The sequence below is a fragment of the Chiloscyllium plagiosum genome, unplaced genomic scaffold (assembly GCF_037043375.1).
Source record: "Chiloscyllium plagiosum isolate Xiang-an unplaced genomic scaffold, Cpla_swu_hap1 HiC_scaffold_10, whole genome shotgun sequence".
Classification (NCBI taxonomy): Eukaryota; Metazoa; Chordata; class Chondrichthyes; order Orectolobiformes; family Hemiscylliidae; genus Chiloscyllium; species Chiloscyllium plagiosum.
Window position 1 is genome coordinate 105,601,373 of NW_028270148.1, and position 144,179 is coordinate 105,745,551.

General features: G+C 43.7%; 2 long non-coding RNA genes across 3 annotated transcripts; one reads left to right on the forward strand and one right to left on the reverse strand.

Annotated features, from left to right (window-relative positions):
- Nucleotides 1-36,131: 36,131 nt before the first annotated feature.
- Nucleotides 36,132-95,381, forward strand: LOC148149051 (uncharacterized). The gene is made up of 4 exons (XR_015758315.1): nucleotides 36,132-36,210; nucleotides 48,749-48,856; nucleotides 70,956-71,030; nucleotides 95,291-95,381. It is a non-coding gene; the product is annotated as an uncharacterized LOC148149051 (long non-coding RNA).
- Nucleotides 48,886-69,771, reverse strand: LOC148149052 (uncharacterized). 2 transcript variants are annotated; one of them, XR_015758314.1, is made up of 3 exons: nucleotides 69,637-69,771; nucleotides 63,828-63,993; nucleotides 48,886-49,440 (listed from the first exon to the last, which is right to left on the reverse strand). It is a non-coding gene; the product is annotated as an uncharacterized LOC148149052 (long non-coding RNA). The 2 variants fall into 2 exon arrangements; XR_015758313.1 differs by lacking the exon at nucleotides 69,637-69,771 and adding an exon at nucleotides 64,259-64,919.
- Nucleotides 95,382-144,179: the final 48,798 nt, after the last annotated feature.

The window sequence follows — 144,179 nt, forward strand, 5'->3', positions numbered from 1 at the left end:
TTTCTGTATACGCAGGTTTGTAGTTCTCCGTTGGTAATTCTTCCAACTGTGATGTCCAGGAATGCGAGTTTGTTGTTGGTTTCTTCCTCCTTGGTGAACTTTATGCCTGTGAGGGTGTTGTTGATGATGTTAAATGTGTCTTCTATCTTGTTTCGTTTTGTGATGACAAAGGTGTCATCTACGTAGCGGACCCAGATTTTTGGTTTGATGGTTGGTAGGGCTGTTTGTTCTAGCCCTTTGCATTACCGCTTCTGCTATGAATCCTGATAGTGGAGATCCCATGGGTGTGCCGTTGGTTTGTTTGTAGACTATGTTGTTGAAAGTGAAGTGGGTGGTGAGGCACAGGTCCACTAGCTTCATGATGTTTTCGTTGGTAATGTGATTGATGGTGGTTGGTATGCGTGTGATGGTCTCTTCTAAAAGTGTGGTGTTTCCTTTGCCAGGTTGATGTTGATGGAGGTGAACAGTGCTATTACATCGAATGAGATCTTTGCTTCGTCTTCCCCTATTTTGGTGTTTTTGATGATTTTTAGGAATTCCTGGGTGGAGTGGATGGAGTGCTGTGACTCTTCTACTAGGTATTTCAGTCTTGCGTGTAGTTCTTTGGCATGTAGTTCTAACCACCTTACCATACATCAAAGAAGTTTCAGAAATGACAGCCAGACTACTAAGACCCCTCGAAATCCTAGTAGCACACAAACCCACCAACACTCTCAAACAAAAACTAACAAACTTAAAAGACCCAGTACAACCCATGGACAAAACCAACATCATCTACAAAATTCCATTCAAGGACTGCCACAAACACCACGTAGGACAAACAGGAAGAAAGTTAGCCACCAGGATACATGAACACCAGCTAGCCACAAAAAGACACGACCCTCTCTCCCTCGTAGCCCTACACACGGATAAAGAAAAACCACCATTTCCACTGGGACAACACATCTATCCTGGACAGGCTAAGCAAAGACATGCCAGAGAATTCCTAGAGGCCTGGCACTCCAACCACAACGCCATAAACAAGCACATAGATCTAGATGCCATCTATCAACCCCTCAGAAAACAAACAGGAAATGAAATCACCACAAACCCCAGGAACCCCATCCAGCAGAAAGATATAAATAGAAAGCAGGAGACAACAGTTTTGCTTCACTTGGAGGTCGCCACTGATGATGTTACCTAGCCAGGTAATGAAACATCTGGATATCAAACATACAGCTCAGCGAGCAAACCTACGCCCTAAACCTCAACCTGAGCTACAAACATTCACAAACCTTGCAGGAAACATCCTCTAAGCATTTACCCTTTCAAGCCCTTTAAGAATCCTTCTGCTGTCACTCCAGAAACCTCAGACCAAGCCAGTGCACCCAAAACAGCCTAATGTCAAACTGGGGCCTCAGTAAAACTCTTTACATACTTGTGGAGAGTCACAGAAAGTGCCTATATTACCACAGAGTGCTCCTTCTAACTGATGGATAAATTGTCTTAAACTCAATTGGCTCCAGGGGTCTGCACTCACTAAATTAAAGCAAAATCCATTGCTAGACCAAGGGAACCCCTGATGTCCTTTCAAATAAGTCAGCGGAGACCCGGGTTATAAAATCTTGCTTATGTTGCAATAGAGGATCAGGACATTCCCTGTGGAATTTCAGCACAGATTTGCTCCATATTTAGCAAAATGCAGCAGACATCCATTTACTTAGCTGCAAAAGGTTCCAATTTCAATGTTACTGCTTCTCATATCACAGATTGAATTGCATAACAAACTAGATGTCAACACAATGTCAAAATCAACTTGTAGATTCAAGCAAGAATCCTGATCCAAGGATAACATTTCTCATCAGGATTCAATTCGGACAAAACTGGGTAATCAGAACAAGCACGGGGAGATTATTAAATGGTCTGACAATTACCTTTGCTGTAAATGTAGATAAGTCTTTACTTAGGATAGCTCAGCCTGTCACATGGTAAGTCAGCACAATCTCTGGCTGGCAAGTTCCCATTTGGTGAGGAATTATAAATGAACTTCACACTGAGTGAACTAGTGAACCATTAAAAATATCACGCAGATGTTTTACAGGGAGATGTTTACCAAAGAAAAAGACAGCATGACTGGCAAAGATCGAGAGAAAAAAAAACAAGAGAAAAGGAGGGAGAAGAAAAGAGTGGAAAAGAAAGAAAATAAGTGAATGAGAGAGAAAAGAGAAGCAGAAAGAATAAAGTACCACTCACATAACTGAAAATGGTCTGAAGTACTACAGAGACAATGTTTTATTTCTTCACTTATGGATGACAGCATCACTGGTTAGCCCATGTTTATTACCCATTTCTAATTGCCCAGAGGACAGTTAAGAATCAACCACATGGATTTGGGTCTGGAGTCACATGTAGGCCAGACCAGGTATGGATGGCAGTTTCCTTCCCTAATGGACATTTGTGAACCAGAGTTGATGCTTAATAAAGTCATAGAGTTATAGAGCTATGTAGCACAAAAACAGACCCTTTGGTCCAATTCATCCATGTTGGCCAGACATCCTAAATTAATCTTGTCCCATTCGCCAGAACTTGGCCCATATCCCTATAAACATTTCCTATTCATATACCCATCCAGATGCCTTTTAAATGTTGTAACTGTACGAGCCAGCCTCCAACACATTATCTGGCAGTTTGTTCAATACTCGCACCACCCTCTGCATGAAAGAGTCGACCCTTTGGTCGCTTTTAAATTTTCCCGCTCTCATCTTAAACCTATGCCCTCTAATTTTGGACTCCCCTACCTTGGGGAAAATACATTGTTTATTCACCCTATCCATGCCCCTCATAAGTTTATAAACCTCTACAAGGTCACCCCTCAGATTCAGATGCTCCAGGGAAAATAGCCCCAGCCTATTCAGCCCCTCCCTTAGCTCAAACCCCCTCAAGCCTGGCAACATCGTTTTACTGTAGAACCTCGATTATCCGAAGATCAATTATCCAAATTTCCGATTACCTGAACAAGATCTCGAGGTCCTGTAAAAATGGTGTTAAGCAACTCAGCGTTCAGTTATCAGTTAAAAGGCATTATGGCGTGCATTGCCAAGAAATGTTCAATAATCTGCACTCAAATTACTGCTTGTTTACAATAGATCAGTTATCAGTTAAATGGTGTTATAGCCTGCATTGCTAAATAACCAATAAATGTTCAGATAACTGGCACTCATAAATTACCACTTGTTTCCGGTTATCCAAATGATCGATTATCTGAACAAAATACTCCCCGCTGTCTCATTTGAATAATCGAGGTTCTACTATGGATCTTTTTTGAAACCTTTTCAAATTTAACAACATCTTTCCTATAGCCATTGTTGAGATGTAGAAAGTGTAACAATCATTTTGCACAGAGAAAGATCTCATGTAAACCAATGACACAATAGACTAGATAATCTGCTATGCGAGTCATTGAGTGATTGGGATAAGGTTGGGCCTGGAAACTGATGAAGTCTCCCTGCATCATCCCTGAATAGTCCATGTGACAGAAAAGAAAAGTGTGTTAACTTCACATCTTCAACTGTTATTTCCAGGAATGAAGTTTAATAAGAACCAAATCAAGGCTTTCTGAGCCTGGCAATGTGTAACTCTACAAGATTTTCCCCCTGCTTTTGCCAAAAACCTCAAGACTTGTTGCAATCACAAGTGCTCAAAAAGGGACATGACACATTGTTGAATCTAAACATGACACATTGTTGTCCTAGTTCAGTTGGTGTAAAGTTTATCATCTGGTATTGAACAAGTACAGTGACATCAGTATGCATGCGTAACTGAGAGGGTCACTTCCAACATCATACCAAGTGAATTATTTGAGGTTCCAAACTGACGGAAGTGTATGCTCACACATGCATTACTCACACTTTTTACATGGACAAATGAGGCAATCATGGCAAAGCAAGATTTATCCTGTTTTGATTTGATAGAAGCATATTAAAACTAAAATTCAGGAGTAATAAGTTTACGCAGCTAAACATGCAAAGTGCCAACATTGCAAATCAATTGATGCCATGGTGGCTCAGTGATTAGCACTGCTGAGTCGCAGCACCAGGGACCCGGGTTCGCTTCCACTCTCAGGCGACTGTCTATGTAGAGTTTGTATGTTCTCCCCATGTCTGTGTGGGTTTCTGCCGAGTGCTCCGGTTTCCTCCTACAGTCCAAACCTGTACAGGTTAGGTGAATTGGCATTGCTAAATTGCCCCAAAGTGTCCAGGGACGTGTAGGTTAGACGGATTAACCATGCAAAATGCAGGGTTACATTTGGGTGGGATGTTGTTTGGAGGGTTGGTGTCGACTCGATGGGCTGAATGGCCCTCTTCAACACTGTAGGGATTCTATGATTCACCATCTATGATTGACAGGATGTCATGTGTAAATCCCAGAAATTGTACTCAGTTTGTGGGAAATACTATACATAGTCTCATGTCTGTATCTACCCTTACCTTCCATTAAAGAAAACATTACTTGTCATTTGACAGACAATTTTGCAGAAAACAGAAAGATACAGCAAGAGTGATACGTCATTGTGGAGGCTAATTGCTAACACAGGCTGGGTGGTTTAAATAACTTGCCTCTGTGTTGTAATTTCGATGCATTTTTCCATTGAGAAACAATGTGGGTCAGAGCTGTGTTTTATGGGCGCACATCTGCTCCCAACACCAGTTCGTAAAGGTACAGTCTACTGGAGAGAGCAATGACCTGGGAAAAGAGAACGTAATAGGCAGAGGGCTTGGGGGGTGCTGGAGATGCCAACAAAGTGTGGGATTTGCTGAGAGCATGTGGCACCATTGCCACAAGGGTGGCCATTGACATGGGGCAGACGGGAAGTGGAGGGAGGTTCATTCTTGGACCCAAAAATGTCCAAAATGGAAACCCCTGCTATCCGTGAGTCCTCAGGAAATGGCCATTGACTGACCACATCATTCACTCAGCTTGCCTCTGATGAAGGAGGGCCGTCTACCACCATCCTCACCAATGGCAAGGTGGCACATTGGCAGGAAGACAAGCTAAAGCCTCTAGTGATAGGCTTGGTGGCCAAAACAAACTAGAGACACTGCCTCAGATTTGCTCCCCTTGTTTAAGGAAATGCAGCAAGCTTTGTTTTAAACTGTACCTTATATTTAAATGGATATACGTATGGATGATAATGGAATAGTATAAGTTAGATGGGCTTTAAATTGATTTCACAGGTCGGTGTAACATTGAGGGCCAGAGGGTCTGTGCTGCACTGTAATGTTCCATGTTCTATGCTATTAACTCTTGGCAAACTGGCAAAAGCAACATACCTGAAATACGGAAAGTTTACTGGATTATTGCAATCTCCATGATGTCCATGTAGTTAGTTCAGGGCACAAGTGAGAAGGCTTTCTGCCATTAAGTTTTTTTTAAGTGATTTATGCTATAAGTAAAGTGTAACTATGATGTGTATGCCCACTGTAATGCGTTCTATTACTTAATGTGTGTTCTTACATTGATTATGAGTACATTGATTATGGAATCAACCAGTGCCTCCAGGTCCCATATGTGCTGGATAATAAAAGGTTTACTGCATATTATTTCATTGGAGGCAATTCAGAGAAGGTTCACGGGGGAATTTTCCTGTGAGGAAAGGATTGCAACTCTACTCATTGAACTTTAGACGAATGAAAGGCGATCTCATTTGGAAATATAGAGTTGTTAAGGGGCTTGACAGGGTAAATGCTGAGAGGATGTTTCCCCTCATGGGACCAGAGGGCATAGTCTCAGGTGGCAATTTAAGACTGAGATGAGGAAGGTTTTTTTTTCTGTCAGAGGGTTGTGAGTCTTTCGAACTCCTTGTGACAAATGGTTGTGGAGGCAAAGTCCTTGTGCATATTTAAGGCTGAGGTATTTCAGCTTGTGATCATTAGGGGAATCAAGGGTAATGGGAAATGAGCAGGAAATGGGGAATGTTGGATCAGCCATGATCCAATTGAATGGGGGAAGCAGACTCAAGGGACTGAATGACCTACTGCAGTCCCCGTGACCAATGGTGTTCCACAGGGATCTGAGGTGAGTCCATTTTTGCTTGTCATTTATATAAATGATTTAGATGAGAATGTGGAAGGCATGGTTAGTAAATTTGCAGATGGCACCAAGATTGGTGGTATAGTGGGCAGTTGAATAAGGTTATCTAAGATTAGAAAGAGACCTTGATCAATTGGGTCAATGGGCTGAGGAGTGGCAGATGGGGTTTGATTTGGATAAATGCAAGGTTTTTCATTTTGGTAAAACAAACACAGGCAAGTAGGGCCATTAGTCGTGTTGTAGAACAGAGAGACCAAGGGGTTCAGGTACATAATTCTTGGAAGTTTGCATCAGATATGGACAGGGTGGCTCAGAAGGCATTTAGCATGCTTGTGTTCATTGTTCAGATCTTTAAGTATAGAAGCTGGGACATTTGATTGAAGTTGTACACGATGTTGGTCAGGCCTCTTCTGGAGTACGATGTGCAGTTCTGGTCTCTCTGTTATAGGAAGGGTATTATTAAGCTCGAGAGAGTTCAGAAGAGATTTGCCAGGAGTGGAGGATTTGAGTTTTAAGGAGAGGCTGGATAGGCTGGGACTTCTTTCATTGGAGTGTAGGAAGTCGTGTAGAGATTTGTAAAATCATGAGGGCTTTAGATAAGGTGAGTGGCAGATGTCTTTCCACTGGGATGGGGGATTTCAAGACTAGGGGACATACTTTTAAGGTGAGAGGAAAAAGATTGAAAAAGGACATGAGGAGCAATTTTCTTACAAAATGGTTCGTGTTTGGTATGAACTTCAAGAAGAAATTATGGATGCGACTTCATTTACAACATTTAAAAGACATTTAGATAAAAACATGAATAAGAAGTATTTGGAGGGATATGGGCCCAGCACAGCTAGTTGGGACTAGTTTAGTCTGGGATTATGCTCATCATAGGCTGGTTGTATGACTCTATAACTGTACTCTTCTTGTTTCTTACGGGCTTGGGTGTCACTGGACATAGGAAATCTCTAAGGGGTACACTATTTATAAACAGATAATGCTATAAATAATCAGCGACACTGGTGAAGGGAGAAGCAGAATTAAAATTCTGGCCTGTGATCTAATTTATATTTTACTTCAGATTTCCAGCATTACCAACACTTTGCTTTTCTCTAAACTTGCTCCTGCTTTGACGCACTCTTAAACCTTGTGGATTTCTGTTCTTTTATCTGTCTCTGTGGCCTTTTGGTAAATTTTGTTTGACAAAGCTGCTATATTCCATTATATTAAAGGCATCAGATGTATGTAACACAACAAGCTGGTGTTGGTATAGGTGTGGTACAAATGTAAATTGTTGTTGAGGTATTAATGGTGTTCCCCTCTGGCTCATTATTATTTCCTACTTACATCATAGCTTGCAGAAATAAGTTCAACAAACAGTGATTTCTCTTTAGAAAGTTGAATATTTCAATATTTTTAATTGTGCAATCAATCTTTGTGGAATCTATCATGAATATTGTAGTGCAGTAAGATGAGTTTAAAGATGATGCATTGCAAGATTAATGCATTTGTGAAAAGGTAATTTTGTCTATCTTAGCTGTTGTGTTCCATTCCCAAACTCGCCTAATGGCCAAACCTCTAGCTACCGGACATGACTGCGAATGTTTGATCTGGCCAAAAGTGGGGAGGTTTATCACAGGAAACTGTGCCAAATTGCATTAATTCTATGGCTCACTGCTATTATTATAACAGGGCCCAAAAATACATTTCTCAGCTTTCTCATTTTTGTGGCAGCTGTGGCTCAGTTGGCAGCATCCCCACCTCCGAGTGTGAAGGTTATAAGTTCAAGTCCCACAACAGGTAGTGCAGCAATTTCTTACCATTACAGCTCTCCACCTTAATGTGGCAGGCAGTTGAATTTGGGGCAGCAAAGTGGCTCAGTGGTTAGCACTGTTGCCTCACAGTGCCAGGGACCCGGGTTCAATTCCACCCTCGGTCTGTCTGGAGTTTGCACATTCTCCCTGCATCAGTGTGGGTTTTCTCCCACAGTTCAAAGATGTGCAGGTTAGATGGATTGGGCATGCTACATTGCCCATAGTGTCCAGGGATGTGCAGGCTAGATGGATTAGCTGTGGGAAATGCAAGGTTACAGGGAGAGAGTATGGGATGCTCTTCAGAGGGTTGGTATGCACTCACTGGGTCGAATGGCCTATTTCCATCTGCAGGAATTCTATGAAACTTTCATCTTTGTCAGAGGGATGGCAATTGATCCAAGAATTAGTTTTTGCCAATATCCATTTGTAAAATAACGATGATGACAATAATCATATTAATAGCTAGAAAATAGGATTAGTATAACCAGATCTTTGTTAACTATCATTTGCACAATGGGCCAAATGGTCTCTTTCTGTGCTGTAGAGGTTTGAGTCCATCAGAGTCAACCATGCTGACTGGCAACAGTTGCGGCCGTACTAGGTACAGAAGGCTTGCTCCTTTCTCTGAAGATTGCTGGGAGAATCCAGTCAGCTCTCTATTCCAATTTGGAAATTTCATGCATTCTTTGCATATTGAGTTCAAGTGCTACAACTTGCCAAGATGGAGATTTGATAACAATGTTGGTGCAGCATGATAAATGTGAGGTCATCTCCAAATGCCTCAACATTCTATAAATTGAGTGTTTTACTATGGAAGTAGTTGTTAAATAATATGAGTCACAATGCTTGCCCAATATTTTGTAATAAATTAATGTTGCAAAATATTTCTACGTCAGTCAATAAGCAGACAGATGTTGATATTTAGTTTTTCAGTCAATGTAATTCTCAGTAATTTTTAGTCAATGATTTACAAAGGTCAACTAAATCAGCTGGCACTGAGGAAATAGGGCAAACTTTGTCAAACCGAATTAAGGAAGTGTGTTGACCAGAATCAGTGTAGTCATCAGATACCGAGAGAGATTAAATATGATGAAGCAAGTTGCTGTGGTGACAGGGCTAATAAAAATTACAGAATACTTAATGGCAAAATTTGGCTTGAAGTATTCCATTTGTCTTATCTTTAGGTAACATAGAACAAAATAAGACTGGGTCCATCACAGAACTATAAATAGAGGAAGAGCTTTAGGGAGGACAGACAAAAGTGTGTTCAGGGAGTTAAAGTAATGGATAAAATGGAGAGGTAGAAAGGTAAAGGGGATATCAGAGCATGAAAGAACTGAAGAGCAGTAGCTCAGTGGTCAGGACTGCTGCCTCACAGCACCAGGGGCCCAGGTTAGATTCTAGCCCTGGATGACTGTCTGTGTGGAGTTAACACATTCTCTCTGTGTATGTGTGGGTTTCTGCTAGGTGCTCCAGTTTCCTCCCACAGTCACAAAGATCTGCAGATTAGCTGGATTGGCCATGCTGAAATTGTCCAAAGTGTTGGGTAGGTGGGTTAACCATGGTAGTTGTGGAGTTACAGGATACAGTGGGGTCTGGGTGGGATGGTCTTCTGAGGGTCGGTGTGGACTTGATGAGCTGAATGGCCTACTTCTGTTCTGTAGGGGTTCCACGATATGATTTTGATGGACACACGCTCAAGAGTCAAGGGAAAACCTGATAGTAATGGGACACTAATCCCAGCTGATGTTATACCAGATAAGTCAGATCTCAGGTGGAAATATGGCTTGATAGATCATATGCTGTCTTTTTATTTATTTAAATAAAGTTCTTCCACTGAAACGCACAAACTCAATGTAGTGGATTTTGTTTTAACAATAAAACAAAAGTTCATGTCCCAAAAGAAAGGAAGACAAAATGAAATAAACCAAGCTATTTGCTTGAAACACAGTTTGAAAGTTTCCCAAAGACACAATTCTATTCATCCTAACAATATCACTTCACAATTCTCAAATACCAAAGTGAGCTCCCTTCTCTATAACAACAATAGGATTGACTTCTCTTTCTCTTTCAATTCCTGATCTTGAGAACTTGATAGCCTAATTCTTAATTATTCACACAATTGAGCTTAGACTTTCTCAACTTCAAACAATTCCTCAAGATTCTAATCAAATACCTCTGGTCTGGAAACATCAAACAAAAGCCTTTACATTGAGGTGACATATTTCCAAACTGCTCTGAATTAACTCCTATCTCCAGGATAACCTTCCTGAGGATGTCTGTGAACATAACCAAGAGCTGTCCAAGCCATGGATTCTTTCCCATATGAATTTTTTTAAAAATCTGAATCTTCCAAACCAAAGGAAGGCTAATACTTTTCAATGCTTACCCTGTCCAGTCGTAAATCTCTCTCATTGCAAAAAAAATGTTCATTATCGCTCCAGAAAACTTTTCTCTCATACTGGTTCAAAAGAACATTGATCAGAAAGACTGGCAAGTTAGCTATTAAACCTTCTCATACACATACACACTCAACCCTAGGGAGAGGCTGAACAGGCTAGGGTTGTTTTCCCTGGAGCGTTGTACCAGTATAAACATTTACCTCGTGGTCCAAAAATACTGCAGCAAACTTAAAAACTCCTTGCATTTGCAGGAAGTCAAAAATAAAATTCATAAATCTGTACATGCAATTCAGCCATGGTCAAATTTAAGCCTAAAATGGTAAACAAGACAGCAAGGCATCTATGAAACCAAGTAATGTGGTTACAACAGCACTCAAGGTAATATGAAAAGAATAAGCAAACATCAAATGAAATGATACAACATACAATTTAAAGCCATGCATGACAAGAACAGAATTGGTGCAGTGACAAACCACAATAAAAAAAGGTAAAACCAAATACAATAAAAGCAAAGCTTCACATATAATCTTGTGCTATTATGGCAAACTGTAACAAGGATTAAAAATAACATTGCAGGACACTGTGGATTAGCTAGAACAATGAGCAGATGGGGGCACATTCAATTATATAAAAGAATGCGAAATGATAAACCTGTATAAGGCAAATAAAAAGGTAAAAGAAAATCACCCTTACAAGGACAAGATTTAAATGGTATAGCCAGCCTCTCCCTAGAGCTCAGATCCTCCAACCCTGGCAACATCCTTGTAAATCTTTTCTAAACCCTTGCGTCAGAGGCTGAGGGTGACCTTATAGAGGTTTACAAAATTATGAGGGGCATGGATAGGATAAATAAGCAAAGTCTTTTCCCTGGGGTTGGAGAGTCCAGAACTAGAGGGCATAGGTTTAGGGTGAGAGGGGAAAGATATAAAAGAGACCTAAGGGGCAACTTTTTCACACAGAGGGTGGTATGTGTATGGAATGAGCTGCCAGAGGAAGTGGTGGAGGCTGATACAATTGCAACATTTAAAAGGCATCTGGATGGGTATATGAATAGGAAGGATTTGGAGGGATATGGGCCAGTTGCTGGCAGGTGGGACTGGATTGGGTTGGGATATCTGGTTGGCATGGACGGGTTGGACCGAAGGGTCTTTTTAACATGCTGTACATCTCTAAGACTCTATGACTTTAAATGTATCACTATCATCTGGTGAGTTTTTGAAGAAGTAGAATCTTTGATCTTGAGTTAGAAGTCTGTGGGGAACATTTGCCTCTGAATCAGAAGCCTTCCTGCCCACATTATCAGCTGTCAGATGGTCAGAGATTAATTGAAGACACTGTCCCAACAGGTAGTGTGGAACCCTTGGAAGTCCCAATGCACAAGCTCTGTGGGAATTTCCTGGGAAGTTTAAACCCCTGTTTCCCAAAAATCACCAACAAAGCCGAGTTTAAGGAAGAGACTTCTGATGGTTCCAATTTACCTTCTAGTAACGTGAGGAAAATCCAAATCCAAGTAGTGAAACAACGTACCTCCTTAATTACTTACATTGATACCCTAGCCCTCCAAACCTGGCTCAACCATCCATGATATGACCTGACTAGCCCAGCCCAATTCCCCTTTCTGACCTGACCAGACCCAACCTCACCATTTGGATATCCCCAATCCCCACTGACTACCTCCTAACCCTGACCTGATTGGCCTCTAACCTGACCAAGCTTGAATTGCCCCCAAACCTCAACCTGACTAGCCACTGAGCTGACAACCTGCTGCTACCCAACCACTCCCAACCCTTCTCCCATCCTACCCTCTTCACCCATTTACCACCTGACTCAACTACCACCCTCTCAACATGGCACCATAATTACCTGAAATCCTCCCTCCTCCCCTGTCCACCTTCTATAATACCCACCAGCCACTATATACTCCATCCATTTATTTTACAAACTCTACCCTCTAACCCACTTGGCTGACCCAAGTATCCTCTTACATACTTTACTTCTCTATGTAGCTTTTCAAAGATGTTTTACCTATGGGAATATGGCTACCAATGCTGTAAAAGACGGTGTAACTTCTGCATGGACTTTCTGAACTGCTCCCTCTGAGGGTTGAAAGCTCCTCCGATGGAATAGCACTCAGAAAAATCAGAGGATGATAAATAGGATTTTTTTTGCCTGACTGGGATCAGAACTAAAAAAAAGAGGTGTGGGCCCCCCATCTGGACTGCTGCTGCTGAGAGAGGCTGGCTCTGTCAGAGGCTCTGCCTTTTGGCTGAGATGTTTAAACAAGTCCTGTTATCTGCACAGTTAGACATAAAATATCCCACGGTGCTATTTGAAGGTAATAGGGGATTTTTGTCAAACCTTGCAGCCCAAGTTTATTTCTCAACCAACAACAAAAGGAAAAACCTATTTTGGGGTGAACTTTGGGTTTTGCTTATCTGTTGGAACATCATCAGAAGAATTACGAAAAGGGTTAATTAGCAGAACGGCTGTAGAGATCCACTAGTCCTAACTTGTTTGTGGGAACTTTCTGCACACAAATTGCCTTTTTCCTTCATTTAGCAGAATCAATATTTCAGAGTTACTTGATGGGCCATGAAATTCCTCAGAATAACTGGACATGTGGAAGGCGTCATGTCGAAGATGATTCATTCCTTTACTCAAAGGAACATTGGCTCATCATCTAATCAAGTTAATACCAAGCCATTCCATTAAAAATCAGCTCTTGCTTAGCCAAGCACAGTGCAATGTTCCTGTAAAACAGCTTACTAATTGAAGAAGCATGTCTACTCAGTGGTTAATGTCACAATGGGGATTAAAATTTTACTTATGGTTATCACATAAGTATTATGCTACTGCATTGTAACAGCTAAATTGACTTGTTCATTAATCTGAAAAATACAACTAAATATTCCATTGTTTATAATATTATGACATGGCGGTGAACCCTTCTGCGAATGAAACCAAATATCCAGAAAAGTTACCCTCGCCTCGTAATCTGTTAAAATATGAGTGACAGAGAACTCCCAAATTCCACTGTTAAAAGAAAATAACATTGATTTATTATTTAACACTAAATAGTGAACATTAAACAATAACTATTCACAACTCTGTGCCCCCTTTCTCTTAACTGCTTATTATCTGCCTCCAAATCTATAACAATATGCTGTTCCAATAAGACAATTATTAAAATTACATCAACTTAATATCAAAACCATACAGTGGCTGTCGTCTTTGGTGTCTTTCTTCTTCCAGCTGAAGTCATCTTTTTTCATTTACTATGAATATATTTAATATGAAAAGGTACCTTTGATAGAGAGTGTTTCAAAGTCTTGGGTCTCTCTCGATGGCAGTTACTTACTCTGATTTTCAAAATGCCTGCCTTTTTTTTATATCCCCAACATTGGATCATCTTATTGGTTCAATATTGGCAAAACAATAAATTCAAATTCAATTGGATTTTAATATCCTGGGGCATAATTTAAACTGATTGGTTAAATTTGAATTGTTGTCAAAACAGCAACCAACTCAGGTATCTATTTCACACCAAATGTTACATATTTTCAATTTTCCAGTAGACTCTGAGACTGCTCTTGTAAGCTGTCAGTGCAGAACAGCATTAATTCTCTCTTAAAGGTACAGTACACGCCTTCAACTTCATAACAATAAGTGGAGACGGTTAATCGCATTTAGAATTTTTTACTTGTTAACATAAACTTGGCATTTAACTTATATTTGATAACTGTTAATAATAGTTACTATATGATACCCTTTATTGCATTTTAGGATCTGTTCATATCCATTACGTCGCCCTTATAGTCAATATATTTTCTCCATTTTAATAGCAAAGAATTTTGAAGTAATGTTCATTACTCTCACAGAAATATCCTTGTATTATTTATCCTATTTCCCTAGTTTCTGCTTCCTTTACTGGAATTAGTTATCCAGCTGCCAAGGCACAGAGGCATCATGGATGCAATGAGTAACACAATTCATTTTTGATAGATTGTCAGTGAAACATTTTCAAGGGAGGGAATTGAGCAGTTACCCTGAATTATGAACTCCTCTATTTAATAGATGCTGCAAACTATGAGTAGAATGTTGCAACCCTACTGAAGCTGGCTTGGAATCGGAATTGGAGTAAGCTTCAAAGTCAATACATCTAGTTGACACCCTTAGAGATGGGAGAATGTCAGCAAATGGCTGTCTTTCTGGTAGTAATGGCTAGTCAGAGTCATACAGCACAGAAACAGACCCCTCGCTCCAAACAGTCCATGCCAAAAATAATCCCAAACTAAACTAGTCCCTCCTGCCTGCTCCTGGCCCATATCCCTCCAAACCTTCCCTATTCATATACTTATCCAAATGTCTTTTAAATGTTGTAATTGTACCGACATCCACCACTTCCTCAGGAAGTTCATTCCACACATGAACTACCTTCTATGTAAAACATTTGCCCCTCATGTCATTTTTAAATCTCTCCTCTCACTGTAAAAGTGTGCCCCCTAGTCTTGAAATCCCCTATCCTAGAGAAAAGACTCTAAATATGCCCCTCATTATATTATAAACTTCCAGAAGGTCGCCTCTCAACCTCCTATGCTTCAGTGAAAAAAGTCCCAGCCTATCAAGGCTCTCTTCATAACTCAAACCTTCCATACCTGGCAAAATCATGGTAAATCTCGTCTGAACCCTTACCAGCTTAATGATATTCTTCCTAGAACTGGGAGGCCATCTGCCTATCTTTCCCCTTGTACTATTTATTATATTGCTAGGGGTTACAAATTCTATCAATCTCAACTTTGAAATTAACAATTAGTCTAAAATCAGTTAGACCTTGCTTGCAGCAATGTGTTGGAAGAAAGTGAGCATTGCAGATGTTGGAGATCAAAGTCAAAAGTGTGGTGCTGGAAAAGCACAGCCGGTCAGGCAGCATCTGAGGAGCAGGAGAATCAATGTTTTGAGCATAAGCTCTTCATCAGGAAGATGAAGATGTGTTACCTAATGTCCCTCTGGAAAGGTTTGGCTCTGATTTTTAAACATTGGCCTCCCTCTCCCCCAACCAGTGCAAACATTTTCCCTCAATCCATCTGGTTACCCAGTTATTGCAAATGTAGTACAGTCTCATTTTCCCTTCAGATATTTAGTTTTTCTTCTTGACTCTCCCTGCTTTTACACTCAATCCCTCTAGCAATGAAGGACCAAAATTCTATTTGCCTTCTTATTTACCTGTTACACCTGCAGACCAGCCTTCTGTGATTCATGGACAAGGACTCCCAGGTCCCTCTGCACAGCAGCATGCTGCAATTTTTTTTACCAAAAAATAATAGTCCTTTTTACTGTTATTCCTACCAAAATGGATGATTTCACATTTATTAACATTGCATTCCATCTGTCAGACCGTTTGCCCACTCATTTAACATATAAGGGCGGCATGGTGGCATAGTGGTTAGCACTGCTGCCTCATAGCGCCAGGGACCCAGTTCAATTCTTGCCTCGGGCAACTGTCTGTGCAGAGTTTGCGCATTCTCCCCGTGTCTGCGTGGGTTTCCTCCGGGTGCTCCGGTTTCCTCCCACAGTCCAAAGATGTGCAGGTCAGGTGAATTGGCCATGCTAAAAATTGTCCGTAGTGTTAGGTAAAGGGGTAAATGTAGGGGAATGGGTCTGGGTAGGTTGCTCTTCGGAGGGTCAGTGTGGACTGGTTGGGCCAAAGGGCCTGTTTCCACACTGTAAGTAATCTAATCTAATATCTGTGTCCCTTTGGAAAGTTTCACAGTTCTCTGCAGGCTTTACTCTACCACTGATCTTAGTAACATCCGCAAATGTTCACACACTACACGTGATCCCCAACTCCCACAATATAGCCCACATTCACCTGTCTGAAAGGATGGTATACTACAACAGCAAAATACTATTGATGCTGGAAATTGATAATGCACTGAAGAGTCATTGAGCAGAAATGGTAAGTTTATTTCTCCCCAAAGATTTTCCTGCCTTGGCAAATATTTATAGCTTTTTCTGATTTTAATTCTTTTACAATACTTGCTACCTTTTGGTCACTTGATGCTTTATTACTTATGGCATGTTTTAATTGCCCCACTATTTACTTTATCACCTTTTGCTATGAATATACATTCAGAAATTCTTGACATTTAGTTCAGTATTGTCTGCTATCATAATTTATATTTCTTTTGCTTTCATGACTATTTTCTCAACTTCCTTTGCTGAGTCCTCATTTGATTGTGCCACTATAATTTTGCTTTCTCTGGCCCTTATTTTCTTCATTCTTTACTTGGTTGATTTTCTTTGCTCCATTGCACCCCTTGTTCTGTTAAGACATGATGACCGGCCACTGTAACCTCATTTGAACATCTATTCTGCATCTCTCATCGCGTGTACCAAAAGCCTTGCCTGCAGTGAAGAATTCCTGTACTGTGCTGTAATGTTCTATAATAGTGTAGGTTAGATGGGCTTCAGACTGGTTTCACAGGTCGGCGCAACATCAAAGGCCAAAGGGCCTGTTCTGCGTTGTAATGTTCTATGTTCTAAATATTCTCAGCCTGAGTACACAAGCATTAACATCAAACAAGGAAAGGAGACATTTAATTTAACTATTTATATGGGTTTAATCATTGTAGGGTGGGTTCTGTTTATTGGGCAGTTAAAGTAAAGTAATTTAGCATTTATGAACAATGCATCACAATCCAAAGATTATTACACATTGACTAACTCTAGTCCAGACTACTCCCTGTTTGTAAACATTACGTTGACTTTCTTATCCATTTGAAAGGGCATATAGGACCTTGGTTTAACATCACACCTCAAACCACTAACAGCCAAACACACCCTCAGTATTTGGAGAAAGTGAGTAATGCAGATGCTGGAGACCAGTGTCGAGAGTGTGGTGCTGGAAATGCACAGCAGGTCAGGCAGCATCCGAGGAGCAGGAGAATCATCAGTTCCTGAAATGCCAATTCTCCTGCTCCTCGGATGCTGCCTGACCTGCTGTGCCTATCCAGCACCACACTCTCGACACCCTCAGTATTTCTCTGGAGTGTTGATGTGGCATACCATTACTGATTTGATTTATTTATTGTTGTCGCATGTACCTAAGCAGTGTGAAAAGCTTTGTTTTGCAAGCAGTCCAGGCAGATTAATGCAAACAGGGACATACAGATCACAGGATGCTTAGACAGAGTCAGGCGTACAAGATTATGGCTGCACAGGAGATCCGCAAAGCAAGATCAACATTTTTTGAAGTTAGCGAGGTCCATTCATCAGTCTAATAATGACCGTGAAGAAACTGTTCTTGAACCTGTTGGTGCATGTGTTTAAGCTGCTGTATCTTTTGCCTGACAGAAGGGGTTGTAGGAGAGCATTACTGGGGTACGATGTGTCTTTGACGATGTTGGCAGCTTTTCCGCAGCAGTGAGAAGTGTAACTGGAGTCCATGGATGAGGGTGGTTGGCTTCTGTGATGGTCTGGGCTGAGCACACAACCCTCTGGAGTTTCTTACAAGCAAATAACATTTGCAGAGGTGTGTTCACATCCCCACTCCCAATTGCAGAACAAAACAAGAAAAATAAAAACAAAGCCTAGACATTACAGCTGCACATGTACAAAACGGGTAATATATGAGCTAAGCAACTTTATTTTATCCAGCATTATAAGTTCTAAACTATGCTGTTACATTAAATAAAAACTGAAAGAACTGCAGCCATTGTAAATCAGAAACAAAAACAGAAGTCGCTGGAAAAGCTCAGCTGAGAAACCAGTTAACATTCTGGGTCCAGTGACGCTTCCTCAAAATGGGTCACCGGACCCGAAACGTTAACTCTGATTTCTCTCCACAGATGCTGCCAGACCCTTTGAGCTTTTCCAGCAAGTTCTGTTTTTATTTTAGAATTAGATTCACTACATTGTTGAAACAGGCCCTTCAGCCCAACAAGTTCACACTGACCCATTCTCCTACATTTACCCCTGACTTATGCACCTAACCTCTACATCCCTGGACACTGTGGGTAATTTGGCATGGCTAATTCACCTAATCTGCATATCTTTAGACATCTTTTGTACGCTGTTACATTGTTAACGAGTTATGCAAGTCGTTTACAGTATAGTTCCAAAAGCATCAATGTCAAGATTTAAATCCCTACCTCTTTCTTTCTTTCTCTCTTTCTCTCTCTCTCTCTCTCTTTGTCTACACCCACCAGAGCCCTGCTTCCCTCCCACAGGCTGGCTATTTCAGATTAATGAGAATAGCCGCTGGGACAAGCAACTTTATTTATATGTCTGGACTGGAGAACCGGGGATGGTTTAGCTTAGAGAAGCAAAAACTGTGAGGTGGTTAGATAGATGTGTTCAAAATCAGGGGATACATCAACAGTGGAGATGGAGAGAAACTGTTCCTGTTGTTAGAAGAGAGTCTGAGGAACTGATATAAGGACAAACCAACTGTGACACAGGGAAAAGCTTACTGACTTAGCAAACAATTTGGAAAGGCCTCCCTGTTTGTAAGCATTGCGTTGACTTTCTTATCCATTTAAGAGAGCAGATGGGACCTTGGTTTAACATCTCACCTCAATAACGACGCCTCTAACAGCTGAACACATCCTCAGTATTGCACTGGGGTGTCAGCCTTGATGTGGTATACCACTGCTGATTTGATTTATTTATTGTTGTCTCATGTACCTAAGCAGAGTGAAAAGCTTTGTTTTGCGAGCAGTCCAGGCAGATCATCGCAAACAAGGACATGCAGATCACGGGGTGCTTGGACAGAGCGAGGTGTACAAGAATATAGCTGCACAGGAGGTCCACAAAGCAAGATCGACATTATTTGAAGTTAGGGGGTCCACAGAAATATATAAATAGGAACAAGAGGAGGCCATTCTTTATGATCACAGCTGACTTCCAACTCAATCCCCTGTTCCTGCTTTCTCCCCACACCTTTGATTCCTTTAGCCCTGAAAACTGTATCAGTTTATTTCTTGAAACTGGTCGATGGATTGGCTTTGATTGCACTCTGCAGCAGAGAATTCCACTGAACAAAAACTGAAAGAACTGCAGATGCTGTAAATCAGAGACTAAAGTAGAAATTGCTGGAAAAGCTCAACAGGTCTGACGGCATCTGTGCAGAGAAATCAGAGCTAACGTTTCGGGTCAAGTGACCATCCTGATTTCTCTCCACAGATGCTGCGAGACCTGCAGAGTTTTTCCAGCAATTTCTGTTCTTCTCAGAGAATTCCACAGACTCACCAGGCTCTGAGTGAAGAAATTTCACCTCATCTCAGTCCTCTGGGGTTTTCAAAGCAAATTGGAAAGGCACCTCAAGAGGAAGGTTATGTGGATAGGGCAGAGGAGTGGGCCTAACTGGGTGACACTTGCAGAAAGCCAGCACGGACACACCAGGCTGAATGGCCTCTTTCTGTGCTGGAACCAATCTGTCATTGTCAGATTGCCCCATTGCATCGCTTTGTCCAGTTGGCTGAAAGCACACAGGTTTTGTTCAAGCATTGATGCTATGGGTGCATCTTTGCCATTTACTGTACTTTGTAATGGAGACTTTCATTTGTTGTTTTGACCGCAGGAGCTGGCTCATGATTTTTGCTCATGACAGATAATAGTGATTTAGAACTTCATGTTTGCATAATAAAGCCCTTATCTCAGTTTAGCAGGAGCTTGTTTCGCAACAAGAGTGGTGAGTAGTGCTTTTGGACTGACACCAACACCGTCCAGGCAAACACAGTACCTTTCCAAGCAAGTGCAAAATCTAGCTTACTGCCTTTTTCTTCAAAATGGAAACCAGTCCATGATAATCCAAGCTATCAATTGTAATTTGTAAACCAAACTGTTAAAACCTCAGAAATATGAATCAACAAACTTGCTGAGTGTCCTCAGGGCTCCAATTTCGTCTTCTTCCTGAATTCTCTGCCCAAAATCATGTCTGACGCACAGCTTCACAACTTTGTTTGAGTTCTGAGGAAATGCTGGATAGGCAGGGACGTCTTTCCTCACTGGAGCGTAAGAGGTTGCGAGGTGATCACACAGAGGTTTGCAAAATCACGAGGGATATAGATAAGGTGAATGGCAGGTGTCTTTTCCCACAGGGTGCAGAGTTTCAAATCTCGGGGGCACTTTTTTAAGACGAGAGAGGAAAGATTTAAAAAAGATGAGGGGCAGTTCTTTTTTACACAGACTGGTTCCCTTGTAGAATGAACTTCCAGAGGGAGTGGCGGATGCGGATGGCAGTTACAATGTTTAAAATACATTTAGATAAGTACATGAATAAGAAATATTTGGAGGGATATTGGCCAAGCGCAGGCAAGTAGTTTATTTTGGTCCTATGGTCAGCATGAACTGATTGCACTGAAGGGTCTGTTTCTGAGCTGTATGACTCTGTGACTCTATGACTTTCAGCGCAGGTATAACAAGGAGATAGATCCCAAGTCCCTCCTCACTAGAACAGGGGTTGAACACTGTGTTGTTGACCATGAACTGATCCATATTGACCATCCAGTTTGTAATTTTATGATTGGGGTGGGGTCATGGAAGATGTTGTGTCCTTGGTAGGATCTAGACAGTCTGCTAGAGTCTAGCATCACATTCCTGATGAAGAGTTTATGCTCAAAACATCGACTCACCTGCTCCTCAGATGCTGCCTGACCGGCTGTGTTTTTCCAGCACCACACTGTTTGACTCAGATCTCCTGCATCTGCAGTCCTCACTTTCTCCTTGCTAGAGTCTAGGCTGAAGGTAAGATTTTTATTTAACATTCCGTTAACTATTTACATCATCAAGCACAGCAGAAGATTATACACTGGACTGTCTTTCCCCAGAGTCTGCAGCTGTGGGAAAGGAGGAGGTGGCATCAACGTGATCATGTCACTGGATTAACAACCCTAATCCCAGACGATGTTGCAGAGACATGGTTGAGGGGAATTCATGTGCGACAAAGTAAAAACCCTCAAGGGTGGTAAAAGAAAAAGCCAAGAATTTTAATTGGGCCTCAGCCAAAATTGAGGCCCTGTCCCATTGGGAAGCAGCTGGAAGATGTCCAGGATGGAGCAAGAACCAAGCTTGGGAAGGGGCGAAGCAACTATAGGTTTCACTGCAAGCCCAGTTCACCACAGTCCTGCCTGATTTCCAGGTGCTAAGGTATCACAGGCCTGACCATTCAGATTGTGCTAAACCTTCTGCCCTATTCTCAAGATCCTGATCCCTGATGAAGGGCTTTTGCCCGAAGCGTCGATTTTCCTGCTCCTCGGATGCTGCCTGACCTGCTGTGCTTTTCCAGCACCACTCTATTCTTGACTCTGATCTCCAGCATCTGCGGTACACCCTTTCACCCTGCTGTGTTCCCAGCCCAGTTTAGAACTGCAGCTCCCAGGCAACATGGCAATACACGGTTAAAACAGAAACAGAAGTGGTCAGGTAAAATACACCAGGCTTCAAGAGTCAGGGGCCAAGGAGGAGATGAAAGCACAGGACCACCATCGCCCACCAGTGCTCCTCATTAACAGCTCAGAGCAACTTTTAGCATCACTAACCTTGCTTGCACTATCTATTCCTGAAGAAGGGCTTATGCCCGAAACGTCGATTCTCCTGATCCCTGGATGCTGCCTGACCTGCTGCGCTGTTCCAGCAACACATTTTCAGATTCTTGCACTATCTATTGCCTTCAATCCAGTTTTCTGGAATTTCCCTCATTTGACAACAAATACTGGCATAGACATCAATGGAGCACTCTCAAGAGGTATATAATATTTATTAGAAATAATCATGAAACTTAGACCGTTCCGATCACACCCATTATTCCTCTTCATTCAAAGTTACTTAAACCCAAGTCATCGAATCCCTACAGTATAGGACAGGCCATTCAGCCCACAACAACCCCCCAACTGGCATCCCACCCAATCTCTGTAACCTTGCATTCCCCATGGCTAATCCACCTAATCTACACATCCTCAGACATTATGGGCAATTCAGCATGGCCAATCCGCCTAACCTGCACATCATTGGATGGTAGGAGGAAACCCATGCAGACATGAGGAGAATGTGCAGACTCCACCCAGACAGTCACCTGAGGGTGGAATCGAACCCAGGTCCTTGGCGGTGTGACACAGCTGTGCTAATCACTGTATTGCCCGAAATGATTTGACCATGCAGCATTTTTGATATTCCCAAGTTGTTATTTATATTGTTTAATTTATTGGACACTTCTGGATTTTGTAATCAACACAGTGATTTTTTTTTCTCAAATTATTGGGCATATGCAGTCAAAGAGATTGACAATATTCACCCAGCACAAACAGGAATGTGCATCAACTGCATATGTGCTCCCTTCAATGCTCACGGCCATTTCTGTTTTGCATTTGCATCAGGGTGTCAACAGCTGTAGTCTTTGAAGAACATGTGTGTTGGAGACCTGATCAGAGATAGGCTGGACAGTAATGGGCTAGCCATGTCTTATGTGCACCACAAACAAATCCAAAAGGAGGCCATAAAATCCATTTCCAGGCTGGCAGTTACAGCACAGAAACTGGCCATTCGGCCCAACTGCTCCATGCTGGTATTGGCAGTCTACACAAGTTTCCTCCTGCCTTACCACATTTCATAGTATCCTTCCCTTTATTGGGTCAGAGCATTGAGTATAGGAGATGGGAGGTCCTGTTGTGGCTGTACAGGACATTGGTTAGGCCACTTTTGGAATATTGCATGCAATTCTGGTCTCCCTCCTATGGAAAGAATATCGTGAAAGTTGAAAGGCTTCTGAAAAGATTTACAAGGATGTTAGATTAGATTCCCTACAGTGTGGGGAACAGGCCCTTCGGCCCAACAAGTCCACACCAACCCTCCGAAGAGTAACCCACCCAGACCCATTTCCCTCTGACTAATGCACCTAACACTACAGGAAATTTAGCAAGCAAACACATGGAGAATGTGCAAACTCCACACAGACAGTCACCTGAGGCTGGAATCGAACTGGGACCCTGGTGCTGTGAGGCAGTAGTGCTAACCACTGAGCCACCGTGCCACCCCTAAAGATGAAACAGTGAACGTTTGATACAGCAAGCAGGCACCACTGGGATGTTGCCAGGGTTGGACAGTTTGAGCTATAAGGGAAGGCTGAATAGGCTGGGGCTGTTTTCCCTGGAGCATCAGAGGCTGAGGGGTGACCTTATAGAGGTTGATAAAATCATGAGGGGCATGGATAGGATAAATAGACAATGTATTTTCCCTGGGGTAGGGGAGTCCAGAACTCGAGGGCATAGGTTTAGGGTGAAAGGGGAAAGATATAAAAGGGACCTAAGGGGTAACATTTTCAGGCAAAGGGTGGTGGGTGTATTGAATGAGCTGCCAGAGGAAGTGGTGGAGGCTGGTACAATTACAACATTTAAAAGGCATCTGGATGGGTATATGAACTGGAAGGGTTTAGAGGGATTTGGGCCAAGCGCTGGCAGGTGGGACTAGATTAATTTTGGGTATCTGGTCAGCATGGATGATATGGCCCAAAGGGTCTATTTCCATGCTGGACATCTCTATGACCCAATCACAACTTCCTTCTACAATGAGCAAAGTGCTGAAGATACTGGAGATCTGAAACAAAAGCCGAAAGTGCTGGAGAAACTCAGCAGGTCTGACAGATCTGTGGAGGCAGAAAAGACTTAAAGTCTCGAGTCCAGTATAACTCTCCTTCAGAGCTGGAGAGAGACTGTATGCTGTTGAGAAATGTGGGGAAGAGCAAGTGGAACAGAAGGAAAGATTAGGGAAAGGTTAAAGGGTGAGAGGGGCTAGAGATCAAAAGCATCATAGAACAAAATGGAAAGGGAGTCGTAATAGTGGTGGAGAATAGACAAAACATGCATCCATGTGTTAATAGCAGAATGTACATTACCTCTAAATGAAATCAAAAGCATAAAACCAGGGCACGGGTACTCAGAAGAAATAAAAGGCAAGAGGATAGAATTTACAGTCTGAAGTCAAAGTTAAGTCCAGAAAACTGTAAACTGACATTGCAGTATATGAGGTGCTGTCCCAGCAGCTTCGGTTCCCTGGGACACTGCAACAGGCTGAGGATGGAAATGTGAGTCTGACGGTAAGATGGCATATTGAAATGGCTCGCGAGTGAAAGGTCGGGGTCGTGCTTGTGGGTGCAGTGGAAGTATTCCACAAAGTGATTATACATCATTCTGTCTCTTCTGCCCTCGCGCACAAACCCGACTTTCTCTCATGAACTGCAAACCACTAGTCATAAATCTCAAAGACGCCACATGTCCAAACCGATGGGCTTTTAAACATCATTTCATTCTGTTTGTTAGCAACTGGAGAAAGTATTGTTTCAGAAGTCACTGGATTGGATGATCGATTTAGTGATAATTCCGTTTTAGATCACGCATGTTGATTTGCATTTCGGATAAAGCCCAGATATCAAATCTTTGTCTTTAACGTGGGTGTATATTTTCCCCTCCACATTGGCATCTTTTTGTTATTGCGATGTATGAACTGTTATAATTCTCAATTACACACACATCAGCAACAAATAGAAAGGCTGAACTCCAAGCTAGTCCCATTGTCCACCTCTTGTTGCCATGGTAATACATGGCAAGTCTGTGTTCGGCCTTGATAACATGATTGGAGGCAATGTGATGGTAGCAGGAATAATGTGGCCACTTAGACAAATAGGGAGCAGTAATTACAAGTGGATAGAGAGATTCATGTGGTTGTAATAAGGAAGGACCCGCAAAGTAGAACACAATTTGAAGGCAACATTTCTGACTGAAGAGCAGGCAAGGAAGAAAGTGGACTCAGATTAGAAAGGAGACAAGAAAGCTCTTTATTTACTCAGAGGAGGGTAGTGAATGAAAAAGTAAAAGGGCATAAACTCAAAAGCACATTTTTTAAAAAGTCTTTCAGTCTATTTGAAGGATTCAACCATAAAACCGTAAGGTGTAGAAGCAGAATTAGACCAAGGGGGCCATCAAATCTGCTCCACCATTCAATCGTGGCTGATATGTTTCTCAACCCCATTCACTTGCTTTCTTCTTGTAATTCTTGATCCCATGAATAATCAGGAAACCAGTTCTGTCTTAAAGACGTGCAGTGATTTGGCCTCCACAGCCCTCTGTGGCAATGAGTTCCATAGATTCCCCACGCTCTGGCTGAATAAATTCCTCCTCATCTCAGTTGTAAAGGGTCATCCCTACACTCTGAGGCTGTGCCCTCAGGTCCTAGTCTCTTCTACTGGTGAAAACATCTTCTCCACATCTACTCTACCCAGACATCTCAGTATTTTGTATGTTTCAATCAGATCCCCCCATCATCCATCTAAACTCCATTCTTCTAAGCTCCAGCAATAACTGAACCCAAATCTGACTTGCAATCTGTTTCACATGAGAACATGGTCATGGCATTTGACATTAGAAGGGTCGGAAAGTACACACCCAGACTCCTTAACTGCTCCCCATATGACAGAGTCATAGAGTCAAACAGCAGGGAAACAGACTCTTTAGTCCAACCAGTCTGTGCTGAACATAATTCCAAACTAAGCTAGTCCCTCCTGCCTGGTCCTGACCCATATCCCACCAAACCTTTCCTATTCACATACTTATCCATTTTCAGAATTATTTTTGTAAATCTCTTCTGTACCTTCTCCAATGCCAGTGCATCTTTCCTTCGATCCAAGGCCCAAAACTGCTCATAATGTTCTAAATCAGTGTGACCAGGGCCTTATACAGCCTCAGCAGTACATCTCTGCTCATGCATTCTAGCCCTCTTGAAATGATTCCTAACATTGTATTTGTCTTCCCAACAGCCAAATGAACCACCAGGTTAGCCTTAAGAGAATCCTAACTAGGATTCCCAAGTCCCTTTAGACTTCAGATTTATGAAGCTTTTCCCCATGAATCGTTGTGAAACCAGCAGGAATACTGACGGAGGTGGGCTAGGCTGTGCAGCTTTTCATTGACTGACTCGATCGCTCTGGGCTGATTGGCCTCCGTCTATGAATCTTCTGTGAATCTTCTGTGAAATCTTTGGTCGCTTCATGAAAGACAAGGTGCAATAACTGGACCCAAATCTGACTTGTGGCCTGTTTCACCTGAGAATCACGGTCATGGCATTTGACATTAGAAGGGTCAGAATGTTTGCAGCCCTGTGGAGGTGTTTTTTTTGTCAGCAAAGAGGTTGCAAGAAGTCACACAAAAGCAAGTCAGGGTGGGAGTCAACTCCCCAAGGTGTCAGCACCTCCAGGAGATGTTTCCAGTGAAGGCAACTCCCGACTATCTTAAAATAACCAAATTAAATAAACAACTCCTCAGGGGCACAGAAACAATCTTCAAAGTTTCATCAAAACGGATGAACATTCAGTTCAAATATGGTACTATGGGTTGCCAATGGATCCCACCTCCTTAGTGCCCACCAATTGCGAAAGATAGGAACAGCTACCTACCTGTCCATGAGACAGTAAGGACTACAGATTCTAGAAGCCAAGGTCAATAGTTGTGGAGCTGGAGAAGCACAGCAGATCAGACAGCATCTGGGGAGCAGGAACGATCGATGTTTCAAGCCAAGACCCTTCATCAGGACCTACTTGCCAGACAATCAAGGCCTTTAAAAGATAACTATTCTTTCATTGTGCATTCTGCCACCAGTGCATTGATCAGAAGGTATTTCACTTGAGTTGGACATTCCAGACTGTTCTATTCCTCAGTGTTTGCAAGCCTTATTAAACATGAGGTGATATCCGTCCTCCTGTCTGACACTCTTGTGACAATGCTGCTCCTTTAACAAGGTCATGCTGTCCTTGACTTTTCTTTCAGAGAGGTTGTAAAAGCAGTTATTCCAAAAAGTCTGGGTTTGATGGGTTTTAGGGCCAGTTCGATGATTGATACTGCCTCAGGCGAAAGGTTTTCAATTTTAAAAAAACACTTGTACAATGAAAGCAGAGTGGCCAGTTCTCCTGGGTCAGCTTTTCTCTGGTTTGGTTTGGTTTGGTTTTAGCAGTCTGGCTGTTCACTGAAAGCAGTCCTTTTGTTTTTGAGGCTGCTGGTCCAAGAAACAGCTACACAGTAGAAGGCTAAATCTCGCTGCCACATCTATCCTGTAAGAACCTGTGTTTGATTTTACCTTTTGTGCCAAGGGATGTTTAAGGGGATTTGGAACAGCATCATTAAGTTGAGATAATATTTTGAATAGGTTAGGTTATTTCATATTCTTTCTCTTTTGTTTGTGTTTCATTCGGTAATCTTTTAAATAAATTCTGTTTTGTTTAAAACTACATTATTTGACAAACTGCATTACTCCTGGAATATCCATGTTACACCAACTAGCCAAGATAGGGTCTGACTTGTTTCTTGAAATGGTTTGAGGGGTTCTGGCCTGGTCTATAACAATCTCTTGCTCTCCATCTACCCAAGCAGGGCTCACATCTTACTTTTGAGTTCCTATCCGTCTCTTGCTGGACACTGAACGTGGAGGTGACTTGTTCATTGACTGTCTCCTGTAAGATCATGCCCCACCTCTGACATGAGTGGGTTTGAGGACCCAAAAGTGTTTCAGCAACCTGAAAATGTTTGACGAGGAGATCAATGCTCCCTGGATCCCAAAAGTGAGCTCTCTCAAGTTCTCAATTCAACACTGACGCATGTGAAAACTCACAAGGCAATTATCCAAAGTTGCAAACAAACATTCTATGGCATTATCATTGTGTTATATGAATCTGCAGAAACGTATTTCACTTGTATATCTTGATTCTGACTTAATTATATGATACAGCTACAGACAACAAGAAACATTATGTGCTGAAGTCGTGACAAAATTCAAAAGTGGTCTGTGATTTCTAAAAACAACTCCTTTTTACCATCCACTCTGTGGCTAACAATGAATGTTCTAGGTCAAACAAAAAATTATGGCAATGAAGATGTCGGAATCAATGTTAGGTAAGAAGATACAAAAAACAGAAATTGCTGGAGAAATTCAGCAGGTCTGTCAGTATCAGTGGAGAGAAAGCAGAGACCAATGCATCTCTATCAGAATTAGACTCGAAACATTAACTCTGCTGTTCCTCACAAATGCTGCCAGACCTGCTGTGTCTCTCCAGCAATTTCTGTTGTTGTTTCAGATCGTCAGCATCCACACTCCTTTGTTTTATTTTAGACAACAAGATTTTCCATTAAAATAAAAATCACAAACAATGCCGAAGAGATATTGAGCCGAAAGCAATTTGGCAATTGGCATTGGAGCCATGCTAACATGCTGTTTCTGGCCACTTATTCAGTGTACGTTACCAAGGGAGCTAAAGAAATACTGACTCAATGTCCATTCCTAGTGTCTACTTGAATCAAAAGGGAACCTTCAGAATGCTGCACAAAGCACCGACAAGGACCGGACGGGAAAGGATAACAATGATTTGTAATAGATATTGGTCAGAAGCTCAACTTTAGTTGATTCATTCACAGGATGTGGGTGTCGCTGGCTAAGCCAGTACTTATTGCTCAGAAGGAAGTTAAAAGTCAACCATGTTGCTATGGGTCTGGAGTCACATGACAGCCAGACCAGGTAAAAACAATAGTTTCTTTCCCCAAAGGATAGCAGTGAACCAGATTGATAATTGTCATCTTTAGACTCTTAATTCCAGGATTTTATTCAAATTCCACCATCAGCCTCAAACCCGAGTTTCTGGGATATTATCTGGGTCTCCGGATTAATACTCCAGCAACAAGATTAGAGTTCACAAGACATGCACAGCAGGGGTCTGTCATTACTGACTCAAGTTGAGCTTGTGCTTGCCTCTGATTGTGGGAAATCGAGAGAGCAACCAATCTCTCACTGCACCCCCCGACTGGCTGCATGGCTCTCCGAGGGGATCCGAGTGCCGTGCGTCTTGGATGCTCCTTCTGAACGTACCTGGCATCTCCTTAAGGCTAGGCACACTCTGATCACTCTCCCCTACATCAAAGACATCTCGGAAATGACTGCCAGACTACTCAGACCCCTTGGCATCATGATAGCCCACAAACCCACCAACACACTAAAACAGCAGCTAATGAACCTTATACAGACAACGAGCAAAACTAACGTCATTTACAAAATACCGTGAAAGAACTGTAACAAACACTACATTGGACAAACAGGCAGAAAACTAGCCACCAGGATACATGAACATCAACTAGCTACAAAACAACACGACCCTCTCTCACTAATATCCTCACATACAGATAAGGAAGGACACCACTTTGACTGGGACAACACATCCATCCTAGGACAAGCCAAACAGCAACATGCACGAGAATTCCTAGAAGCATGGCATTCCAACCGGAACTCTAGCAACAAACACATCGAGTTAGACCCCATCTACCACCCTCTGAAAAAAAACAAGAAATGACATCACCACAGGAAATGACATCACCACAGGAAAACCCAAAGAAACCCAAACATATAAATCGAAAGCAGGAATTATCAGCAGTGCTTCACCCAGAGGCCCCCTGAAGATATTACCTGGTAGGGTGACGAAACGTCTGGAAATGAACCTTACAGCTCAACGAGCAAACCTGCATTTAGAACCTCAACCTGAGCTACAAATCTTCTCAAAACTCTGGTCAGTCATAAGCACTTTATGACTTCTGAAGCACTTCTGAGTGAAGGAAGGGCACCTGTCAGGGCAGGTAGACTGAGCTTGCACATTCTCCTACGCCACACTTGAAAGCCTGATGTAGAGGAAGGAGTGAGATCATGCTTACCTTCACAGGGCAGGTGATCCCACCAACCCATAAACTCTCCCACCGCCTCCCCCAGCCATCCGCTCTGTTCATCATCAGAAACAGAGAGAGCGAGAGAGGGAGAGAGAGAGAGAGAAAAAATGGCCACAGCTTAAATCCCAATGCTCTCTTTTATTCTGGTCACACTGTCAACATCTACAGCCTTTCTGTACATAGCACTCTCCCCTCACTGCATTTCCCTTCTATGTTTTATTCGCAGTTGTGCTCATATTTTTCAGCAGCCATGTTTGTGTGTGCGCAGATGCAAGATACAACGGAAAACACCGAATGAAAATAACCTTTTTAACATTCCACCACCAGGCAAGACACCCATCGGCCAATGGAGCAGTGACAAGCAAAGCCCAGGGGGAGCAATGCTTGCATTTCCCTTCTACTCAGACGACGAGAGGTATTTTTGATGTGCAGGTTCTATGTGCTGCCTTCATTTCTCAGCAAAAGTCTCTAGTGTCTGAGTACAGCAGGGTCTCACTGCAGCGAACTACCGAACTTATACAGAGAGTGAACACTTTGTTCAGCAGTCCCATGGTCTGCTTTCTGTTAGTCCAGAGCTTTAACTGAGTTTAAAGCACAGAGCCATAGAGTCATACAGCATGGAAACAGACCCTTTGGTCCAACCAGTCCATGCTGACCATGTTCCCACCCTAAACTAGTCCCACCTGCCTGTGCTTGGCCCACATCACTCCAAATATTTCTTATTCATGTACTTATCCAAATGTCTTTTCAGCATTGTAACTATGCCCATGTCCACCACTTCCTCTGGAAGTTCCTTCTACACCTGTACCACTCCCTATGTAAAAAAAATTGCTCCGCATGTCTTTTTAAAATCTTTCTCCTCTCACCTTAAAAAAATGCTCTCTAGCCTTTAAATCCCTACTTTCGGGAAAAACACACGCCATAAACCTTACCTGTACCCCTCATTATTTTATAAGCCTCTATAAAGTCACCCCCTCAACCTCCTACACTCCAGTGAGGAAGGGATCATGAACCGTGTATAGCAAAGGTCATCGTAGTTTGAAAACAGAGACAGTAAGCTGGCAAGAAAAAAGATTTCAAGGAGAGATGGTAGATTGGCTCCACATGTTGGCATCATGAAACCCACCAGGAAATGCAGAACATAATTAACTGGCATTGAGCGTTTGCCAATACAAATTGATGAAAATGGATTTCAGTTTCTCTGTTTATACTAATGCACAATGTTGTTGGCTTCAGGAATGCAGTCAACCACAGACTGAACTTGTGCGAAACCTACTGTGGCAACAAAGTCCAGAAACTCCCCCTGTTTATCATTTGCCTTCATGATGAGTGTGGTTGGCCATGGAGTAGAGAACATCAATGATTTTCATATTCCAAGAATATATTTTATTCATAACAGTTGTACAAGAACATTATAGAATATCTCAACTTAAAAATGATAGAAAATGCAAAATAAATTGAAATTGGCATGTTCCATTCTCAAATACTTTAATACAGTAACAATACTCCTAATAACTACAATATGTAGTCCATGTCAAATACATAGCCCCAGGGAAAATATGTTTTAAATTGAAAACTACATGAAGTGCATTAGAATTAAACTTTTCTCCACACACCATATTCCACTCTGAGATGCTTCAGTTCAATTTCAGTACTCTTGATGTTCACAATTATTATAATTGCAGCTGATGATAATACTGAACAAGTTAGATACCCGAGTGAGCTCTAGGTCAATACATCATAAGCTATGATTTTTTTTTCTTTTTGTTTATCCATGGAATTCAGTCACTGAATATATTCATTAAGATGTTGGCTGTGTACTTCGAACAAATTCATAGAACCCTTACAGCGTGAAAGCTGGCCATTCAGCCCATCTCGACCCTCCAAAGAGCATCCCTACTACCCCTTATTCACCAGTATTAACCCTACCAAGCCTATACATCCCTGGACACTGTGGGCAATTTCAGCAAGGCCAATCCATCTAACCTGCATAGCCTTGGTTTGAGGTTGGAAACCGGAGCACCCAGAGGAAACCCACACAGACACAGGGAGAATGTGCAAACTCCACACAGACAATCGCCCGAGCTGGGTCCCTGCCGCTATGAGGCAGCAGCGCTACCTCTGAGCCACTGTGCTGCCAAACGAACTTAAACTACAGATGAACCTTGATTATCCATAGGCCATGGGTGGGGACTATATCAGCTAATTGAATGCCGGATAACACAGTTTAGCCATACATCGGGAACTTGCAATCTTGTTTGGATAATCTGAAATTTGAATAATTGAATGCCGGATAATCGAGGTTCCTCTGTATATTATACTATCCAAGAATAATTTGAAATAAACTTATTACAACTATCTGAAGGACAGATTCAATGCTTTTAGCCAACAACAACCTTCTAAACACTCAAACCTTAGTGAAGAGTCACTTTTTCTCTCCATGCTCAATTTCCTTGTTCAGCTGCCTCAGTTAAAATCGGTTTCTTTTCATTAAATTTCTGCGTTCACTCATGATTTTCTTCTTTAGATAAGGTCTCCTCCAGAGACCATTGAACAAACTGCTAACTAAGCTCACTTGACGCTTAACACAGGTTTCTTAACCTCATACCTTCAACAAACTTGTAAGATGTTTCCCTTCCTGGCATCTCCAAAAGTGAATGCTTTTGGTTTCTTTCCTCAGGACTTCTTTCTGTTCGGAGGCCTGAGTGTTCGGAAGATTAATATTAGCCTTTCTGCTGTTATGGACCTCTTCTCAGTCAACCAGCGGGCTCTTTGAATGAACTTGCTTGTATCTGAGTCAACCTTCTTCTGGGCCTCTCTCTCTCTCTCCCTCTATCTATCTATCTATCTATCTATCATTCTCTCTCTCTCTCTCTCTAACTCTCTTTCCTTGTACTTTGTAAAACTTAAATTAGCAATCATTCTAATAACTATTTCCTCAGAAGAATTGTTGTTCATGTGATTTCTTAGAAAAGCATTTTTTTAAAACATTCACTGTTCAAGATGAATTATTGACCTCTAAGGAACTGGTAAACAAAATTAATTTTTACACGACCTGAGCTCCAAGTTCTCTTAACAACAATAATAATACTATTGTGAAACTTTATCCAATGACGTACATTCCTTATCAGGCATGCAGCCTGTGGGATTTGGTAGCGCTTCTAACCACTTGGAGTCCTTTGACTTAAAGTTAAAAGTCACACAACACCAGGTTATAGACCAACACGTTTATTTGGAAGCACTAGTGTTTGGAGCGCTGCTCCTTCATCAGGAGGTTGTGGGGAATAAGATTGTAAGATACAGAATTTATAGCAAAAGTTTACAGTGTGATGTAACCAAAATTATATATTGTAAAAGACCTGGATTGTTTGTTAAGTCTCTCTTAATGAAGGAGCAGTGCTCTGTAAGCTAGTGCTTCCAAACAAACCTATTGGACTATAATCTGGTGTTGTGTGATTTTTAGCTTTGTACACCCCAGTCTAACACCGGCTCTTCCAATTTATAACTACCATCGATACCACTAAGTGCCAGCTTAAAGTGGAGAGGATCGCCAAGAAGATCCTTTGACTTAAAGGCAGTGACCTTTCCCCATTGTTCCCCATTGACTCCTGTCATGAACTTTAATACATCCCTCAGCGTGGAAAGGTGATGCCCTAGTGGTATTGTTGCTAGAGCAACAGGGATCCAGTTAACACCCTCTGGACTTGGGTTTGATTCCTGCCATGGCAGATAGAAGAATTTGAATTCAATAAAAAATAAGAGTCTAGTGATGCCCATGGTTGTTGGTTAATGGAAAAGCCCATTGGTTCACTAATTTCCTTTAGGGAAATTACGTGGTCTGGCCTACAAATGACTCCAACCCCACAGAAATGTGGTTGACTCCTAACCATCCGCCAAAAAATCTACCCAGCCAGCAGCACTGTGTTCAATTCTGGTCTCCCTACTATAGGAAGGATGGTGTGAAACTTGAAAGGGTTCAGAAAAGATTTACAAGGATATTGCCAGGGTTGCAGGGTTTGAGATATAGGGAGAGGCTGAACAGGTTGGGCCTATTTTCACTGGAGCGTCAGAAGCTGAGAGGTAGCTTCATAGAGATTACGAAAATCATAATGGGAGCATGGATAGGGTGAATAGCCAAGGTCTTTTCCCCAGGGTGGGGGAGTCCAAAACCAAACAGCATAAATTTAAGGTAAGAGGGGAAAGATTTAAAAGGGACAACTTTATCGCACAGATGGTGGTGTAGTGTATGGAATGATCTGCCAAAGGAAGTGGTGGAGGCTGGTACAATTGCAACATTTAAAAAGCATCTGGATGGCTATATGAATAGGAAGGGTTTAGAGGGATATGGGCCAAATGCTGGCAAATGGGACTGCATGAATGTAGGATATCTCGTTGGCATGGAATTGGACCAAAGGGTCTGTTTCTGTGCTGTCCATCTCCCTGACTCTGTGTCACTCACATCCCATGAACAAATAAAGAAAAAGGCCCACCCTTGGGAATGTGCCATGGCTTACTCAATGCAGGCAGAGAATATAAGCCAAGTAACATGACTAGATGTCACCAACTGCAGTCTGGATGGGAAGGCATGAATGGCCATATTTGCTTTGACTGAGCCAAGCAATGCTACACCAGGTGGCATTTGTGTGTAAAAACAGACAGTAATGGAGAACAGGTCAGGTAGTATCTGTGGAGAGAGAAACAGAGTTAACGTTGCAAATCCAGTGACTCTTCTTTGAGGTGGCACTGATGGTTGAGAATGGCATTGCGTGGCAGTGCATGGCACTCAGTGTAGATCTTGGGCTACAGCAGGAATACCTACCCAAGAACCATTGCTTGTTACATCATAACCTGTAATCTTGGATGAATTTGAATACGGCAGGATTTGTAGGTTGTGATCTTTGCTATCAGAGACTAACAAAGATCTGTTACCATTTGTACATGTAAATATTTGTAATTTGATCCCTGTTGATAATTTAGCTTTAACCCAAGGTGACTAATGTCAATGCTGGTTGCTCCTGGTAAAAGCCACCTTACACACTACGTAGGAAAGGTGAATAGTAAGTACATCCTATTATCACCTCACTCTGTGTCCATTGATCCATTATCTCTAATTGCCTTCCCAACCGACCTCACCAGCCTTGATCTTCCAGCAAGCCACTGACTGTATTCTTGTTGTGCCCTCCCTGCCAACAATTCTCGTGAGTCCTGCCCTATACACAACAGGACTCCTGACCTCTCCTATATCCTTAGGCACAACCTCCCATGCCCAAATTCCTATTGTGGATCTTGAGGCCTATCAGCTCCTTCTCCAGAGCCAAATACCCTCCCCATTCTGGGACAATGCGAAAACTTCTCTGGATCTTGAACTCAGAACATTAAACCCCACGTGGGCTCTATCTCCATCACCATTAATAGACAGGGAGGAGGCTGGAAGAACACAGCAAGCAAGGCAGCATCAGGAGGTGGAGAAGTCAACGTTTCGGGTGTAACCCTTCCTCAGGACCATTAAAGCCACATGCTGGGCCTTAGGCCGAGTGCAGCAGCCAAGGGTCAAGAAGTGAACGTTCCGCGTTTCATCTACCTCTGTATGAAATTCCAGCTCAATGCAGTTTCACTTAGAGTCATAGAGTCTTCCAGCATAGAAACAGGCTGTTTGGTCCAATCAATCCACGCTGAACATAATCCCAAACTAAACTAGTCCCACCTGCCTGCTCCTGGCCCATATCCCTCCAAACCTTCCCTTTTCATGTACTTATCCAAATGTCTTTAAAATATTGTAATTGTACCTAAATCGACCACTTCCTCAGGAAGTTCATTCACACGCGAACCACCCTCTGTGTAAAACATTTGTCTCTTATGTCTTTTTTAAATCTCTCAACTCACACTTTAAAAAATGCTGGCTCGTCTTGAAATCCCCATCCCAGGGAAAAGACAGCTACCATTAACCTTATCTATATCTCTCATGATTTTATAAACTTCTATCACGTCACCCCTCAACCTCCTATGCTGCAGTGAAAGAAGTACCAGCCTATCTACACTTGTAGAATGATCACACAGTTTTCAGGCACTGGGTGAGTGGTGCAGTAATCAGGCTATTTGGTCAAACAATAAATGACCTCATTGCTTTTAAAAACTGAGTTCCTCGAGTTCAGGTTACAGCAAGGAACCTTGTGACCCAGCTGTGCCAAAGAAGAAATCGTAAGTACATGAACTCCTGCCCCTGAACTTTAATTCAAAAACAAAACATGACTCTGTTATTGCTTACAGATTTTTCAGTTGTCAATGGAACCCTTATCCAGCTGATTAGACTTTTATTGCTCCATGTTCAGATTTAGCATCAAACTTTCTTGAGGGTTAAATCACACCCAAGCGGGAAGATTATTCAATTTCGGCACAATTGATTGATAAATGTGTTTATTGTATAACAGGAAAGAGTGCGAGAAAGCTGAAGATAGGTTTTTGTAAGCATTAGGTTACAATGCAGAAGTGTTGCTGATTAAGCATATCAGCAGAAAAATCAAATATGGAAAATTATTAATGTGGAGGGTTTTCTTTTGTACTTGGGGTTGAATACATTATTGGGAGACAATAAGGAATCATTTTGTCTTTGTGATATTTCATAAAATGCGTAACAGTGGGACTGCCTTTCATTATACATTTTGCCCAATATTTATTTTCCTTGAAGCCAACACTTAGCAGTTTTAAGGACCAGTGCACAATGTGTGGTGCTCCTCCGGTTTCACAACCCTGATCTTCTGGATCAAAGTATTCAACATTCTTTGAACAGTTAGGGAATACGAGCAATCCGAGGCAAAGTTATTTTTCTCGAACCAAACTCATGTCTTCAACTGGGATTGAGGTAACTGTGAATTTGACCCGTGGTTATTTTCACCATTATGGTCATCATCTTTAATAAGGCCGTTCTTATATTGTACACAGACATGAGAGACGAGGCCATGGTTTTCTAGACACTGGGACAGACAAAGATGACAAAGCAAGAAGCAATGAAATTATTGAGAGTCACTCTGTTTTTGGTTTTGGTGGAGGAATAAATGTAGGCCAAGAATCTGCGATAATCTTCCTGCTCCTTTTCAACAAGTGCCATGAAATCATTTACGTGCAGCTTTAGATTCTAGGCCGTGGTTTAATGCTTCGTATTAAAAGGAAACCTTCAACTCTTCACTACTGTATTAAGTGATCAACAACTCTACTATCACAGTAGAGTGAGAATTGCAGATGCTGGAGAGTCAGAGTCGAAAAGTGTGGCGCTGGAAAAACATCCTTGGAGCTGCAACCAAAAGAGAAAATGCTGGAAAATCTCAGCAGGTCTGGCAGCATCTGTAAGGAGAGAAAAGAGCTGACGTTTCGAGTCTAACTGACCCTTTGTCAAAGCTAAAAAAAGGGAGAAATAGGGAGGTATTTATACTAGGTGAGTCGTGGCTGCAGAAGCAAAGGTAGCAATAAAGAGGTGATAATGACAGTGCATAGGGAGATTATAGGGAGATTAGGAGCTGTGAATGACCAAGGCTGAAGTCAGTGCTATGTGACAAAATACGTGGGGGATGGGGGGAATGGGTGAAGCAGAGACAAAATGGAAAACATGGGAAAAGGGTAGCAAAGGGGGAAGAGGAGAGGAAAAAGGTGATGAGAGTGGGGAGTGAGAGAGAGACAATCAAGAAATAAGAGGTACAGAACAATGAAAAAAATATAAAAGAAGTGAATAAATAAAATAAATGAAATAAAATTATGGAGCCGAATGAAAACAGAGGGGTCGAGATGGGATAATCATCTGAAGTTGTTGAATTCAATGTTGAGACCGGCCGGCTGTAACGTGCCAAGTCGGACGATGAGATGCTGTTCCTCCAGTTTGCGTTGAGCTTCACTGGAACATTGCAGCAGGCCAAGGGCAGACATGTGGGCATGGGGGCAGGATTGTGTTTAAGTGGCAAGGTCCGGGACCGGATTGTGCACAGACCGAAGGTGCTCAGCAAAGCGATCACCCAGTCGGTGTTTTGTCTCTCCAATATAGAGGAGACCACATTGGGAGCAATGAATGCAATAGACCAAATTGAAAGAGGTACAAGTGGAACACTGCTTAATCTGAAATGAGTGTTTGGGGACTTGGATGGTGAACATGGAAGAGGTAAAGGGGCAAGTGTTGCACCTTCTGTGATTGCATGGGAAGGTGCCATGTGTGATGGGAGAGGTGTTAGGTGTGATGGGAGAGGTGTTAGGTGTGATGGGAAGGTGCCATGTGTGATGGGAGAGGTGTTAGGTGTGATGGGAGAGGTGTTAGGTGTGATGGGAAGGTACTGTGCGTGATGAGAGAGGTGTCAGATGTGATGGGAAGGTGCCATGTGTGATGGGAGAGGTGTTAGGTGTGATAGGAGAGGTGTTAGGTGTGATGGGAAGGTACTGTGTGTGATGAGAGAGGTGTCAGATGTGATGGGAAGGTGCCGTGTGTGATGGGAGAGGTGTTAGGTGTGATGGGAAGGTGCCGTGTGTGATGGGAGAGGTGTTAGGTGTGATGGGAGAGGTGTTAGGTGTGATGGGAAGGTACTGTGCGTGATGAGAGAGGTGTCAGATGTGATGGGAAGGTGCCATGTGTGATGGGAGAGGTGTTAGGTGTGATGGGAGAGGTGTTAGGTGTGATGGGAAGGTACTGTGCGTGATGAGAGAGGTGTCAGATGTGATGGGAAGGTGCCGTGTGTGATGGGAGAGGTGTTAGGTGTGATGGGAAGGTACTGTGCGTGATGAGAGAGGTGTCAGATGTGATGGGAAGGTGCCGTGTGTGATGGGAGAGGTGTTAGGTGTGATGGAGGAGTGTTAGGTGTGATGGGAAGGTACTGTGCGTGATGAGAGAGGTGTCAGATGTGATGGGAAGGTGCCATGTGTGATGGGAGAGGTGTTAGGTGTGATGGGAGAAGTGTTAGGTGTGATGGGAAGGTACTGTGTGTGATGGGAGAGGTGTTAGGTGTGATGGGAAGGTGCCGTGTGTGATGGAAGAGGTGTTAGGTGTGATGGGAAGGTACTGTGTGTGATGGGAGAGGTGTTAGGTGTGATGGAGGAGTGGGCTAGGTTGTCCCGGACGGAACGGTCTCTGCAGAATGCAGACAGGGGGAGGGAAAGGAAGATGTGTTTAGGGGTGGCGTCGTGTTGGAGTTGGCAAAAGTGGCGGAGGATTATTCTTTGCATGTGAAGGCTGGTAGGGTGAAAGGTGAGAACAAGAGGGACCCTATCCTTGTTCTGGGAGGAGGAGGGAAGGGGTGAGAGTCGTGGCGCGGGAGATGGACGGCACACTGTCGACAGCCCTGTCTACAACTGTAGGTGGGAAGCCACAGTTGGAGAAGAAGGAGCACATATTAAGAGTACCACTTTGGAAAGTGGCCTCATCGGAACAAATGCGACGGAGGCGAAGGAGCTGAGAGAAAGGGATAGAGTCCTTACAGGACGTGGGATGAGAAGAGCTGTAGTCCAGATAACTGTGGGAGTCAGTGGGCTTGTAATGGATATCAGTGGATCCAGGATGGCCGAGTGGTTAAGGCGTTGGACTTTAGATCCTCTAGACATATGTCTGCGTGGGTTCGAGCCCCACTTCTGGTAGCTCCTTGGTCCTGCTGTGCTTTTCCAGTGCCACACTTTCCAACTCTACTATCACACTCCCACCGTAATGACTGAAGATTCATAGGAGGTGTAGCCAAGAGCCAGATATGCTTTTGATCACAACTTTTCCTAAAGCTCTACAAGGGAAGAGCCTCTGCATAGTCCGAACATTCCCTCAGCCTAGGAGGGAGTGGGATTTCCCAATGCCAAGAATTATCACACCCGCAGACCCTCAAAAGCTGGACAGATCTTCAATGGCTGGAGCAATGGATGATCCCACCGAACAGATCTGTCAAATTTCCAGGGGTAACCCATGCGATTGGAGAAAGTTGGTGACCTTACTCATGGGAGAACTGCCACTTACAAGTTCCCCTTCATGCCAACCCCGTCTTCAAACTATATCATCGTTCCTTCACTGTCACTGGGTCAAAATGCCAGAATTTCCTTCCTAAAAATGCCTTGGGTGTACCCTACACCACTTGGACTACAGACGTTCAGGAAGTAATTCATTGTCACCTTCTCAAGGACATTTAGGAATGAGGAACAAATGTCACTTACATTCCGAGAATGAATCATGAACAAAATTAATCATTTGCTTGTTGGAGTTAATTAAGATATAAGGATTTTATTAATCTAGGTTCACTGGGTACTGTAGTTTCAAATCCTAAAAATAATTGGGATGGAGACCAATATATTAAACCCCAGGCTATCTGGATCTATACTTCAGTTAGCTGTTCAGTTCATGTCCAAAGGGATGTGAAGGGTTAAAAAAATCAACCAATTTCTCTGAGAACTTCCCCACATTTATATATCATATTAAGCACTTAGAGTCTGTTCAAAGACTGACTGTGATAACTTTTGAATGATAGCTTTGCTGTGTTTCCTGGCATTTTTAATTACATTTCAGAAAAAGACATTGATATGCTATGACAGAAGCAAAGACATCTCTTCTCAGTGTAACATTTGCAATAAATCACTAGCAGAAGCTAGAAAAGATAGCTTTAAGATCAATAATTGTCTTTGGGTTTTTTGTTTCAACAGTAACCTTTCATAATAACCAGATCCAGTAAAATGAGGGAACAGGACCAAATCTGGCGAAGATTTCAGTCATTTTAGCTGGACCTTTGTCCCAACTGAACTTATTTGTGTCCTTCAAAATTGCTTCAAGAAATCCTATTTTCTCATAAAATGGAACATTTGATAAATGCAATTTAAAAAGTGGCAAAGCATGCCGAACAGTTGAGGCAATTGGCACTTGACAATGTCTCAGTGTGAGAAAGTTTGCTCTTCAGTTCCCTCAGGAGAACTAGTGTCTGACTACATGAAGGAGTTAACACTTTGGAGAAGGTTTCTCTGGTAAACAAGGAGCCAGCAGTGTCAGCCTTTTGACTCACTGATTCACTCTCTAGCTCAGAATATGGTGACCCACAAAAGGTTGCAGAAAGTGTGAGCTATTAATGGTGCAAGGGATGAAATGGGACATCATTAGTGTGAGTGAACAGAACGCGGCACGGTGGCTCAGTAGTGAGCACTGCTGCCTCACGGCGCCAGGGACCCAGACTCGATTCCAGCCTCGGGTGACTGTCTGTGAGGAGTTTGCAGATTCTCCCTGTGTGTGCGTGGGTTTCCTCCGGGTGCTCCGGTTTCTTCCACAGTCGAAAGATGTGCGCATTAGGTGAATTGGCTATTCTAAATTGTCCATAGTGTTCAGGAATGTGTAGGTTATTTGCATTACTCAAGGGGAAATATAGGGTAGGGGGAATGGGTCTAGGTGAGTTACTCTTCTATGAGTCGGTATGGACTTGTTGGGCTGAAGGGCCTGTTTCCACACAGTGGGGATTCTATATAATAAAAAACAAATAACAGAGAAGCTCTGTAATGAATCCGATGTAAGGTTTGAAAAATAAACACAGACAGAAAAGGAAGGAAGAGTTTCTGCTTGATGGACAGAGCCATTCCTGAGGTTTCCCTCTGCCCTGCACTCCATACCCAAAAGCCTGAGGCCCACTTACATCTCCTGGTCAGGGCCTGTCTGCAGCCCCAGCACCGCTCTCTGGTGCTGTTGGGACAAGAGAGTCATTAGCACTGAGGCTGCTCTGACATTCTCAGAGGTGGGACTGGCACTCTGAGGTGGTCCAGAAATTCCCAAATCAACGCATGACAGCAATGAGCTTCAAAGGGCTGTGGGACGGAGCTGGGCAAACGTAGACAGCGTGCCCAATCTTCGCAGCTCAGATCCCACCCACCCTCAAGTATGAAGCTCTGGCTCTTGAGGGTCTTTGGTCCTAAATGTTGCTCAATCCACCACATTCCTCTCCCCCCCCCTCTCAACCCTCCCACTTCCCCCTACATCCTGTGACTCAGGCTCAGTGGCTGGGGCTGATTTGTTAGGTGCTAAGCGTTGACTTTTTGCCACTCAACAAATCGAGCTCCAGGAGCCAGCATCTGGATTCTTGTTGGAGTCCTACCTTCTACCTTGAAAGAAAGAGGCCTCAGAGAAAGAGCAAAGCTGCAGAGAGCTGAGGAGGCCTAGTCATTGAGTGCATTTAAGACAGAGTTAGATATATCCTTGATTGGTAAGGGGGATCAAGAGGAAAGGCAGTAGGATGGGGTTGAGAGACATATCAGCCATGATCGGATAGCTGAGCAGACTCAATGGACCGAATGGCCTACTCTGCTCTTATATCTTATGACCTTCTGGAAAGCGCTGACATGTCTCTAAACCCATGGCTCACTTCCCCTAATCTCACCCTCCCACAAACCCCAACATTTCACAAATAGAGTTCCTCTTGCCCACCCTCATTAGAATTGTAATTCATTGTGTAATTTATCAAGCTTTCCCTTCTGAACAAAAGAACCCTTCGCCCCCAACTCCTCTAACTCTGGGAACATTTGCAGGTTTACGGCAAAAAGGTGACGGTGTGGGACTAGTTGAATTGTTATTTGGGGAGCCGTCAACAGGCCAAAGGCTTCCTTCTGTTCTGTAACAATTGTGTGATTCAACGATGGGACTCTAAATAAAAGTAGAGTCACCATAGTCTCACCAGACCATAGCATTGCTCTTTCATTAGAAAGAGACAACTGGGGGGAGGCTGGGTTTAACCTGAGGTAAAAACAAAGACTGCAGATGCTGGAAACCAGATTCTGGATTAGTGGTGCTGGAAGAGCACAGCAGTTCAGGCAGCATCCAAGGAGCTTCGAAATCGACGTTTCGGGCAAAAGCCCTTCATCAGGGTTTAACCTGAGGGTCACCACTCCTCAAGTGAGGGGAGAGGTTGAGAAGAAGAGTCCTTCATGGTAACCTCAGCCCGTACGGGATTGATGGGTGCTGTAAAAACACAAGTTCTTCAGTTTTACTTCTGTGCAACCAGGCAATGACTCTGTTATAAAAAACAGCAATCTAACATCCTTCTGTTGTTATTTTCGTCTGCAAGACAGATTTGGCTGTCCTAATTGAACCAGTGCCTAATTTGTTTCATGGCCCAGTGTTTGTTTTTAAAGGAAATTGACTTTTAATTCCAGAGAAATATTATCATTTGTGTCCCTGAAGAATGCTCTCGATATTGCTTCCAAATGACAGCCAGGAAACTCGATGGGCTATAGTTTGAGTCTAAATAATCTCAGAACTGAACTGAATTTAGCCCACGGCGGAGTCTATAGCTAGGTAAAAACAATGACTGCAGATGCTGGAAACCAGAGTCTAGATTAGAGTGGTGCTGGAGAAGCACAGCAGTTCAGGCAGCATCCGAGGAGCTGCTGTGCTTTTCCAGCACCACTCTAATCTTGACCCCGGAGTCTATAGCTTCCAGGAAGGCTGCGTTGAGACATCACTTTTTGGTTAAGATTAACTATTTTTTGTCTGATTCAACATCATGATTGAGACCTTCTTTTTGATTGATTTGATGTGTTGAGATAGTAGGCTGAATTTCGCCAACAATTTCAGAATGCCTGAGTGTCCATATCAGGGGGTTTTCTGCTATTTCACACAAACTCTCCACAATTGACCTTAATTTTTCACGCATCATTCCTCTATGGTTACCGTAGTTAAATCCCAGGTGTGTACCAGGTCAAAAGTTGCCAGCCAGAAATAGCCCTTCACAGTCTACATAGTGCGAGGGGGATGAGAAATAAAAACTTAGATGGCATGGGAGGCACCGCGTTGGGAATTGAATCCCACATTTGTAAGTGTACAGTCAGCTCTAAAGAAAGGTCACTGGACTTGAAATGTTAACTCTGCTTTCTCTGCAAAGATGCTACCAGTCCTGTTGAGTTTGCCCAGCAGTTTTTTTTATTTATAAAACCATTTCCTCTTTCCATTTTCACCTTTTAAACCATCGTAACAACAGCCACAAAGATCATTAATCAGTTTAGCTCAGTTGACTAGATCATTGGTTTACAGAGTGGTATGATGCCAACAGCATGAGTTCAATTTCCATCACTGGTTTGGGGTTACTGTAAAGAGCTCTCCTTCTCCACCTCTTTCCTTGCCTGAGTTCTGGTGCCTCCCAGGTTAAATTGCCATCAGTTGATTTTTTTTCTCTCTCTAAGGAGAGAGCAGCCCCTATGGTCTGGTAAGACTATGGTGACACAACAATAAAGGACATTGGACAAGGTCATTTCTGGACATGTGTTCCAATTTGTCTGACTTTGCAATGTCGTCATGCCTTGGTGCTTTCATGGTACAGTAGTATTACTGAACTTGTGATCCTGAGACCAAGTTAATGCTTTGAGCACCCAAGTTGGAATGTAACAACAGCAGAGGCTCAACTTAGATTTTAAATAAACATAACCTGAAATTCGAAATTTATTATGATCATACAAGAATTAATTATTTTTTGGAGGTCCCCAGCATCACAACTGCCAGTTTTCAGCCAATTTAATTCACTCCTCACGATATCAGGATTAGATGTGAAGTCTGATGTGCTGTGATATCCTAATGATCAGCCACTATCACACTGTGACACTTCTGTTAGCTCCCATAACAAAGGACAAGATATGGATCACATAGCAACAAGCCTCTATTATCGCTCCATGTACTTACAAATGTAGACCTCAATCACAGAGACTTGCATGTTTGGACCCAAGAAAATGAATTCAAATGTACTGTGTCACAATTCCCTCAGCATGCCATGTTCCAAGGGGACAACTCCGTAAGATGGAGGGAGAGTTTTATACCATTGGGCAGTATGGTGGCTCAGTGGTTAGCGCTGCTGCCTCATAGAACCAGGGACCCGGGCTCAATTTCAGCCTCTGGTGACTGTCTGTGTGGAGTTTGCACATTATCCTAGTGTCTGCGTGGGGATGCTCCAGTTTCGTCCACAATCCAAAGATGTGCAGGTTAGGTGGATTGGCCATGCTAAATTGCCTGCAGAATCCAGTGATGTGTAGGTTAACTGCATTAGTCAGGGGAAATGTAAAGTAATAGGGTAAAGGAATAGATCTGGGTGTGATACTTTTCAGAGAGTCATGGGGACTTGTTGGGCCAGATAGCCTGCTTCCATATTGTAGGAGCTATATGGATCACATGCCATGGCATGGCAATGATATCATAAGGATGTCCCTTAAAGGTATATCTATTGCAAGACATAACAGAAAACCTCTCTTTTCCTAAGTTACATGTAATCCCAAATAGCTATATCATTGTTTGTAGACATTCATTGTCAATTCAACAGTTATTAGATGTATAAAAAGAGTTAGCAAGATTAATAATTCAGGCTTTGATATAATGTTTTGGACGTTTGGCAACTGGACCTGATCTGGGTTGATTGTTTACCCATTGCAAAGAAGTATGTCTTATTCTTGGCTGATTTTGGCTGATATCTTGGTTGTCTTAATGTTGCTAGTTGGTCCTTTGCAAGGTCACACAGTTTTCATCAGAGTTTTCTTCCTCACTCTCTTTGTATGATTGGCATGTCATACATAGTGCTGAGCTGGCATTCTGTTCCTTCACAATCTAGCTCCGTGGAACCAATCTGAAGCCCATCTAATCTTCACTATTCTATTTTAGTCCATATGTCTATCCAATGACTATTTAAATGCCCTTAAAGTTGGTGAGTCTACTACTGTTGCAGGCAGTGCGCTCCATGCCCCGACTACTCTCGGAGTAAAGAAACTACCTCTGCCATCTGTCTTTATCTATCACCCCTCAATTTAAAGCTATGTCCCCTCATGCTAGCCATTACCATCCAAGGAAAAAGGCTCTTACTGTTCACTCTATCTAACATTCTGATTACTTTAGATGTCTCAATTAAGTTACCTCACATCCCTCTTCTCTCCAACAAAAACACTGGTCTATAATTTCCAAGGTTGCTTCTACTCCCCCTCTTGAACAAGGGAACAACATTTGCTATCCTCCAGTCTTCAGGCACTACTCCTGTAGACAATGACAACATTAAGCTCAAAGCCAAAGGCTCTGCAATCTCCTCCCTAGCTTCACATAGAATCCTAGAATCAATCCCGTCCGGCCCAGGGGACTTATCTATTTTCACACTTCCCAGAATTGCGAACACATCCTCCTTGTGAACCTTAGTCCCATCTAGTCTAGTAGTCCGTATCTCAGTATTGTCCTTGACAACATTATCTTTTACCAGTGTGAATTTCCAGTATCTATATCCCTTATCATTTTATAAATATCTGTAAGGTCACCCTTCAACCTTGATATCCTGGTAAATTTCTTCTGGACTTCTCCAGCTTAATAATATCCTTCCGATAACTGTATAACGTTTTTCTGTTTTGCTCTTCTGTTAAGGAAGGCCTATGGGGCCTAACTCCAGTTTTAACAAGGATTTGTATGGGAATCAATGCTTCACATAAAGTTATTTCACTTAAATACACCATTTACAGGAATACAGCCGACTTTAATCACCCGCCCACTTCCCCCACCCCAGTAATACTATTTGCAATAAATATACATTTTTAATCACAAATAAAATAAAAATACAGACACTTATGAAAATTAAAGGTCAGGCAATTTTGTTCATTAACTCTCTAGTCAAGGCTATAACACCAGTGCAATGATCCAACACATTCTGCGACATGTAGAAAAAATCTGGAGCGATTGTAATGAGGTCAGTGAGGTGGACGTCATAGAATATGAGTTCCCTTGATTAGGGCTGTTAATCTGGTCCAATCATGGAGCCCTGGCTGACAGATCTAAACAGGAGGGTCAGAGGTTCACATCACTCTGAGTGGTAAGGTCCTAGGGAGTGTTACTGAACAAAGAGACCTTGGAGTGCAGGTTCATAGCTCCTTGAAAGTGAAGTTGCAAGTAGATAGGATAGCGAAGAAAGCGTTTGATATGTTTTCCTTTATTAGTCAGAGTATTGAGTACAGGAGTTGGGAGGTCATGTTGCAGCTGTACAGGACATTGGTTAGGCCACTGTCGGAATATTGTGTGCAATTCTGGTCTCCTTCCTATCAGAAAGATGTTGTGAAACCTGAAAGGGTTCAGAAAAGATTTACAAGGATGTTGCCAGGGTTGGAGGGTTTGAGCTATAGGGAGAGGCTGAACAGGCTGGGGCTGTTTTCCCTGGAGCATCTGAAGCTGAGGGGTGACCTTACAGAGGTTTACAAAACTATGAGAGGCATGGATAGGATAGATAGACAAAGTCTTTTCCCTGGGGTCGGGGAGTCCAGAACTAGATGGCATAGGTTTAGGTTGAGAGGGGAAAGATTTAAAAGAGACCTACGGGGCAACCTGTTCACACAGAGGGTGGTACAGGTAAGGAATGAGCTGCCAGTGGAAGTGGTGGAGGCTGGTACAATTGCAACATTTAAGAGGTATTTGGATGGGTATATGAATAGGAAGGGTTTGGAGGGATATGGGCCGGGTGCTGGCAGGTGGGACTAGATTGGGTTGGGATATCTGGTCAGCATGGAATGGTCTGTTTCCATGCTGTACATCTGTATGACTCTATGACTCTAGCTGGCTCAAGGCCCAGTGTCAAGAACTATGCGTGTAGATACAGGGTGACGGGATACTGACCTCTGTGAAGTTATTTCAGAGCCCTTGTGGTAATTGCATTCCTGGGTTCAAATAGAAGGAAGTCTTGCTTTTACACAGCACAATTTACAACTTCAGGCTGTCCCAGGTCGTCACAGCCCATACAGTAAATTCAAGTTTTAGTGACTTCTGTCATAAAGCAAAAGCAGCAGCCAATTTGAACACAGCAAGATCCCACAGATGGCAGTATGATAATGACCTATTTGTTTCAGTACCACTGATGTAGGAACAAATATTGGCTGGAAAGCTGGGAGATCTCCCCTGTTCTTCATCGAATAGTCACCCTGGGAGTGAGAAGGGGCCTTGTATAAGGGACCTCGTCAGAGAGCACTTCTGACAGCGTAGCACTCTCTCAGTGCTCCCATAAAATAATATTACTTATCAAATGTTACATAAAGCAGCGTTAAATAATTGGCTGCCATTTAGGAATAGCATCCAGTTTGAATGGTTTAAAAACAGTCAAGTGTGTTCAATCGCTGAATAATCATTGTTTGTTTGTTTATAGCAATAGCTGTCATTTAACTCTCAATTGTCTCAACAGACTCCCTGCTTGTTGAATTGAGATGTTGAGTATAGCTATTTAGAGATCTAGGCATGCCAATACTGATTTCTGATTCTGAGTCCAGTCATGACAAAACCAGGAATGGGATGTGACCACAAAGAGTCAGTGAGCTCCTTAATGGGGCACTCGGCTGAACAGTTGGTAGGCTGGGAGGGAGGTGGTGTGAGGTTACCATGAGGGACTCTCCTTCTCAATCTCTCCCCTCACTCGGAGTATGATGACCTTCAGGGTAAACAACCACCAGCCATCTCCAATGAGGGAGTAGCCCTATGATCTGGTAAGACTGTAGTGACTCTTTACCTCTTTTCTCGAGTTGATCAATAAAAAGTAACGAGAAAGTTGAGATGGTAGCTTGCGCGGTGTGGATATAGCTGGACCCTTCTGTGCAAAATAATCAGCAAGTCAACCAGTCTGAGCTCGGAGCTCTGTTTGAACTTGTCCTTCAATAATAAATGATTAATGCTTGCAGTTCATTATGTTCTTCGCTAAGATAATTATAGGTTTGACCTTACTCCTTCACAGCTCCTTAGTCATATTCAGTAGGATGTGATTTTATATTTCTGCAATAGATCTTGTTGGCTCCTAGCTGTCTCCTAGTTGATTTTAACCTACTACGAATCCTCTTGCAAGGATGCCTTCCTTGAAGAAGCTCTCTTCCTCCCTTACACCAGATGAAGGTGAGTAGATTATATAATTGATTTTCAATCACAATTATAACATTCTTAACGTAACTGCTGAGTTTCAGAAAATCCATAACCACTTATTGCTGAAGGATCAATGGGAGCTGTGTTAGAGCTCTGTGAGTATGACATCTCTTTATTTGCTTTATCATTTAAATTCATCAGTTGCTATCATGGCATGAGTGAGACAAACCAAATTGACCACAGAAAGACAAGTCTTTACACTTTCCAACAATGTAATTAGGTAATTACTATCAAACAGCCTCTTCAGAACTGAAAATTAACTAAGACGTGTGGAAACTCAATCACTCAAATTTTAACTGTTGCTGGAGATTTTAAAATTTCTTTCTTTGCTATTTTCCTTTTCTTTTTCTTGTCGATCAAGTCTGCATCTCTGTCTTTTTTATTTTTTAACCTGATTTGACATTACGTCAACCAACCCTAATTTTCACATTCTTCCCAGACATTACACTGTCAATTTTATAAAACTTCAACCTGATTGGTTAAGGACATACTTAGTTCTGCTGTCTTCATTCAATCAGTCTTTCATTCTGCCATTAGCAGCTCAGACTCACAGCGACCTGACACGAAAACAAAAATTGAAAAATGTGAACACTTAAGATGGGTCTGACTAATGTCTAATATCTTTACATCATAGAATTCCTATAGTATGGAAGCAGGCCATTCAGCCTATCAAGTCCACACCGACCCTCAAAACATCATCCAACCCAGACCCACCCCCATACCCTATCCCTGTAACCCTGCATTTCCCATAGCTAATCCACCTAGCTTGCACATCCCTGGACTCTATGGGCAATTTAGTATGGGAATCCAGCTAACCTGCACACCTTTGGACTGTAGGAGGAAACAAGAGCAAACCCACGCAGACACGGGGAGAATGTGCAAACTCCACACAGACAGCTGCCCGAGGCTGGAATCGAACCCAGTGCCAGTGAGCCACCATGCCACTCAGATGCCCAGCTACAATGCAATCCATTGATTAGTTTGCTTTTGGGGAGGTGGACTCTGCAAACAGTAAAGAGGTGCAGAAACCTATGAACCATGTCATTAGCTATGCTGGTTAATTATCAGCCACTGGCATTTCTCCACCAATGCAATGACCCTCCTGCTCTAGTAAGCAAGGAGAAGCTACTTCTATTGACAGGAGGCTTGGTAACCAGGGAAACAGACTTGAGATGACTGGCAAAGGTCATTATATCCTGACGCTCCTATTTCCATCTGCATGGATCTCTGTCCCTTCATTCGCACCTCTCAGACACACACTGAAACTGCTGGAAATCTCAATTAGAAATGAAAGGTGTTGGAATTGCTCATCTGCTTCGATTTACCAACATCACAGACTAACAGTAATATTCCACCAACAACTTTTATTTTAAATACAAATGTGAGTAAAAATGCGATAATGATGGGATAATGAAAAGGCTAGAGGTACAAGTTCACAGCTCCTTGAAAGTGAAGTCACAGATAGACAGGGTGGTGAAAAAGGCTTTCGGCATGGTTGCTTTACCCAGCCAGCCTATTGGGTATTGGAGTTGGGACGTCTTATTGCAGCTGTACAAGATGTTGTTAAGGCCACATTTGAAGTACCACTTGCTGATCGCCCTACTATAGAAAAGATATTATTAAACTGGAACGAGTGCAGATAAGATTAACTAGGATGCTATCCAGACTGGAAGGTTTGAATTATAAGGGAAAGCTGGATAGGCTGGGACCTTCTTCCATGGAGTGTAGGAGGCTGAGGGGTGACCTTATAGAGGCTTATAAAATCATAAAAGCCAACAGCTTTTCCCCATGGTAGGGGAGTCTAAAGCTAGAGGGCATAGGTATATGGTGAGTGGGGAAAGATGCAGAAGGGTGCAGAGAGGCACCTTTTTCACAGAGAGGGTGATCAGTATCTGGTGGGCTGCCAGAGTCAGTGGTGGAGCCAAGTACAATTTTGTCATTCAAGAAACATTTACACAGGTACATGGATGGGATAGATATGGAGAGATATGGACCAAATACAGGCAAATGGGACTATTTAATTTTGGAAGCTGAACAGTATGGGAATGATGAGCTGAAAGGCCTGTTTCCATGCTGTAGACCGCTATGACTCTATCACACTATGAGCAAATCTGTTGTTGTCATATTGGTCAGGACAGGACAGCAATGGAAACCTACTGCTCTTCTCTGAACTGGTAGCACGTGGCCTTTTAGATGCACCTGAGGGCTCCCCTTAATGTCACTTCTGAAAGTTAGCACAATGAAGCTCTCTGTGAAGAGAGGTGAGAGGGACAGGGTTGTTTCAGTGAAGTAGTAGTTTGGCGCACTGACCTTTACACCGCTGAGGCCAAACGCCAGCTCGCAGATACCTCCTCCTACCGTCCCCTTGACCATGACCCCACCCCCCACCACCAAACCATCATCTCCCAGACCGTCCATAACCCCATCACCTCAGGGGACCTCCCATCCACCGCCTCCAACCTCATAGTCCCACAACCCCGCACCGCCCGTTTCTACCTCCTGCCCAAAATCCACAAACCTGACTGCCCCGGACGACCCATCGTCTCAGCCTGCTCCTGCCCAACCGAACTCATCTCAGCATACCTCGACACGGTCCTGTCCCCATTAGTCCAAGAACTCCCCACCTACGTTCGTGACACCACCCACGCCCTCCACCTCCTCCAGGATTTCCGCTTCCCCGGTCCCCAACGCCTCATCTTCACCATGGACATCCAGTCCCTGTACACCTCCATCCCCCATCACGAAGGACTCAAAGCACTCCGCTTCTTCCTTTCCCGCCGTACCACCCAGTACCCTTCCACCGACACCCTCCTTCGACTGACCGAACTGGTCCTCACCCTGAACAACTTTTCTTTCCAATCCTCCCACTTTCTCCAAACAAAAGGAGTAGCCATGGGCACCCGCATGGGCCCCAGCTATGCCTGCCTCTTCGTAGGGTATGTGGAACAATCCATCTTCCGCAACTACACTGGCCCCACCCCCCATCTTTTTCTTCGCTACATTGATGACTGTATCGGCGCTACCTCGTGCTCCCACGAGGAGGTTGAACAGTTCATCCACTACACTAACACCTTCCACCCCGACCTCAAATTCACCTGGACAGTCTCGGACTCCTCCCTCCCCTTCCTAGACCTTTCTGTTTCTATCTCAGACGACCGAATCAACACGGACATCTACTACAAACCAACCGACTCCCACAGCTACCTGGACTACACCTCCTCCCATCCTGCCCCCTGTAAAAACGCCATCCCATTCTCCCAATTCCTTCGTCTCCGCCGCATCTGCTCCCAGGAGGACCAGTTCAAAATACGTACAACACAGATGGCCTCCTTCTTCAAGGACCGCAATTTCCCCCCCGACGTGGTCGACGGTGCCCTCCACCGCATCTCCTCCACTTCCCGCTCCTCCGCCCTTGAGCCCCGCCCCTCCAACCGCCACCAGGACAGAACCCCACTGGTCCTCACCTACCACCCCACCAATCTCCATGTACAGCGCATCATCCGCCGTCACTTCCGCCACCTCCAAACAGACCCCAGCACCAAGGATATATTTCCCTCCCCTCCCCTATCAGCTTTCCGTAGAGACCACTCCCTCCGCGACTCCCTTGTCAGATCCACACCCCCCACCGACCCAACCACCACTCCCGGCACCTTCCCTTGCAACCGCAGGAGGTGCAACACTTGCGCCCACACCTCCCCCCTCACTTCTCTCCAAGGCCCCAAGGGAAACTTCCATATCCGCCACAGATTCACCTGCACCTCCACCCACATCATCTACTGCATCCGCTGCAGCCGGTGTGGCCTCCTCTATATTGGGGAGACAGGCCGCCTACTTGCGGAGCGATTCAGAGAGCACCTCTGGGCCACCCGGACGAACCAACCCAACCAACCTGTGGCACAGCATTTCAACTCCCCCTCCCACTCCACCGAGGATATGCAGGTCATTGGACTCATCCACCGCCAAACCACAACAACCCGACGGTCGGTGGAGGAGCGTCTTATCTTCCGACTGGGAACCCTCCAACCGCAGGGGATGAACTTGGACTTCACCAGTTTCTTCATCCCCCCTCCCCCCACCTTGTCTCAGCCGGATCCTTCCAGCCCGGCACCGCCTTCCTGACCTGCAGTCTTCTTCTTGACCTCTCCGCCTCCATCCTACTCCGACCTATCACCCTCACCTTGACCTCTTTCCACCTATCACATTTCCAACGCCCCTCCTCCAAGTCCCTCCTCCCTACCTTTTATCTTCTCCTGCTGAACACTCTCTGCTCATTCCTGAAGAAGGGCCTGTGCCTGAAATGTCGAATCTCCTGTTCCCTGGATGCTGCCTGACCTGCTGTGCTGTTCCAGCAATAAAGTTTCAACTTTGATCTCCAGCATCTGCAGACCTCACTTTCTCCTCAGTGAAGTAGAGCAGGCTGGGTGGGGCAGTGGTTCCATCCAGTTGTGGTGTACAACATTCTGAGGGGCAAAGGCAGGTTAGAGCAGACAAACCTTACCCCTTAGTAAAGGGGTTAGTAACCAGGGAGGCACAGTTTTAAGGTGAAAACCAGTAGGTTAAGACGGGATTTAAGAAAAAAACAATTCAACCAGAGGCTGGTAGGTATCTGGAACTCACTACCAGTGAGGATAGATACCTGCAAGATATTTAAGAACGATTTAAACGAATACATGAAGCACCATAGCATGTGCTAGAAAATGGGATTAGAATGGATAGATGCTTGATGACCAGCATGGACGTGATAGGCTGAATAGCCTGTTTCCATGCTGTAAAAACTTTGTGACTCCCTACCAGTACTGCTAATTGTGATCACAAGCACTTCAGTGGACTTGAATCCATAACCTTATAATGCAAAGGGGAGATTGCTACCAACTACACACCTAACACATTATCACAAGGGGCACTCAACAAGTCAGACAGTATCTGTGCAGAGAGACAGTGTTCAGGTATTGAATTCAATGAAACTTCTTCAGAACTGAAATGAAGTCATACACAGACTGAGAGAGAGGGGTACAGAGAGTGGGAGAGAGACAGGGGGCACAGACAGACACATAGAGAGAGAGAGACAGAGAGATAGGTAGAGAGAGAGAGAGGCACAGACTGAGAGAGAGAAGCACAGAGAGTGGGAGAGAGAGAGGGGCACAGACAGACAGAGAGAGAGGTAGAGAGAGAAAGGCTCAGACTGAAAGAGAGAGAGATGCACAGAGTGGGAGAGAGAGAGGGGCACAGACAGACAGAGAGAGGGAGAGAGAGAGAGAGATAGGCACAGACAGAAGAGAGAGAGAGAGGCACAGAGAGAGGGAGAGACAGAGGGGGGCACAGACACAGAGAGAGGCGCACAGACAGAGAGAGAGAGAGAGAGAGAGGGGGGGCACAGACAGAGAGAGACTGTTGTGTTCTGTTCGCCGAGCTAGGAATTTGTGTTGCAGACGTTTCGTCCCCTGTCTAGGTGACATCCTCAGTGCTTGGGAGCCTCCTGTGAAGCGCTTCTGTGATGTTTCCTCCAGCATTTATAGTGGTTTGTCTCTGCCACTTCCGGTTGTCAGTTCCAGCTGTCCGTTGCAGTGGTGGGTATATTGGGACTTCACAAATACAGACAAGAAATTGCACACCAAAAACCGTTAATTTCAAAAACCACCAATCAGGAATGGACCTGGACCATAGAACAGGCCATCACCATAGGACAGAACAGGATCACACACCACAAAAAAACAGCACTAAGAGAAAAAATGGCCAAACTAACACACAACAGAGAGGACACCACAACACACACCTGGGTTAGAAACTTCTCCCACAGACAGCTCACAGACACGGAAAGAACAATACTGGCCAAGGGACTCAACTACAACCACAGGGACACCAAGACAGCAGACTTCCTAGCAGCACTAGAATGCACACTCAGGAACAATGGACTGACAGAAGAGACACAACAAACAGTGAGACAAAGTATCGTACCCCTGATAACAAGGAAAAGACAAACACATAACCTCAACACCAAGGAGAGGGAAACACTAAAAGCACTAAGAAACGATAAGACCATAATCATACTACCAGCAGACAAAGGCAGAATGACGGTCATCCTGGACAAAGCAGAGTTCATTCAAAAAGCGCAACAACTACTTGCAGATACCAACACCGACCAAAAGAGGAAGTTTGACCCCACCCCACAGCTCACCAATAGGATAAACAACACACTGAGGAACCTACAAAAAAACGGACAGATAACCAGGTTTGACCTACAGAGAATGAAACCTGGAAGCAACAACACCCCCAGATTCTATGGACTACCTAAAGTGCACAAACCAGACATCCCACTCAGACCCATAGTGTCACTATCAGGGACACCATCACACAAACTGGTTAAAGAACTACAGCAGAAACTGAAACACTTGATCAGCGGATCCAGACACTCTATACAATCAACACAGGAATTCTTGGACATCGTCAGAAATATACACATAGACAAGGAAGAAACCATGGTCTCATTCGATGTAACGGCACTGTTCACCTCTATCAACAAAACTCTAGCCAGAGAAACAATAGCCATCCTGCTGGAGATACAGAACAGACAACAGGACGGTGAACCTATCAACAAAGACGGCATACTCAAACTACTGGACCTGTGCCTCACAACACACTTCACATTCAACAACCAAATATATGAACAAATCAACGGCACACCCATGGGCTCACCCATCTCTGGACTCATAGCAGAAGCGGTGATGCAAAGGTTAGAACAAACAGTCTTACCGCAAATTCAACCCAAACTCTGGGTCAGGTATGTGGATGACACCTTTGTAATCATTAAAAACACAGAAATAGAGAACACACACTGGATCATCAACGCCACACTCACAGGAATCCGATTCACGAGAGAGGAAGAAAAGGACAACCAACTCCCATACCTAGACCTGATGGTACAGAGAACACCTAACGGAGAATTCACCACAAAGGTATACAGGAAAGCCACACACACAGACCAAGTCCTGAACTATGAAAGCAACCACCCCAACACACACAAAAGAAGTTGCATCAAGACACTGTTCAAAAGGGCCACAACACACTGCAGTACACCAGAACTGTAAAAAGAGGAAGAACACCACCTATACAATGTATTCGCCAAAAACGGATACCTACGCAATTTCATCAACAGATGCCTAAGGGAAAGACAACGGAACGAGGACATGCCGCAACCCAAAGGACTAGCCACGTTACCATACATCAAGAGCATTTCCGAACTGACAGCCAGACTACTGCGACCACACAAACCAGCACACAAACCAACAGCCACTCTCAGACAACTCACCAGAACGAAGGACGCGATACCCAGCATGAGCAAAACCAATGTAGTGTACAAAATTCCATGCAAGGACTGCACAAAACACTACATAGAACAAACAGGAAGACAGCTAACGATCCACATCCATGAACACCAACTAGCCATGAAACGACACGACCAGCTATCCTCAGTAGCCACACACGCAGATGACAAGCAACATGAGTTCGACTGGGACAACACTACTATTATAGGACAAGTCAAACAGAGAACAGCCAGGGAATTCCTAGAGGCATGGCACTCATCCACAGATTCAATCAATAAGCACATCGACCTGGACCCAATATACCGACCACTGCAACAGACAGCTGGAACTGACAACCGGAAGCGGCAGATTCAAACCACTACAAATGCCGGAGGAAAGATCACAGAAGTGCTTCACATGAGGCTCCCAAGCACTGAGGATGTCACCTAGACAGGGGACGAAACATCTGCGACACAAATTCCCAGCTCGGCGAACAGAACCACAACAACGAGCACCCGAGCTACAAACCTTCTCACAAACTTTAAAGACAGAGAGTGAGGCACAGACAGACAGAGAGAGAGAGGCAGAGAGAGAGATGGAGAGAGAGAGAGAGAGAGAGAGAGAGAGAGAGAGAGAGAGGGACAGAGAGTGGAAGAGAAAGAGAGAGAGGCAGAGAGAGAGTTAGAGAGAGAGAAAAGCACAGACTGAGAGAGAGAGAGGCACAGAGAGTGGGCGAGAGTGGGGCACAGACAGACAGAGAGAGGGAGACAGAGGGGTGCACAGACATATATATATATAGAGAGAGAGAGAGAGAGATAGACACAGACAGACAGAGAGAGATAGGCACAGAGGGATAGAGAGAGAGAGAGATAGGCACAGACAGACAGAGAGAAGGAGAGACAGAGGGGAGCACAGACAGAGAGAGAGAGAGAGAAAAGCACAGAGAGTGGGAGAGAGGGGCACAGACACTCAGAGAGAGAGGCAGAGAGGGAGACAGAAGATTGCACAGACAGACAGAGAGAGAGGCAGAGAGGGAGACAGAGGGGGGCACAGACAGAGAGAGAGAGAGAGAGCGATAGGTACAGACAGACAGAGAGAGAGAGACACAGAGAGGGAGAGACGGGGGGGCACAGACAGACAGACAGACAGAGGCAGAGAGAGGGGGAGAGAGAGATAGAGGCACAGACAGAGAGAAAGAGAGAGAGACAGAGAGAGAGGGAGACAGAAGGGGGCACAGAGAGACAGAGAGAGAGTGAGGCACAGACAGACAGAGAGAGAGGCAGAGAGAGGGGGAGAGAAGAGAGGGATGCAGAGAGAGAGAGTGAGGCACAGAGAGAGTGAGAGAAAGGTGCGCAGAAATGTGATAGGTTTTATGATGTTGAAAGGAGGCAAAAAGAAGTAGAATAAAAGAGAAGTTCTGGGGTAGGACAAAGGGAGAAATTAAATGACAAAGACATCATGTGACAAAAGGCAAAGGGAATTGTCATAGAAGTCATGAAGACATAAAGGGTTTACCCAGAATACATGTGAATGGCTGAAAAATGAAAAGTTCTCTCTGAATACAAACACATAAATGAGCAAGACTAAGTCTGGCATATGGCAAAAAAATCAAAAATCTGGACAGGAACACAGCATCCATATGTCAATACAAATATAAAGTTGGGACTAAGTCAAAGTGCACCTAAACCATAATGTGCACATAAGGTATATATATCTTTCACTCACATCAGCATGTTCATTATATTAAAGGATTTACAGTTGATCCCATTTGAAAATGCTGATGTTGAAAATATATTTGAGGGAAGATTTATGAAAGTAGGTGTTGCACAGTACAACTATACACAATCCCACTACACATTATTCAACATCATTCAGGAATCAGTGGAGTGTGCACATTCTCCCTCTGTCTGTGTGAGTTTCGTCCAGGTGCACCGGCTTCCTCACACAGTCCAAGGTAGATTGGCCACTCTAAATTTCCACATAGTGTTCAGGGATGTGCAGACTAGGTGGATTAGCCATGGGAAATCCAGGGTTACAGGTATAAGGTAGGGGAATCTCTGTCTGTCTGTGCCCCCCTCTGTCTCCCTCTCTGCCTCTCTCTGTCTGTCTGTGCCCCCCTCTGTCTCTCCCTCTCTGCTTCTCTCTCTCTCTCTGTGCCCCCCTCTGTCTCCCTCTCTGCCTCTCTCTGTCTGTCTGTGCCCCCCTCTGTCTCTCCCTCTCTGCCTCTCTCTCTGTCTGTCTGTCTGTGCCCCCCTCTGTCTCTCCCTCTCCGCCTCTCTCTGTCTGTCTGTGCCCCCCTCTGTCTCTCTCTCTCTGTCTGTCTGTATCCCCCTCTGGCTCTGCCTCTCTCTCTGTCTGTCTGTGCCCCCCTCTGTCTCTCCCTCTCTGCCTCTCTCTCTCTGTCTGTCCCCCCCTCTGTCTCTCCCTCTCTCTGTGCCTCTCTCTCTTAGTCTTGCTCTTTTATGTTTTTGCGTTCAGAGAGAACTTTTCATTTTTCAGAGGGTTGGTGTGGACTCGACGGACTGAATGGCCTGCTTCCACACTGTAGTGACTCTATCCTTCAATGAATAAATCAAATTCCTTTTAGTTAATATTGAAAAATACCAGATCTGAACAAATACTGCATAGAAATCTCTACTTCAATGAATGGATACAGTGGAGAGACTGGAATAATGTAGGTTAGATGGGCTTCAGATTGGTTTCACAGATCAGTGCAACATTGAGGGCCAAAGGGCCTGTACTGCGCTATAATGTTCTATATTCTGTGTTCTAGAAGGTAGGGCCCTTTAGGCTGTGAATTCTAAAGCCCAGGGCTCAGTTATCGGATATTACAGCCACCAATAATTGAGTGAAGGAAACAGTGAAAGTGGCAAAATGTTAGAATTGAATGAGAACAAAGATTTGGGGGTGGGGCAGTGGGGGGGGGGGGGGGGTGATGTTGGTGAGGTATCTGTTGGTCAGCTGGACATTGAAGAGCTGGGGGAGCTGAAGGCCATGGTGAGAATTTGGAAACAAGGAAGAGAATTTGAAAATCAAGGTGTTCCTGGACCAGAGGTCAGTGTTGGTGAGCAAACACAGGTACAACAGAGGAACAGAGTCTGTGAGCATGTGCAGCAAAGGACTCTAATGGGCAGACTGGCCAGAAACTGGGTTCAGGTATTCCAGATGTGACAACAGCAAGGATGAGGATCTTAGCAGCAGATGAGAGGAGGCACATAAGGAGGGAGGAGACATGGAAAGAGGAGGTCCCGATGAAAATGAAGATATATGCTCAAAGGTTCAGCTCAGAGGCAGATAGAGCTTCAAGGTTTGATACTCAATCATTGGGCAAGTATGGTGGCAAAGTGGTTAGCACTGGTTGAATGCTGTTTGGAGGGTTGGCGCAGACTCAATGGGCTGAATGACCTCTTTCTACACTGTAAGGATTCTATGGTTCTAAGTACTGGAAGTGGGGTTAGATCATGTTGGGAGCATTTGGCAAAGACCAAGCCAATGTCTTTCACATACCTAGCTGGAAAAAGCCTTGTGGTCATACAGTAGTGCACATCGCTCACAGGTCTTTGTGTACAGGGGGCAGATTGGGGGCATTAGGTCATAAGATCTGGAGAGCTGGATTTGTTTGAAGTCTGCATGTAACTTTGTTCAACATGGGAACCTTGGTGAACCGCCATTGTTACTTTCTTGACTGTAACCATGCCTTGGATTGTTGCAGCGTACCTATAGATTGTGCTTCTCCCAATGACTCATCCTGTACGGTTACCCCACCATGGTACCTGTACACTCAGTGTTCTCTTGGCCGTGGATGCCTGTGCTACACTGTTAAAACGCCACGTGAGATCTGGGCTACACTGCCACCACTTGCAGCTCTAGAATGTAGTGTAGATTGCCAATCCATGTTAGAAAGAAGATGTAAATTGTATGAATGCTAATAACGAATGTTTGCCAAAATATGAATTGATTTTTCGAATACTTATTCAGAATGCTCAATTATGATGTGTGAACGATTAACATGTCATTCTTTCTAATCAAATACAGCATGTGGTGGATGCATTAATGAGTAGACGCTTATAACATAAATTCTGCTCAGGGATACCCTTGATTTTCTGTTCCCTGATTTCAATAGATGGACCATTAAGGCAGTGCATATGCCAATGTCATTAATATCCCACAGGTATACAGTCTGAAAATAAAAGCTGACCTTCTCTTGCCTGGTTGTTAAACTTTGGGCTTTTTATCTATATCATGGGCAATTTCAAAAGGATGCTCTTGACTTCAAATGAACTTTGTCCTATTTTTATAGATGCACCATAGAAAGTATTCTATCTAGACACATCACATCTTGGTGTGGCAACTCTGGTCCTCTGCCCAGAACCATAGGAAATTACAGAGAGTTGTGAACACAGCCCAATCCATCACACAAACCAGCCTTCCATCCATTGAATCCATCTAGACTTCCCACTCTCTCGGGAAAGCAAAGATCCCCCCCACTCTGGTTATACTCTCTTCCAATCTCTTCCATTAGGTAGACGATACAAAAGCTTAAGCACACGTACCAACAGGTTCAAGAACAGCTTCTCCCCTGTTGTTAATAGACTTCTGAATGGACTTGGGTAAAAACAAGGACTGCAGATGCTGGAAACCAGAGTCTGGATTAGAATGGTGCTGGAAAAGCACAGCAGGTCAGGCAGCATCCGAGGAGCAGGAAAATCGACATTTCGAGCAAAAGCCCTTCATCAGAATAGAGAATCAGAGTGGGCCTCTCAAATTTTAAATTTAATGTTGTTCTCGCTCTCTGTGCTCCTTTTCTACAGCTGTAACACTGTGTCCCTCGCTCTGTTCTATTACCCTAATGCATTTTATACGACATGATCTGCCTATACTGCACGCAAAACAAAACTTTTCATTGTGGCTGAGTACGTGACAATAATAAATCAAATCAAAAAGAAGTAAGGCAAAATTTCCATGTGTCCTTTTGTGAAAAGTGATTTTCAATGTCCTGTAATGTAAAATGGGGAAGTAGAGGGGTCCTTGTCAAACTGAAGCTGACACAAATAGTAGAAGAGCTGAAAATGTGTTGCTGGGAAAGCGCAGCAGGTCAGGCAGCATCCAAGGAGCAGGAGAATCGACGTTTTGGGCATTAGCCCTTCTTCAGGAATGCTAAACGCCAATTCCTGAAGAGGGGCTCATGCCCGAAACGTCGATTCTCCTGCTCCTTCGATGCTGCCAGACCTGCTGCGCTTTTCCAGCAACACATTTTCAGCTCTGATCTCCAGCATCTGCAGCCCTCACTTTCTCCACAAATAGTGGAAGAGGCAACTTAACAGAATGTACATTCTTCCAATTTGAAATTTTCTGAGCTTGTTTTAACTCAGCCGCAAGAAGATATTTGTTTCACTTTCCCTGAGGGATTGTTTTTCTTTTTGTAGTGGTTTATCTTCAAATGATCCTTTTCCAAGTACGTTCTTTCCATTTTTCTGCATTATTAGTGATGACTAATGAGCAAATGTTTTGACATGGTGAAAGCATTTTGAGCAACCACTGGCAGAATTCATGCTTGTTTTGTTCCACAAATCCTCGTTTCTGCACTTCAAAGTAACCTCAGACATTTTTGAAGTAAAATTTTTGCCCAGCAGCTCCTCAGTGGCAGACGTTCAAGATTCATGGGGAGGTGGCAGTATCATAAAGGTCACTGGGCTGGGAATCCAGGCTAATGTTCGGGCTAATGTTTGGGAGGTGTGGCTTCAAATCCCACATTGGGCAACTGGTGGAATTGAAACGCGATTTATAAACCTGAATTATAAAGCCATCTTCAGTTGAAGATTTAGCAATTATTCTAAAAACCCAAATAAAGCAAAGAATTGCAGAATCTGAAACTAAAAGAGAGATTGCTGGAGAAACTCTCTGGACTCGAACCATTAACTCTGTGTTCTTTCCACAGATATTGCCAGGTCATAGAAACACAAGATATAAGAGCATATATAGGCCATTCAGCCCATCGAGTCTGCTCTGCCACTGGTTGAAATGTTTCTCAATTCTCAATCATGGTTAAAATGTTTCTCAACCCCATTCTCCTGCCTTCTCCCTGCAACCTTTGATTACAAATCAAGAATGTATCTGTCTTAAAGACACTCAATGACTCAGCCTCCACAGCCTTCTGCAGTAATGGGTTCCACAGATTCACACTCTCTGGCTTTTCAGCTCAGCTCCAAAGAATCATCCCTTCTCTCTGAGGTTCTACTCTCAGGTCCTAGTCTCTCCTACTAATGGAAACATCTTCTCCAGGTCCACACTATTCAGACCTGCTGAGACTCTTGGGGTATTATTGATAAAACCCATCTGGTTCACCAATCCCACTTTAGGGAAGGAAACCTGAAATCCTTACCCCGATCTGACCTACAACAATGGGGTTGTCTCTTAAAAGCCCCCTGGAATTGCTGAGCACACCAAATCCATCCAAAGGCAATTACTGATGGGCAACTAACACTGGCTTTGCCAGCGAAGCCCACGTTGCTTGGAATAATACATTGCTGGTGGTGGCATGGTGGTTAGCATTGCTGCCTCACAGCGCCAGGGACCCCGGTTTGATTCCAATGTTGGGTGACTATCTGTGTGGAGTTTGCACATTCTCCCAGTATCTGCATGGATTTCCTCCAGATGCTCAGGTTTCCTCCCACAATCCAAAGCAGGTTAGGTGAATTGGCCATGCTAGATTTCCCATAACATGAAGGTTAGGTGCATTAGTCAGGGCTAAATGCAGAATAATGGGAATTGGGTTTGGGTGGGATACTCTTCAGAGGGTCAGTGTTATGACATGGGGTAAACCCTCCTGCTTAATTTAAAACCAGTAACTCAGAAAAGATGTATCACGTGCAATAATCTGTAAACATTTGAGTGGCCAAGAACTATGTAAAGTAAAAATTAACAACTTTATTTCTTAAAGTATAACAGAGAATAATTAACTAACCATTATTTGCAATTTCTTTCTCTAACCTATCTGTTACCTTCCCTTCTATAATGTGAGTCCGATATAACTCACAGTAAGATTTACAAAACAACATTGCTTATGTCAAAACCAGACAGCTTTTGGTTCTTGTCTTTGGATATTCCTGTGTCTTCTTTTCTCCTTGTTAGGAATTTCTGCATCACAGGTTACTAATCGAAAATGTACTTTTAAGAGAGATATGTTTTTCAAGCAGTCTGTTATAAGCGAGGACTCGGCAGTTCTCCTCTCAATTGTTCAATAATCCTCCAGTCTTATGCCCCAGAGCATCAGATTGTGTCATTGGCTTTTAAGATTGTCAATATACTCAATTCAAATTTGATTGGAAATTGGTTTTTTTTTTGAGGTATAATTTAAACTGATTGGCTGAATTTGAATTTGTTTTTGTCTCCAGACAATGAACTAATCGAGTTATTTGACCCAATATAACATTGTTGCCTTATTGAGATCACTTGGTGCTGTGTCCAGTAGTTCTGTTGCTTTTAACTCTCTTACAGGTACACCCACATCTTCATAACGGTCGGTGTGGACTTGTTGGGCCGAAGGGCCTGTTTCCACACTGTAGGGATTCTCAGATTCAAAGAATAAAAAAAAACCTTGTTTCAAGATAGAGTCATAATAATAGAAATGTATAGAAACATACCCTTTGGTCCAACTCATCCATGCCGCCCAGATATTCTACATTAATCTAGCCCCATTTGGCCCATATCCCTTGAAAGCCTTCCTCTTCATTCAGATGCCTTTTCAATGTTGCAATTGTATCAGCCTCCATCACTTCCTCTGGCAGCTCATTCCACACACCGACCGACCTTTGTGTGAAAAAGGTCCCATTTAAATTTTTAACAAAAACACACAAATAAAAAAAACGGATCTGTAAATGTCATATGTCAGAAAAAAATGAATAATTTCTCTATCAACAGCAGTTAACAAAATTGCACAAAAATCTAAATAATCAGAAAAATCACGTTAGAAAAATGAACAGCTTCACTTTAAAAAATTGTAAAAAGTTAATGCTTAAACTTTGTTTTCTCCTGCCTTTAATCTTTCTTGCATGATTCATGAAAATAGCTTTACCTTTCACTGCAGCAGTAGGACCCACTGAGAAGCTCAATAGGGGGTGCTGCGAAATTAAATCCGAGTGCATTCTGTCTTCAGCACACGCTCGTACATTTCAGAATGCATGTGGAGATCAAATCCATGCCCTGGGAAGTTATGCCATCAGGAAATGAGCTACAGAGCTGAATAACAAAAAAAAAAGCAGAGCCCACCCCACATCTTGGAGTTTTCACATTTATACCCCGCCAATAGAGACAGGCACCAGGTTGAACAACTACCCTTTCATGTCATCTGTATAATATAACGTCGCTGCTATTTTAATTGTCCGTGTCACCTCTTCAGCTTTGATATATTTTGGGTTTGCCTTTGATGTTCTTTCCACTCAGAAGGTGGCAAACTTGTGGAATTCTCCACCGCAGAAAGCCGTGGAGGCAAACTCACTGAAAATATCTAAGGGGGCAATCGATTTCTTGAGACAGATGGAGTGAAGGGGTTTGAGAAGGAAGTGGGAGGATGGTGTTGAGATAAGGGATCAGCCATGGTCACGGTCAGTGACAGAGCTGGCTTGGCAGGCTTTTCATTTCTGGCTCAATCCGTTTGGGCTGGGAATTTAAGTTGCATCATGGTCCCCACCTCCACAGTGTAAATGTTAGAGACAAATCTGCCCTCATTCTATTGCCCTCACTTCACCTGACGAAGGAGCAGCGCTCTGAAAGCTTGTGGTTTTAAATAAACCTGTTGATCTATGACCTGGTGTGTGTGAATTCTGACCTCATCCACCCCAGTCCAACACCCGCATCTCCACCTCATTCAATCAGCTGGCCCTAAAGCCACTTTTAACAGCCAATCAAGTGGCTGGCAGCAGCCTGGTTCCAACAGTGCCACTGGGAGCAGTGGCCACTGCTGGGATAGCATTCAATCCTGAATGGAGATCATCAATGGAGTTAGGGACCGATCCATGGGCATGGGTGGCAGACTCTGTGAAAGGGTGAGGCAGCGTGTGGACTGCACACACAGGTCGAAGCAAGGGCAGAAATGTGGAAGGTTAGACCTGGGGTAGGGAGAGAGGGGGCTCTGGTTTGTACAGGGGGCATACACTGAAGGTACTCACCACATACCTGACACCAGAGAGCTCCTGGACTCGTGCCAGCCTACACTGACTGCAGGAATAGTTGCAGCTGGGGTACAAAGTGGCTCTTAACTGGCAATTAATCAGCTGGTAAGTGCCTCCACTGGTGTACTGGTGGGCAGTTCACCCTCTCTGAACCTGCCCCACTAACTGCAAAGTTGTGGCAGGGAAGACTGGTCACTGCTGGAAACAGGGTTTTTGGCATTGTGCCCAATTGATCACCTTGCTGGCCTGCCAACTCTCCCCACCAGGAAGTAGAAAAATCAGCTCTCTGAACTCTCAGAGAATCTCTACAGTGTGGAAGCAGGCTATTCGGCCCCACACTGACCCTCTGAGGAGTATCCTCACCCAGACCCATCCGGTAACCTCTCCCTGTAACCATGCATTTCCCATGGCTAATCCACCTAACCCACACATCTTTGGACTGTGGGGGCAAACTGGAGCACCCCAAGGAAACCCACACAGACACAGGGAGAATGTGCAAACTCCACACAGACAGTTCCCCGAGAGTGGTATCGAACCCGGCGCTGTGAAGCAGCAGTCTGTCTGTATCTTAAGTTGATTTACGTCCTGCCATCATTATATTACCTGTATTAATACAGTTAGCCCACTTCCCCTTCTGATTTCCCTGTCCTTCTAAGTTACAGACTATAATATTTAATTAGCAACCATGTTCTTAATTTAATGATGCTTCCAATAACCCATCTACATTCTGATTGCTCTCTACAAGTTATCGCCTACAGTTCCTGTGATTTATTTCCATTTTTATTTCAGGAGAAAAGAAAGTGATGCTTTCACATGCTCTCACATCTAATACAAGATTTGGAGAGTAAAATTAGTCAGAGGGAAATAGGTCTGGGCGGGTTACTCTTCGGAGGGTCGGTGTGGACTTGTTGGGCCGAAGGGCCTGTTTTCACACTGTAGGGAATCTAATTACCCTAAAACAAAATGGTCAAAGCTATTGTGCACATACTGAAGGTGCAAAGCACTTGTGCAGCGCAAGTGGTTAAAGTGTTTCAAATCAATATGGATCAACAACGACATTACATTTATATAGTGCTCTTCGCTGGAGTATTAGAGAATAGAGTTTGATATTGAGTCACCAAAGAAGACACTGGGGCAAGTGACCAAAAAGTTGCTGAAAGAAGCATGTTCTAAGGAGCATATTGAAAAAGGAAAGAGAAATAGAGATAAGGAGAGGTTTAGGAAAGGAACTTCAGAGCTCAGGGCTTAGGAAACGAAAGGCACAGATGCCAACGGCACTGCAATCCAGATCAGGAATTACCAAATGGACAGAATTCGAGGAACAGAGAAATCATTGAACTATAAAAAGGCTCTTGTGATGCAGTGTCCCTGCCTCTAAGCCAGTACACCTGGGTTCAAATCCTTCCTGTTCCAGAGGTGTACAATAACAATTCTGAAGAGGTTGATTTGAAAATCCCTAGAAATGATAAAGTGCATGACATGCATAACCTCAGGTACGTCTGCAGAACAGCAATAACAAGAAATGATGGCAATGTTCCTCTTTCATTCTGTGAGATTGTTTACCTCTGCACATCAATGAAGTCAACTGTGGATGCTAACGTTATGAGACAATGTCTGAGAGATAGGTTCAGACAAAGAGAAGACACAACCACTTGCAATTTCATAACGATTTTCATGTAAAAACGTCTCGAGGCACTGCACAACAGAGATAAACAAAATTTGATGCGATGTCACATATGAGATATTACAAACTGTGGCCGATAAACTGAAACAGTACATGTCTTTTGCAGAAAACAAAATAAGTTTTCAGAAGTATTTTAAGGGAAGACATAGAGGCAGCAAGATTGAATAACTTAGGGAATTCTAGAGTTTAGAGGTTAGAAATCTCGGGGAGCAGTTCCACGTCCTTGATGCATAATGAATATTCTTTTGGAAATACACATTTCTTCAGAAAAAGGTCAGTCACAGATTTTACAGGAAACTTTGTTATGATGCAAAAAAAAGTCTTACAGCATAGGACCCAGAGGCTTGGTCAATTGCATTGTCCAAAGGATATTTGAATAGTGTAACCATGATAGTAAGGCCCTTCTGCCCAATAAGGACAGTGTGTGCGCAAAACAAGATTTAAACCCAAATCTTCCTCTGGCAACCACAGTGAGGAACAGGTGCCAAAGCCTTCCTCTCCCATAATTCCTTCCCACAGCCATGTTTATCTCTGTTATGCCATGTGTTACTGCTGCTGTCCCTGTGTGGCCAATTAACTCAGAAACAATGATGTCAACTAGTTCAGTCTAAAATAAAACAAAGAGTCAAAACGTGTCTGGGTGGGATGCTCTTCGGAGGGTTGATGTGGACTTGATGGGCTGAATGGCCTGTTTCTACACTGTAGGGATTCAATGGTCTGATTCTGTCACCAGACTGAACCAAACAATAATAAAAATTGCAGGAAAAACTCAGCAGATCTAGCAGCATCCGTGGAGAGGGAGACAGAGTTAATGTTTCAAGTTCTGTCGCCCTGCATCTACAGGACTCAAAATGGTCACTCTGTTTTCTCTCCACTTACCACAGCACATCAATGAACTCAATTGCAGTAACTACCATCATGAGACAATGTCTGAGGCAAGACACAACCATTTGCAATTTCATAATGACTTCCATGGACTAACATTTCAAGGCACTTCACAGCAGAGATGTTGGATACTGGAGATCTGAACAGAAATTGCAGGAGAAACTCAGCAGGTCTGTCAGCATCTGTGGAGAGAAAGCAGACTGACCATTTTGAGTCCTGAGGAAGCAGGGTCACAGAGCTCAAAACATTAGCTCTGCTTCTCTCTCCAGGGGTGCTGCCAGATCTGCTGAGTTTCTCCTGCTATTTCTGTTTAGTTCAGTCTGGCATTAAAATCATACCAAAGAATCCCTACAGTGTGGAGGCAGGCCATTCAGCCCATCAAGTCCATGCTAACCCCCCTGCCCCCCCCCCCCCCCCCCCCCCCCCACCGAAGAAAATCCCACCCAGACACAGCCACTCCCTCCCCTATCTCTGTGGCTAATTTCCCATGGATACTGTGGGCAACTTAGCATGGCCAATCCACCTAACCTGCACACTGTGGGAGGAAACCAGAGCACCTGGAGGAAACCCACGCAGACACGGGAGAACATTCAAACTCTGCACAGTTCCTGAGAATGGAATCAAAACACTGTTACTGTGAGGCAGCAGTGCTAACCACTTAGTCACCCCAGCTATGAGTAATACATTTCAATGAGACAAGGGAGTTATGATTCTGGTTTTATATTAACAAGTCTGACCTTCTCTGTGTTAGCCCCATGGTCATTATCAATTCAAAAACCCAGTTGCAATGGTATTCAATTTGACTGGTCCTATTCTCAGAGTGTTGAGTTAGACAAGTAAGTACAGTAAATCCTCTGCCTCCAGAGAGTATCATATGTATTCAAGCAGAATCGGGTTTCTAAGACTAAATTATCAGTCAAAAAGTAAGGATTGGACTTTTATACAAGTAACACTTTGGTGGGGATAAAATCCAACCTCTCCCATCACCTTTCTATTGCAGTCAGGACAGTGACTGTACCTATCAATATAGCCTCTAACATTAGCACAAAAACAACCAAAGATATATGTGCAGGCATGAGGAGCCAAAAGCTGCCTTCAGTGATGTGCTTCTCTATCACTATCAAGTAGGTTTGGTACCAGGAAGAGTTTGATTTTGGTGGTAAGTGGGTAGTAAGTGCAAAGTGCTTGTATTTTTTTAGTTAGAAGTCATAGAGCGACCCATATATGAGACTGACCATCATTTGAGTATATACCATCACGTGGAGGTGCCGGTGTTGGACTGAAGAGAACTAAGTCAGACGTTACACGACACCAGGTTAGAGTCCAACCGGTTTATTTGAAATCACAAGCTTTCAGAGCACTGCTCCTTTGTCAGGAGACCACTCACTTGCTTGAGTCTGCATTGCCATTCAATAAGATCACAGCTGATCTGAGTACACCACATTCCCACCTATCCCCAATATTCTTTCACCTCTTTGCTTATCAAGGATCTAACCACCTCTGCCTTTAAAATATTCATGACCCTAATCACTTTTTGAGTTCCAAAGACAGATGACACTCTACAGAAAAGAAATCTCCTTTTCTCTGTATTAAATGAATGATTTCCTATTTTTGAAACAGTGATTCTTCATTCCTCATTATTCAAAAAAAAGGAAACACACGTCCTCTCAAAGCTGTTAGGATTTTACATGTTTCAGTCAAGTCACCTCTTACTTTTCCAAGCTCCAGTCAATACAAATCCAGCCTGTCCAAGTTCTTCACATAAGATGACGTGATGAAGATCCCTGATGAAGGGCTTTTGCCCAAAATGTCGATTCTCCTGCTCCCCTGTCCTGCTGTGCTTTTCCAGCACCATACTCTCGACTCTGATCTCCAGCATCCTCAGTCCTCACTTTCGCACATAAGATAACCTGTCCATTCCAAATATTACTCTAGTTAATCTTCCCTGAACTGCTTCTGATATATTTATATTCTTTGTGAAATGAGGTGACTAATCTTTTATAGAATACTTTAATTGGGATCTCACCAATGCCCTGTATAACTGAAGCATTACCTCCTGTTATTCAATTTCCCTTACAATCAGTGATTACATTTTACTAACTTGCCTAATTGCTTGTCATACTTGTGCACTAACCTTTTGTAACTGATATACTAGGTCAACCAGATCTTTCTGCATCTTAAAGCTCTGCAATCCCTCACCATTGGGATGGCACGGTGGCTCAGTGGTTAGCACTGCAGCTGCACAGTGCCAAGGACTTGGGTTTGATTCCCACCTCAGGTAACTGTCTGTGTAGAGTTTGCACATTCTCCCCGTGTCCACGAGGGTTTCCTCCAGTTTCCTCCCACAGTCCAAACATGTGCAGGTAAGGTGAATTGGCCATGCTAAATTGCCCACAGTCAGGAGTACATATAGGGTAGGGGAATGGGTCTGGGTGGGTTACTCTTCGGAGGGTTGGTGTGGGCTGAAGGGCCTGTTTCCATACTGTAGGGAATCTAATCTATAATAAAATGCTTTTTCTTCAGTTTTCCAGTCAAAGTGGACAATTTCACATCTTCATATATTATATTAATTTGCTAGATATTTGACCTTTCACTTAATTTATCTGTATGCCTTTGAAGTCTCCTTATGTCCTCTTCACACCCTATTTTCTGAGCTATTTCTGTGCCATCTGCAAATTTGTGACCATACCTTCAATCCTTTAATCCATTTCCATAAACCATAAAAATTCGAGGCCCCAGCACCAAACCCTGTGGCACACCACTCAATACATCTTGCCAACCAGAACATGACCTTTTTTTACTTACATTCTGTTTCCTGTCAACTAGCCAATATTATATCCATGCCAACATGACAGCCTCTGCTCTGTGTGGTTTTATTTCCTGCAATAACCTTTGCTGTTGAACCTTATCAAATGCCTCTGGAAACCCACATGCAATGCATCCACCAGGCCTCCTTTATCCATGGTATGTGTTCATTTGGCAAAGAGCTCCAATACATTGGTTAAACATGATTTTTTTAATAAATCTTACAGGATCAAACAAGTGGATGTTCACGATGGCAGGGGAGTCCTGAACCAGTGGTCGTAGTTTAAGAATAACCATAAGAGGTAAGCCTTACGAATGAGATGAGGAGAAACTTCTTCAGTCAGAGAATGATGAGCCTGAGGCCAAAACATTGCGCATCATGAAGGAGAATGTCGTATTGAATGGCAGAGCAGGCTCAAGGGACTGAATGGCTTACTCCTGCTCCTGATTTCTATGTTAAAAGCGTGTTCACTGTAATGTTACCTTTTCTAAATGTCCTGCTGTAGTGTCTTGAATAGTAGCTTCTAACATTTTCCATATGACAGATGTTCTGCTTTCTGGCCTGTAGTTTCCTGCTTTCCATCTCCATCCCTCTTTGAATAAAAGAGTAACATTTGCTGCTTTTCAATCTAATGAAACTTTCCTTGAAGCTGGAAATCTAAAACCAGCACATCAGCTATCGCACTGACCATTTCTTTTAAGACCCAAGGTTGAAGCATCTCAGTGGCTTAGTGGTGGGACTGTGGTTCGATTCCAGCCTTGAGTGACTGTCTGTGTGGAGTTTGCACATTCTCCCCGTGTCTGTGCAGGTTTTCTCCAGTTTCTTCCCACTGTTGAAAGATGTGCAGGTTAGTTGGATTGGCCATGCTAAATTGTCCGGAGTGTCCAGGGATGTGGGGTTACGGGATAGGACAGAGGTCTGGGATGGTTTTAGAGAGCTGAATAGCCTTTTTCCACATTCTGGAAGACAGTGAGGACTGCTGATGCTGGAGATCAGAGTTGAGAATGTGTTGCTGGAAAAGCACAGCAGGTCAGGCAGCATCCGAGGAGCAGGAAAATCGACGTTAAAGAAGTTTCTCCTCATGTCAGTCCTAAGGCTTACCTTTTATCTTATGGTTATCCTTAAACTACGTCCAGGATTAAGGGCTCTGGCCCGAAGCATCAATTTTCCTGCTCCTCGGATGCTGCCTGACCTGCTGTGCTTTTCCAGCAACACACTCTCAACTCTTTCCACATTCTAGGGATTCTATGATTCTAAGTCCATCAATACTAGGGGATATGTCAGCCACATTTCCAGCAAATTTCTCAATTTCACATCCCTGGTGATTATACTCTCCTCCCTTTCAGTGATTTCTGCAAACTGAAAAATGTGGCATGATGTTGGATGCTTTAAGCAGGATATGCCCAATTTTAAAGCACACAAGATGCAAAACAACATACAACAAAATGATCCCTCCTATCAAAATGTTGTTTAGTGTTCCTTTGAGGAGAAAGGAAGGCAGATTAATGAATTCCTTATGACTCACATTTATTTCTCTTAGTCACGTCCAATGGAGTTGAATAGAGTCATTCCAGCCTTAAAATTCTGACAACTTCTGCTGCTGTCCAAATCACATTGTTAAACAGTAGGAAATAAAAGAAAAGCTCAAACTGAAGTAATTATGCATAAGACAAAGCCCTTGACTAGCATTTGTTGAATTGCATCATTTATGTAGAGAGAGGATTTCATTTTATGTTCAACTCAGTCCATTTGGGAACTGCTTATTGTTTTGCGTCGGTAAGGAAGTCTGCTTCCAACAATCTGTCAGCTATTATATCTTTGCTTAGGGTGAAGCAAATACATAGTCCATGCTTCATGTGTTTTAGAAAATACTGTACTTTTTAGTTTTAGAATATAACTTTTTAATTTCAAGAGTTCATGTTTCAATTGTAGGAAATTGTATAAGTGCACTGTAAAGAAGCTGGAATGTTATTACACTCTAAAGGTCAATATAGAAGAGCTAGCACTGTAAAACAGTCAGGGAAGAGGTTTAAACAATGTAAGCCCCTAGCTGGAAACAGAAACTGAAATTGGAAAAAGAAAAGCAAACATAGAAAGAAAACTGACACTTCTAGATTCTATCGAAACAAAAACCCAAGCCTAAGGTTTGGAAACCTACACTCCAGGATGGATTGAAACTGGTTAGAATCATAGAATGCCACAGAGTGGAAGCAGGCCATTCGGCCCATCAAGAGCTCCCAAAGAGCACCCCTCCCAGACCCAACCCCCATAACCCCGCATTTTCCATGGTTAACCCATCTATTGCTGGATAGGAATCAGTAGGTAGGTCTGAGAAAAAGCAAAGACAAAAGACGTTTGATGCTAATGTTCCCTGGACACAATAGGCAATTAAGCATGGTCAATCCTCCAAAGCTGCATAACTTTGGATTGTGGGAGGAAACCAGAGCATCCAGAGGAAACCCACGGGGACAATGTGCAAACTCCGCACAGTCATCCGAGGCTGGAATTAAACTTGGGTCCCTGGTGCTGTGAGGCAGCGGTGTTAACCACTCAGTCACCATGCCACCCATGGTTGAGGCTATATAAAGGAGATGCTGAGCCATCCAAATGTTGCAGAAGGTCATTTTTCTGAAGGGGTTAGTATACATATAGAATCCTTATAGTATGGAAACAGGCCCTTCAGCCCAACAAGTCCACACCAACTCTCTAAAAAGTAACCCACCCAGACTCATTCCCCTACATTCAACCCAGATTAACGCACCTAACCTACACATCCCTGAACACTATGGGCAACTTAGCATGACCAATTCATCAAACCTACACATCTTTTGGATTGTGGGAGGAAACCGGAGCATCCGGAAGAAAGCCACACAGACACGGGGACAATGTGCAAACTCCACACAGACAGTCGCCCGAAGCAGGAATCAAACCCGGATGCCTGGCGCTGTGAGGCAACAGTGCTAACCACTGAGCCACCGTGACACCCCTTATTAACGTTAATGTTAATGTTCATTGTTACACGGTGATGTAATGTTGCATTGGCTCCACCATTCTGCTCATGTCACTTACAATCTGTAAATGGATACGCAGTGCTTGAGTCCAGCTTTTGGGAGGAGCAGATGTATTTGTACCATCTTCCTGAGGTTCTAGCAATTATGCCTGACCAAATGAAGCAGTGCTTATTACTATCACGTAATAAATCTTCTTGAGATCTTAGGACAGCCTCTTCTGTTGATGTGCTACAGTGGTGTATCCTCCAATCGGTAGGCAAGCCTGACAACATGCAAAGACAAAGGAGGTTTGATTCCAGTGTTCTATTTCAAACCCCCTGTATCATGTTCCACACCTGTACAGGTACCAAATACCACGAGTTAACAGGATTCAGCTAAGAACATACCACACCAATTAGTAGCTGCTATTTGGAATAGGTATGTGAAGGTTACAGTTCACAGGTAGTTCAAGTAAATGATTGGTAGTTAAACTTCTGCTGTTCACAGTCAACATCATTCATGGTGCAGAAAGTGGCTTAATCTCAATTTCAGTTTCATGTTGGATCAGAAGTCGGAAACCTATCTAGTGTTAAACTCATGGAAGAAGGTACAGTGCTCCTCCTCAAGACTTGTGGCAAAGAAAATGATCAGATTTATTGAAAAATTAACCATGACAAGGAACTGAGGCCACCAGATCAAAGGATGGTGGATAGATGCTTCATTTCTCACAATAGCTGGAACTGAAAATAGTTTAATATAAGTCACAGAGAACTGTGGCATACTTAGAGTCATAGAGTCAAAGAGATGTACAACATGGAAACAGACCCTTCGGTCCAACCCGTCCATGCCGACCAGATAGCCCAACCCAATCTAGTCCCACCTGCCAGCACCCGGCCCATATCCCTCCAAACCCTTCCTATTCATATACACGTCCAAATGCCTCTTAAATGTTGCAGTTGTACCAGCCTTCACCACTTCCTCTGGCAGCTCATTCCATACACATACCACCCTCTGCGTGAAAATGTTGCCCCTTAGGTCTCTTTTATATCTTTCCCCTCTCAACCTAAACCTATGCCCTCTAGTTCTGGACTCCCCAACCCCAGGGAAAAGACTTTGTCTACCATCCTATCCATGCCCCTCATAATTTTGTAAACCTCTATAAGGTCACCCCTCAGCCTCCGACACTCCAAGGAAAACAGCCCCAGCTGTTCAGCCTCTCCCTATAGCTCAGATCCTCCAACCCTGGCAACATCCTTGTAAATCTTTTCTGAACCCTTTCAGGTTTCACAACATCTTTCCGATAGAAAGGAGACCAGAATTACACGCAATATTCCAACAGTTGCCTAACCAATGTCCTGTACAGCCGCAACATGACCTCCCAACTCCTGTACTCAATACTCTGACCAATAAAGGAAAGCATACCAAATGCCTTCTTCACTATCCTATCTACCTGTGACTCCACTTTCAAGGAGTTGTGAACCTGCACTCCAAGGTCTCTTTGTTCAGCAACACTCCCTAGGACCCTTAGCATTAAGTGTATAGGTCCTGCTAAGATTTGCTTTCCCAAAATGCAGCACCTCTCATTTATCTGAATTAAACTCCATCTGCCACTTCTCAGCCCATTGGCCCATTTGGTCCAGATCCTATTGTAATCTAAGATAACCCTCTTCGCTGTCCACTACACCTCCAATTTTGGTGTCATCTGCAAACTTACTAACTGTACCTCTTATGCTCGCATCCAAACCATTTATGTAAATGGCAAAAAGTAGAGGGCCCAGCATTGGTCCTTGTGGCACTCCACTGGTCACAGGCCTCCAGTCTGAAAAACAACCCTCCACCACCACCCTCTGTCTTCAACCTTTGATCCAGTTCTGTATCCAAATGGCTAGTTCTCCCTGTATTCCATGAGATCTAACCTTGCTAATCAGTGTCCCATGGGGAACCTTGTCGAATGCCTTACTGAAGTCCAAATAGATCACATCTACCACTCGGCCCTCATCAATCTTCTTTGTTACTTCTTCAAAAAACTCAATGAAGTTTGTGAGACATGATTTCCCACGCACAAAGCCATGCTGACTATCCCAAATTAGTCCTTGCCTTTCCAAATACATGTAAATCCTGTCCCTTAGGATTCCCTCCAACAACTTGCCAACCACCGAGGTCAGGCTCACCTGTCTATAGTTCCCTGGAATGTCTTTACTGCCCTTCTTAAATAGTGGCACCACGTTTGCCAACTTCCAGTCTTCCGGCACCTCACCCGTGATTATCAATGATACAAATATCTCAGCAAGAGGCCCAGCAATCACTTCTCTAGCTTCCCATGGAGTTCTTGGGTACACCTGATCAGGTCCTGGGGATTTATCCACCTTTGACCGTTTCAAGACATCCAGCACTTCCTCCTCTGTAATCTGGACATTTTGCAAGATGTCACCATCTATTTCCGTACATTCTATATCTTCCATATCCTTTTCCACAGTAAATACTGATGCAAAATATTCATTTAGTATCTCCCCCATTTTCTGTGGCTCCACACAAAGGCCGCCGTGCTGATCTTTGAGGGGCCCTATTCTCTCCCTAGTTACCCCTTTGTCCTTAATATATTTGTAAAAACACTTTGGATTCTCCTTAATTCTATTTGCCAAAGCTATCTCATGTCCCCTTTTTGCCCTCCTGATTTCCCTCTTAAGTATACTCCTACTTTCTTTATACTCTTCTAAGGATTCACTCGATCTATCCTGTCTATATCTGACATATGCTTCCTTCTTTTTCTTAACCAAACCCTCAATTTCTTTAGTCATCCAGCATTCCCTATACCTACCAGCCTTCCCTTTCACCCTGACAGGAATATACTTTCTCTGGATTCTTGTTATCTCATTTCTGAAGGCTTCCCATTTTCCAGCCATCCCTTTACCTGCGAACATCTGCCTCCAATTAGCTTTCGAAAATTCTTGCCTAATACCGTCAAAATTGGCCTTTCTACAATTTAGGACTTCACCTTTTAGATCTGGTCTATCCTTTTCCAACACGATTTTAAATGAATAGAATTATGGTCGCTGGCCCCAAAGTGCTCCCCCACTGACACCTCAGTTACCTGCCCTGCCTTATTTCCCAAGAGTAGGTCAAGTTTTGCACCTTCTCTAGTAGGTATATCCACATACTGAATCAGAAAATTGTCTTGTACACACTTAAGAAATTCCTCTCCATCTAAACCTTTAACACTATGGCAGTCCCAGTTGATGTTTGGAAAGTTAAAATCCCCGACCATAACCACCCTATTATTCTTACGGATAGCTGACATCTCCTTACAAGTTTGTTTCTCAATTTCCCTCTGACTATTAGGGGGTCTATAATACAATCCCAATAAGGTGATCATCCCTTTCTTATTTCTCAGTTCCACCCAAATAACTTCCCTGGATGCATTTCCGGGAATATCCTCCCTCAGCACAGCTGTAATGCTATCCCTTATCAAAAATGCCACTCCCCCTCCTCTCTTGCCTCCCTTTCTATCCTTCTTGTAGCGTTTGTATGCTGGAACATTAAGCTGCCAGTCCTGCCCATCCCTGAGCCATGTTTCTGTAATTGCTATGATATCCCAGTCCCATGTTTCTAACCATGCTCTGAGTTCATCTGCCTTCCCTGTTAGGCCCCTTGCATTGAAATAAGTGCAGTTTAATTTCAAAGTTTATGAGAAGATTTGTAGTTTGTGTGCTCGTTGTTGTGGTTCTGTTTGCCGAGCTGGGAATTTGTGATGCAGACATTTCGTCCACTGTCTAAGTGACATCCTCAGTGCTTGGGAGCCTCCTGTGAAGCGCTTCTGTGTTGAACTGCAAAAAGAGGAAGAAGAACACCTCTGCAATGTATTCGCCAAAAACAGATACCCCCGCAATTTCATCAACAGATGCCTAAGGGAAAGACAACGGAATAAGGACATGCCACAACCCAAAGGACTAGCCACGTTACCATACATCAAGAACATATCTGAACTGGCAGCCAGACTACTGCGACCACTAGGACTCATAACAGCACACAAACCAACAGCCACTCTCAGACAACAGCTCACCAGAACGAAGGACCCGATACCCAGCATGAGCAAAACCAAAGTAGTGTATAAAATTCCATGCAAGGACTGCACAAAACACTACATAGGACAAACAGGAAGACAGCTTACGATCCGTATCCATGAACACCAACTTGCCACGAAATGACACGACCAGCTATCCTTAGTAGCCACACACGCAGATGACAAGCAACATGAGTTCGACTGGGACAACACTACTATTATAGGACAAGCCAAACAGAGAACAGCCAGGGAATTCCTAGAGGCATGGCACTCATCCACAGTTTCAATCAACAAACACATCGACCTAGACCCAATATACCGACCACTGCAGCAGACAGCTGGAACTGACAACCGGAAGCGACAGAGACAGGCCACTATAAATGCCTGAGGAAACAACACAGAAGCGCTTCACAGGAGGCTCCCAAGCACTGAGGATGTCACCTAGACAGGGGACGAAACATCTGCAACACAAATTCCCAGCTCGGCGAACAGAACCACAGCAGTTTAATTTATTAGTCCTACCTTGTCCCTGTCTGCCCCGACTGTTGGACTCACTTCTGTTCTCAGCTGTACCCGTCTCAGATCGAAGTCTTTCCTCACTATCTCCCTGGGTCCCATACCCCCACCTTATTAGTTTAAATCCTCCCGAGCTGTTCTAGCAAATTTCCCTGCCAGTATATTAATCTCCTTCCAATTTAGCTGCAATCCATCCTTCTTGTACAGGTCACTTCTACCCCAAAAGAGATTCCAATGATCCAAAAATGTAAATCCTTCTCCCATACACCAGCTCCTCAGCCATGCATTCATCTGCTCTATCCTCCTTTTCCTGCCCTCACTAGGTCATAGCACTGGGAGTAATCCAGATATTACTACCCTTGAGGACCTCCTTTTTAAATTTCTACCTAACTCTCTGTAATCTCCCTTCAGAGTCTCAACCTTTTCCCTTCCTATGTCGTTGATTCCAATGTGGACAATGACCTCTTGCTGTCCCCTCTCCCCCGTGAGAACATTCTGCACTCTCTCTGAGACATCCTTGATCCTGGCACCAGGGAAACAACACACCATTCTGCTTTTTCTCTTCTGGCCACAGAAACGTCTGTCTGTACCTCTGACTACAGAATCCCCTAACTCAATTGATCTCTTGGAAGCCGACGTACCCCTCATTACATTAGAGCCAGTCTCAATCCCAGAAACTTGGCTGTTCGTGCTACATTCCCTTGAGAATCCACCACCCCATACATTTTCCAAAACAGCATACCTGTTTGAAATGGGTATATCCACAAAAGACTCCTGCCTAGGTGCCGACCCCTCTCACCCTTCCTGGAGTTAACCCATCTATGTGACTGTATCTGAGACTCTCCCCCCTTTCCTATAACTGCCATCCATCACATACTGTTGCTGTTGCAAATTCCTCATCACTTCTATCTGTCTCTCCAACCGATCCACTCGATCTGATAAGATTCGCATCCAACAGCATTTATGGCAGATATAATCCGCAGTAACCCTTAAACTCTTTTTAAACTCCCACATCTGACAAGTAGTACATATCACTGCAAAGGCCATTTTTGCTCCTTCACAATCTACAGACCCAGAAAAAAACATCGCCTTATTCCTCTACAAAACACTGCACCAGATTAAATTAATAGCTATGGTTTATATTTTAAGTTTAATCAAGAGACGTTTCTCCAAAAAAAAAATCAAGAAAGAATCCACTATACTCACTACTGCTGCCTTTATCTTGGACAGACTTAAAACAACGATTAACTTATCTGATTCTGTGCTGTGAACTTTGCCCAACAGTTCCTCCAAGATTAGTTGTGAATTTCACTGTTTGTTAATTTTCCCAGATGCACTCCGATGTCCAGCGATACACGAGTTCAAACAGCAAAGGCGATAACTATGCAGGTTCTCTCTCTCTCTCCTGCTCTGTCCTATATTTGTTTATTGCAAAAGTATTGTATGGGGGAATTCCATGTGGATTTAAGAAGTAAACTGAACAAACTGACATATATGGGCAAATAAAAACCGAAGGAAACAAAAACAGAAATTGCTAGAAAAACTCAGCAGGTCTGGCAGTATTGTGGAGAGGAATCAGAGTTAACGTTTCAGGTTGCGTGACCGATCCTCAGAACTGGGTGTAAGCTGTCATGTCAACTCAATTTGATTTGTTAATTTGATTTTATGTAAAATAAAGTTCACCTTTAGCTTTAATAAATACTCACAAACTTGTGATGTAGTCCTTTTGGTTAAAACAAATGTTTGGATTTCTCGTAAATGCTAACAGTCCTAACAGAGTCATAACAAATTACCTCCTTTTTTCAGTCCATGATTCATCTGAAGCTGGGACCAAACTGCACTTTTGTGCTGAACATTTTATGGATTATACTTGGGGGAAAAAAGAATGGCAATTCCTAGTAGTCCCCTTTAACCAAATCTCTGATTGCAATGACTGCACCACTCAATGCCAAGCGGTGTAAATGACTGGTGTTTGATAGTGGCATTGCTTTGTCTCTAAGTCTCAAATCCCACTCCAGAAATTTGAGCACATTGACCGAGGTCAACACTTCAATAAGGCAGTGCTGAGCCATCAGAGGATGGATTAGCTATAAAGCTGCTGCACTTAAATGATCGAAAATACCTCATGAAGCTAGATTCACTGCTACTGTTTACGAGACCTTGCTGCGTATTAGTTGGCAACTGTGTATTGTTGACATTTGAACAAGACTTACAGTGACAATGAAGTAATTTATGTTACCACAAAAGTATAAGTGTCAAATCCAGTCTCAATGTTATATTTCTATTCAATTGTGAATCCATGTGTCTAAATTAGCTAATTGTACAATAGCACAAAGTGTTCTTCAAGTCAGCTACAAAGCTGCAAAACATTTTCATATCTATCTCATTATATTGAACAAATACTATGGAATGAGCTGCCAGAGGAAGTGGTGGAGGCTGGTACAATTACAACATTTAAAAAGCATCTGGGACAGTAAATGAATGAGAAGGGTTTGGAGGGATATGGGCCAAATGCTGGCAGGTGGGACTAGATTAATTTTGGGTATCTGGTCTAAATCCTTCCTATTCAAATACCCCTCCAAGTGCCTTTTAAATGGGACTAGGTTAAGTTAGGATATCTGGTTGGCATGAATGAGTTGGAACAAAGGGATTGTCTCCATGCTGTACATCTCTATGACTCTATGGCATGGGATGGTATATGGTATTGAGACTGACTGCATATAGGAAAGGATCTCGATCCGGGGCCATTGAGAGGGATTGTGGTGTGGGCATGTTTCCATCAGGAGCCGTTGCACCTGCAAAACCTGGTTGATGTATATTTGAAAAGAAAATATTTCCAAGATGAAAGGAAATGAGTGAAATGGTGATAGTAGTTGGTAGCTCTTCCTTGGACCCTGCACATAGGCACAATGATCTCCTGATCTCACTGCTCATTGCAGGAGGAACACTTGGGCTTTGACTGGGATCAAGGCTGGAGTGTGCATTCAAGTTTGTAAGAAAACTCTCCAGAGACACTACAGGGGGATGAGAGATGGGAAGGGTGTGAGGGATTGGTGAGTGTTGAGCCAGAATCAGATGAGCTTGATGTACTAGGCCTGATATCCTTTTCCTCAGCCCCTCAGCACTGTGGGCAGCATGGTGGCACAGTGGCACAGTGGTTAGCACTGCTGCCTCACAGCGCCAGAGACCCGGGTTCAATTCCCGCCTCAGGCGACTGACTGAGTGGAGTTTGCACGTTCTCCCCATGTCTGCGTGGGTTTCCTTCGGGTGCTCCGGTTTCCTCCCACAGTCCAAAGATGTGCAGGTCAGGTGAATTGGCCGTGCTAAATTGCCAGTAGTGTTAGATAAGGGGTAAATGTTGGGGTATGGATGGGTTGCGCTTCGGCAGGTCGGTGTGGACTTGAAGAGCCTGTTTCCACACTGTAATGTAATCTAAAAATCTAATCAAATGCAGTGCCACAACAAGGATTATGATTTGGATGCAGCCTTCCTCATATCCTTTTCCCTTCCGGGTGTTGCAAGGCCTGCAAAACCTGGTTGATGTTAATTGAGAGTGAAAAGCAGCCTCCTGAAATGCTGTTATTAATTAACCTGCCTCTTGAGTATGGCTTTCGCACATGTCATTTGACCTAACGCCCCCATCGCCTCCTCGCCCCCAACCCCTTCCATCACAACCATAACCAGGCAGGATCAAGACACTTTGGAGAAAGTGAGCACTGCAGATGTTGGAGATCAGAGTCGAAGAGTGTGGTGCTAAAAAAGCACAGCAGGTCAGGCAGCTTCGGAGGAGCAGGAAAATCAACGTTTCGAGCAAAAGTCTCATTCCTGATGAAGGGCTTATGCTCAAAACGTCAATTCTCCTGCTCCTTGGACGCTGCCTGATGGGCTGTGCTTTTTTAGCACCACACTCTTCGACTCAAGACAGTTTGGAGTCAGGTTTGAAATTTCTAAATCTTTGTCTTCTCACGCAACTAAAATCCATCATTTTCAGGGAGTTAAGAACACAACCAACTAAATCCAATGCCCTAATTTTGTTGCCAAAGACTTTGGTGGGAAAGTGGATTCATGTATACCCTATGTCGAAAGTTTTCTCAAATAGCATTCAAAAATTCATGCTCAATGCTGTTTCTATGTCAACATTGGACGATGGAGAGTATACAAACATTGTCAGTGAATTTGGTTGATAATTAATGATTCTCATAGTCTCTGTATTACATAAATGTTCGTTTTGTAATCAGTGATTGCAATTTCCAAATATAGCTTTCTCCTTGCATGGCTTGGTGTCAAACTTTGTTTGATAATAATCACTCCATTGAGAGCGTTGGATATTTCACAAAATTAAAGGCCTGATTGTTGAATTTCTTGTTTATTGCGAAATCACAATGGCACAGAATTCCAATTTTGTCATAATTTCTGAGTATGTTGTTGGAAGAAGTGAAGCATCATTGGCTGAGATTTGGTTAACATTCCGCTGCTAGAGCTGGACAAACGAGAACTGAAGTATCCATACAGCATATACAGAGGTACCATGATGAATAAGTTAAAAGATAGGTTCATAACTCATTGTTCAGAAAGCTAGCTTCTCCTGGGGTTAAGCATAAAAACCCAGGTTCTGCTGCAGTAATAGTGGTGAAAATGTTAGTGCCCTCCATCATCACTTCACTGAAACTAATAGTCACTTGAGGACACTATACCCAGAATAGAATCCTTACAGTGCAGGAATTTGACCCATTAAGTCTGCACTTACTCTCAGAAGAGCATTTAATCCAGACCCCACCTCATATTTCCCATGGCTAATCCTACTAGCATGCATATCCCTGAACACAATGGAGCAATTTAGCATGGCCAATCCACCTAACCTGCACACCTTTGGGCTGTGGGAGGAAACACACACAGATATGTTATGGGTGTGCAAACTCCACACAGACAGTCACCCGAGGCAGGAATCAAACCCTTGTCCCTGGCTAACCACGGATCCACAGCGTTGCCCTAATATGCAGAATCACATGGAACGCCATAAGTGAATCAATCCTGTACTATTGGGTTCACATACTGTTGAGATACCACAGATTTTATTCCCCACTAACAGTGTGAATTGATAAAAAGTTCCATTCCAGCACTGCTAGTCTAACTGTAAAAGATCATAGAGAAGTTCCCTCATTAGACAGATATAACTGGTAATGGTTTAACCTCAGGGTCACCATGCCTCAGGCAAAGGAAGAACAGTCCTTCATTGTAACGTCAGCCAGTGCGAGAATTGAACCCATGCTGTTAGCATCACTCTGAATTGCAAACCAGGTAACTGGGCTGATCAACCCTTATAACATAAGAGCTCTTGCAAAAAATAAACACCATCAAATGAAGAGTAATTGAATTTTTAATCTTACCAATTACTCTTAAACACCCGGCTCTGAAACTGCATACTAGTGAACTGCCAAATTTCCACAAAGTTGAATGAAAATAAGTGCGCACCTACAAAGCCTTAATTGTTTGTTCATTTTAACTTCTATGTCAATCCAATCAAACTAACATTTTCACTACCTGAAGATTTAAACTAAAACTGAAAAGTATTAACTGCTCTGAATTTCCTGGACTGTGGTGCACACCAACATATCCCCTGGCCTTGGCTCTGGGTTTGGGTGGCACTGTGGTTCAGTGGTTAGCACTGCTGCCCTGCAGTGCCAGGGACCCAGGCTTCCATTCCATCCTTGGGCGACTGTCTGTGTGGAATTTGTATATTATCCCTGTGTCTGCGCAGGTTTCCTCTGGGTACCCTGCTTTCCTCCTACAGTCCAAAGATGTGCAAGGTGGATTGGCCATGCCAAATTGCCCATAATGAGCAGGATAGATGGGTTAGCAGTGGGAAATTCAGGGTTACAGGGATAGGATAGAGAGGGGGGTCTGGATGGAATGCTCCTTGGGGGGATTGGTGTGGACTGGATGGGCCAAATGGACTGCATCCATACTGTAAGGATTCTATGATTTAAACTGCTGGCAAGAAAAGGGCAGAGCCAAGGTATTAAGATTGTTAAGTTTTGGGGGGTAAAATCTGGACTAAAAGGAAATAAACGCACTTTAATAATGACAGCTCTTAAACTGTCTACTTGTTCTTAAACACTTCTGACACAAAATTGCACGAAAGCTGTGAAAGAGAGTGATGACCAAGTGTTAATTCTGACAGGCTTCAGATTCCGCCTCAATCTTGCACATATATCTATGATACTGGGATTTCTGATAGCACTCATTGGCACTTTTCCATTGACAGGGTTTGTCAACAGTTACCATCACAGTGATGGAAGTTAACTCCATTTGTGAAATATCAATAAACTGTCACATTAAGTTCATGAACTCCACAACACAAAGCATATCCAATGAGCATTTAAAGTGTCACTAGCAAACCAATGCCCAGGCTGGCCAATTATTTAAATTTTCTCCTTAGGTTTCATGAGGCTTAACCAAATTCTAATATTAAATCATTTCTTATCAAGGCAAATTGCCGGTCTATTCAGGAAATATTGCATCTGATGTAAGTTCTGATGGGTTTTAGACTTCAACTCTCTTATTGCTCATGACATAAATGTATATATAAATCAAGCATGTTTAGTTTTAAAGGAGATATTCTTTGGATTGAAGCACTGGAAATTATTTGGATAGAATTACCGTATATACTCAAGTAACAGTCAAAATTGTTTTGACTACTTTTTGAAGTTAGATTTCTGGGGTTGATTATTACATGGATACTACTTTTGAGGGGCTGAAATTCATGCCTGTCAAAATTCAAACCGCATTGTTAGCAGAAGCCCAACTGATCTCGAAACGAGGATCTCGAAACTAGTAAAGAGAAAGAAATAAGTTATGGTAATTCTGAAAACCTAGAGTGGAACGCAACAGCCAATGGACTGGAAGACCAGGAGCAGTGTGGAACAACCGGCAGACTGGACTGCTAGAGCAGGACATGACGGCCGGCACACTGACTCATAAACATTGATCTGTTATCTGTGAAGAACTAGGCTTGACTTTTACACAAGATATATGGAAAACCCCAGGCTACTTTGGGCAAAAATAGGGGGCCAACTTTTACATGAGATCAACTATTGCTCGAGTATATACAGTATAATGAAAGGGTATGGGAAGAAAGCAAGAGGTTGGCACTAGGTAATGATGGAGGAGAAAGTGATGTCTGCAGATGCTGGAGATCAGAGCTGAAAATGTGTTGCTGGAAAAGCGCAGCAGGTCAGGCAGCATCCAGGCAACAGGAGAATCGACGTTTCGGGCATAAGCCCTTCTTGATGCTCATTTGATTACCCGATACAGTCATTATGGACTGAAAAGCTTCCTTCTACACTGATTCTGTGACAATGCAGAAAGCATATAGTCCTACAGCACAGAAGCAGACCCTTTGGTCCAACTTGTCCATGCTGACCAGACATATCAATCTGAGTTGGTCGCATTTGCCAACACTTGACTCATATTCCTCTTAACCCTTCCTATTCACATGCCCATCCAGATGCCTTTTAAACTATATAATTGTACCAGCCTCCACCATTTCCTCTAGCAGCTCCTTCCATACACGCACCACCTTCTGCGTGAAAAAGTTACCCCTCAGGTTTTTCACTAAATCTTTCCCCCTCACCTTAAACCTATGCCCTCGAGATTTGGACACCCCACCCCAGGAAAAAGACCTTGGCTATTCACCCTATCTATGTCCCTCATCATCATTTGATAAACTTCAATAAGGTCACCGCAGCAGCCTTTGATGCTCCAGGGTCAAAAAACCCCAGCCTATTCAGTCTTGCCCTTTAGCTCATCTTCAGTCCTGGCAACATCCTCATAACACTTTTCTGCACCCTCTCAAGTTCAAGAACATTCTTCCTATAGAATAGCGACCAGAATTGTATGCAATGTCCTATTTGTGCTTGTATGCAGTATATTTTGAAGAGACATGCTCATCATACAATCATCGTAACACGTGGCTTGAGGGTGTCAAGGTCATAGTTTTCAGTTTCACTGAGGCCACTTGAAGCGTGAGATGCTGCTGGAAGCATAAGGCTGTTTGTATTTGAATAGTGTAATTTGAAGCCGACACTCTGTGTCTGCAGTTCTAATGCTTGTGAAGCTGGAATAAACATTCTGGTGGATTCTTCAGTATCACATTACCCGTGTCCTACTTTCTTATGACATGAGGGATTTATTTCCCATCCCTGACCATTGCTTAGCTCATTTGGATGGATGGCTGGTTTGCAATGTAGACTGATGCCAACAGGGCTGACATTACTACACTTCTCACCTGAGATGTGGACACCCTCAGTTTAAACTCACCACTGGTTGTCGTTCTCTCTAATGAGGGAAGGGTCCTATGCTCCTCTGGTGATTTTATTTGCTGATTGCCCCTTGCTCCTTGAGAGGGTAGTAGGGAGCTGTCTTTTTGAATGACTTGGTATAGGACTGCAAATAGTGATATTGGAGAGGGAGCTTCAGCCTGTATTCCGTGCAGGCAAACTGCATCTCACTCACCAGTTAAACATTGTACAGGCAAGTGAGGGAAGCACTCAGTAGAGTTTAATTGCTTTGGCTGCTTCAGATAGTGGGAAATATATCTTAAATAAGTTGATTTTTTTTTAAGTTAAGCATGTCTTGCAGCATTCTTAGAAACCTGGCTTTAAAAAGTGCTCATAAAAGCATCTTTACTTCCCTTGGGGGAATCATATCAAGAAGCCTCCATCATTCCCTCACGGAGATGAGCAACACAACCGTTGCAGGAAATCACCCATTTCTCCATCATCCCCTGCTTGGTTTACGACAGTGTGAGGATTCTTACAGTGCTCAGCCTCCAAGGGGTGACACTCACTTAGTGAGTCAGCCAGTACCTCCCCACTCCAGCCCCGTCTAGACATTCTGGCTGCATCGGATTACTTTCCTCTCTTTGTCTCGTTTCATCCTCAGGGTGTCTCAAGTCAGACGCTGAAGAAGTTCAATCGAAGTTTAATCTAAGGATTTGCTTATCATCAGCAGTTGACAATGTTTACTTGGAAAGTACTGCCCTAGAACTAGCCCTGCAATGAGGGAAGACAATGAAGGGCATTAGCGTCTATGGCAAATACACTTCCTGAGTTGGCCAACCCTGCTGGTGCAGTTCAAAGCCAACAGCCATGAGGACAGACATCAACCTTGAGATACAGCCTCCACTGATGCCAAGGGAAAAGGGATGGCATGTCATTAATTCTTGCATTTGCCTGTTTTCTATGACTAGACATGAGGGCCTAAAGTTTAATGGAGAAAGGAGGGCATCCATATGACATAGATAATGGGCATGAAAATCTGCATTTCATTGTGTTTTTAAGCTTCATGCTGTTCTCAGGCCAGTGTTGAGGGGGGTGGATATCTAAAATGTCAACCCAGCAGTGGCTAAATCACATTCAGCCTCGCTAAAGGAATATTTCCTCTTAGTTTTCTCAGTAGAGGGTCAAAAATACAAGCAGTACACGGGAACTTAGAATTTCAGCAACGTTGCTGTATTTTATAAAACCTATGATTTAATGTAGCTAATTGGATTCTGGCTAGAGAAAGGGGTTTGGTTCGCTCAGTTGGTTGGATAGCCAAGTTTGTTATGGCAGACTGATGCCAGCAGTGTGGGTTCAACTCCTGCTCTCAACCTTACCCCTTGCCTGAGGCATGGTGACTCTCAGGTTAAACCACCAGCAGTCATCTCTCTCTAATGAGAATGTAGTCTGGCAAAACAGTGAGGAATTCGCCTTTATACACAGTTATAAAGAGATGGCATACAATTCTACTAAAGATAACTCTAAAACCCCTTGTAAACACCGCTTGTCTTCTACAGACAGGAAAATATAAATGGGAGACAAATATGGGTGGAGTGAAAGCTAAAAAAATGTCCTGTAGTATTTGGATCAGCAAGAACTAACCCAACAGATCTCACGAACAAAGTTTCCCCTCAAGCTCCCTATTTCTGAATGTTCCCACTAGTTTGTGGGAGGCACAGGGTGGCTGACTCACTTACAAACAATTTCTGACTTACCTATTCAGAGTCACAACTTACAGCATCTGCTGAGGGAAGATACATGGGCCTTTCTTTATGTTTAAAGTGGCTTACCTGTGACAATGCTGCTCCTTTAACAAGATTATGTTGTCCTTGGCTTTTTGTTTTCAGACGGGTCGTAAACGCAGAGGTTCTGCTACGTCTGGGTTTATCTACTTGAAGAAGTTAAAAAAAACCACTTATACAAAGAAAGGGGAGTGGCCAGCTCAGCTTCTCTCTGGTTTGTTTTGGTTTTAGCAGTCTGGCTCTTCAGGGCTGCTGGTCAACTTAAGCTGTGGAATCGAAATAAACAGCTACAATGGAAAAAGGTCCCATGCTAAATCTCTAACATCTCTCCTGTAAGAACCTGTGTTTGATTTTATCTTCTTCTTGACAACAGGGTTATGTTGCAAGTATTTGGAAGAGCATCATTAAGGTGCAGTAGCGTTGACTGGGTTTTCAGATAAATAATGTTAATCTATATTCTGCTCTCCTTTGTTTGTGTGTAAATAAATTCTGTTTTGTTTAAAACTGAATGGTTGGACCTTCTGTATCCCTCCTGGAATATCCACTCTACACCTGCTTAAAGCAACAGGAAACATTAGGGTCTGGATTACCTTTTTGAAATGTTTTGAGGGATGTGGCCTGGTCCATAACATACTGCAGAGAACTGCATGAGAGACAGAGAGACTTTTTGCCTTCTACAGACCAGCTGGCTTCTCTTCTGGTCTGAACCCACACTGTTCAATTATCTGATGATCAATCACATAGTCATTGGCATGCAGAGGACTTTTGTCATTGGTAATTGATCCCTAGTCCACACCAATCAGTTTCAGTTGTGAACAACCACTCAACTCCAGTTCATCTGCATAATACTGGTACCCACAGTCACACAAATAGGATTTACAATGGGTGTCAGATTCCTTCCTTTCAAATCATGCAACCAAGTTACAAAACAGTTATATCTCATCTCTCAGTTTTAAAAGGTACAAAAATAAATAGATATACTCCTTACATTGGGAGGTGCTGGGGGATTGCTGTTCAACGGTTTGGAGAGCTGGTGTGGACCAGATTGGTATCAACATGAAGTTTGACCCCTGTTCTGGCTGATAGGTTTCAGGACCAAAACAAGACCCGCTTGATCTTTGATAAACACAGCAAAGCTGCAAGTGGAACCTATTCTCGGGTAGAGAATTGAAAGAGATGATGTAAACACTGAACATCAACTTACAATGGCTTGTTACTTGGTGAATAGAGCAGTACATGTCATCCTTTGTCTTGTTTGTTTACCTATCACTGATAAAACATTATTAATAAGAAGATGGTACATTATTATATATGGGCCACGTGAGAATTCAGTCATATTTTATGGATCAGTGCATTAAAATGGTAATTGTTTCAGTTAGAGTCACAGAAGTCAGCAGAATGGAAACAGGCCCTTCAGCCCAACTTGTTCATGCCTCCCAGTTTTCACAATTAATCTAATCCCATTTGCCTATGTTTGCTCCATATCCCTCCACACCCATCCCATCCATATACCTGTCCAAATATTTGTTAAATAACGATATTGTACACGTCTCCACCACTACCTCTGCCAGCCCAAAGGTAGTGATGGAAGCGAATACAATTCAATATTTAAAATTAATTGCAAATGCAGGCAGTCGCCGTGTAGTGAACAAGCTCCACTCTGGTGTCCATTAGCAAGTTGATTTGTACACAAATCAGAGTCCAGTGGAGAACAATGGAAAGGAGCTGTTTGTAAGCACAGGAAATGTTCATATGTTAGCTCTATAAAGTTACACCCCGGTCTGGGATCACATTTGTATGTATGAGCATTCGTAAGTCGGACATGGAGAAATTGGAGACACCCTGCACTAAAAATATCTGGGTAAATTAGATGGACTAAATATAATTAACTGCATCTGATTTAAATGGCATTGTAACGTTACTAATGAAAATACTTACTGGAACGATATCAAGACCTGCTTGATCCTCTTACTCAAAAATGTCAAGAGGATTTTGAAAGTTTGGGAATTGGCTGCCAGTCAAAATTGTATTTTCTTAATTAGCAGAATTGTATGATACAGTATGGAATGTTTCTAAAAATATGTAACAGAATGATGTATCCCTGTTATAATGTAACCAGTCTTAGCTCAGTGCAGTTCTTCTTTCTGTAAGCTACCTTCATCATAGAATCTCTACAGTGTGGAAGGAGGCCATTCGGCCCATCGAGTCAACACTGCCCCTCTGGAGAGCATCCCATCCATATCCACCCCTCCTATCCTATTCCTGTAACCCTGCATTTCCCATGGCTAATCCACTTAACCTACACACCCCGGACACTATTGGTAATTTAGCATGGCCAATCCACCCTACCTGGACTGTGGGAGGAAACTGGAGTAAACCCACACAGACTGGGGGAGAATGTGCAAACTCCACACAGACAGTCACCTGAGAATGGAATTGAATCTAAGGCCCTGGTGATGTGAGGCAGCAGTGCTAACCACTGAGCCACTGTGACCTCTTTGCAGGATTTCTGTACTGGGCACCACCAGGTAAGTCCTCCTCCAATCTACACACCATGGGTGTACCCAGTCCCCATAGACTGCACTGGGTGTACCTAGTCCGCATGGACTGCAACAATCCAAGAAGACAGCTCACCACCACCTTCTCAAGGGATACGAGGGAGAGACAATAAATATTGGCCCAACCAGCAAAGTCCATGTCTCTTGAAGGAATAGAGAAAAATAGGCACGTAGAAAAAGTACAATAGGAGAAGGATACTAACATTCCCCTTTTGAGACAGAAATGAAGAGGAATTTCTTCTCATGTGGGGTAATGAATCTGTAACAACTCTTTATCGCAGAGGGCTGCACATTCTAGGTCATTAATTATACTCAAAGCTGAGACAGACAGATCTTTAATCAGTAAGGGAGTCAAGGGTAATGGAGAAAAGATAGATTTCCGGATTATCAGATCAGCCATGTCTCATTGAATAGCAGAACAGACTCAATGGGCTGAATGGCTTGCTTCTGTTCCTACGTCTAATGGTCATATGACCCTATGTGTAAAGAATTGAAGTAAACAAGGCACATCCGGTGTTAACTTCATGATTTTTTCCCTACCATTTGACTTCTTGTCTCAATGAGCTTCATAACCTACACTTCTCCATAATTTTCCCCTAACTGATTATTGCAACCTCCTTAAAACTTGACCTCCACCTGAACATCTGTTGCTCTAACTCTGGTCCACTACCTATCCATCCCCTCCCCTCTCAATTTTCCCACTGTTTGTCTCTAAGCTTTAAACTGGTATTAACTTAGGTAGAAACACAAAGTAGGAGCAGGAGTAGGCTATTTGGCTCATCTAGTCTGTTCTGCCATCCAATACAATCCAAGCTGACCCTCTGTCTCAATGTCATTCTCCTGCTCTCTCACCATAACCCTTGAAACCTTTAGTCTCCAGCCAAGTATTCATTTCTTTCTTAAATATATTCAGCGATATGGCTTCCATAGTTCTATAGGTTCACCACCGTCCAGTGTTTATTGCCCATTGCCAGAGGACAGTTAAGAGTCAACCACATTGCTGTGGGTCTGGACCAGACCAGGTAAGGATGATGGTTTCCATTCCTGAAGGGCATTAGTGAACTGGAATGAAGAAATTTCTCCTCATCTGAGTCTGAAATGGTCTACCCCCATATCCTGAGAATACGGCTCCATTTATTGGAATCATAGCCCAGGGGAAACACCATTCCTGCATCCAGCCTCTCCAGTCCCGTCAGAACTTTACACATGTCAATAAGATCCTCTCTCATTCTTTTAAACTCGTGAACAGAAGCCCAGTCAAGCTGATCCCTCCTCATGTGACAAACGTGTTATCGCAGGGTTTAATATGGTGAACCTTCACTGCACTCCCTCTGAGACAAGTCTAACTGTTCTTAGATAAGGAGACCAAATCTGCAAACGATACTCCAGGTCTCACCAAGGTTCTTTACAACTGCGATGAGAATCCCTAGCCCCTCTACTCTCAAAACAAAGACCAACTTATCAATTGCCTCCCTGCCTGCTTACTGCAGAGCAAGGCTAGGGGGACAATGAGAGGAATTAGCAGCATAGACTGGAGTAGAAACTGAAACTGACTGAATGGAGGTAAGAGTGTCAGATTGAATTGATGGCAGGATGAGAGAGAGAGGAGAGAAGTGCCAATATCAAACTAAAAGATGAAGAAACAGGAAGTGTCTCGCAAAAGGATAAAGTTCTATCACTACAGGGTCCTGGAAGGCTAGTAAGCATGTCTGAATTGTGTTCACACTGGGAAGATCAATTAGGTTGAGTTTTAGTGAAGTGATGCTCAGATTTACGTGTTCAAACCCAAAATGTCAACATCAATTTCATTTTGATTTTATGAAGAAATGATTCATTTTGAACACAATGTCAAAAATGAAGCACTCAGGTATAAAATAAATACTCAACACTTGTGTATCCCGAAACCAAAGAACTGTGGGTGCTGGAAATCGGAACCAAAAACAGAAATTGCAGGAAAAACTCAGCAGGTCTGGCAGCGTTTGTGAAGAAAGGAATGGAGTTAACATTTCAGGTTCAATAACCCTTTTTCAGGATGCTACTGGTGAAGAGTAACTGGACCTAAAACATTAACTCTGCATTCTCTCCACAGATGCTGCCAGAACTGCTGAGTCTCTCCAGTAATTTCTGTTTCTGTACTTGTCTATCACTTCAATTTAAAGTCACAAAGTCGGTGTCACTATGGGGGGAGCCTTAGTTGCTTAGTGGGAAGTAGGAGGATGAGCTGGAAATGTGTGGTCAGCTAAGTCTGGTCCCCGCCCTGTGTGTGTGCCAAATGAAATGATTTGCAGTCAATTTGCGGCTGCCTGATAGGAAACCAAACAATAATATCTGCAATAGAATCTTGCCTCCAGACCACAAACACTTCCACAAGCTTGATCCCTTCCAAGTTTGTAATTAGAATGAAACACAGTTTCAAATACCTGTTATCAAAGCCATAATATCTTGTGACTTGAGTCAATGTCATACCTAATTTGGTGTTGGCTTTTTGCATCAGCTACATTCACACTATAACATGAGCAACACCTCAGCGTAAAGGCTCTGAGGATTAGCCCTGCTGATTGCGAAGTCGGAGGTGGTAAATACTGCAACAAGGAGGTGATGGCCTAATGGTATTATCACTGGACTGTTAATCCAGAGACAACAGTATAGTGCTGGAAACGCACAGCAGGTCAGAGACCCAGGTAATGTTCTGGATTCAAATCTTGCCATGGCAGATGGTAGAATTCGAATTCAATAGAAGTCTGCAATTAAGAGTCTAATAATAAGTCCATTGTCAGGAAAAACCCATCAGTTCACGAAGGCCCTTCAGGGAAAGAAACTGCCATCTTTACCTGGTCTAGCCTACATATGACTCCACACCCATAGCTAAGTGGTCAAGTCTTAACTGGGTAATAAGAGATGATTTTTTAAAAAAATGTTGCAGAAAGGATCTGAAGCTGACGGTGGGCCCACTATTTGCATACTTCAAGAGTTTAACCTGAGAATGTTTGATTGCTTGCCTCACCCATGTCATATTGAGTCAAATTTATTTTACCTCTTAAACTGCTCAACCATCTTGCACTTGGTCACTTGGCATCAGTCCAGTTTTCCAAATACTCTCCTTTAGTCTGCTACATCCAGAAACAAAAGGAAAGAGGAAGATTTTCCCCCAATGTATTGTTCCCAAGTGGATTTAATCATCAGAAAGTTTTCAAGGTTGAATTTGGCTGTGAGGCAGTAAAAGAGTGTGATTTATATTCAGTTCTCCTGGGCAACTATTGTAGGGAATATTGAAAATAATGTTGATTATGACGTGGAGGTGCCAGTTTTGGACTGGGTTGGACAAGGTCAAAAATCGCACAATGCCAGGTTATAGTCCAACGGATATATTTGAAAGCACTAGCTTTCAGAGCGCTGCCCCGTCGTCAGGTGCTAGTGAGAGAGGAAGACCTGAGGCACAGAAGTTCTAAGGAAAAGATCAAAGGGTCATACAACTCATGCGAACAAATTAAACACACTTAAGATGGCTCTTAAATCTTTAATCAGTTAGAATGGAGGTGCAGGTTTTGAATGATTGATAAAACCTCAAGATGTCTTGGGGCAGTGACTTGAAAGAAATTCTGGGATTTGCATATTAACCAGTCGAAACCTGCCCCTCAATTCTAACTGATCAAAGATTTAAGAGCCATCTTAGGTGTGTTTAATTCATTTGCATGAGTTATATAACCCCTTGATCTTTTCCTTCTAAATTTTGTGCCTAACATCTTCCTCTCTCACTAGCACCTGATGAAGGAGCTGTGCTCCGAAACCTAGTGTTTTCAAATAAACCCATTGGACTATAGCCTAGCGTTGTGTGATTTCTGACCTTGATTGACTCTATTTAAAATAAAAACATAAAACTCAGAGGACTCCCTCTACACACTCAGGCACCACATGATACCGTAAACCTGACACCGTCAACTGATCCAACACCACCCCACTCCCCCCGACTTTTCCTAGTCTTTTAATGCCCCCTCCTCCCGCCCCTTGTCTACAGGGAAGATCTGATCTTGGGGTATGTAATTCCACAGTTTCTTAACCTTGTATACAGGTTTACTGTTTCTGATATAAATCCCTGCCAATAATGTGAAACCTATAGCCTCATGTGAATCAGTGTGAAATTTCCAAGGTGAAATGAACACTTTGATATGAGGCTGTAGTAACATGAATGCAGTGAGGGGGAAACTGTGCAGTATCGAGTGAGTTTAGACAATTTCTAAAGAAGGTAATGATATTACCCCACCAGAAAATTAAATGCGTGCTGTGATCTGTTTCTTTTTTCAAATCTATAATCACAGGCAGCAGCTAGAATAACAGTCATGAAGCACATTATTAAAACAAGTCATTGTTTTTCAGTTCCAGGCTTAGATGAGGAAGGGATGTCAAGGACACGAAGCAAGGATTCATTACAGCCCAAGAAGGTGAGTAATCCATTGTTTCATTCTGTGGAACTCTGCACAGATAAATCAATATCTTGATTTTGACTGGAATGAGCAGGCCATAAGGGTCATGGTACCTAAGGGAACAGGCGAACGACTCAATAGTGAGGAAAAGAGTTCTCATCTTGTGAAACATTAGAAACAAAAACCTTTTCTAAACTGTGGGCAGGAGTTTCCTGTCCAGCATCGCAGCCTTTGGAAATATGATGGGATTGAGTCTCTGTCCTTCTGCTATTTGAAATGTTAAATGCTGCCAGATAGGCTGGGGTTTGTACTATTCAAGGGAAGGGGCGCTATTGGTTAGTTCTGTTGGCTGGACAGCTGCTTTGTGATGCAGAGTTGATGCAAACAGCGTGGGCTCGATTCCCCCACCTACTGAGGTTACCATGAAGGCCTCTCTTTCTCAACCTCTCCCCTCGTCCGAAGCACAGTGACCCTCAGGTTAAACCATCACCAGCCATTGACCTTTCATGAGAGAGAGCTACTTCTTCTGATGTCTATGGCATTGCTTACTCATAATGGGCAGACACCTTAGCAGCATTAGATGAAAGCTGTATATACCAAAGGGTATGAATTACATTCGTTGGACAGGTTTGTTGAGACTTAAAAGGGGGAGGCAGGTGGCTAATATAAAAGTCGTCTAGTTTGGTAAGGCTATTGGGTGGTGGCAGTTGGGCAAATTGAACATCGAACTCCATCCCACTTGTGTTTTGGTGGGAAGGACTCTGGGTGTGGAGGGAGTGCATCGATACTTAACGATCCTTGCAGAACACCTGAGGAGAGAAAATACAGCTGGACATATCACCTCAGGAGCCCACTAAGGATGCTTTAGTAGGAACAAGATCTGGAGGGCAATGAGGGCTGATCACTGAGCCTTCGCTCTCAGAGAAGTTAGAGACTAGCTTCAAGTTAATGTGGTCCCATCTTCTAACACCCCCCTCCCTACCCTCATAACCATGGGAACTGATTTCAGTGGAAAGTGGGACTGTGATGGAGGTCTCTAACAGAACAGACGATGAGTCCTGATTTTAATTCAGGGACACGAGTAGGTTAGGACAGTGATTTCCTTCCCTACAGGACATTAGTGAAACATGTGGATTCTTCCCCAACAACTGTCACCAGTTTCAACGTCACTATTAGACCCTTAGTCACAGATACTCATTGAATTCAAATCCCACTATCTACCTTGGCAAGCTTTGAACCTGGGTCCCCAGAACATTACCTGGGTCTCGGGGTTAATAGTCTAGTGACAATAGTACTAAGTAATCAACTTGTGGAACACTTCTTACAAGATTCACATTAGGAACAGCATTACAATAAAAAGGAACGGGACATAATTTCAAATACTTTGTCTCTATGCCTGAATTTAGCAGGCTTTTTGTCACAGACTTTCTAAAGGGAAAGATGCTCTGTCTGTTCCTTGTTTATATTTTGATTTTTATATCAGCCACATGCCTCCTCATTTTAAGTCTCCCAAAACCTCTCTGAGGAGTGCAATTCTTTCCCATTGGTAGATTTTTAATTTAAATACAGCTTTCACCTGATACTGCCAAAGTATCTGTCTGTTGCGTGTGATTAACATCAAGAGACATCAGAAGAAGTTGTTATTCTGGCAAACAAGCATATTTGCGATTTCACTGGAAATAGGGATTTGATGAAAACTTTCTACTGTGTTTGTCAAGTTGCCAGCAGATAATAGCCACACTATATCAAGTGCTTCATATATTATTGGTATTTTGTTTCTACCTGATTTGTGTTGTGTAAGGTAATGGTTCTAAAGGAGTTAATATTCATGGTATGTTGACTCTACCTACTTTACTGCTGGTCTATAGGTGAAGATTAGGAAGACTACTCCAGCTGTCAAAGGGAGCAAATGTATCTGGACCAGCTCCCTGAGGTCCTCATCATTATAAAGGCAAACTTTGGCTGATGCCGGAATGCTGAAACAAACATAGAGAATGCTGGAACAAATCAGAAATTGCTGGGAAAATTTCTCAGCAGGTCTGGCAGCACCTGTGGAGAGAAAGCAGAGTTAATGTTTAGGGTCCAGTGACCCTTCCTCAGAACTGGACCTGAAACGTTAGCTCTGTTTCTCTCTGCACAGATGTTGCCAGGCCTGCTGAGTTTCTCCAGCAATTTCTGATTTTGTTTCTGATTTCCAGCAGCTGCAGTTCTTTGTATGCTGGGGAAACTGAACAGATCCTGTCATCATGCCTGGCCAAATGTAGTTCTATCTATTGCTGTCATGCAATAAATGTCCTTGTTATCAAAAGGCAGAGAACCTCTTCTGTAGAGATTTTATGGGGGTGTATCCTCTGTTAAGACCCACTAGGTAGGCCCAAGATAAAGCAAAGACAGGGGAAGATTGGCGGCAATGAACTATCGCCAACACCTCTTACCCAGCACCATATGTTGGTAGAGGAGGTAAGGTACCAGGAGTGGTTGTTTGGGAAACACTACGATTCATTCACTGGTAATTCACCCTTTTTTCCCCATTTGTGCTCATTAGGTGAGCTGTTACACAGCAGCAGTTGGCATTCTAGGCTCACATTTGGGTTGGGGGAGGGCGTAGAGTCAGGGAGCATACTCACAGACAGGTGTACCCATTCATACCACTGATGGCCCAGCTTCGTCATCCAACCAGTGCAAACCCTCACAGAGGCAACATGGGAGGCAGCAACAAGGTCAAATGCCTGGTAGCTGGTTGACCACCTCATAGACCTTCTCAAGGCCACTTGTCAGAGACCATGCGGAATTTTCTAGTTGGGTTCTCTAGTTTGCTGATGGTGTCAGGAAGCAGCGTACATGCCAGGGTATGGCCTCAAAGCAGCCCTGGGGGTGGGGGAAAGGGGTTTACGGTGGAGAGGGAGTGAAGGCACAGCTCAAGGTTTAGTGCCCCTGGCTTTAGGTAGACTCACTTTGCAAAGGACTCACTTTACCTCCTCCACAATGTCAACCTGGATCTGGACCATTTTTCCCTTTATTTAGACCTGAATAAATTAGAGAAAGAGGGCATCTTAAAAGGAGCCTCACCCCTCTCTTATTTTCTTCAGTGTGGCTAATCTTTGAACACTTAACCCACTCCTACTGGCTACCAAGCTTTGAAAACCTGTCTGCCATCCTTAATTGATGCCTTGAATCCCTAGCCATCAATGAGCAGAGTCATGGAAAATCACTTCCCTGAGACTGTTCCCTCAAAATTTACAAATCTCTGATCCCTGTTGGACTAGACTAGGGACACTTTCTAAAGTCTATGAGAAACAAAATCTCCCCCACGTTTCCCTCATTGAGAATCACCACAAAATCTCCTGCTTCCTGTCCCGTGCTGTATCAACCAGTGTGGCCTTTTCAGGTAACATCTCATTCTAACCCTATAACTGGGTCCAAACCCTAGAATCCACTTCCTCAGGGCATTGTAAGTCATATGGACTACAGTAGTTCAAAAAGACAGCTCACCAGTGCCTTCACAAGGGCAACTAGGGACAGGCAATAAATGTTGGCCCAGCTCACATCCCACAAGCGATTTTTGGTTTTGATTTATTTCTTGTCACGTGTATTTATTACAACTACAGTGAAAAGTGTTGTTGTCCCCGATGGCATCTTAAACACAGAAAATAAATCAAAACACAAAATATTAAGCCAGAAAAATAAAACAATGAAGTTAGGTGGTCTTTGGAACAACTCTTGCTTCTAGCTTAGCCATCGGCCTAGATCCAGGCACCTCCAGTCATCACAGAGTAGTTGAGGGTGAGGGGTTTTGCTGGATATGCCATACACATTTTGTGTCCCTTCACTGCGCATGATGTTGTGGGACTCTGTAATCCACAGAATGCTAAATGTTAACAGACACAGTATGAAAAGCTGCACAGGCTATTTATTCCAGTGACTATCCCACAGGATTAAATAGAATGATCCACAAAATGGCTTTCCTTGGGGAATACTGCTGGAGGAAATCTTTGAACATTTGTTATTAATAACATAGGACCAGGGGTAGGCCATTCAGCCCCTCAAGCCTGTTCCACCATTTAATGAGATCATGGCTGATCTGTGGTCTAACTCCATATACCTAACCGGCCCATTTCCCTTAATGCCTTTGCTTAACATATATTTATGTAGAACAATACAGCATAGTACAGCTCCTTGATGTTGTGCCAATCTTTTATCTTACTCTAATATCAAACTAACCTACATACCTTACATTTTACTATCAACCATGTGCCTATCCAAGAGTTGCTTTAATGTCCTTAATGTATCTGACTCTACTACATTTCATGACCCACCACTCTCTGCGTAAAGAACCTACCTCTGACATCTCCCTGAAACCTTTGGCAAATCACCTTAAAATTATGCCCCCTCATGATAACAGAAATGTAGCTATTTCAGATTTAAAGTTAACAACCGGCCCAGGATAAACTGCTGTCTATGGAAGAAAGTTCCTAACCTCTACCACCCTTTTTATTCAATTTATTTACAGAACGAAGGCATCACTGGCTAGGTCAGTACTAATTGCCCAGAGAGGAGTTCAGAGTCAACCATATTGCTGTGGGTCTTGAATCACATGTAGACCAGAATGGCAGCTTTCCTTCACTAAAGAACATTGATGGTTCTTCCCCAACAATCAATTCACAGTCATCATTAGACCCTTAATTCCAGGTTTTTATTGAATTCCAATTCCAACATCTGCCATGGTAGGATTTGAACCCAGAACATTACGTGGATCTTTGACTTAATAACCCAGCAATAATACCCCTATGCCATCACCTTCACTGTGTGTATAGAAGCAATTCCTATCAACTCTCCTGAATGGTCTGGCCTAATATTTTGACTATGCCTCCTTGTCCTAGAATCTCCAATCAGTGGAAATAATTTATCTTTATCTACCCTTTCTTTTCCTGTTATTATCTTGAAGACTTTGATCCGATCACCCGTTAACCTCGTAAATTACAGAGAAAAAAAACTAACCAAGGATTTATTTTGGAAATCCGCCCAAAGCTTTCTTACTCACTAAAAAATTAATGAGAAAGAAAAATGATTTTAACAGGTAATGAGGTAATTCAGTGGGGCAGTTTAGGGGCTAATGGTGTTGTTATTTGGATGGTGTGAAAGTTCTCTTAACCCAGTAGTGTTCCACATGGACTATACTTCCACAGATCCATAGTTAAGGGAGATAGATTCTGTGCTGCAAATGACAGAAGCTGATTATAACAAGTGCAGCACAAGAAGAGCTAATGGAGAAAGAGAGACAGCAGGAACAGGATTTACTTCCATGCTGAACATATGTTTTGATTTTCAGCTCACAGACTACCTCATGAATGCCTTTTTCCAGTTCAGGTTAATATTGATTTCAGCCTGTGAAAGGTTTGCTCTGTAAGCATATAGTACAGATGGAGACCATTCACCCCATGTCAACTTATTGAAAGAATTATCTGAAGGATTCCACTCCTTTCCCCTTTGCACATTCTCCCCATGTCTGCATGGGTGTGCTCTGGTTTCCTCCCATAGTCCAAAGAAGTGCAGCTCAGGTGAATTGGCCATGCTAAATTGCCTGTAGTGTTAGGTGCATTAGTCAGAGGGAAAATGGGTCTAGGTGGGTTACTGTTCAGAGGGTTGATGTGGACTGGTTGGGCTGAAGAGCCTGTTTCCACACTGTAGGGAATCTTATCATTCTTACGAGCAAAGTGAATTACTTCATGCCTCCCCATATTATGCTCCATCAGCTACTTTGTTGCCCAGTCACCAAACGGGACTTTACCTCTTTGCTGAACCTCTGTGTCCTCCTCCCATCTTGGGGCATTCCTGCACAGTATTGATTCATCACCAAACTTAGATGCAGTGCTTTCTCTCCCTCTTTATCGAAATCAATCCTTCCAGAGCCCTGTCCCTCCTGATCCCTGCAATCTCCTCCAATCTTCTGAGATATCTGCATCTTTTAGTGCATTCCCAGTTATATTTGGCCTAACATTGTTGTCTGTGCTTTCAGTGGTCTATGGCCCAAGCTCTCAACCTATCAACCCCTCTTCCACCCTATGTCTCTGTACCTCACTTTCCTCCTTTAAGACATTCCTTACAACCTCACTTTGACCAAGGTTTTGGACAGCTAAACAAAACTCTTCTCTTGTGGTGAGATGCCATATTTTCTTTCATCATATTCCTGTGAAGCGTCTTGAAAGGTTTAATTAGATCAAGGGTGCTATATAAATTTAAGTTGCTGCTGTTGATTAAATGTAGATTGGTGGGCACTTACTCGATGCCTGTACAGGATCATGAGAGAAAATTAGACTAATAGAGAGCAAAATGAGGAGAAAACTGGCGTAGCAGATCTACAGATAATGTTCTAACTATTTCTGCCCATCAAATCATCCACAACGATTTCGATAAGCTACCACAATCTACAAGATTTTGAAAATATATTTCCTTTTTCTGGTTAAAGTTTGTAACTCATTTTTATATATAAACCAATAAAATGATATTTATTTTACCTCTTTTTTTATCAATATGTAGTTGTATAAATAAAGGGGACTGAGAAGTATGATAGAACAGGCGGGAGGGAAAACAATCAGTACATATATATATATTTCTGGTGGTGAACAGTCTCCAGAGGTAAATGACTGGCAGTGGCTAATCATTGGCGGTGAATCTGCCGTGGAGAATCATCAACAACCAGCTATAATTCTAGCCTCTCCATGTTATGTTTACTCCGTCATTGTTGTCTGCGTGACTCACAAGTTTCACAAATAGAAAGTGCACAGTTTCATAAATGATCAGTAGGAAATTCTGCCTGACCGCTGCAACAAACAAATCTTCAATTGATTTTCCATCTTCAACATTGAAGAAGTTGGGCATATAAATGTTAGCTTGAATATTTCTAAGAAAGGCTCAGTTTTCAAAGTTTTTAGCCTTGCACTCATCCTGACAACTCACAAGAGTACCAATTCAAGGGGAAGCCCAGTATAAGAGGAGAATGTTGATTGGTTGTCAAATGGACCCTGATGGGTAGAGTCCACTTGCCAACCAGTCAGCAACCTCCTCTCTTACTATAAATGTTAAATCCCACACAACACCAGGTTATAGTCCAACGGGTTTATTTGTAAGTACAAGCTTTCAGAGTGCTGCTTCTTCGTCAGATAGTGAGTGGGACAGGATCATAGAACACAGAATTTATAGTAAAAGATCAAAGTGTCATACAACTGATGCGATGTATTGAACAAACTAAGATTGCTGTTTATCAGCTAGAATGGGGATGCAGGTTTCAGTTCATTAATATGTAAATCCCAGAACTTCGTTCAAGTCACTGTCCCAAGATAATTTAAGGTTTTATAAAAAAAAGGTGACATCTCAGCTCAAACAATTCATTAAAGGTGTGAGGTTACAGTCTGTCTGTATCCCAAACTTGAGTCAGACTGGTTCTATCTCCAAAGTAGGAATTTATAAAGTGTCACATGGACTGACTGCCGACACATTGCGCATTTTTTGAACAAAATAGAAGGTACCTGCAAATACAAATCTGTAAATGCAAATTCACCCCATAGACTTATGTGTATGTGTGTATGCACATGAGAGAGAGAGAGAGACAGTGTGTGTGTGAGTGTATGTGTGTATGCACATGAGAGAGAGAGAGAGAGAGAGAGAGAGAGACAGTGTGTGTGTATGTGTGTATGCACATGAGAGAGAGAGAGAGAGAGACAGTGTGTGTGTGAGTGTATGTGTGTATGCACATGAGAGAGAGAGAGAGAGAGAGTGTGTGTGTGTGTGTATGTGTGTATGCACATGAGAGAGAGAGAGAGAGAGAGAGTGTGTGTGTATGTGTGTATGCACATGAGAGAGAGAGAGAGAGAGACAGTGTGTGTGTGAGTGTATGTGTGTATGCACATGAGAGAGAGAGAGAGAGAGAGAGACAGTGTGTGTGTATGTGTGTATGCACATGAGAGAGAGAGAGAGAGAGAGACAGTGTGTGTGTGAGTGTATGTGTGTATGCACATGAGAGAGAGAGAGAGAGAGTGTGTGTGTATGTGTGTATGCACATGAGAGAGAGAGAGAGAGAGAGAGAGACAGTGTGTGTGTGAGAGTGTGTGTGTGTATGTCTGGGGGGCGGAGAGTGGGAGAGAATGTGTGAGTGTGTGTGTGTGTGTATGTGTGGGGGGGCAGAGAGATGGAGAGAATATGTGTGTGTGTGTGTATGTGTGGGTGGCGGAGAGAGGGAGAGAATGTCTGAGTGTGTGTATGTGTGTGAGTGTGTGTATGCGTGGGGGGCAGAGAGAGGGAGGGAATGTGTGAATGTGTGTATGTGTGTGAGTGTGTGTGAGTGTGCGTATGTGTGGAGGGGCGGAGAGAGGGAGAGAATGTGTGAGTGTGTGTGTGCGTGTAAGTGTGGGGGGCAGAGAGAGGGAGAGAATGTGTGTTTGTGTGTGTGTGTGGTGCGTGTGTGTGAGTATGTGTATGTGTGTGTGGCAGAGAGAGGGAGAGAATGTGTGAGTGTGTGTATGTTTGGGGGGCGAAGAGAGGGTGAGAATGTGTGAGTGTGTGTGAGTGAGTGTGTGTATGTGTGAGGAGCATGGAGAGAAGGAAAGAATATCTGAGTGTGTGCATGTGTGTGTGTGTGTGAGTGTGTGTATGTTTGGGGGGGCAGAGAGAGGGAGAGAATGTGTATGTGGTGTGCGTGTGTGAGTGTGGGTGTGTGTGAGTGTGTGTATGTGTGGGGTGCGGAGAGAGGGAGAGAATGTGTGAGTGTGTAATTGTGGTGCGTGGAGAGAGGAGAGAATGTGTGTGTTTGTATGTGCGTGTGGTGTGTGTGTGTGAGTGTGTGTATGTGTGGGGCGCGGAGAGAGGGAGAGAATGTGTGAGTGTGTGTGTGGTGTGTGTGTGTATGTGTGGGGCGCGGAGACAGGGAGAGAATGTGTGAGTGTGTGTGTAGTGTGTGTAGGTGTGGGGAGCTGAGAGAGGGAGAGAATGTGTGTGTTTGTATGTGTGTGTGTGGTGTGGGTGTGTGTGAGTCTGTGTATGTGTGGGGTGTGGAGAGAGGAGAGAATGTGTGTGTTTGTATGTGTGTGGTGTGTGTGTGTGAGTGTGTGTATGTGTAGGGCGCGGAGAGAGGAAGAGAATGTGTGAGTGTGTGTGTGGTGTGTGAGTGTGTGTATGTGTGGGGCGCGGAGACAGGGAGAGAATGTGTGAGTGTGTGTGTGTGGGGGGGGCGTGGAGAGAGGGAGAGAATGTGTGTGTTTGTGGGTGTGTGAGTGAGTGTGTGTATGTGTGGGGCGCGGAGAGAGGGAGAGAATGTGTGAGTGTGAGTGTGTGTGTGTGGCGTGGAGAGAGAAGAGAATGTGTGAGTGTGTGTGTGTAGTGTGTGTGTGTGTATGTGTGGGGCGCGGAGAGAGGGAGAGAATATGTGTGTTTGTATGTGTGTGTGGTGTGTGTGAGTGTGTGTATGTGTGGGGCACGGAGAGAGGGAGAGAATGTGTGTGTTTGTGTGTGTATGTGTGTGTGTGAGTGAGTGTATGTATATGTGGGGGGCAGAGAGAGGGAGAGAATGTGTGTTTGTGTGTATGTGTGTGGTGTGTGTGTATATGTGTGGGGCACGGAGAGAGGGAGAGAATGTCTGTGCTTGTGTGTGTGTGTGTGTGTGAGTGTGTGTATGTGTGGGGGGGCGGAGAGAGGGAGAGAATGTATGAGTGTGTGTGTGGATGTGTGAGTGTGTATGTGTGGTGGGCGCGGTGAGAGGGAGAGAATGTGTGAGTGTGTGTGGTGTGTGTGTGTATGTGTGGGGGCAGAGAGAGGGAGAGATTGTGTGAGTGTATATGTGTGTGGTGTGTGTGTGTATGTGTGAGGGGGCGGAGAGAAGGAGAGAATGTGTGAGTGTGTGTATGTGTGGGGGACGGAGAGAGGGAGAGAATGTGTGTGTGTCTGTGTACGTGTGGGGGGCAGAGAGAGGGAGAGAATGTGTGTGTTTGTGTGTGTGTGGTGTGTGTGTGAGTGTGTGTATGTGTGGGGTGCGGAGAGAGGGAGAGAATGTGTGTATGTGTGAGTGTGTGTATGTGGGGGTACTGAGAGAGGGAGAGAATGGGTGAGTGTGTGAATGTGTGGGGGGCGGAGAGAGGGAGAGAATGTGTGAGTGTGTATGTGGAGTGTGTGTATGAATGTGTGTATGTGTGAGGGGGCGGAGAGAATGTGTGAGTATGTGCGTGTGAGTGTGTGAATGTGTGGGGGGGGAGAGAGGGAGAGAATGTGTGAGTGTGTGTATGTGTGTGAGTGTGTGTATGCGTGGGGGGCCAGAGAGAGGGAGAGAATGTGTGTGTTAGTGTGTGTGTGGTGTGTGTGTGTGAGTGTGTGTATGTGTGGGGCGCGGAGAGAGGGAGAGAATGTGTGTGTTTGTGTGTGTGTGGTGTGTGTGTGAGTGTGTGTATGTGTGAGGTACGGAGAGAGGGAGAGAATGTGTGTATGTGTGAGTGTGTGTATGTGTGGGGCGGAGAGAGGGAGAGATTGTGTGAGTGTATGTGTGTGTGGTGTGTGTGTGTATGTGTGAGGGGGCGGAGAGAAGGAGAGAATGTGTGAGTGTGTGTGAGTGTGTGTACGTGTGGGGGCAGAGAGAGGGAGAGAATGTGTGTGTTTGTGTGTGTGTGGTGTGTGTGTGAGTGTGTGTATGTGTGGGTGGCGGAGAGAGGGAGAGAATGTGTGTGTTTGTGTGTGTGTGATGTGTGTGTGTGAGTGTGTGAGTGTGTGTATGTGTGTGGGGCCCGGAGAGAGGGAGAGAATGTGTGAGTGTGTGTGTGTGGTGTGTGTGTGTATGTGTGGGGGCGGAGAGAGGGAGAGATTGTGTAAGTGTATGTGTGTGTGGTGTGTGTGTGTGTATGTGTGAGGGGGCGGAGAGAAGGAGAGAATGTGTGAGTGTGTGTGAGTGTGTGAATGTGTGTATGTGTGGGGTGTGGAGAGAGGGAGAGAATGTGTGAGTGTGTGTGTACGTGTGGGGGGCAGAGAGAGGGAGAGAATGTGTGTGTGTGTGTGTGGTGTGTGTGTGTGAGTGTGTGTATGTGTGGGTGGCGGAGAGAGGGAGAGAATGTGTGTGTTTGTGTGTGTGTGGTGTGTGTGTGTGAGTGTGTGTATGTGTGGGTGGCGGAGAGAGGGAGAGAATGTGTGAGTGTGTGTGGTGTGTGTGTGTGAGTGTGTGTATGTGTGGGTGTGGAGAGAGGGAGAGAATGTGTGAGTGTGTGTGTGTGTGGTGTGTTTGTGTATGTGTGAGTGGGCAGAGAGAGGGAGAGAATGTGTGAGTGTGTGTGTACGTGTGGGGGGCAGAGAGAGGGAGAGAATGTGTGTGTTTGTGTGTGTGTGGTGTGTGTGTGTGAGTGTGTGTATGTGTGGGTGGCGGAGAGAGGGAGAGAATGAGTGTGTTTGTGTGTGGTGTGTGTGTGGTGTGTTTGTGTATGTGTGAGGGGGCAGAGAGAGGGAGAGAATGTGTGTGTTTGTGTGTGTGGTGTGTGTGTGAGTGTGTGTATGTGTGAGGTACGGAGAGAGGGAGAGAATGTGTGTATGTGTGAGTGTGTGTATGTGTGGGGCGGAGAGAGGGAGAGAATGTGTGTGTTTGTGTGTGTATGTGTGTGTGTGAGTGAGTGTATGTATATGTGGGGGGCAGAGAGAGGGAGAGAATGTGTGTTTGTGTGTATGTGTGTGGTGTGTGTGTATATGTGTGGGGCACGGAGAGAGGGAGAGAATGTCTGTGCTTGTGTGTGTGTGTGTGTGTGAGTGTGTATGTGTGGGGTGCGGAGAGAGGGAGAGAATGTATGAGTGTGTGTGTGGATGTGTGAGTGTGTATGTGTGGTGGGCGCGGTGAGAGGGAGAGAATGTGTGAGTGTGTGTGGTGTGTGTGTGTATGTGTGGGGGCAGAGAGAGGGAGAGATTGTGTGAGTGTATATGTGTGTGGTGTGTGTGTGTATGTGTGAGGGGGCGGAGAGAAGGAGAGAATGTGTGAGTGTGTGTATGTGTGGGGGACGGAGAGAGGGAGAGAATGTGTGTGTGTCTGTGTACGTGTGGGGGGCAGAGAGAGGGAGAGAATGTGTGTGTTTGTGTGTGTGTGGTGTGTGTGTGAGTGTGTGTATGTGTGGGTGGCGGAGAGAGGGAGAGAATGTGTGTGTTTGTGTGTGGTGTGTGTGTGTGTGTGTGTGTGTGAGTGTGAGTATGTGTGTGGGGCCCGGAGAGAGGGAGAGAATGTGTGAGTGTGTGTGTGTGGTGTGTGTGTGTATGTGTGGGGGCGGAGAGAAGGAGAGAATGTGTGAGTGTGTGTGAGTGTGTGTATGTGTGGAGTGTGGAGAGAGGGAGAGAATGAGTGAGTGTGTGTGTACGTGTGGGTGGCGGAGAGAGGGAGAGAATGTGTGTGTTTGTGTGTGTGTGGTGTGTGTGTGTGAGTGTGTGTATGTGTGGGTGGCGGAGAGAGGGAGAGAATGTGTGAGTGTGTGTGGTGTGTGTGTGTGAGTGTGAGTGTGTGTATGTGTGGGTGCGGAGAGAGGGAGAGAATGTGTGAGTGTGTGTGTGTGGTGTGTTTGTGTATGTGTGAGTGTGGGGGGCAGAGAGAGGGAGAGAATGTGTGAGTGTGAGTGTATGTGTGGGTGGCGGAGAGAGGGAGAGAATGAGTGTGTTTGTGTGTGTGTGGTGTGTGTGTGGTGTGTTTGTGTATGTGTGAGTGGGCGGAGAGAAGGAGAGAATGTGTGAGAGTGTGTGAGTGTGTGTATTGTGGGGTGTGGAAAGAGGGAGAGAATGTGTGAGTGTGTGTATGTGTGAGTGTGTGTATGTGTGGGGGACGGAGAGAGGGAGAGAATATGTGTGAGTGTGTGTATGTGTGGGTCGCGGAGAGAGGGAGAAAATGTGTGAGTGAATATGTGTGTGTGCGTGTGTGTATGTGTGAGGTGTGGAGAGAGGGAGAGAATGTGTGTATGTGTGAGTGTGTGTATGTGTGGGGCACGGAGAGAGGGAGAGAATGTGTGAATGCGTGAATGTGTGGGGGGCGGAGAGAGGGAGAGAATGTGTGAGTGTGTATGTGGTGTGTGTGTATGAATGTGTGTATGTGTGAGGGGGCGGACAGAGGGAGAGAATGTGTGAGTATGTGCGTGTGAGTGTGTGAATGTGTGTGGGGGGGAGAGAGGGAGAGAATGTGTGAGTGTGTGTATGTGTGTGAGTGTGTGTATGCGTGGGGGGCCAGAGAGAGGGAGAGAATGTGTGTGTTTGTGTGTGTGTGGTGTGTGTGTGTGAGTGTGTGTATGTGTGGGGCGCGGAGAGAGGGAGAGAATGTGTGTGTTTGTGTGTGTGTGGTGTGTGTGTGAGTGTGTGTATGTGTGAGGTACAGAGAGAGGGAGAGAATGTGTGTATGTGTGAGTGTGTGTATGTGTGGGCCGGAGAGAGGGAGAGAATGTGTGAGTGTGTGTGTGTGGTGTGTGTGTGTATGTGTGGGGGCGGAGAGAGGGAGAGATTGTGTGAGTGTGTGTGAGTGTGTATATGTGTGGGGTGTGGAGAGAGGGAGAGAATGTGTGAGTGTGTGTGTACGTGTGGGGGCAGAGAGAGGGAGAGAATGTGTGTGTTTGTGTGTGTGTGGTGTGTGTGTGAGTGTGTGTATGTGTGGGTGGCGGAGAGAGGGAGAGAATGTGTGTGTTTGTGTGGTGTGTGTGTGTGAGTGTGTGAGTGTGTGTATGTGTGTGGGGCCCGGAGAGAGGGAGAGAATGTGTGAGTGTGTGTGTGTGGTGTGTGTGTGTATGTGTGGGGGCGGAGAGAGGGAGAGATTGTGTAAGTGTATGTATGTGTGGTGTGTGTGTGTGTATGTGTGAGGGGGCGGAGAGAAGGAGAGAATGTGTGAGTGTGTGTGAGTGTGTGTATGTGTGGGGTGTGGAGAGAGGGAGAGAATGAGTGAGTGTGTGTTTACGTGTGGGGGGCAGAGAGAGGGAGAGAATGTGTGTGTTTGTGTGTGTGTGGTGTGTGTATGTGTATGAGTGTGTGTATGCATGGGGGGCCAGAGAGAGTGAGAGAATGTGTGAGCGTGTGTGGTGTGTGTGTGTGAGTGTGTGTATGTGTGGGGGCGGAGAGAGGGAGAGATTGTGTGAGTGTATGTGTGTGTGGTGTGTGTGTGTATGTGTGAGGGGGCGGAGAGAAGGAGAGAATGTGTGAGTGTGTGTGAGTGTGTGAGTGTGTGTATGTGTGGGGTGTGGAGAGAGGGAGAGAATGTGTGAGTGTATGTATGTATGAGTGTGTGTATGTGTGGGGGACGGAGAGAGGGAGAGAATATGTGTGAGTGTGTGTATGTGTGGGGCGCGGAGAGAGGGAGAAAATGTGTGAGTATGTGTGTGGTGTGTGTGAGTATGTGTGAGGTACGGAGAGAGGGAGAGAATGTGTGTATGTGTGAGTGTGTGTATGTGTGGGGGCGGAGAGAGGGAGAGATTGTGTGAGTGTATGTGTGTGTGGTGTGTGTGTGTATGTGTGAGGGGGCGGAGAGAAGGAGAGAATGTGTGAGTGTGTGTGAGTGTGTGAGTGTGTGTATGTGTGAGGTGCGGAGAGAGGGAGAGAATGTGTGTATGTGTGAGTGTGTGTATGTGTGGGGCACGGAGAGAGGGAGAGAATGTGTGAATGTGTGAATGTGTGGGGAGCGGAGAGAGGGAGAGAATGTGTGAGTGTGTATGTGGTGTGTGTGTATGAATGTGTGTATGTGTGAGGGGGCGGACAGAGGGAGAGAATGTGTGAGTATGTGCGTGTGAGTGTGTGAATGTGTATGAGTGTGTGTATGTGTATGAGTGTGTGTATGTGTATGAGTGTGTGTATGCGTGGGGGGCCAGAGAGAGGGAGAGAATGTGTGTGTTTGTGTGTGTGTGGTGCATGTGTGTGAGTGTGTGTATGTGTGGGGGGCGGAGAGAGGGAGAGAATGTGTGTGTGTGGTGCATGTGTGTGTGTGTGTATGTGTGGGGGCGCGGAGAGAGGGAGAGAATGTGTGAGTTTATGTGTGTGTGGTGTGTGTGTGAGTGTGTGTATGTGTGGATGGCGGAGAGAGGGAGAGAATGTGTGAGTGTATGTGTGTGTGGTGTGTTTGTGTACATGTGAGGGGGCAGAGAGAGGGAGAGAATGTGTGAGTGTGTGTATGTGTGGGGTGCGGAGAGAGGGAGAGAATGTGTGAGTATGTGTGTGTATGTGTGAGTGTGGAGGACGGAGAGAGGGAGAGAATGTGTGTGTGTGTGAGTGTGTGTGTACGTGTGGTGGGTGGAGAATGTGTGTGTTTGTGTGTGTGTGGTGTGTGTATGTGTATGAGTGTGTGTATGCATGGGGGGCCAGAGAGAGTGAGAGAATGTGTGAGCGTGTGTGGTGTGTGTGTGTGAGTGTGTGTATGTGTGGGTGCGGAGAGAGGGAGAGAATGTGTGAGTGTATGTGTGTGTGGTGTGTTTGTGTATGTGTGAGGGGGCAGAGAGAGGAAGAGAATGTGTGAGTGTGTGTGTGTGTGGTGTGTGTGTGAGTGTGTGTATGTGTGGGGCGCGGAGAGAGGGAGAAAATGTGTGAGTATGTGTGTGTGAGTGTGTGTATGTGTGAGGTACGGAGAGAGGGAGAGAATGTGTGTATGTGTGAGTGTGTGTATGTGTGGGGGCGGAGAGAGGGAGAGAATGTGTGAGTGTGTGTGGTGTGTGAGTGTGTGAATATGTGGGGGGCAGAGAGAGGGAGAGAATGTGTGAGTGTGTGTGTGGTGTGGGTGTATGAATGTGTGTATGTGTGAGGGAGCGGAGAGGGAGAGAATGTGTGAGTATGTGCGTGTGAATGTGTGGGGGGGAGAGAGGGAGAAAATGTGTGAGTGTGTGTATGTGTGTGTATGTGTGGGGGGGCAGAGGGAGAGAATGTGTGTATTTGTGTGTGTGTGTGGTGTGTGTGTGTGTGTGTATGTGTGGTTGGTGGAGAGAGGGAGAGAATATGTGAGTGTGTGTGTATGAGTGTGTGTATGTGTGGGTGGTGGAGAGAGGGAGAGAATGTGTGAGAGTGTGTGTGTGAGTGTGTGTATGTGTGGGGGGGAGCAGAGAGAGGGAGAGAATGTGTGAGTGTGTGTGTGTAGTGTGTGTGTGTATGTGTGGGGCGCGGAGAGAGGGAGAGAATGTGTGAGTGTGTTTGTGTGAGTGTGTGTGTATGTTTGGGGGGCAGAGAGAGGGAGACAATGTGTGAGTGTATGTGTGTGTGGTGTGTGTGTGTGTGTGAGTGTGTGAATGTGTGATGGGGCAGAGAGAGGGAGAGAATGTGTGAGTGTGTGTGTGTGGGGGGAGGCAGAGAGAAGGAGAGAATGTGTGAGTGTACGTGTGGTGTGTTTGTATCAGTGTATTTATGTGTGGGGGGGCGGAGAGAGGGAGAGATTGTGTGAGTGTATGTGTGTGTGGTGTGTGTGTGTGAGTATGTGTATGTGTGGGGGGCGGAGAGAGGGAGAGAATGTTTGAGTTTGTGTGTGTCTTGTGTGTGTGTATGTGTGGGGGGCGGAGAGAGGGAGAGAATGTGTGTGTTTGTGTGTGTGTGTGTGTGTGTGTGTATGGGGCGTGGAGAGAGGCAGAGAATGTGTGAGTGTGTGTGTGTGACAGTGTGTGTATGTGTGGGGGGGGAGAGAGGGAGAGAATATCTGAGTGTGCGTGTGTATGTGTGAGTGTGTCTGTGTGTGGGCGGCAGAGAGAGGGAGAGAATGTTTGAATTTGTGTGTGTGTATGTGTGGGGCATGGAGAGAAGCAGAGAATGTGTGAGTGTATGTGTGTGTGTGTGAGTGTGTGTATATGTGAGGGGGGCGGAGAGAGGGAAAGAATGTGCGTGAGTGTTTGTGTGTGTGTCAATGTGTGTATATGTGGGGGGGGCGGAGAGAGGGAGAGAATATGTGAGTGTGTGTTAGTGTGTGTGTGGGGGGGGGAGTGAGGGAGAGAGTGTGTTTGTGTGTGTGAGTGTGTGTATGTGTGGGGGGCGGAGAGAGGGAGAGAATATGTGAGTGTGTGTGTGTCTGTGTGGTGGGGCGGAGAGAGGGCGTGAATGTGTGTGTGTGAGTGTGTATGTGTGGTGGGGCAGAGAGAGGGCGTGATTGTGTGTGTATGTGTGGGGGGGCAGAGAGAGGGAGAGAATGTGTGTGTGTGAGTGTGTAAGTGTGTGTATGTGTGGGGGGCGCGGAGTGAGGGAGAGAATGTGTGTGTGTGGGGGGGTGCAGAGAGAGGGAGAAAATGTGGAGTGTGTGAGTGTGTGTGAGTGCGTGTGCATGCTTGATAGAATGTGTGCACGAGTGTGACAGAGTATGTGATTTTGAGAGGGTGTGCATGTGAGTGTGGGTGTGTGTGTGTTTGAGAGAGAGAGCACGTGTAACAGAGAGGGTCTGTGTGAGTGTGTGAGAATTGTCCTGATGTCTACAAAACAAAATCTGTGACAAAATGTGTCTTTTGTTCCTTACCACCAAATTACTCTGAACATTATTGTTCATTGTTTTGATGCAGTTCTTAGTTTAGTCAAATAATTATAATCCACTCTATAGTTTTTCAACCCTGGTGTCTCTAATTGTGCTTTGTGGTAAATGACATCTCTTCAATCCATGGCACATCCCACCAGCACGGTCTCTGTAACGTGATGGGTAGAGTTCCTGCCAGAGTTTCCAGCTTCAACTCCATCCTTAGGATGTGCTGACCAAGGAAATTGATGTTCAGGTAAAGGTGTTGAAGAGCAGGAAAGAATCTAAGTGTGGATTTCACTGTTTTTGAATGGTAAGATGCTTTTTTTGGTGTACAGTTCAGACATGCTTTGGTGTCTTTTGCAAATTGCTATGGTGATTCAAATAGTGGAAAATTGTCAAGAGACTTGCTGCTTTGACTTTTAGATCTTGTAATACCAACATTAACTGAGAAGTTGCTATCTAATCATATTTATCAAATCAATTAGTCTCTAATCACTACCAATGTTAACATTTAATTGCCACACGAGTGGATTTTTACATTTGTTAGACCCTTTCTATTTCCCTGGAGAAAATATCTCAGCTGCATATTATATGGAGTCATAGAATCACACAACTCAGAAATAGGCCCTTCGGCCCAACTCATCTATGCCAATCAGATATCCCTAACAAAGCTAGTCCCATTTGCCTGAGTTTGGCCCACATCCTTTTAGATCTTTCCTATCCATGTACTTGTCCAAACGTCTATGAAAAGTTGTAATTGTACCCGTCTCTACCACTTCTTCTGACTGCTCGGTCCATATACGCACCACCCTTTGTGTGAAAAAGTTGCCCCTCAGAATCCTTTTAAATCTTGCACATCTCACCTTCAACCTATGCCCTCTAGTTTTGGACTTCCCTACCCCGGGGAAAAGACTCCTCTACCTTTGGCTATGCCCCTCATGATTTTCCAAACTTCTATAAAGTCATCCCTCAGGTTCCTACCCTTCGGGAAGAAAAGTTCCAGCCTATTCAGCCTCATTATAACTCAAAACTTCCAGTCTTGGTACCATGCCTGTCAATCGTTTTTGCACTCCTTCCAATTTAATAACATCTTTCCATTAGCAAGGTGACTAGAATTGTACACAGCGCTCCAAACGTGGCCTTACCAATATCTCTTGTAGTTCATATAACATGGACATCTTGACTGTAATGTTAGAATCCCTGCCTCTGATTGAGAAGCCTTGGGTTCAGGAAACACTCCAGGACTAGAGGGCCATGGGGGATGTATTCATACTGGGGCCTCCACCAGTTGGCCATCAACCTGAAACTCCATCCAATACATCCATGACAAGGAGTGAAGAGCAGGCATTATTCCTGGTCAGCTATAGGGGTACTGAAAAGGGCTTTTGGTACAATTGTCTTCATTGGCCAGTGCATCATGTACAGGAGTTAGGATGTCATGCTGTGGCTGTACCTTGCCTAGACTACTGCATTCATTTCTGGTCTCCCTGCTACAGGAAAAATGCTGTTAATCTTGAAAGAGTTCAGGAAAGATTTATAAAGATGTTGCCAGCAGTTATACAGAGAGGCTAAATAGGCTGGAGCATCAGAGGCTGAGGGGCATGGATAGGGTGAATAACCAAAGTCTTTTCTTGCCAGGGTAGGGGAGTCCAAAATTAGACGGCATAGGTGTAGGGTGAGAGGGGAAAGATTTAAAAGGGATGTAATGGGCAACTTTTTCATGCAAAGGGTGGTACGTGTATGGAATGAGCTGCCAGTGGAAGTGGTGAAGGCTGGAACAATTACAGCATTTAAAAGGCATTTGGATGGGTACAAGAATAGGAAGGATTTAGAGGGATATGGGCCAAATGCTGGTAAATGGGACTAGATTAATTTCGGATATCTGGTCAGCATGGACAAGTTGGACCAAAGGGTCTGTTTCCGTGCTGTACTTAGAGTCATAGAAATGTACAGCACAGAAACAGACCCTTCGGTCCAACTCACCCATGCTGACCAGATATCCTAAATTAATCCAGTCCCATTTGCCAGCACTTGGCCCATTCCCTCTTGTACAGCCGCAACATGACTTCCCAACTCTTAGACTCAATGCTCTGACCAATAAAGGAAAGCATACTAAATGCCTTCTTTACAATCCTATCTACCTGAGATTCCATTTTAAAGTCTTTATGACTCTAGCTATATTTAATTCAGAGTGGTGTCTCTCAAACTATAGATTGTGTGCCCAGTTCCAGAATAAAAATAAATAAAGGAAACATGTATTTCATTAGCCTGTTGATGTGGAAAGAGAACTGAAAGAAATTGTGTACAATTCAGATAAGGAATTTATTCTGCAGCTTAACACGAGGCTATTGCTGGGACCTTACTTCCCCGAGAGATAATCCCTGTAAACCATCTTTCGATTTATCACATTTATAATATAATGGGGAATAAAAGGACATTGAAACGCTGGAGGAAATTCTTATCACAGGATACAAAACAGAACATTTATTTTTAAATCTGGTACAGCATGATGTCCCTTTCATGATGAATATTTTTGAGGATTTTTTTAGAACAATTATTTACAGCTATTTCTAAGTTTGAGTTTTTTAGACCTTGGATTGATTATAATCTTCTGTGCTGCTTTTGAACATATTAATCCATTTTTGGTCAATTTTGCTTTTTTAAGCCTTATTTGCCAATTGTTATTTTCCAGACGTATGTTTGAAGATTTTTGTCTTCTATTTTTTGATGATAAATATTTTTCGAGGCACAAATACCCTCTGGGTGTTTTCTTAACCAGTTACCAGTTGTTTCTCTGAGAAGAGATTATCAAAGACTTCCTTCCAGTGATGTTCTGCCAAACTTATGGTGGCCAATGAGAACAAGTTTCAAGAAGATTCCCTATTTAAAAAAAACCCTATTTAAAATTTAAATTCCCTATTTAAAAAAGACGTGGAAAATAGTGCAATGAGAACAACCTAGCTCTCAATGCTGGCAAAACCAAGGAACTCATTATTGACCTTCGGTGGGATGTTACTCATGCGCCCCTCCCCCCCCCCCCCCCCCCCCCCCACACACACACACACACACACACACACACACATCAATAGTACAAAGGTGCAATGGGTGGAGAGTGTCAAGCTCCTGGGAGTGGTCATCAACAACAAGCTTCCTTGGACTCTTCATGTAGTCATGGGTTACAAAGGCACAACAATGACTCTTCTTCCTCAGGCAGCTGAGGAGATTTGGCATGACGGCGAATACCCTTGCCAACTTTTATAAGTGCGCCATCGAGAGCTTTCTGTCTGGATGTATCACTACCTGGTATGGCAACTGTACCCCCATTCAAGATCGGAGACGGTTAGAGAGAGTGGTGAACTCGGCCCGGACAATCACAAAGGCCAACCTCCCATCTATAGAATCCAACTACCAGGCCCACTGTCAAGGAAAGGCCGCCAGCATTCTCAAAGATCCATCTCAAAGATCCAATGTTTTTCTACAACCTCTACCATCAGGGAGAAGGTATAGAAGTCTGAACACACACACACACACACCAGCCGGTTTCAAAACAGTTTCTATCCTACTGTTGTTAGAATACTGAATGGACTTACAAAAATGTAACATTTACCTGTACCTATGTCTTTGTTTTTGCCACTGTTTACCTATTATTTACTTATCTATACTACTTAACTCTGTAGTATAGATCTGCCAATATTGCTCACAAGACAAAGCTTTTCACTGGGACTCGGTACACGTGACAATAAATTCAATTTAAGTCAAAAAATAATTTTGAGCTCTCTACTAGTCAAAGATTTTTGTTTTAACCTAAAGAAAATTAAGTGGCTAAAGTAACATTGATCTCAAAAGTAAAATGTTGCTAATCATATTTACATGGCATTGTGGCAGCATTGAAATTCAAATACCACGTGAGATAGGCAAAATGAGTCAAATAATCTCCCACTGTAGCTGTTCACAATAAGCAGAATATAGATGTGCTCGCACTTACAAAGCTCCAGAACAGAACGTTGCTTATTAAAGTGACATTGCAGGTAGACATAGTGGTGAAGAAGGTGTTTGGTATGTTTACCTTCATTGGTCAGAACATTGAGTATTGGAGTTGTGATGTCAAACTGTGGCTGTAAAAGACATTGGTGAGGCCATTTTGGGAATACTGCAGTTAGTTCACCACTAGGAGATGGCTTAGTGGTAGTATCACTGAACTCTGAAACCAGAAACCCAGGTAATGTTCTGGGGGCCCAGGTTCAAATCCTGCCATGGCAGATGGTGGAATTTGAATTCAATAAATATCAAGAATCTATGATGACCAGGCATCCATTGTTGGGAAAACTTATCTGGCATCACTAATGCCTTTTAGGGAAGGAAATGGCCATCCTTACCTAGTCTGGCCTACATATGACCCCTGACCCACAGCAATGTGTTTAAGTCTTAGCTACCCTATGAGTAATAAATGCTGGCCTAGCCAGTGATGCCCTCACCCAATGGATGAATAATAAATAAAATTCGGGTCTTCTTGCTATCAGAAGGATGTTGTGAAACTGGGAAAGGGTTCAGGAAAAAAATTTATAAGCATGTTTTTGCCAGGGTTGGAGGGTTTGAGCTATAAGGAGGGGCTGAATAGGCTTGGGACTATTTTCACTGGAGGCTTATAGAGGTTTATATAATCATGAGGGGCATGGATAGGATGAGTAGATAAGTTATTTTTCCCAGGGTTGGGGAGTCGAAAACTAGAGGATTTGGGTCTAAGGTGAGAGGGGCAAATTTTAAAAGGAAGCTAAGGGGCAACATTTTCATGCAGAGGGTGGTGCGTGTGGAGTGTGCTGCCAGAGGAAGTGGTAGAGGCTGGTACAATTCCAACATTTAAAAGACATTTGGATAGCTATATGAATAGGGAGGGTTTAGAAGGATATGAGCAAGTACAGGGACATAGGACACCTGACCAGAAGAACGAGTTAACCCGAAGGATCTGGTTCCATGCCATGTGACTCTTGATTCTAAATGAGATTTTCTACTTGGACAGCATTTACTGAGAAATCCCAAATGTGCTCAGATCCACCTTATCAATCAATTTAAGACAACCAGTCAAACTCGGGCGGCACGGTGGCACAGTGGTTAGCACTGCTGCCTCGCAGCGCCAGAGACCCGGGTTCAATTCCCGCCTCAGGCGACTGACTGTGTGGAGTTTGCACGTTCTCCCCGTGTCTGCGTGGGTTTCCTCCGGGTGCTCCGGTTTCCTCCCACAGTCCAAAGATGTGCAGGTCAGGTGAATTGGCCATGCTAAATTGCCCGTAGTGTTAGGTAAGGGGTAAATGCAGGGGTATGGGTGGGTTACGCTTCGGCGGGTCGGTGTGGACTTGTTGGGCCGAAGGGCCTGTTTCCACACTGTAAAGTAATCTAATCTAATCTAATCTCTGTTACTAAAAGTGACATACATTCATACGCAGGGACCTATTCTCGACAAGCAAAAGGAATATCTTCAAGCTATGTTTCTTTCCTTCCAAATTACCCAGAATTGCTGGAGGCCTATCATTCCCTGTTGCTTTCCACATGGTAAGATATTAGCCAATTGCTGTTGACTTTGTTTAATTCACTTAAGAGACGTGGGCATCACTGGGTAGGTTCAGCATTTATTGCTCCTCCCTTTTTGCCCTTGAGATGGTAATGATGAGCTGCCTCCTTAAAGTGCCACAGTCCATCTGCTGTAGGTAGATCTATATTCTCATTAGGGAGACTTGCCCACCATTTAACGCCCTTTTTCTCCTGCAATATACATTCTTGCATTTACAGCTGATGAGTGCAAGCTGGAAGCTTCAGCGTCAAATATCTTCTTTTCAAAAACAACCAAGCTCTGCAATTCCATCTGTTTTATGCCTGAACATTCATTCTTTGGTTTTAAATCATGTCATGCAGTATGACCAAAAACCATGGTAATTCACCAAGGGAGGCCCAATCACACACCTCCGATGACAAAATGCTCCCATTCCTGCCTCCCTCCTCCATTGAGATAATTATGAACACTTTCTTTCTGCCCTATCACCTTCTTCCTCTCCTCATGGCCCCATTCCACCACCACTCTTTTCCACACCTCCCCTTTACCCTTGCTCCTGACCGGGCTTTTCATAGAATCCCTACAGTGTGGAACCAGGCCGTTCAGCTTATCAAGTCCATACTGACACTCCAAAGAGGGCATGGTCCAACCTCTCTCCAACCTTGTAGACCTGAATTCTGCCTTAATAAATCTAATACCTCACCCAGGGGCAACAATCTCACAAACCCACACACTTTCACAATTACACTCAGAGACAATTTCACTCATACAGCCACACACAATCTCGCTCTCTCTTCCTCTCTCTGTCTCTCACTCTCACATACACACACACACACGTGCATACACACACCCTTCACAGGCATCGCTACCTCTGCTCTCCAACACATCACTTCACCCCCACACACATTCCCCCTCACAGGCATTTCCCCCTGTCCAGTAGGCATCTCCTCTCACCCACCACACCCCTAATACTTTTACCTCCCCTCCCCCACACCCTCTCTCTCCAACCACTCCATTTTCAAAGGCATAACCACCGTCCCCTAGTCCCACAGAGGAATTTTCCTCTTGCCCTCACGCTCACAATTATGGGGTCTTAGCAATTGCTGAGTATCAAAAAATGGGGCAACAATGGGGGAAAAGCTTGGGAAGCACATCCTCTACTGCCACAAAGGATAGTTTGAGGCCTTCCTCAATCTGGGTCTGCTGCAGTTGAATGGGAAACTTCCCCATTGAGGCCCCAGCCAATGTGTAATTGGGATCCTACTGATGTAAAGTGGTTTCAACTGGCATAAAAAAGTCATGCCACCTGCCTTACTCAACCAACTTAACCATACCAGGAATTTTCTCCATTAAAAGACCATAAGACAAAGGAGCAGACATTAGGCTATTCAGCCCATCAAGTCTGCTCCACCATTCAGTCATGGCTGATAGGTTTCTCAACCCCATTCTCTCACTTTCTCCCCGTAAACCTTAATCCCGTTGATACTCAAGAACCTATCTATCTCAGTCTTAAATATCCTCAATGACCTGGCCTCCACAGCCTTCTGTGCCAATGAGTTCCATAGATTCCCCACTCTCTGGCTGACGAAGTTTCTCCATATCTCCGTTCTAAAAGGTCTTCCCTTTACTCTAAGGCTGTGCCCTCGGGTTCTGGTCTCTCTTACCAAGGGGGACATCTTCCCAACATCCACGCTGTCCAGGCCATTCAATATTCTTTAAGTTTCAATTAGATTCCTCCCTCAGCCTTCTAAACTGATTGGGATTCAAAAATTGGATGGAAACATAGAAGTTCAGTTGCAAACTGAGTAAGCAACCAGCTCATTGTTTTAACTATCCACTTGTTCAGTCACCCTAAGGAGGTTAAAATTAAAATCAATCGCTTTGCATTTAAAAAAAAGGTAAAGATTAAGTCACCATAATCTTACCAGTCTGTAGTGTTACTGTCTCCTTAGATAAACACAATTGGTGATGGCTTAACCTGAGGATCACCCAGAGAACAGGAAGGAGCATCCTTCATGGTAACCTTAGCCAATGTTGGGAATTGAACCCACACTGTTAGTGTTACTCTGCATTACAAACCAATGGACACCAATAGACCCCCTTTTCCTTTGCTTTAGCACAATTCCCAATCCCAGAGCTCACTATCAGCAGCATAAAAGCATTAGATTCGTGGAATGATACAGTGCTGAAAGATGCCATTGGCCCATTCCCTCCTATGCCAGTTCCCAGAGTGAACTATCCAATTCATTTCACTCCTGGGCTCATCCTCCTAACCATGGAAAATCTTCCATTTTTATTTACTTCAATCTTTTTTGCCAGTTCATGTTGGATCAACATCTGCCACTTTTCCAGGGAGTTTCTGGTACACTTCACAGCATTTAAAAATCCCCTCACCTCACCTCAATTTTGCCAATAGCTATAAATTGTAAACTCTGCCAGTGTTTTCCTGCACAACAACGAAGGACAAGTCTCTATGGACAGGGAGAGCCAGTTGTCCTAAAGCCAAGAAATGGCATGCCTGCATTTGCGGAAACTGGGATTAACGCAGGATGTGGAGCAATGTAAATTTGATGGCAAGTCACTCAGTGTGTTATCAGATGAAAGTGCAGTCAGCAGGAAGCTGCCGCATTGAGTAATGCACATTCCACTGTGAGGGAGAGACGGCAAGATTATCACCAATCTCGGAGAAAGTCAAGATTGGACTAGCTCGATGCAGTCCCGGAGAGGGAGTGGTCAAGGACCATTCGAATGCCAAATGGAGCAACTATTCACGAATTGAATAGAACTGGAGGTGGTGCAGCCAAAGAAGTCAGCCTGAACTTTGGGAGCCAGTTGGCCTGTTGCAAAGAGGCTCCTGAACGAGAGCGAAACAAAGCAGAACCCGGCCGAGGATTCCAATAACCCAAAGTCCTGAAGGGAGCAGGCTGCACGAGAAAGGAACAGCCTTATTGAGGTTTATAAAACCATGAGGAACACAGATATGGTGAATAGTTGAGGTCTTTTTTAACAGGGTGGGGGTGTCAAAATCCAGAGGCTTAGGTTTAAGGTGAGAAGGGGAAGATTTAAAAGAGACCTAAGGGCAAACTTCTCACCCAAAAGGTGGTGCATGTATAGAATGAGCTGCCAGAGGAAGTGTTGAAGACTGGTACAACTACAGGATTTAAAAGGCATCTGGATGGGCATATGAATAGGAAGGGTTTAGAGGGATATGGAACAAATGCTGGCAAATGGAACTAGATGAATTTCAGATATCTGGTCAGCATGGATGAGTTGGTCCCAAGGGTCTGTTTCGGTGCTGTATGATCAATGAAGCTGAGGTTCAATGATGGGGAAGACATGTTTTGAAATGTGCTGCATTTATAGGTTGTATATGAAAAAGGATATAAAGGTGCTGGAAAAGCACAGTAGATCAGGCAGCATCCAAGGAGCACGAGAATCGATGTTTCGGGCATGAGCCCTTCATCAGAAATGTCCGAAACATTGACTCTCCTGCTCCTTGGATGCTGCCTGACCCGCTGTGCTTTTTCTTGTGCCACACTTTTCGACTCTGACTCTCCAGCATCTGCAGCCCTCACTTTCTCCTATGGAAGAAGGTAGTCAATCTTATTTGATGGACTTGGAAAGACCCTCTGCAGCACATAGTATCTTTCTGAAGTGATTGCTTGATTCCCTTGTCTGGCTAATGCCCGAGACGTTGACTCTCCTGATCCTCGGATGCTGCCTGGCCTGCTGTGCTTTTCCAGCGCCACACTTTACGACTCTGCATTATTCCAGCCCTGCTTTAAAGTTTGGTCACATACCATGTGGAAAAGGTGCACCATAGCCTAGCCATTGTCACGGGGATTCGGCCTGTTCTACTTTGAGGACGTCATCTTGTACACAGGCAGCCTGAAGCCTGCTCATTGACCAAGTGTTCTGAGGGAGCTTGGGACAATTCAATAAATCAGCTCAACTTTCTCAAAGTCTAGGAGAGCAGGAGGAGTGATTTATAAAGCACTTCTGTTCCTCCTGACCCCACAAAAATAAAACTTTGCTCTTTGGGTTGGTTCTTCAGTGACATTCAGTGAGTCCCTGGAGATTAGTAAATTGAATAGTTCGTGGATCATTGGATCTGCTGCTCATAAGCTGCTATTCAATTCAGTTGCTCTGAGATGTTCCAAGAACTCCTTTGCATAAATGCATGATCATTGCTGCAATTGTCTGTAAAAATGGTGTACTCTTTGGAAAACAGAAGAATGAGAGGCAACCTTAATAAAGCATCAAAGATCCTTAGGGAGACCTGACAGGATTGTTGTGAAAATTTGTTTCTCCTTCCTGCTGTGCTTTTCCCATGCTATACCTTTCGACTCTGATCTCCAGCATCTGCAGTCCTCACTTTCCCCTTGTGGGGGAGTCTAATGTAGTGATTGGAACACAGTCAGCCAGGTGGAAGTCGTAGAATGAGTTCACTGACTGGACCAGGTTAAGAGCCCCAATTATGGAGCCCTGGCTGACAGATATAACCAGGAGTGTCAGAGGTTCTACTCAATCTGAGAGCAGGCTCTGAGGAAGCCAGACCAGTTTTGAATAGAATTGCATTGAATTTATTGTCACGAGTACCGAGGCACAGTGAAAAGTTTTGTCAAGTACTGTGTCAAGTATTGTGTACGTGTAAATAAAGGTGACGGGGTTCCAGCCTCTGTGGAGTTACTTTGTCAAGGACCTGAGACTATAATCTCAGAATAAAGAGTTGCACATTTAAGACGGCGATGAGGAGGAAATTCTTCTCTCAGAATCTGTGGAATTCTTTACCGCAGAGGGCTGTCAAGGCTGGGGGTTCGTTAAGTATACTCGAGACTGACATAGACAGATTGTGAATCAATGAGGGTGATAGGAAAAATAAAAGACAGCAAAGTGGAGTTGAAGATTCTCAGATTAACCATGGTCTCGTTGAAAGTTAGAACAGATTCAATGGGCTGAATGGCTTATTTATGCTCCTACATCTTATAGTCTAATTGTGGCAACCAATTTGCAAACAGCAAACCACCTTTTTACAATCCAGGTTTTTACAGATTTCAAGTTTTGCTATCTGCCATGATATGATTCACACAAATGTCTCCAGAACATGGTGCTTTTGAGTGATTAGTCTAGTGACATTACCACTATGCTCCTGCTCTGCTACATAATGTCTGATAATGTTACTAATCTTAAGCCATAAGACATAGGAGCGGAAGTAAGGCCATTCGGCCCATCGAGTCCACTCCGCCATTCAATCATGGCTGATGGGCATTTCAACTCCACTTACCCGCATTCTCCCCGTAGTCCTTAATTCCTTGTGACATCAAGAATTTATCAATCTCTGCCTTGAAGACATTTAGCGTCCCGGCCTCCACTGCATTCACAGGCCCACCACTCTCTGGCTGAAGAAATGTCTCCGCATTTCTGTTCTGATTTGACCTCCTCTAATTCTAAGGCTGTGTCCACGGGTCCTAGTCTCCTCGCCTAACGGAAACAATTTCCTAGTGTCCACCCTTTCCAAGCCATGTGTTATCTTGTAAGTTTCTATTAGATCTCCCCTTAATCTTCTAAACTCCAATGAATACAATCCCAGGATCCTCAGCCATTCCTCGTATGTTAGACCTACCATTCCAGGGATCATCCGTGTGAATCTCCGCTGGACACGCTCCAATGCCAGTATGTCCTTCCTGAGGTGTGGGGACCAAAACTGGACACAGTACTCCAAATGGGGACTAACCAGAGCTTTATAAAGTCTAAAACATTAGCTAGGTCTCTGGATTAGCAATCCAGTGATAATACCACTGCTTTTACATTGCCCCACTTCTCCAGTGGAGATAAAGAGATTTTCTTTGACTTCATTGCCTGGGAAGTATCACCTAACAACCACTGGAATTAAAATTGGGTGAGTTCTATTTCAGTTGGAATGATATGTCCACCAGAAAACTGTCCAGGTATAAAATGTAAAATTCGAGCCAACATGCACTTCTGCGGGATGGGAATAAAATTTAATGAATGAGTTCATGGTCTAGTGTTGTTAACGCTCACAATTTTGTTAGCACTGACTTCTTTTTATATTATTTATGGCCCATGTTTTTCACTCTGTAGTAGAGGATAGTGCTCAACACTAATTTTGAGAAAAGGTGCCCACATTCAATTATCTGAAGTGAAGTCTATAAGTTGAAATGTCAGACTAATATTACTAAACTAATCAATAGTTTCTTCATGCTCAATAGAGGCGGTGATGGCTCAGTGGTAATGTCATTGGGTTAGTAATATTCAGGAGCCTTAGGTTTAAGTCCTGCTATATAAGTGGTGAAATTAGAATTCCTTTTTTTAATAAAGCCATTGTTGATTTTTATAAAACCATCTGGTTTACTATCACCTCTTTGGAGAGGCAATTTGCAATTGGCCCCTCATTTTCAAGTGCAAAGTTCAAATATTCCTCTCAGAGAATGAAACACTCCAATTGTGAAATTAGTTTGTCAAGGCCAGAGAGTCTACTCTCAGATAATTGTGACCTATCGTTTATGTTGCTAAAATCTGTTACGTTTGGCTGAAAAAGCTCACCATTTTCTTGAGGTTGTAACAGTAAAAAAACACAATTTGAAGCTTATCATAAATCAATGATCCTGCACTGATTGCCTTCTGCAAAGGCCGCAACTGTGCACCCTTGGAAGAGCAGGGTTTCAGCTTCTTGATATGTGCATTAAACTGGATATCAGCAAGAAACTGGACATTGCTTTCAATTTCAGGGAAGAGATGACAGTAAATGTTGACATCAGTACAAATGCATTATTGTTTTAGTAAAGTGATTTCCAAAACTAAGTGAAGTATTTTTTCTCTTTCTCTCTCTCCCACCTAACCCACTAAGCTGTGCGTATTATTGTAAACTGTTACTGAAAATTTTCAATTGCATTTTAGTTGTGGCAAAAATAAGATATAAGGATATTTTTTCCCAACTCGAAAAGCTGGAGTACTGGAATTATCCAGACACTATAAACCCATTATATCGGCATGTTTTCGTCTCAAATTGGTTGTAGACATCGCTGAAAAATGAGTTGCTGGAAAAGCGCAGCAGGTCAGGCAGCATCCGAGGAGCAGGAGAATCGACATTTCGGGCATAAGCCCTTCTTCAAGAATGAGGAGGGTGTGCCAAGCAGGCGCAAGTTTTGCATTTCTTGTGGTTGCAGGGGAAGGTGCCGGGAGACATCGCTGGTAAAGCCTATATTTGTTGCCCACCCCTAATTGCACTATCTTGGCCATTTCAGAAGACAGCTAGGTGTCAACCACATTGCTATGGACTAGATCAGGCCAACTGCAAATTTCCTCTCCAAAGAGGTGATAGTAAACCAGATGGTTTTATAAAAATAAACAATGGCTTTATTTTTAAAAAAAGGAATTTTAACTTCACCACTTGCTATAGCAGGATTGGAACCAATGGCTTCTGAACATTACTAGCCCAATGACATTACCACTAAGCCACTACCTCCTCCATTACCAAGTGCACGCGTTGCACAATAATTGTGTTGTGCTTGAGGTATAAAAGTTATGTTTTTCTTAGGTAATGCATGTTGCCCAATTGCTCACGTTTGCAAATATTTCTCAATTACACATAGAATTCAATCTATAGCAATAATGCCAATTTGGAGCTGGTGAAGATTGAAGAAAGCTTAATTGTATTCTTTGCAGTTTTTTGATTGTTTCCTCCTCATTGCCTCTGCAGTGGCTTTCTGTCCTGCATCATTGCTTTCTGTAAGACAATCAGATAACCTGCTCCCAAATCCATGCCAACGAAAACAGCTCCTGAAGAATGGTTGAGGTTAACTCACTTCCCCTCTTCCTTTCCATCCATATAGGAAAAGGTTCAGCCTCCCAAATGGCAAAGTTCATGAATTTTGCAGAAAGGAACTATTCCCAGATACATTGGCAGAGGATATTGGACTCCCTGAAGCATCCAATCACACGTTACCCAAAATAAACCGTCAAAAAGGCACATTGAAGAAAACAAACAGCAGTGATTCCCGTACCCATTGAGTGATTGGGTCATTTCGCACCTATCCAGCACGTTCCAGCTGAACACCTAGAAACATCTTGCCTTCACAAAACAAGATGCTTTGATGAGGAATCTTTACCAAACCACGGGAGAAGAGGGAAAAAAATAGGGGAAGGGGAAATCAGGTGGCAGAAGCAATGGTGGGCTAAAACTCCACCTCTGCAACCGACACTCAAGTTCAGTTAAGACTGTTGAGATCAAAGTCTGTTCACTGTAAGGACACTGTGATAAACATGGCCAGTCTCCATTTATAGTAACAGCATCCAGCAGCATTGACATTGTGGATTCATTGATGGCCAACTGGCGAGCAACATATGCTGGCAGCAAAGACAGTGAGTAAAATGGTCATCTTGTAGGGCCTTTGAGGGAGGCATGGTGGTTCGAGGGCCAGCACTGCAACCTCACAGAACCAGGGACTTGGCCGACTGTCTGTGTAGAGTTTGCATGCTTCCCCAACCCCCTCACCCCTCCGACTGTGTGGGTTTCCTCCCACAGTTCAAAGATGTGCAGGTACAGTGGCTTGGCCATGTTAAGTTGCCCAAAGTGTCCAGGGATGTGCAGGCTAGGTGTGTTAGCCATGGGAAATACAGGGTTACAGGTACAGGGAGTGGGTCTGGGTGGACTCGATGCTTCCACATTGTAGGGGTTCTATGATGTGAACATGATATACTGCCTCAACTTATTAAGCAAGCACCAGCCATTTGCTCATTAAATCTAAATTTGGATTCTTCCAAGTCAAAGGAATGAAAGAAACATCTTTGTAACTTTAGGACTGTGTTCTTTGTGCCTGGAGTACTAAATATCATCAAACTAATGCTGAAACTGGGAACTTTAAAGCTAGCACTCAAACAAACAGAGTTGTGTTCTCTGCCAAATATCACATGTACAGCTGTGCATATTCTTTCAAAGCAAGAACAATATACGGAACTAGGGGAAAAAATAAAATCACACAATGTACTCTGCAATTTTATGGAACAAACAACATTACATTGTGGAGGCTACTGTTCACTGCACAGTCAATAATCCTTTCAGAAGCTCAATTTTGCAGTGAAAATGTTTAGATCACAAATGAATATGCTTTTCCATCTGTTCCTCCTGCCTCTATGCTGCAACGTTTTTTATTAAAAGGCTTCAATTCTAAATATATTTAGTGCGAGTCCTCATTGGTGATCAATGGCACTCTTGCAGCTCTATGCCTGGTGTAGAATGTGCACAACCTCTATGCCTGGTGTAGAATGTCCAACAATAATACCACAAGGCAATCCTCTCCAATTTAAATGGACACAGTGGTTTGCACATCAGAAAGTCATACATATCCCAACATTTATTGCGGAGGTCCTTTCAGATCAGGGCAGGGCAGAACTTAGATCTACCAGTACATCATTTACGCATTTGTTGCCTCTAATGGGAAGGCAAGTGAATTTGCTTCCAACTATCTCCATCCTTCCAGTCTTCACCATGATGCTCATTATCATCCTGATATCGAGGCAGCATTAGTGCCACAGAACATTGAGGTCAATGGGGAATGATTCCAGAACCTAGTAGAAAGGAAAATGATTGTGATCATTGAAAGACCATCACCTCACACTCAGATATTCTTCAGGGTAGATATTATAATACACCTCTGGAACAGGTGGGATTTGAACCTAGGTCTCCTAGCTACAATGTATAGACACTGCCACAATGCTATGAGAGCCCCTCCATTCCTCAGGGGATTGTCCTTGGTCCAATCATACTTAGGTGTTTCATTAATGACTGTCCATCCTAAGTAAGGCCAGAAGCGGGGGAATTGTTATTCGTTTCATCGAACTCAATTCTATTCTGTGGCGGAGCCGGTGTTGGACTGTGATGGACAAAGTTAAAAATCACACAACACCAGGTTATAGTCCAAAAGGTTTATTTGGAAGCACTAGCTTTTGGAGCGCTGCTCCTTCTGATGAAGTTACCTGATGAAGGAGCAGTGCTCTGAAAGCTCGTGCTTCCAAATAAATTTGTTGGACTATAATCTAGTGTTGTGTGAAATTTAACACAATTCCATTAAAAAGCCTTGAGGTAATGATGAAACCTGCAGCACATGGAGTAACATCAGGAACAACCTATCAGCTGGGGCGGGTAATGGCAAGTAATTTTCATGCCAGACACATGCCATACAATGACTATCTCCAACAAGAGAGAATCTAACCATCACCCTTTGACACTCAATAACATTACCATCCCTGGATACCCCACCCTCAAAATTGTGCAAGTTAATGTTGTGGACCAGTCATATAAACAGTGTGGCAACAAGAGTGGATCTTGTGGAGTTTGAGTAAGTGACTTCCCGAATCCCCAAAGCTTGTCTTCCATCTGTAAGACACAGTGAGAAGTCTGCTTGAATACGCTCCATTTGCAGCTCCAACAACACTTAAGAAACTCAACATCATCCAGGTTAAAGCAACGTGCTTGGTTGGCACCACATCCACCAACTTCAATATTCACTCCCTTCATCAGCAGTGCACAGTGGCAGCAGTGTGTACCATCTACACTGCAGCAAACACAAAGCTTCTTTTAACAGTACCTTTTAAACCCATGTCTACCATCTAGAAAGACCAAGGGCCTGAAATGCATAGGAACACCACGACTTTCAGTATCCCTGCAAGCCATATTCCACCTGACTTGGAACAACACATTATTATTCCTTCACTCTCATTGGGATTCCTTTGGTCATAGCACTGTGGGTTTACCTACACCCAAGGACTACACTGTAGCAAGAAGGCACCTTCTCCAAAGCAAATGGGGAGAGGCAATAAATGCTGAGCCAGCCAGCAACACCCATGGTCTACGTATCTAGATTTCACCTGTAGTGCTCCTACATTTCAAGCCTCCATGTCTTCAGCCTAAAAGATTCAAGTAATCTAGTTGCACATTTCATTATATATGCACCCAAATTAATTATGGCTGCATGTTGAGGATTGTTTGCATCTACACATTATTTGGACATTGATTGAAACCTTTTCCTTCTACTCTGTCTGCAGAATACAGTGCCTAACAAGTAGAACAGGATATTAGCCCTTGTGGAGCAACCAGATGGGAAGCTTTGAGGGTTGCTGTTAGGTCAGAGGTCATGATAGCCCTTTGCCGCTCTACCTTCTCCACCGTTCACTTATTGACAATAAAGTGGAGATACATTTCAGTCTTCTTCCATTTAATGAATTGCACATTGACGGCATCATTATAAATTCTTTTCATCTTCTCTAACTCCATTTGTGACATGATACAGGGTTTCATTGTTATGAGGGTGCCTTAGCCATCTCACTCAGCTATAGCCAAGTTGACAGACCGCTTGGCAGCAGAAATGTGTTTGGAACAGCCATAGATGGTATCAACTCTCAGGATAGTAACACACAGAGAAAAGGATAGCACTGAAGGAAGCCATTTGGCCCATCGTGTCTATATCAACTCTTTCACAGAACAATCCAGTTGATCAAGCTCCTCAGATTTTTGTAGTTCCTTTACTCATTCAACACTTACTCATTAACCTTTTGAAAGCAACTGTTGAACTTTTATTCACCAACAACAAGCAGTAAACCATAACAAATCATTGAATACAATGTTATCTCTCATCCCATGTTTGCCTGTTTTACCAAATACATGCAATCTGGTGGTCCTCCATTACTATTGGTACTAGCATTCATTCTATCCAAACAATGCTTATAAACACCTCTACCACATCTCCTCATAACCATCACTTTCCTCTCTGTTACATCATTAAAGTTAGCAAGTTAGTCAAACACAACATGTCACGTCAGTGCCCGCTCTCCTTTATCACTTCACGTTTTTCCAAATGACAGTTTAATCCTGGATTATTATTTCAAAAAGCTTCCCCATCACCGATCTTAAACTGACTGACCTCGTTGTCATATGTATCCATCTCAGCTTAATTGAATAGATGTGCGCTGTTTATAAACCTCTTGCCCCTTGGCAGTGCCCCAGCATTGGCAGACTAGTGCAAAAGTTTGACCAGTAACTTGGCAGTTTCAACACCTGCTTCTCTAAGACATCATCTGGGTCTTGGTGTTTTACCTACTTTAAGTATTGCCAGCTTTTCTACTAGCTCCTCTTTACCTACTTTCTGTTTCACCCTGCAACTTTTTCATTTAATGGTAGCTTGGCAAAAACGTGTTCCTTATTGAAAAATGATGCAAGATATTCATTTAGCACCTCAGCAATGTTTTGTGCCTCAATTAGTCCATTCCGAAACTTAATCAGCTCCATTGACCTTTGACATCCCTCATTCTCTTAATATAAACAGGGGACATTTGGATTTCCTTTTAATTTAACCACCAATATCCTTACACTGTCACTTTGTCCTTATTACTTACTTTTTCACATTTCCTGTGTTCTTCTTTACATTCTTCCTGAGTCTCCCTCCGGCTGACATCTAGAACAGCACCCATTCTCCTGCTTCGTCCTACTCTCCAACCCTTTCATCATCCGGGGAGTTCCAGATTTGGTCTGTTTGCCCCTTGTGGCAAAGTATCTTGACTGTACCCAAACCTTCCACTCCTTATAGTGCCCAGCCCATACACTTGTTCCATTATATTTCTGTCTCTGTGGTATACATTCCAATTGCACTGGGTCAGGCCATTCAGAAATTCACTGACAGTAACCCTCCTTCTATTTTCACTCATAATGATTTTTTGACCTTCTCTATCATGAGCTTAACCTTACAGAATTGAGATCACTATTCCCAATATGCTCCCCCACCATGACAACGTCCACATGACCCACTTTATTCCCCGGAACTCAATTCAGCTTCTTCATCAAGCAGAAAACATACTCTCAGAGAATTCTATTCAGCACATTTCAGAAATTCTTTTCTCTCCTGCTCTTAACCCATCTACTATCGATTTAACCTTGGGAAGGTTAATGTCTCTTATTGCCATTAACCTACAGCTCCTGCACCCTTCAGTGATTTACTGCCAAGTCTGCCCCTTTGTCAGCTTCGCGTTATTTGGTCTTCATACAATACAGCAGATGTTGTAATAGTTCTTTCTTATCATTGTTTCTGAACTCCAAAACAATTTCTGTCTGTCTTTAGTCATAGAGTTATAGAGTCATAGAGATGTACAGCATGGAAACAGACCCTTCGGTCCAACCCGTCCATGCCGACCAAATATCCCAACCCAATCTAGTCCCACTTGCCAGCACCCAGTCCATATCCCTCCAAACCCTTCCTATTCATATACCCATCCAGATGCCTTGCAAATGTTGCAATTGCAACAGTATCTACCACTTCCTCTAGCAGCTCATTCCATACACGTACCACCCTCTGTGTGAAAATGTTGCCCCTTAGGTCTCTTTTATATCTTTCCCCTCTCACCCTAAACCTATGCCCTCTAGTTCTGGACTCCCCCACCCCAGGGTAAAGATTTTGTCTATTTATACTATCCGTGCCCCTTATAATTTTGTAAACCTCTATAAGGTCAACCCTCAGCCTCTGCGCTCCAGGGAAAACAATCCCAGCCTGTCCAGCCTCTCCCTATAACTCAAATCCTCCAACCCTGCCAACATCCTTGTAAATGAACATTTTTCTCTTAGCATGGTAATAAAGCTGCAACCTCTTCCTCCACTTTTTGCTTTCCCAATATTGCCTGAATTTCCATACCCAGGAATAATAAATATTCAATCCTCTCTATTCCCATTTGGCTCTTTGCATCTGGCACAAATGTATTCCCATCTGTTCACGCGTATCTGGGTCCTTCCAAAGTGCCCTGCAACATCTGATCATGCAGAAGGAAGCTTGCAGGGCCAGAGGAGATAGAATTTGTAGAATGCCCATTTCTAAATTCAGTTGCTCAAAGCTTCCAAGCAACTGTTTATATTGATAACAATAGAGGGATTTGGCCTCCTCACTTCTTGTTTCTACTTGGTTGAAGCAGAAGATTAGAAGGCAAACCAATCAATGTTGTACTCCCAGCAGGGTGTTATGTACAAAGAAAACATGAGTCTTTGAAATGGGGCTGCAAATACAGTCATCCTGTCTTCCAGTTGCATTTACCTCGATCTTCCTCATTAGGAGCACAGATTGTAAATCATCCCTCAGTTTTGAAAGTACATACATCACTATACAGTCACCATGGAAACAAACAACAGCTTCTCAAACATATGGCACTTCATTAAAAAATCTGGTTGCATTGACGTCGTTGCGTGTACAAACAGTGCCCTTGGAGAGGTTCAGGAAATGGTTTCATCAAAATGGCATATTTTCAAGATTTGTCTACTGCGTCAAAGGTTACAATTAGTCAAGGTGAAAGCAGGACCGTCAACACAGAAGACACATTGCCATAACAATAAGAGAAAGTGCCAGAACTATCCAGGAGGTCAGGCAGTATCTGTCAAGAGAGGAACAGGGTTTCAGGTTGGGGCATGACCTTCCATCAGAAATGGGAAAAATGTTAGAGATGGTTTTGAGCGAGGGGCAAGATGGGACAAGAATAAAGGAAGACCTGCAAGACGGAGGAAATCAGGAGAAATTGAAAGGCAGAAAGGATGGAGCAAGAAAAGAAATAACGATGCTGCTTGGCCTTTTTTTAATTCGTTCACGGCATGTGGGTGTCACTGCCTGGCAGCATTTATTGCTCATCCCTAGTGGTCCTTGTGAAGGTGGGGGTGAGCAGCCTTCTTGAACCACTGCAGTCCACCTGCTGTAGGTTGACCCATCATGCCATTTGGGAGGGAATTCCAGGATTTTGACCCAGCAATAGTAAGGGGATGGCAATATATTTCCAAGTCATGATGGCAAGTGGCTTGGAGGGGAACTTGTAGGGAATGATGTTCCCATTATCTCATCCCCTTGTCCTTCTAGATGGAACTGGTTGTGGGTTTGGCAGGTGCTATCTGAGGATCTTTGGTGAATTTCTGCAGTGCATCTTGTAGATAGTACATACAACTGCTACTGAGCATCGCTGGTGGAGGGAATAGATGCTTGTGGATATTGTGCTAATCAAGCGCGTTGTTTTGTCCTGGATGATGTCAAGTTTCGAGAGTGTTGTTAGAACTGCACCCATCCAGGCAAGAGGGAGTATTCCATCACACTTCTGAATTGTAGATGATGGACAGGCAAGTAGTCTTGATTTGGAGCCTTACCAGGTTAGCCCCTCATTCTTAGGTATGCCTGACGTTGCTCCTGGCATGCCCTCCTGCACTCTCCATTGAACCAGGGTTGATCCCCTGGCTTGATGGCAGTGCTTGAGTGGGGGATATGCCAGGCCACGAGGTTACAGATTACGTTGTAATACAATTCTGCTGCTCCTTATGAGGGGGGAGTGAGGAAGGGGGGTTGGGGGGGGTTCTTAGGTTGACAGTCAGAGGGTGGGGAGGTAGGCGTCAGGTCATGTCCAATGTGAGAGGTAGTGGTTGTTGTGGTTCTGTTCGCCGAGCTGGAAGTTTTTGTTGCAAACGTTTCGTCCCCTGGCTAGGCGACATCATCAGTGCTTGGGAGCCTCCTGCGAAGCGCTTCTTTGATGTTTCCTCCGGTGTTTATAGTGGTCTGTCCCTGCCGCTTCCGGTTGTCAGTTTCAGCTGTCCGCTGTAGTGGTTGGTATATTGGGTCCAGGTCTATGTGTTTGTTGATGGAGTTTGTGGATGAATGCCATGCCTCTAGGAATTCCCTGGCTGTTCTCTGTCTGGCTTGCCCTATGATAGTAGTGTTGTCCCAGTCGAATTCATGTTGCTTGTTGTCTGCGTGTGTGGCTACTAAGGATAGCTGGTCATGTCGTTTCGTGGCTAGTTGATGTTCATGTATGCGGATTGTTAGCTGTCTTCCTGTTTGTCCTATATAGTGTTTAGTGCAGTCCTTGCATGGTATTTTGTACACTACATTCGTCTTGCTCACACACACACACAAATGGGAATAGAGAGGAAAGCCACACACACAGACCAAGTCCTAAACTATGAAAGTAACCACCCCAACACACACAAACGAAGCTGCATCAGGACACTATTCAAAAGGGCCACAACACACTGCAGTACACCAGGACTGCAAAAAGAAGAAGAGGAACACCTATACAAGGTATTCGCCAAAAACGGATACCCGCGCAACTTCATCAGCAGATGCCTAAGAGAAAGACCACGGAACGAGGACATACCACAACCAAAAGGACTAGCCAAACTACCATACATCAGGAGCATCTCGGAACTGACTGCCAGGCTACTGCGACCCCTAGGACTCATAACGGCACACAAACCAACAGCCACGCTCAGACAACAACTCACCAGAACGAAGGACCCGATACCCAACATGAGCAAGACGAATGTAGTGTACAAAATACCATGCAAGGACTGCACTAAACACTATATAGGACAAACAGGAAGACAGCTAACAATCCGCATACATGAACATCAACTAGCCACGAAACGACACGACCAGCTATCCTTAGTAGCCACACACGCAGACAACAAGCAACATGAATTTGACTGGGACAACACTACTATCATAGGGCAAGCCAGACAGAGAACAGCCAGGGAATTCCTAGAGGCATGGCATTCATCCACAAACTCCATCAACAAACACATCGACTTGGACCCAATATATCAACCACTACAGCGGACAGCTGAAACTGACAACCGGAAGCGGCAGGAACAGACCACTATAAACACCGGAGGAAACATCAAAGAAGCGCTTCGCAGGAGGCTCCCAAGCACTGATGATGTCGCCTAGCCAGGGGACGAAACGTTTGCAACAAAAACTTCTAGCTCGGCAAACAGAACCACAACAATGAGCACCCAAGCTACAAATCTTTGCACAAACTTTGAAGGTAGTGGTTGTTAGGCCAAGTCCATTGATGGGGTGGGGTGAAGATGAGGGCATATCGAATGGGTTCCAGGAGCAAGTGGGTTAGGTCCATTTTGGTTGGGCGCTGACATGTGGAAGTCGGTTCAATTCCTGGGAGCAGAGGGTTTGGGTCAGGTTTGGTGGGATATTAGTGATCTGGATGAGTTACAAATTTGAAATTGGGGAACTCAATGTTGAGTCCTCCGGGCCCTCACCTCCATCCAGGGCCCCAAACAGTCCTTCCAGGTGAGACAGAAGTTCACCTGCCTCTCCTCCAACCTAGTTTACTGTATCCGGTGCACCCGATGTGGTCTTCTCTACATCGAGGAGACCAAATGTAATTGCATTTCACAAAGCAACTCAGCCGGGCCTGCAGGGGCTGACCTGACCTCTCAGTTACCACCCATTTTAATTCCCTTTCCCACTCCCATTCTGACATGACCATCCTTGGCATCCTCTATTAGACACAATGAATCAGGCATCAAATTGGAGGAACAATGCCTCATCTTCCACCTGGCCAGCCTATAGTCCAACATTGAATTCTTCAATTTCAAATAACCTCCTTTCCTATCACCGACTCCCTTCCCAGCCCCTCCTTCTCCCTTTCATTCCTCTGATCCACCCTTCCTTCCAGCTACCAACCGGATTCATTCCTCCCATCAGCCAACCAGGTCGTACCCTGTGCTCACCTATCCCCACTTCACCACCCTTCCTCCCCCATCTCTTTTACATGCAGCTCCCCTTAACCTACCCCCAGTCCTAAAGAAGGGTTATACCCAAAACGTCGACTTCCCCACCTCCTGATGTTGTCTGGACTGCTGTGTTCTTCCAGCCTCCTGCTTGTCTACATCAGTAGAAGAGTTTTGTAGTCTATGAAGCTTCCAAGCCAGGAGAATTCAGATCGAAGTCCTCAAGCTGTTAGAATGGAGAAGTTTTAGGCCAGCAAAATTGCAAACAAGTTATTGATTTCAGACTTGAAAAAGAATCATAAAGTTGCCTGTCCAGTTGAAGGAAGAGAAACTGGAGACTATTAGTTCAGCAAGTTTCAAAACATAAAGTTGAAGTAATATCTCTTTGAAATTGAGTCCCTGTAACAAATGGTATTAGGAAATAGATTAAAACTTAGTTTTCAGGTTATGTGCGTGTGTGTTGGCGAACATCTGCTGGTTCATGTGGATATGTTCTTGTGTCTAACATCATGTTGACCACAGACAAAAAGATTAAATGTATGATCTTTTAAGCCTGGTTTCATCCTGGGACATCAGTTGTCCAATATTTTCATGAACTGGAACAATAGCAAATGCAACTGAGTACCATGGTTGCAAAATCTAGCCTCTAATAAAATTGGGATAGCAACTGGATAAAGACCAAAACAAATATATTAAAACAACCTGGTGCAGAATGTAAAAGAAAGAGACTACAAGTCAAATCCAGTTCAGAAAGTGGTTGGCACAGGGTATGAAAAATAAAACAGACACAGAGATATGATGAGACAGGATAATGAAGAACAAGGCAGACAGATTTATTTTCCATTCCAGAAGCAAAAGTTAATGGAGATGAGCCTTGACAGGTTAAGAAGCACTGTTCCAGCCTGTTAATCATTTGAGGTTTACACTATCAGGTTTTATTTTCAATGTAAACTTGGGTTTAATGATTTTGAACATGTTGTAATATTGCAAAGCAACCCTAGTTTGTACATGCAGAAAGATATACAGTACTTATTGTCACTAGAGTCACACTTCTAACAAAAAAAGCAGACAACACGCACAGATATAAGAGTAATCTCAGACAGGAGAAGACTCACTTGTCCACCCAGCTGCAAAGCTAGAAATATCATGTGTGGCCATTGGTCTGCCAAGCATGGAGGAGTTCTCTGTGTAGTTTCTCCATTCTATTTGCAACTTGACATTCTTACAATGAATGTGTTTCTTGGAGACTGTTACCAGGCTGACAATTCACAGTTTTGAGGTAGCTGACCTGACATTGCTGTAACCAGCACCAGATTGTATTGTTAACAAAGTTGTCGGCACATTAACTAACCTTGAGATCTGAACGAGACAGGAGTGTTTAACTACATCCCCCTGCATATCACCTCATGTATAAGAGGAATATTTAATTAAGTCACATCACAACTAATAAATCCAGTCCCCACCCCAGGTGAACATATGTCAGTAATACTCAACCATCAAATGTGATAATGCCCAAGCCCTTTGTAGATTAGGAGTTATTGTAAACACCACCATATTAATGAATTACAAAAATTCCATGCAAGATCCAATAAGCCTGGTTCCATTCTGGAACCTGATTTTTTCTGTATCAATTCTGTTCTCACTTCTGTTCCATATCGGCCTGTAAACCAAGAAACTCAATATGCACATGGATGTAACCAAATACACCTATAGAATTCAAAATCTCCAAATTTATTTGTTGAATCGAGGTGTAGGGTCTTAAAGATCGAGTGGAGTCAGAAATGTGATGGAAAACCAGGATGAGGACAACTCCAATAATGCTCAGATATCTCAACACAATCCAGGATAATGCATTCCACACGATCAGCATCCCATCCATATTTTGTGAGGAATAAAAGCTTCCAGATCCAGCTTCAAGACCCCAGCAACTGCTGCTGAAAGCTAAAACTAAAAAAAGATCCGGGGTCTGTGGAAGCTTGACCCGACCCATTCAGGCTGCTTCTATTGTTCCATCTTGTAAACAAAAACAAGGCCTCACAAGCTGTTTACTTTGTTGGCTTTGGAGCAGTTTGCTCGATACCTCTGTCTCAATTTTTCATCATAAAAAAGGATTAAATATACATCTTAAAGCCATAGTATTGTCACAATATGGATGTTCTGGAACTCCCTAACAGTTCTGGAGGTATACCTGCACCGGGTAGGCTTCAGTAGGTAAGAAGGCAGCTCCTAACAAATTCTCAGGGGCAATTAGGGCTAGGCAGTAAATGCTGGCTTATCCACAATGCTCACATCACATGAAAGAATTTTAAAAATCACGTGGCTCACTGAACAGACAAATAAGGCTTCATTTCTGTCTTTCCAACTCTGGAGTTGGAAAGTAAGTTCAGATTTTTTTTTTCCCCAGTAACATAAAATATTAAATTGTCATAGTAATTTTTAAAATTCTGTCAGGAAGTGAAGTTCTAACAGTAATTTCCAGTCTTATCATTTCCATTCTAAAAGGATGAAACTTTATGATTATCTTGGCATGGAGCTTACTTGGTTTATTACAAGTTCAAAAAAGGCAATTTTCTAGAGTGAAAACAGTGCGACGTGACTTAACTTAAATATTCCTCTTATGCATGAGGTGATATGCAGAGGGATGTCATTGAACACTCCTGTCTAGTTCAGCTCTCAAGGTTAATTAACTTGCCTGCAACTTTGGCATCAATACAATCGGGTGTTGGTTACAGCACTGCCAGGTCAGCAAGACGATTCTCAAAACTGTGAATTGTCAGGCTGATAACAGTCTCCAAGAAACACACTCTTTGTAAGAAATGTCAAGTTGCAAATAGAATGTAGAAACTACACGGAGAACTCCTACATGCTCGGCAGACCAATTTCTACATGCAGTAATGTAAACGTTGACACAATCTCATTTATTTCTTTACAGTAACATAGCTGAAGGATTCAAATGGGTGCTGGCATCGACATTTCAATCCTGCTGTTATATCCTCAATAAACCAAACTGCAAATTAAAAGCAATTAATTGTCTATAAAGCACAGTGACACAGTCAATGATCGCAAAATGTACAACATATTTAGCAGTAGACAGTGATGCGATTGTATTGTCACTGCACGAGTAACCCAGAAGCCTCAAATTAAAGCTCTGGGGACTGAGTTCAAATCCTGCTATAGTAGACAGTGGAATTCAAAAACAATTGACCTAAAATTGATTGGTAGTCTCACTAATGTTGGCCATATCATTATTTATCACAAAACACTGTGTTCACTGATGCTTTCCAGAAAAGGAAGTCTGCTGACCTCATCTGAACTGATCCCTGTGTGATTCAGACTCATAGCAATATGCTTGACTCTTTACTGTCCGCTGAAGTGTCCTGTAATCCACTCAGTTCATGGACAATTGGGGGTGGGCAACCTTGTCAGCAATACTCACATTCCAAGAGAGAATAAGGAGATGAAATGCAAGGGTGTCTTTCCAATAAGCATTAAGTTTCACATAGAACATCATCTCAGTGAAAGATGTAGCGTTGTATGTAATAGGAGTCATGGCAAGTATCAGAAGAGCGAATCTCAAAGTGCCCTCAATCACATTGCCCATTGAGAGACTGCAATGAAACAAAAGCTGAAATTTAGACGAGGAGTCTGTACAACTCAAAGGAATTTGGCTCCTCTCTCCAATGGGATTTCCATTGGTCTTTTCTACCACGTTCATCTGCCTTCCTTCTCGTTCTTAGTGTTTACATCCCTTCACAACCGACTGGTCACTTGGATTCCTATAGTCCCTCCTGCCCTCTGCTCCAAAACAGACCTTCCCTTTTGTTCTCTTCCTCACCCTGTACCCTTTCACTTGCTCAACCTCTGCCTGTTCCCAGTTCTGAGAAAAGGCCACAGAGTCAATTGGCACTCTCTTCCATCATCTTCATGCATTGAATCCCTTCACCACCAACACACAGTGCGTACCATTTACAAGATATGCTAAAGCAACTCTGACTGCTCCTTCCAAACCCACAATACCTATCACCCAGAGAGGCAAAGGGCAGAAGATGCATGGGAACACCATCATCCAGAAGGCTCCCCCCTCCATGATTTGGAATGATATCACCATGCCCTTCACTGTCGTTGAACTAAAATCCTGGAACTTCCTTCCCAACAGCACAGTGGATGCACCTATACTTTCCCCATCATGACCACCATCATCAGAACAGTAACCACTCAAGAAGTAACCATCACCCTTTCCCAGGACATTTCAGGATGGGCAATAGATATTAGCTTAGCTAGTGATACTCACACCCCAAGAAGAATGGAATGAAACTGCAGAGTGCTGTCCACTTGGGTAAATATGCTTGCCGCCATATTGTAGACATTTCGCAGTAAGTTGCCAATGGTTATGGAGCACAGAGTCTGGAGATGACTGATAAAGCTGTGCCATCTGACACTAAAATGTTCCACCCCACCTTAAACATGGAAGCATTTCTGTCAGTGATCACCAAAACGAAGGTGGGTTTCATTTATATCGTGCCTCCACCATCTTGCAATCCAGTGGAAATGTACCTGCTGTGTCTAATCTAGCAAAAAAAGGCAATTGATGCACATTATTCAGCAAGGCTGCACAGGAACTGCAGCACAGTGCATGTGTCTCTTTCACAGGGTCACAAGTTTGCTAAAGGTTTGAAGGGTATGCGATTGCAACCATGGGGCCTTTAATACCCTGAATGCAATGCCGTTATGTGCACTGTGCAGTCCTTTCTCCTCCACTTCACCAGAAATGATGGAAAATTGCTAATTGCCAAGATCAATATAATGCATTCAGAAGCAAATAGGCAATATCAAACCTTTTCCATATCATTTGTTACAATATAATATTGCATCTAGTTTAGGGGACACTGTTTTAGTGATAGCCAATAGCAGTTGTTGACTAGCCACAGACATGTACCAACATTAATAGGTGAAGGACAGACTTGGCAAAGGGATACCTTGACAACAAGGCTTTATTGTAAGTAGCAACTATAAACCATAGACTTACCATAGACTTATCAGTCCATAGGGCTGCTCTCCCATCACAAAGGTGGTGGTTTAACTACCAGGGGTGGCTCAGTGGTTAGCACTGCTGCCTCACAGGGACCTAGGTTTGATTCCCACCTCAGATGACTGGCTGTGTGGAGTTTGCACATTCTCCCCATGTCTGTGTGGGTTTTCTCTGGGTACTCTGGTTTCGTCCCACAATCCAAAGATGTGCAGGTGAATTGGCCATGCTAAAATTGCCCATAGTGTCAGGGGTAAATGTGGGGTAGGGGAATGGGTCTGGGTGGGTTGCTCTTCAGAAGGTTGGTGTGGATTTGATGGGCCGAAGAGCCTGTTTCCATATTGTAGGTAATCTAATCTAATCTAAATAACCTAAGGGGAGAGTTTGAAAATGAGGATCCTTGGTTGTGTCATATTGATGACAACTCAAGGATTAGAAGTCATGATTGCATCCATCCACAACTCCCAGAACTACCTTCAATACTATCCAAGGGGAGTATGTTTCTATGTCAAAGTGGGTGGAGCTTCAAATTAATCCTTCTATATCAGTCTCTTCATACAGCACCTGTAGATTTACTCAGAAAACATCCAGCATAGTTCAGCTTTACCCTCCCTCTCCTTCACCACAGTTTGGAATTTTACACAAAGTTATCAGAGAGAAGCCCACCTTAGTCCAGTCTCTAGGTTTTTCTCCAGTGTTTACAAGAGATACTCACACTGAGCATGTGCATAAGGAACTACATCGTAGAACATAGAACATTACATCGCAGTACAGGCCCTTTGGCCCTTGATGCTGTGAAACCAATCTGAAGCCTATCTAACGTACACAATTCCATTTTCTTCAATATGACTATCCATTGACCATTTAAATGCCCTTAAAGTTGGTGAGTCTACTACTGTTGCAGGGAGTGTGTTCCATGTCCCTACTACTCTCTGAGTAAAGAAACTACTTCTGACATCTGTCCTATATCAATCACCCCTCAATTTAAAGCTATGCCCCCTAATGCTAGTCATCACCATCTGAGGAAATGGGCTCTCACTGTGCACCTTACCTAACCCTCTGATTACCTTATGTGTCTCAATTAAGTCATCTCTCAACCTCTCCTCTCCAATGAAAACAGCCTCAAGTCCCTCAGCCTTTACTCATTAGGCCTTCCCTCCATACCTGGCAACATCCTAATAAATCTCCTCTGAATCCTTTCCAAAGCTTCCACATACTTCCTATAATGCGGTGACCAGAACTGTACACAATACTCCAAGTATGGCCACACCAGAGTTTTGTACAGCTCCAGCATGACCTCGTGGCTCCGAAACTCAATCCCTCTACAAATAAAAGCTAACACACTGTGTGCCTTCTTAACAATTGTGGGCGGCACAGTAGCACAGTGATTAGCACTGCTGCCTCACAGCGCCAGAGACCTGGGTTCAATACCCGCCTCAGGCGACTGACTGTGTGGAGTTTGCATGTTCTCCCCGTGTCTGTGTGGGTTTCCTCCAGGTGCTCCGGTTTCCTCCCACAGTCCAAAGATGTGCAGGTCAGGTGAATTGGCCATGCTAAATTGCCCGTAGTGTTAGGTAAGGGGTAAATGTAGGGGTATGGGTGGGTTGGACTTGTTGGGCCGAAGGGCCTGTTTCCACACTGTAAGTAATCTAATCTAATCTAAAACCCTATCAACCTGGATGGCAACTTTCAGGGATCTATGTACCTGGACACCGAGATCTCTCTGCTCATCTGCACAACCATTAACCCAGTACTCTGCACTCCTGTTGCTCCTTCCGAAGTGAATCACCTCACACTTTTCTGCATCAAACTCCATTGCCACCTCTCAGCCCAGTTCTGCAGCTTACGTATGTCCCTCTGTAACCTACAACATCTTTGGCACGATCCACAAATGTACCGACTTTAGTGTCTTCTGCAAATTTACTAACCCAGCCTTCTATGCCCTCATCCAGGTCGTTTATAAAAATGACAAACAGCAGTAGACCCGAAACATATCCTTGCAATTCACCACTAGGTAACTGAACTCCAGGATGCACATTTCCCATCAACCACCACCCTCTGTTTTCTTTCAGCTAGCCAATTTCTGATCCAAACCGCTAAATTACCCTCAATCCCATGCCTCCATATTTTTGTGCAATAGCCTACTGTGGGGAACCTTATCAAACACCTTACTGAAACCCATATACACCACATCAACTGTTTGACCCTCATCCACCTGTTTGGTCACCTCTCAAATAACTCAATAAGGTTTGTGAGGTACGACCTAGCCTTCACAAAACTGTGCTGACTGTCCCTAAACAACATTTTCCTTTCCCGATGATTATAAATCCTATCTCTTATAACCTTTCCCAACACTTTACTCACAACCAAAGTAAGACTCACTGGTCTATAATTTCCAGGGTTGTCTCTACTCCCCTTCTTGAACAAGGGAACAACATTTGCTATCCTTCAGTCTTCTGGCATTATTCCTGTAGCCAATGATGACATAAAGATCAAAGCCAAAGGCTTGGCAATCTCCTCCCTGGCTTCCCAGAGAATCCTAGGATAAATCCCATCCAACCCAGGGGATTTATCTATTTTCACACTTTCCAGAATTGCTAACCCCTCATCCTTGTGAACCTCAATCCTGTCTAGTCGAGTAGCCTGTATCGCAGTATTGTCCTTGACAACATTGTCTTGTTTGAGTGTGAATACTGATGAAAAATATTCATTTAGCACTTCCCCTATCTCCTCAGATTCCACGCACAACTTCCCACTACTGTCCTCAATTGGCCCTAATCTTACTCTAGTCATTCTTTCATTTCTGATATACCTGTAGGAAGCCTTAGAGTTTTCCTTGATCCTATCCGCCAACGACTTCTCATGTCCCCTCCTGGTTCTTCTTAATTTTTGTTTTAGGTCTTTATGTCAGAACGAGATGAAACTGGGATTGATATGTAAGTTCTCAGGCAGGTGCACTGTGTTTAATAAAACCAATTACCTGTACCGTTCACTCACCAGAGTTTAGGCTTCACATTACTACAGTCTGTCCTAATCACCTTCCAGATCCTCTTTGGTACTCTCCTTACATGCTCCATTTGCCTTTATATCCAAATGCTGCCCAACTCTCCACCCAAACACTCCTCACTACCCTCCTTATAGACCCCGCTACCCCACCCTCAACCCAAATGCTCCTCCCCACCCTCCTTATAGATCCCTCCCCCACCCTCCAATCAAACACTCCTCCCCACCCTCCTTATAGACTCCCTACTCCCCCCTCCACCCAAACACTCCTCCCCAC